Raw genomic sequence first — 131,455 nt, 5'->3', positions numbered from 1 at the left:
TACGCGCCGGCCGGGGGTGGCGGTGAGCCGCCCCCACCTCCCTCTGGGTGGCTCCTCTTCCCTTTTGGTGGTTGCACATTTTTCTTAATATTTTGTTAATTAAACCTTATATAATCAGGTGTTTTGGTTTTATTTTCTTATCATGTTTTATGCTGAGATGTCACATTTTCATTTGTGGGCAACAAGTACTGGGGGTATTTTGCCATGACCGAACTGAAGTTATTCTCGTTTTGTTTTGTTTTTCTGGTGGTATTCTACTATTCTAGTACTACGTTAATATTATTTTTTAAAAATTAAGTGACGGAAAGAGAGACAGTTTATTTTTTGCTAATTAAGAAAATAATATATACCTATAACCACGAGAGAATACCATAATAATACGATGAAAACAGATGTCATTTGGTTTACGGAATTTATAGTCTATTGGAAAATGAATATCTAATACTAGGAATAGAAGAGTGGAATATAATACATATTCATATTCCTTAGTTTTGTAACAATACACATGCAAAAATTAAAATTGAATCAAAAATTAAAACCGCCTTTTTTTTGGTTCAAACTCATACTAAAAAAAACCTTAAATAAAACACAGAAGCGGTGGGGGTGGCCGCGACCACCTCCAACGATCTACAGGGTGGCTGCGACCACCCCAGAGGAGCTCCAGGGGTGGCCACCCTTGAAGCAAATTTGGGGTGGCTAAAATGCGATAGGATGGTGCAACCACCCTCGACCTCTATTTGTAACTTTTAAAATTTATTTATTTTTATTTTGTTTTAAGTTTAAAATAAAAAATAATTATATAAGTATTTTTCAAAAATGTATTATATTCCTTAATGATTAATAGTTTTATGGGAATAAATTATTCACATAAATAGTGTGTTACCAAACAAATGAATATTTATACCTATGATTAACTAGTTTATTTTAAGGGTCTATTCCGCAAACCAAATTGGGCCTTAAACACTTAGCATTTCCTTTTAAATTAAGGGTTAAATGCCCTTTTAGTAATTGATTTTTAAGGCTTTTATTTTTTTCTCACCTATATATCGTTTGTATTATAGATAGTATATGTCTTATGGGTAAATACGAAGTTAGTATTACCATCTATATTTTGTCAAAAAAAAAAAAAAAAAACCTAACATATCACTACGTCATCCAATCAAAAAATGACACATGTCATATGTCATAATAAAAAAAAAAAATTAAAAATTTTAAACTAATTAAAATAATTTTGACCATTGGGGGTTGACTAAGCCACTCACAAGGTTGGTTTGGAGTGGCCGAACCACTCTCGTGACCTTTGGAGCGAACCACAACCAAATGTAAAAAAGGAGAGTGGTTGAAATCATCCTATAGCCGAAAGATTAGGTGCTTTTGCCCACACCCTCCTAATATAAACTTAATAGAAAATCAACTTTTCTTTTACATATCTACATAATAAGACAGAAAGAGAAAAACGATTTAAACAAGTGACCTTCATTTTATAAGACGTAATCTCACTCGATTAAGCTCTTTAAGTGAAAACCAACTTGTTGGAGTTGGTTTATTGGCCCCACTATTGGACTATGCTTTGCAAAAGGTGTTCTCTTGTATTTAAGAAATGATTGTGTCAATATTTTTTTAATATTATCTTACAAATCTAACTATTAGATTTATGGACTTATCAATAGTTAATTCCACAAATTTAATGGTTGATCTATTAAATTTGTAAAAGAATATGAAAATATATATATATATATATATATATATATATATATTACCAACACTAATCATTACTTAAAAAAAAAAAAAAAAATTAAAAAGGACATTACACGGTGGAAAGAGAGAAGAAAAAATGAGTAGGCCAATGAACTGGCGTTGACATGCCCATGAAGCTACGTTATGATATGCTCAGAAGAATCATGATATGATATGCTCAGAAGCCGAAGCCGAAGCCGAAAGTATACGTTCGGCCTTGAAAAAAAAGAAAAGAATGCTTTTGATTTAGAAAATGCAGATGCTACGTTTGCTCCATATTCCATTTACCGTACGTTAGAAAAGCAGAGAATGCATCTCAATTGCAATCTCGTATCTCTCAAAAACTCTAACAACACTTTCACAAAAACGAACAATTCCTGATCTCTGTAAGCGTCTAAGAACATGGCAACGGAGATGGACAACGGCGCCATTTCCATATCAACCGCTCCGGGAGCTTCCAGGCACCGGTGGGACGTCTTTCTGAGCTTCAGAGGCGAAGACACGCGCAAAACCATCACTCCCAAGCTCTACGACTCGCTCCAGAAACAAGGCGTCCGAGTCTTCTTCGACGACGATGGGCTGCGCCGCGGGGACGAGATCGCGCCGGGTCTGCTCGAGGCCATTGAGGACTCGGCCGCTTCCATCATCATCCTCTCTCCGAACTACGCGTCGTCGCGGTGGTGCCTTATGGAACTTTCCAACATATGCGAGCGCCGGAGGCTCATACTCCCAGTGTTCTACCAAGTCGACCCGTCGCACGTGCGGAGGCAGGGAGGACCTTTCGAAGAACATTTTAGAAGCCATGAAGAGCGGTTTGGGAGGGACGAGGTTTCGAGGTGGAGGAGAGCTATGGAAAAAGCTGGTGGAGTTGCTGGTTGGGTTTTCGATGACAGATGGTATATTTCATACTCAAACGTCTTTTGTTCTTGTTACTCATATAGGAATAGGAGTAGAAAAGATTTATCTAATGATACCTTAGTTCTTGTGGTTATCAAGATTCAACATGGAAAATAATACCTAGCAAAGCCCTACATATGCATCGATCCTCTTGTTTGAGTTGTTACGTTTCATGTTGTTATTACGAATTCGTACAAAGATTTTGTGACTTTTCTTTTTTGTTTGAGATTGCTGATTGGATCGGAGATCTGTCTGAGGGGTTAATTGTGTTTTCTGGTTGAAATTAAGCAGCTTGTAAATTGTGCTATTTTACTGGGTTAGAGGAATGGCATGTGGCAACCGATCCAAAATAATGCTATTAAATTCTGCTCAAAGAATCTCTGGCAATTGTTAATTAATAGGCCGCATCTCTGGCGTGATGATGTCTCTTGGCACTTTGCAATTCTGTAATGGCTCTCTAGATTTTGTTCATTCATATTTCGGGACGTTTTAGCATAAAGATGGTTCTTCCCCTGTTGACTTTCACAAATGGGGGAATTTTTTATTTGTGGTAGCAATTTCCATTTTGTTTCCACACTTTCTTGCGTTAAGCATTTAAAGTAAAATATTTGCATCTTGTCCCCTATGTTTCCTTTTTAAATTAGTTGTGTGTGTCGCCTATTTTTCATGCATTGATGTTAAAACAAGTCAGTCTTTTGAACTTCTTAAGACTTTGAGTGATTACGATAGACCCAATGCGGGGTTTCTTAAGAACGTAAACATGGAGCGAGATAACTTTGACTCCACAAAAAATTTGACAGTATCTCACCAAAGGTTAGATCTGAAGCAGCAACAGTCCGGTGCATATCACCCACAGTTGCAATTCATATGACTTATACTGTCTACACAAATATGCTTGTAGAAGCCGATGGGTTGGCATTACCATTTGGTCATTCAGTAGTTGATGTGTCTTAGAGGCTTCTGTTACGATGTATGTTAGAATAGTTTTCCTCGTGCCGAAGTATCAATTGGAAGCAGCTGCAAAAGAGGAGAAAAGTAAGCAAAAGAGCTTGCTGGTGTGGGTGGAGATGACTTTGGTGCTTAAGTTAGTATGTATCTAAAAAATAGCTTTAAACAGATATAGGGCAGAGTTTTGGGAAGAGACCTACTACTCACCATTGGTTCCTGCATGGTTATGATCTTTGGAGTAGCTTATCTCCCATTCCTTCACATTCCATCATGCCCTATGCTTGAGATTCAGGGCTCACGAGGTGGTTATAAAAATTGCCCAAGTGGTGCAAATGTGGCCAAGTGGCTTGGAAGGGGTACGGGAGAGAATCCTTTGTTCAAACTATTTGGTGAACTCGGGTTACTAGGTTGATATTTTGGTTACATGGGCTTGTCAGTCCATAAGCCCAACATTATCAAATTAATCATCCACAAACAATTTGATATAGTGAACCAATACACTATAAAAATGATTTTCTCATCATTCTTACCTTTTATATGTTCATGTGCATAAAATCTCGATCTTGCATACTCTATGTTGAATGCCTTGGCCCTCATTCCAAGCCATAGATTTCAAAGTCTGTATTTCATTAAAGTAGGCACATAGGAGGTGACTATTCAAGTATTATTATTGACATCCTTGTTACTCATGTTAATACTTATTAACAGCGATGAAGTGCAGCTGATTCAATTGTTAGTCAAACGGGTGTTGACTGAACTGGCAAATACTCCAGTGGGTGTGGCTACATATACAGTTGGACTTGATTTTCGTCTTGAAGAAGTGGTGAGTTTGTTAGATGTTAGATCCAATGACGTTCGAGTTCTTGGGTTATATGGTATGGGTGGGATTGGTAAGACAACCCTTGCCAAGGCTCTTTATAATAAACTTGTTGGTCGCTTTGAGAGCCGTAGTTTCATTTCAGAAGTAAGAGAAACAGCTGCAAAGAACAATGGTTTAGTATCCCTTCAGAACAAACTTATCCAGGATCTTTCCCCTGGTAAGGTTTTTGTAGATCATATCGCTGGAATCAAAGAAGTAGTTCATGAGAAGCGAGTTCTTGTTGTTTTAGATGATATAAGCAATGTGACTCAGCTTGATTTACTTATTGGGAGAAGGGAATGGTTTTATGGAGGAAGTAGAATCATCATCACCACAAGAGACAGAGAAGTTGTACCCGAGCATCTTGTGAATGCATTTTATGAGGTCAGAGAGTTGAGAGACTCTGAGGCACTACAGCTTTTTAGCTACCATGCTCTAAGAAGAGAGAAACCCACAGAGAATTTTTTTGATCTTTCCAAACAAATGGTGTCTCTTACAGGAGGTCTACCATTGGCTCTGGAAGTATTTGGCTCTTTTTTATTCGATAAGAGGAGAATAGAAGAGTGGCAAGATGCTTTGAAAAAGTTGGAACAAATTCGTCCACACGATCTTCAGGATGTGTTGAAGATAAGTTTTGATGGGTTAGATACACAAGAGAAGTGTATATTCCTTGATATAGCATGTTTATTCATTAAAATGAAAATGAAAAAAGAAGATGCAATTGATGTATTGAGAGGTTGCGGTTTTAGGGCTGAAATAGCAATCAGATGCCTCACTGCAAAATCACTTATTAAGGTTACGGAGCAAAACACATTGTGGATGCATGATCAAGTTAGAGACATGGGTAGGCAAATTGTTCTAGATGAAGACCCAGTGTATCCTTGGAGGCGTAGTAGACTGTGGGAGCGTAATACTATCATGACTGTCTTGAAGGGTGAGAAGGTACGACTTATAGCGATATAACTGTTCTTACTGTTTTTTTCAATTCCTTTTTTTGTTGGCTTGATAGCAAGTTTTTTTATCAAACCTTCCCAAGTGGCAGATATAGACAAATACTCACATATGCCACAAGAGGTGCATGCATCAAGGTCTCTGTAATCCTCAAAGGGAAAAGGAGTATTGGTATATGTGCTCCACTTGATGATGTCTGCTCTCTCTTTACTGTAGTTTTTAAATTTCTTTTTCACTCGCAAGGAAGAGTCCTGGTTTGTGAAGGTTGATAAAACATTGAAAAACTTGGGGAGGGATAATAAAAAAAAAATGGTTCATGCTGACATCTTCACACTGTACCATGGAGAAGAAAAAAGGGTGTGGTGCAGACACGGTCATGATGTAACGGGACAAGGACTAGAAGGGCCAAAAATTTGAGAGAAAAAAAAGAAAAGAAAAGAACAATCTTTTAGTCATTTTATTAATAGTGTCCTCCCATAAAATTCCTATCTAGTCCACCCCAGGACTAATTCATGTCTTCGGCCTGGGTGTGGAAACCATTAATGGTCACAAAATCTGTATGCATGCATGGATTATGTTGGATAATTTGTGGCAGTTACATTCATATGTAGGACTACTGAAAATTTGGAGAAAATGTCATCCATGATATTTGAACCAAAAAAAGAAAAAGAAAAAAGAAGAAGATATTTGAACCAAAAATTAAAAAGGATTTACTGAATATGTACCCATGTGAAAAAAAAATTCGGCTCCATCCCAGCTTCTTAGATGTTATAAGTTCGCATATATTGGTACCATTTTGTATGTCCTTTAATTATTATTATTATTATCTCTGAGTCTTTAATTGCTAATTATCTTTCAATTGTCTCTCTTTCACTTGGCTCCATTCCATTTTTTAAGTGGTTTGCATATTATGGATAATAGGGAACAGAACAGATACAAGGGATCGTCCTAGACTTTGAAAGTAGGCCGAAGAAGTTGGAGGATTTGAGTGGTGACACAATTGCTTGGGAAAACCTTAAAACAACACCCAATTGCACCTCCGGATTAACATACTTGGAAGAACTGTATAAGAAGCGTCTTCATACTAAAGCAAAGAAGGAGAGGGAGGTAATGCTGTGCACGAAGTTCTTCAAATCCATGGTTAATCTAAGACTTCTGCAAATCAATTATTCGAGGTTAGTAGGAAGGTATAAATATTTATCTCCAGAACTTAAGTGGCTGCAGTGGAAAGGGTGTCCTCTTAAAAGTCTTCCCTCTGATTTTTGTCCTCGGGAACTTGCTGTCCTTGACCTCTCGGAAAGCAAAATTGAACAAGTGTGGGGCGGGTATAGTAACAAGGTATATATGCTTCACTTTTCAGGTGCACGAAATTGGTTATCAATTAAGCAAGAACAGGATGTTCATGGCCTAGGTTGATATGCTTATTCTTACTCAAAGTCACTAAAGCTACAAAATGTTTAGGATGTGTCAGGCTTGCACTTTTTGATAGCAATTCTCTATGATTGTCTCTTTTATAACCAAAAAACTTCCTTGTTTGTCAGGTGGCTAAGAAATTGATGGTAATGAATCTCCACGGCTGCTTTAATCTTTACGCTATTCCTGATTTATCTGGGCATGAAACCTTGGAAAAGCTTGTTCTTGAACGTTGCTACAGTCTAATAAAGATTCATGAATCGGTTGGAAACATGAATGCATTACTCCACTTGAACCTGAGAGACTGTCAGAACCTTGTTGAATTTCCTGCTGAAGTGTCTGGGCTGAAAAATCTAGAGAACCTTATCCTCTCTGGCTGCTCAAAATTGAAAGAGTTACCAGGCGATATAGGCAGCATGGGATCTCTGAAAGAACTTCTTGTTGATAACAGTGGTATATCAAAGCTTCCTGAATCCATATTCCGCCTTACAAAACTTGAAAAGCTTAATCTAAATGGTTGCCAGTTCTTAAGAAGACTACCGAATTGCATTGGAAAGCTGTCTTCCCTGAAAAAACTCTCTCTTAATCATTCTGGTATAGAAGAAATACCTGATTCTGTTGGATTATTGGTAAACCTGGAGAATCTAGGTTTAATTTCGTGTGCATCACTCACTTCAATTCCTGACTCGGTTGGCAATCTTGTATCATTGACAGAACTAGTAACTCATGGTAGTGCAATTAAAGAATTGCCTGCTTCTATTGGTTCTTTATCATATTTGAAGGACTTGTCAGTTGGAAACTGTCGATTTTTGAGCAAATTGCCTGATTCAATTGAAGGATTAGCTTCTATTGTTGAACTTCAGTTAGATGGGACATCAATCACAAATCTGCCGGATCAGGTGGGTGCCTTGAAAATGCTAAGCAAGCTTACGATGAGGAATTGTAAAGATCTTATGTCTTTACCAGAATCAATTGGAAACTTGTTTGCTCTTACTTCTTTGGACTTGAACAATGCCAAAATTTCTGAATTACCAGAATCCATTGGGATGCTGGATAATCTTATTAGATTAAGATTGAGTAAATGTACACAGCTCCATAAACTTCCTGCTTCAATAGGAAATTTGAAGTCGTTGCAAGACTTGCTGATGGAAGAAACTGCTGTAACAGAATTACCTGAAAGCTTTGGTATGCTCTCAAGCTTAGTAATATTAAAAATGGGTAAGAAGCCTCATTTTCAGTTAGCTGGAAACAGCGTAATTGAAGAGGTTGTAATTCCAACTGCAGAAAAGAAACCTAGTCCTTTCGGACTTCCGACTTCTTTCTCCAATTTATGCTCACTAGAAGAATTGGATGCTTGTGCATGGAAGCTATGTGGGAAAATCCCTGATGATTTTGAAAAGTTGTCATCATTGAAGATTCTGAATCTGGCCCATAATAATTTTTCCAGCCTTCCATCCAGCTTGAGGGGCCTTTCTTTTCTCATAACGCTTTTATTGCACCACTGCAAAGAGCTCAAGTCACTTCCTCCACTTCCCTCAAGCTTGGTGGAGGTGAACGTTGCGCATTGTACTGCGCTGGAAAAGGTATCTGATCTTTCAAATTTGGAAAGCTTATGCGAGCTGAACCTTACAAACTGTATGAAGGTGAAGGATATTCCGGGCCTTGAACACTTGAAGTCCTTGATAAGGTTGTTCATGAGTGGCTGCAAAACATGCTCATCTGAGGTGAAAAAAAGACTTTCTAAGGTTCTCTCTCTCCCTCAATCTTGTTTGTGTTTTGTGCATATGAACCATTGTAGCTTAACCGTTGCGCTTTTTATAATCCTTTTCATATTAAGAAAATTCCGGGGAAAAAAATCTAAATAGGAAAGGATTTACTTCTCCTGACAAATTTTATTGCAGGTTTCTTTGAGGAATTTACGCGCTCTTAGTATGCCTGGAAGCAGAATTCCAGATTGGTTTTCTCCAGAGGTGATTGTTTCAGAACGCAAGAACCGTGAGATCAAAGGTGTGATAATAGGCATTGTTGTCTCTGTCATCCATCAAATACCGGATGACAAAATAGATCAACTCTCTTACATACCAGGGATACGAGCAAATATTCTCAAAATGAATTCACGTGTATTCAGTACAGTGCTGAACTTAAAGGGGATCCCAATGACGCCGGAAGATCATATTTACATGTTTCGAGATCATCAGTATCGTCCCTTAGTTTCTCAGTTGAAGGATGGCTATAAGATAACTGTGACACAGGATGAACCACCATACATAGAGGGGGTTAAGGTGAAAAAGTGTGGGATTTATTTGATTTTTGAAGGTGAGGATGATTATGAAGGAGGAGAAGAATCATTGGACGATAACCAACTATCCATTTCAGAAAAACTAGCCAAGTTTTTCAGCTCTCTTAAAGACGACCACATCTCTGGTTCTGGTGATGAAGTCAACAGCCAAGTTCAAGAGATTGAGAAACAAGAAGAAAGAGAAAAAGGGCCTCTTTTAGTTTTGGGGGGCATTAGGCAGCATGTTCGAGGATGTTTTGGTTTTGAAAAGAAGAAGCTACCTGCAACCCATTAGGAAAGCAACTTGGCCATATTTGCCAACTATTGATGCAACAGAGGGGGTGGTACTTTGCAGTCTTCATTTCTATCTTCATTTTCTTGCCCCCCTCTCTCTCTCTCTATATATATATTAAGTTATTGTTATTATATTAGTGGGTGAAATTATATTTATTCCTTTGATCTATTAAACAATTTGCAATGTCCTTAAACTGTCAGTAGGTTAAATAAAAAATGAAGAAAAAGAAACAAAATCCAGAAAAATATATATGAAAAGACAAAAAATTCAGGAAAACTGGTTTTTTTTTTTTTTTTTTTTTTTTTTTTTACGGATATTTTTGTCAAAAACTCTAACGACAATGTAACAAAAAGGACAATTCCTGATCTCTGTAAACGTCTTAGAACACCGCAACAGATATGGACAACGACACCGTTTCCATTCCATCCGCTCCGGGAGCTTCCATTCCATGCACCATTGGGACGTCGTCTGGGTCATCCTCGACGACGAGATAGAAGAAAAGATGGTTTTTCGACTATTGACTTTCACAAGTGAAGTGGGGGAATTATTTTTTATTTGTGGCAGAAAAATTCCATTTTGTTTCCGCACTTTCGTTTTCTATTGAGGAGTGCGTTAAATATTTAAAGTAAAAAATATTTGCATCTTGATCTTGCCTGCCTCCTACTTTCTTTTTAAATTAGTTGTTTGTGTCGTCAATTTATTATGCATTGATGTTAAAAATCCGTCAAGTCTTTTGAACTTCTTAAGACTTCTTGACTGACTGATTACGATAGACCCAATAACTGAATAAAGGGGCAGAAATGGCGACGGAATATGGAAGTAATCTGGAAGTCTGAGATTGTATTGTGTAGTAAATAGGTGTACGATCTTTAGATGTTGTGGCTACTTGTTTGTCCACCTGGTGACATGACCATTATCCTTTTTTTTTTTTTTGTTAATGTAAAATTGACAGAAGCAATAATTTAGTAAACGTGTTAAACCTGAAATTTTTAAAACTTAAGGTAACTTTTTGATAAAGTTGCAAATCAAAGATAGTAAAATGGTGCATAAGGGAGAGCATAGTAAGTTAATCTAATCATTTAATTAATATTTAATATTTTTTCTTACATGCGGGTTTAAACTCATTTTTAATAGGTGATACCCAACACGGGTTCGAACTCATGACTTTGGCTCTAATACCATGTTACATCATCAGTTATTCTAAAAGTTTAAGCTAATAGGAATATGTAAATTTAATCTTTTAATCAATACTTAACACTCCCCGCCCCCTTTCTCCTCCCCCTTCACCCTCATTTTTCCCGCCTCCATCGTAGATCAATTAGGGTGCGTGTGTCAATGGTTCTCGGGGTGCTTTCTAACCTCCCCCTTTACCCTCATTTACCTATTCCTAAAAGCTTAAACTACTAAGAATAAGTAAATTTAATCATTTAATCAATACTTAATACTCTCCGCCCCCTTTCTCCTCCCCCTTCACCCTCATTTTTCTCGCCTCTATCGTAGATCAACTAGGGTGCGTGTGTCAATGGTTCTCGGGGTGCTTTCTAGCCGCGCGTGGCTAGCCAGCGGTAGCGCATGGAACGCGTGAGGGTGTGCTAGGTTTTTGTTATGATATTTTTGTTTTTAAATAAAAATGTATTATCTCTATATCTGCTTTTAGTAGCAATCTATTGGATGAAATTTTATTCGTTTTCTTAGGTTTTGTTTTCACAAATCCTTAAGAATAACGAAATTGGTTTCCGGACGGTTTATTGTTTTCTTATGTTTTATTTTCTGGAAGCAAACCATAGACTGATGACATAGGAGTTATCAAGCATAAAGAAAAATTGTCACTATGGTAGAGGCAGTGGCGGAGCCACGTTATCCCTTGGAGGTGCCGTGGATTTTAATTTTAATTTTTTTTTAACCCACGGCACTCTCAAAATTACAAAAAAAAAAAAAAAAAAAACTCTCTAAGATGCTCTCTGAGCAGGAGAAAAATTAATTTGAGATATCAGTTGAGGTATTTTGAACTTGATGTGCTTACTGATCCAACATTACAAAATTTGTCTTTTATTGCAGAATTATGCCAAGGATTGGCAAAGACGGAAAAATCAAAGACATATTATCTTATTGATAAATTGATTCGTCTTGTTTTGACTCTTCCAGTGTTTATAGCAACTACCGAACGAGCATTTCCAGCAATGAAAATTGTTAAAACACGATTTCGCAACAAAATGGAGGATGATTTTCTTGCAAATAGTTTAGCTTTTTATATTGAAATAGAAATTGCAGAGAGCTTCGATTTAGATTCGATACTTAATGATTTTGTACTTTTAAGAGACCGTAAAGTGCAGTTATAGACACTTTTTTTTGGTATTTCTGCCCTTTTGGATATAGTGTCGACATGTTACATTTCTAATATATCAATTTGAGCACATATTTATGAACTTTTATAGATATTTTTTGTGATGCATATATTGTGTGAATTACCAAATTTTTAGTGTGAAACAAAATTTTAGGACGCCAAAAAAATTTTAGCGGCACCCCCAATTTAAAATGGCTGGCTCCGCCATTGGGTAGAGGCAGCGAAGGTGATTGCGATTGATAAAACACTAGTATTGGTAAATAATAAAAAATAAAAAATAAAAAAAGAAATCAATGACTTGGCAGTAGTGATTCGTTGAAATTTGATATAGATTTGAAACTGGTTGGGACGATAACTTTTCATAGATATTGTCTTATAATAGCACGATAAGCTATTATGTATGTCATAAATAATGTTTGAATTGTAAAGATTCATAATTATATTTTTGTCCCAATTTGATTGTTATATCAATAAAGAGATAATTGGTTAAAAAACAAAAAAAATATTTAATTATTATTATTCTTATTTATTTATTAACTTGTTATAACCATGATTAATTTGGAGCCAAGTAAAGAAAAAGAGAGGTGCTGCTATACGGTCAAGGCAGAAAACTCATGTTTTCTGCCTTCCATTAAAATTCTACCACCTAACCTAATCTTACTAAACTTAAGTTTGCAAAATAAACACAACTACACTTGATTATTGATTTAAAATATTAATTAATGTGTTTAAAAAATAAAATAAAATTGAAAGGCCACAAGTGAGGAGGACCAACCACCCCATGGCTACTAGCCGGCCACCCCAGTAGCCATGGGTGGCCTTGCGGGCTAACATCTGGGGGTGGCGCAGGCCACCCCATAGCTACTAGCCGGCCACCCCAGTAGCCATGAGTGGCCTTGCGGGCCAACATCTGGGGGTGGCGCAGGCCACCCCATGGCCAAGGGGTGGTGCGCCGACGACACCCAGCATGAGGTTCCAAAACTCTCCTTGACCCATTTGACAGAAACAAAAACCCACCAAGAATTCTCTTTGAAACAATCAAAACCAGCCCCGATCGGGAATCACACCCATCCAGGATTCAACAAAGTTGAATGATTCAGCTCTTAAATATCAAACTATTCAACTTAAACCCAATGAAAATCGCTTCAATTTTGTTATAGTTCTCTGAAAGTGCACACCAACTGTACAAAAAAGCCTTCCTGTAACAAACAATTAACCATCAACTTAAACCCAATGCACATTCTTCTCTCTGGTTTTGGTTTTTTCGGAGAGATCTGGAAATTGTTTTTTTGCAGTGGGTAGCCGAAGAGAGACCCACGCCGCCGGAGGGGATGCGACTGAGGGGAGCTAGACCCACGCCAGAGGGGAGCCCGACCCAGGCGTGGGTCAGGCCGTGATCCATACCTAGGTCACGGCAGACCTAGGCATGGGTCTTGCCGTGACTCACGACCGACGTGGTCTGCATCTCGATCTGTAGCGCCGATCTCGGATTCAGCGGCTTGGCGGTCGTTCCGATGATATCAAACCAGCTGGTGATGTGCTCGTCGGAGGCGATCTTTGGCGCTAGGATTTTGGCGGTGCCAATGATCTCCATGCTGGAATATAGTGTTTTTATTGTAGGCAAAGTTTTTGCACTTTTATGCTTTTAACTGACATGGCATTCTTCCATTGGAGGGCAGAAAACTCAGGTTTTCTGCCACAACCGAATTGCAGATATTCAAAGAGAAAGAGAAAGTGAAGAAAAGGAAATGGAATCGACCAATGAACCGTTGGCGCGCGGCTTTTGTGTCAGAATACTTTTTCATTTTAAAAACGCAGAGGCGCTACGTTTGCTCGATATTCCATTTGTGTTTGCAAAGCCTCATGATCTGATCTTATGCGAAAAACTCTAAGAACAGTGTCCCTAAAAGGACAATTCCTGATCTCTGTAAACGTCTAAGAACGCTGCAGCAGAGATGGACAACGACGCCGCTTCCATTTCATCTGCTCCGGGAGCTTCCAGGCACCGCTGGGACGTCTTTCTGAGTTTCAGAGGCGAAGACACGCGCCACCCCTTCACTGTCAACCTCTACGATTCGCTCGAGAAACACGGCGTCCGGGTCTTCCGCGACGACGAGGGGCTGCGCCGCGGGGACGAGATTTCGCCAAGTCTGCTCGAGGCTATCGACGACTCGGCCGCTTCCATCGTCATCTTCTCTCCGAACTACGCGTCGTCGCGGTGGTGCCTTGAGGAACTTTCCAAGATATGCGAGTGCCGGAGGCTCATACTGCCAGTGTTCTACCAAGTCTACCCGTCGGACGTGCGGAGGCAGAAGGGACCTTTCGAAGAACATTTTAGTAGCCATGAAAATCGGTTTGGGGAGGACGTGGTTTTGAGGTGGAGAAGAGCTATGGAAAAAGCTGGTGGAATTTCTGGTTGGGTTTTCAATAACAGGTGGTATATTAATATACTCATTTAGGAGTAGAAAATATCCCTCGAATGAACCTTTCACAAAACCCTATTAATTGTGCTTATCAAGATTCAACATGGAAAATAATACCAAAACCCCATATATGCATCGATCCTCTTGTTTGAGTTGTTAATGTTTCATGTTGTTGTTACAAATTTATACAAAGATTTTTTTTTTTTTTTTAAATTTTTGAAATTGCTGATTGGATTGGAGATGCGTCTAGGGCTTGAGTGGTCCTAGTGATGCGTATTAGGGCTTAATTGTGTTTCCGGGTTGAATTAAGCAGCTTATAATAGTCTACTGGAAATTAGAGGAACGATTTGTAATATGAAAATAGTAAATGATGTTTAAGGAATCTTTGAAAATTGTTAATTCAATCCTTAGTCAATAGGGTGTTGATTGAACTGGCAAATACTCCGGTAGGTGTGGATACATATCCAGTTGGACTTGATTTTCGTCTTCAAGAAGTGATGAGTTTGTTAGATGTTAAATCCAATGGCATTCGAGTTCTTGTATTATATGGTATGGGCGGTGTTGGTAAGACAACACTTGCCAAGGCTCTTTGTAATAAACTTGTTGGTCGCTTTGAGTGCCTAAGTTTCATTTCAAAAGTAAGAGAAAAATCTGCAAATGGCGATGGTTTAGCATCCCTTCAGGACAAACTTATCCATGATCTTTCCTCTGGTAAGGTTCCTGTATATTCTAATTCTATCGCTGCAATCAAAGAATTAGTTCGTGAGAAGAGAGTTCTTGTTGTTTTAGATGATATTGATAATGTAACTCAGCTTGATTTACTTATTGGGAGAAGAGAATGGTTTTTTGAAGGAAGTAGAATCATCATCACCACAAGAGACAGAGAAGTTTTGCCCGAGCATCTAGTGAATGCATTTTATGAGGTCAGAGAGTTGGGAAGCTCTGACGCACTTAAGCTTTTTAGCTACCATGCACTAAGAAGAGACAAACCCACAGATAAATTTTGTGATCTTTTGGTTACATGGGCTTGTCAGTCGATAAGCCCAACAGTGTCAAATTAATCATCCACAAACAATTTGATATAGTGAACCAATACACTATAAAAATGATTTTCTCATCATTCTTACCTTTTATATGTTCATGTGCATAAAATCTCGATCTTGCATACTCTATGTTGAATGCCTTGGCCCTCATTCCAAGCCAAAGATTTCAAAGTCTGTATTTCATTAAAGTAGGCACATAGGAGGTGACTATTCAAGTATTATTATTGACATCCTTGTTACTCATGTTAATACTTATTAACAGCGATGAAGTGCAGCGGATTCAATTGTTAGTCAAACGGGTGTTGACTGAACTGGCAAATACTCCAATGGGTGTGGCTACATATACAGTTGGACTTGATTTTCGTGTTGAAGAAGTGGTGAGTTTGTTAGATGTTAGATCCAATGACGTTCGAGTTCTTGGATTATATGGTATGGGTGGGATTGGTAAGACAACCCTTGCCAAGGCTCTTTATAATAAACTTGTTGGTGGCTTTGAGAGCCGTAGTTTCATTTCAGAAGTAAGAGAAACAGCTGCAAAGAACATTGGTTTAGTATCCCTTCAGAACAAACTTATCCAGGATCTTTCCCCTGGTAAGGTTTTTATAGATTATATCGCTGCAATCAAAGAAGTAGTTCATGAGAAGCGAGTTCTTGTTGTTTTAGATGATATTAGCAATGTAACTCAGCTTGAATTACTTATTGGGAGAAGGGAATGGTTTTATGGAGGAAGTAGAATCATCATCACCACAAGAGACAGAGAAGTTGTACCCGAGCATCTTGTGAATGCGTTTTATGAGGTCAGAGAGTTGAGAGACTCTGAGGCACTACAGCTTTTTAGCTACCATGCTCTAAGAAGTGAGAAACCCACAGAGAATTTTTTTGATCTTTCCAAACAAATGGTGTCTCTTACAGGAGGTCTACCATTGGCTCTGGAAGTATTTGGCTCTTTTTTATTCGATAAGAGGAGAATAGAAGAGTGGCAAGATGCTTTGAAAAAGTTGGAACAAATTCGTCCACACGATCTTCAGGATGTGTTGAAGATAAGTTTTGATGGGTTAGATACACAAGAGAAGTGTATATTCCTTGATATAGCATGTTTATTCATTAAAATGAAAATGGAAAAAGGAGATGCAATTGATGTATTGAGAGGTTGCGGTTTTAGGGCTGAAATAGCAATCAGATGCCTCATTGCAAAATCACTTATTAAGGTTACGGAGCAAAACGCATTGTGGATGCATGATCAAGTTAGAGACATGGGAAGACAAATTGTTCTAGATGAAGACCCAGTGTATCCTTGGAGGCGTAGTAGATTGTGGGAGCGCGATGCTATCATGACTGTCTTGAAGGGTGAGAAGGTACGACTTATAGTGACATAACTGTTCTTACTGTTTTTTCCAATTCCTTTTTTTTGTTGGCTTGATAGCAAGTTTTTTTATCAAACCTTCCCAAGTGGCAGATATAGACAAATACTCACATATGCCACAAGAGATGCATGCATCAAGGTTCTCTGTAATCTTCAAGGGGAAAAGGAGTATTGGTATATGTGCTCCACTTGGTGATGTCTGCTCTCTCTTTACTGTAGTTTTTAAATTTCCTTTTCACTCGCAAGGAAGAGTCCTGGTTTGTGAAGGTTGATAAAAGATTGAAAAACTTGGGGAGAGATAATAAAAAAAAATGGTTCATGCTGACATCTTCACACTGTACCTTGGAGAAGAAAAAAGGGTGTGGTGCAGACAGGGTCATGATGTAACGGGACAAGGACTAGGCGGGCCAAAAATTTGAGAGAAAAAAAGAAAAGAAAAGAACAATCTTTTAGTCATTTTATTAATAGTGTCCTCCCATAAAATTCCTATCTAGTCCACCCCAGGACTAAATTCATGTCTTCGGCCTGGGTGTGGAAACCATTAATGGTCACAAAATCTGTATGCATGGATTATGTTGGATAATTTGTGGCAGTTACATTCATATGTAGGACTGCTGAAAATTTGGAGAAAACGTTATGAATGATATTTGAACCAAAAAAAAAAAAAAAGGACATTTGAACCAAAACTTAAAAAGGATTTACTGAATATGTACCCATGTGAAAAAAAATTCGGCTCTATCCCAGCTTCTTAGATGTTGTAAGTTCGAATATATTGGTACCATTTTGCATGTCCTTTAATTATTATTATTATTATCTCTGAGTCTTTAATTGCTAATTATCTTTCAATTGTCTCTCTTTCACTTGGCTCCATTCCATTTTTTAAGTAGTTTGCATATTATGGATAATAGGGAACAGAACAGATACAAGGGATCGTCCTAGACTTTGAAAGTAGGCCGAAGAAGTTGGAGGATGTGAGTGGTGACACAATTGCTTGGGAAAACCTTAAAACAACACCCAATTGCACCTCCGGATTAACATACTTGGTAGAACTGTATAAGAAGCGTCTTCATAATAAAGCAAAGAAGGAGAGGGAGGTAATGCTGTGCACGAAGTTCTTCGAATCCATGGTTAATCTAAGACTTCTGCAAATCAATTATTCGAGGTTAGTAGGAAGGTATAAATATTTATCTCCAGAACTTAAGTGGCTGCAGTGGAAAGGGTGTCCTCTTAAAAGTCTTCCCTCTGATTTTTGTCCTCGGGAACTTGCTGTCCTTGACCTCTCAGAAAGCAAAATTGAACAAGTGTGGGGCGGGTATAGTAACAAGGTATGCTTCACTTTTCAGGTGCACGAAATTGGTTATCAATTAAGCAAGAACAGGATGCTCATGGCCTAGGTTGATATGCTTATTCTTACTCAAAGTCACTAAAGCTACAAAATGTTTAGGATGTGTTCGGCTTGCACTTTTTGATAGCAATTCTCTATGATTGTCTCTTTTATAACCAAAAAACTTCCATGTTTGTCAGGTGGCTAAGAAATTGATGGTAATGAATCTCCACGGCTGCTTTAATCTTTCTTCTATTCCTGATTTATCTGGGCATGAAACCTTGGAAAAGCTTGTTCTTGAACGTTGCTGCAGTCTAATAAAGATTCATGAATCGGTTGGAAACATGAGTGCATTACTCCACTTGAACCTGAAAGAGTGTCGGAACCTTGTTGAATTTCCTGCTAAAGTGTCTGGGCTGAAAAATCTAGAGAACCTTATACTCTCTGGCTGCTCAAAATTGAAAGAGTTACCAGGCGATATAGGCAGCATGGGATCTCTGAAAGAACTTCTTGTTGATAACAGTGGTATATCAAAGCTTCCTGAATCCATATCCCGCCTTACAAAACTTGAAAAGCTTAATCTAAATGGTTGCCAATTCTTAAGAAGACTACCGAACTGCATTGGAAAGCTGTCTTCCCTGAAAAAACTCTCTCTTAATCATTCTGGTATAGAAGAAATACCTGATTCTGTTGGATTATTGGTAAACCTGGAGAATCTAGGTTTAATTTGGTGTGCATCACTCACTTCAATTCCTGATTCGGTTGGCAATCTCATATCATTGACAGAACTAGTAACTCATGGTAGTGCAATTAAAGAATTGCCTGCTTCTATTGGTTCTTTATCATATTTGAAGGACTTGTCAGTTGGAAACTGTCGATTTCTGAGCAAATTGCCTGATTCAATTGAAGGATTAGCTTCTATTGTTGAACTTCAGTTAGATGGGACATCAATCACGAATCTGCCGGATCAGGTGGGTGCCTTGAAAATGCTAAGCAAGCTTACAATGAGGAATTGTAAAGATCTTATATCTTTACCAGAATCAATTGGAAACTTGTTTGCTCTTACTTCTTTGGACTTGAACAATGCCAAAATTTCTGAATTACCAGAATCCATTGGGATGCTGGATAATCTTATTAGATTAAGATTGAGTAAATGTACACAGCTCCATAAACTTCCCGCTTCAATAGGAAATTTGAAGTCGTTGCAAGACTTGCTTATGGAAGAAACTGCTGTGACAGAATTACCCGAAAGCTTTGGTATGCTCTCAAGCTTAGTAATATTAAAAATGGGTAAGAAGCCTCATTTTCAGTTAGCTGGAAACAGCGTAACTGAAGAGGTTGTAATTCCAACTGCAGAAGAGAAACCTAGTCCTTTCGGCCTTCCGACTTCTTTCTCCAATTTATGCTCACTAGAAGAATTGGATGCTTGTGCATGGAAACTATGTGGGAAAATCCCTGATGATTTTGAAAAGTTGTCATCATTGAAGATTCTGAATCTGGCCCATAATAATTTTTCCAGCCTTCCATCCAGCTTGAGCGGCCTTTCTTTTCTCAGAAAGCTTTTATTGCACCACTGCAAAGAGCTCAAGTCACTTCCTCCACTTCCCTCAAGCTTGGTGGAGGTGAACGTTGCGCATTGTACTGCACTGGAAAAGGTATCTGATCTTTCAAATTTGGAAAGCTTATGCGAGCTGAACCTTACAAACTGTATGAAGGTGAAGGATATTCCGGGCCTTGAACACTTGAAGTCCTTGATAAGGTTGTTCATGAGTGGCTGCAAAACATGCTCATCTGAGGTGAAAAAAAGACTTTCTAAGGTTCTCTCTCTCCCTCAATCTTGTTTGTGTTTTGTGCATATGAACCATTGTAGCTTAACCGTTGCGCTTTTTATAATCCTTTTCATATTAAGAAAATTCCGGGGAAAAAAATCTAAATAGGAAAGGATTTACTTCTCCTGACAAATTTTATTGCAGGTTTCTTTAAGGAATTTACGCGCTCTTAGTATGCCTGGAAGCAGAATTCCAGATTGGTTTTCTCCTGAGGTGATTGTTTCAGAACGCAAGAACCGTGAGATCAAAGGTGTGATAATAGGCATTGTTGTCTCTGTCATCCATCAAATACCGGATGACAAAATAGATCAACTCTCTTACATACCAGGGATACGAGCAAATATTCTCAAAATGAATTCACGTGTATTCAGTACAGTGCTGGACTTAAAGGGGATCCCAATGACGCCGGAAGATCATATTTACATGTTTCGAGATCATCAGTATCGTCCCTTAGTTTCTCAGTTGAAGGATGGCTATAAGATAACTGTGACACAGGATGAACCACCATACATAGAGGGGGTTAAGGTGAAAAAGTGTGGGATTTATTTGATTTTTGAAGGTGAGGATGATTATGAAGGAGGAGAAGAATCATTGGACGAAAACCAACTATCCATTTCAGAAAAACTAGCCAAGTTTTTCAGCTCTCTTAAAGACGACCACATCTCTGGTTCTGGTGATGAAGTCAACAGCCAAGTTCAAGAGATTGAGAAACAAGAAGAAAGAGAAAGAGGGCCTCTTTTAGTTTTGGGGGGCATTAGGCAGCATGTTCGAGGATGTTTTGGTTTTGAAACGAAGAAGCTATTAGGAAAGCAACTTGGCCATTTTTGCCTACTATTGATACAACGGAGGTGGTACTTTGAAGTCTTCATTTCTATCTTCATTATTCTTGCCTCTATCATTGTTTGCAATATCTCCCTTGTGTGCAAAAAATGAGAAAAATTTCCCATGATAAAAAAATCCAGAAAATATATATAAAAAGACAAAAGTTCAGGAAAAGTGATTTTTTCTTCTTTTTCTTTTTCTTTTTTTTTTTCCTAAATTTTTTATTAAGGGATATTTTTGTTCTTTTTTGCACAAAAGGGAAATGCAACCTCAAACTCAATGATAATTTTGGGAGGGAGGGAGGGAGACATTGCACAAATTGAAAGTTTGAAAAACATTGTAAATTACTTGGTAGTTAGAACGAATAAATCTACTTTTCCTCTATTATTATTATTATTATTAAGGTTGTGATTGTGAAATTGGTGTTCATGTTAGTCACTTTATTGGAGCCCCATTACTGCCTTGTTGCCTGTTGGATCTCAACCAATGTTTAGATGACTGGGGGAAAATAGCTTTCATTATTTCCTCCCCTTGGCCATGTTTGTTTGTTTTATTTTTTTATTCTCAAGACAAATACATTAATAAACAACTTAAAACACAAAACATGTTTTTATAAATTTGTCTTCTATTGTTATATGAATATCTTGACAAAAGAGGTGTCTGACTTTTGCAGAAGTAAGAGCTGACATATTATTTAAAAAACTAAAAAAAATTAGTGTGGCTGAGAAGTCACACACACTGACTAATTTTTTTTCTTTTTAATTTTTAATTTTTCAATTTTATTTACAAGTAAGGCTTTACACTTGTTGGAGTATATCAAAATAAGCAAGTGTACTTTATAGAAAATATATTTTTCAAATGTAAGCCCCTAAGAAAAAATGTTTAAAAACATCATCTTTATGTCACATAAAAACATTTTTTTTCAAACAAAAAATAAAAATAAAAATACTCCCCAAAACAGGTCAACACTTACAATGGGATCTCTGCAATGACATGGTTCTCTCTTGGATACCAAGTTCTTTCTCCCTGATATTGCCGGCAATGTCATCTATGCGAAATTGCTGATACATAAAATGAAGTTTGGGAGGAGCTCTCGAGTCTGTTCTCTAGGAAAAGTTGCATGGATTTTTCAAATCAAACATTCTATTTTTAACCTTCTCCAAGAACTATCACTCTTTTTAGAAATTGTTTCACGAATCTGAAAGCCATTTAGGATGAACTTGCATCATACAACACAGAGAAATTTAGGCAGCAATAGTGAAAGCATTAAAAATACAAGAAACTTTGTAATACTTAACATTAACAAACAACTCAAAACTTAAAAACACTCTTCAAAATATTAAAAATAATTTTACCTTTGTTTCACGTTTCAAATCAAAAATAATAAAAACATTCTCACAAGACACATCAACAAACATACTGATAGAAAACGGAAACTCTTGCTGAAGATGTTTTTTCACCTGTTGACTTTAACAAATGGGGGAATTTTTTATTTGCGGCAAAGAATTCCAACTTAATTAATATGTTTAAATACTATGAGAGTAATGTAGAAGTATGAGATTGTATTGTGTAGTAGATAGGACACAATCTTTAGATGTTGTGGCTATTTGTTTGTCCACTTGGTGACATGATCATTATCCAATATTGACTTGAATTCAAGTCATCCACAACGATTTCTACCTTAACTTGAATTTCATCAAGTCACAACAAAATGAATCTTCTTTAGGTGCCTTTGCTTATTGCCCTCAAGGGCAATCCCAATCCACAAGCTAGTGATACTCAAGTCCAAGCACCTCTTGAACTTGACTATAAGACCTTGTTTAGACATATTACAATGCTTTCCTACTAGTCTTACCGACCATACAGCTTTCTCTAGTGACTATGTGCACTCCTTAGTCTTCTTCCTGTAGACCTATGTGTACTCCTTAGTCTTCTTTCTCTTCGGTAACTAAGCTAGCTCCCTCTTGCTAGCATCCTCCACCTAACATTTCTCATCATAGCATTCAGGTTTTGGTGCTCTGGCACATATCTGAGGCTTTAGTGCTCTTGTACATCTCTGAGGCTCTAGTGCTTTAGCACATCTCTGAGGTTAGGGTGATCTGGTACGTCTATGAGGATCTTGCTCTCGCACACCTCTGAGGCTAGGGTGATCTGTCACATCTCTGAGGCTCTAGTGCTCTTGCACATCTCTGGCTTTGTTTGATAAATGTTTTCTCATAGTTTTGGTGCTATATTATTCATCTCACTTTTTCATTTTTTTAATATTCTTATTTTTTATATCATATTAATTATTTTTTATTATTATTTAAATAAAAAAATCACTACAAAACAAAATTTTTTCATTTGTACATATCAAATATTTTACTTTTTTTTTAAAAAAAATATTATTTCTTACATTTTTTCACATTAATCACTTTTTGCTATAATATAAAAACAAAACCAAAACAAAATCTTTTATCAAACGAACCTTATGAGGCCCTGGAGCACCTTTGTATAGTGCTTGTGGACAGTATTAGTGGAAAGTACCTATGTACAGTACTGGTGATTAGTACCTCCATACAGTATTTGTGAATAGTATCTCTATACAGTATTGTGAATAGTACCATATTTGTGAACAGTGCATATGTGAACAGTATACAATCTAAACACGAACTTGACTCTGATACCAATTGTTAAGAAATTAGACGCCACTAATTCCTCTTCAAGATCTTGAGATTCAATCTATCAAGAAAACAACAACACACAAGTGCTATAAATAGTATTTGACCAAAGATACAATTAGGTAAGTTCTCAAAAAAGACTGGAAGAGTCACACCAGTCTCACTTAAAACCTAGTCTCCTTAGAACGGTACCGGTGTATTTTGATTAGTACTATGAACAATCACAACTTCACACACACAAAACCACAAGACAAGAAGTTATATGTGTTTCGGCTTGCCTACTTCCACATAGCACACATATTTACTATATAAATTGAAAGAACTACAAATTATGGATAGTAGATCTTACGCACAAAATGTATCTCTCACACTCCTAAAAAATATATACTCTGTGTTTTGCTCACTCTAAAAAAAACATTAATCTGTATTTTTCTTGCTCTTCTTAAAAGCTCTCTCACTTTTCTCAGTTGCCGTGCTTTTCTCTTTCTTTGAGAAGTTGTGTTTTCCTTGAAGAAATTCGTAAAGAAATAAAAGTAAATACGGAAATAAAAATAAAATAGATACAAAAGTAAAAGTGAAAATAAAAATAAAATAAACACAAAAGATTTTACATGGTTTGGTCTTTGACATAAGTCAACAGATAAAGTCCATAAAATTATATTAAACTCTTATTGAATAATTGATATTACAATACAGATACTCATATTTATAAAAGAATTGAAATAAATAAGTATGATAATAAATTTGATTGATTTGATTACCATCTAACTTGATTACGATCAATAGAGGAAGCTCTTCATCCAGGTGGCTTCTTGGACAACAGAGTCGAAGAAGGCAGGCTGTTTGTTGGAAGTCCAAGTCTAAATTCGGTGCTTCTTGAGAGACTCAAAGCTCTCTTGTAACCTTTTTCAGCATTTGATTAAAAAAAAGAAAAAGAAAAAGAAAAAAAAAAAGACTTAAAGGCAGCCTCCAATATTGAATTGAATTCAAGTCATCCACAACACTAAGAACACGGCAACGGAGATGGACAACGGCGCCATTTCCATTTCAACCGCTCCGGGAGCTTCCAGGCACCGGTGGGACGTCTTTCTGAGCTTCAGAGGCGAAGACACGCGCAAAACCATCACTCCCAAGCTCTACCACTCGCTCCAGAAACAAGGCGTCCGAGTCTTCCTCGACGACGATGGGCTGCGCGGCGGGGACGAGATCGCGCCGAGTCTGCTCGAGGCCATCGAGGACTCGGCCGCTTCCATCATCATCCTCTCTCCGGAGTACGCGTCGTCGCGGTGGTGCCTTATGGAACTTTCCTACATATGCGAGTGCCGGAGGCTCATACTCCCAGTGTTCTACAAAGTCGACCCGTCGGATGTGCGGAGTCAGGGAGGAACTTTCAAAGATGGTTTTATAAAACACGAAAAGCGGTCTAAGACGGACAAGGACAAGGACGAGGTTTCGAGGTGGAGGGAAGCTATGAAAAAAGTTGGTGGAGTTGCTGGTTGGGTTTACGATAACAGATGGTATATTTCATACTCAAACGTGTTTTGTTCTTGTTACTCATATAGGAGTAGAAAAGATTTATCTAATGAACCTTTCACGATACCCTAGTTCTTGTGGTTATCAAGATTCAACATGGAAAATAATACCTAGCCCTGCATATGCATCGATCCTCTTGTTTGAGTTATTACGTTTCATGTTGTTATTACGAATTTATACAAAGATCTTGCGACTTTTATTTTTTGTTTGAGATGTGATTGGATCGGAGATGTGTCTGAGGGCTTAATTGTGTTTTCTGGTTGAAATTAAGCAGCTTGTAAATTGTGCTAGTTTACTGGGTTAGAGGAATGGCATGTGACAACCGATCCAAAATAATCCTATTAAGTTCTGCTTAAAGAATCTCTGGAAATTGTTAATTTATAGGCGTGATGATGTCTCTTGGCACTTTGCAATTCTTTAATGGCTCTCTAGATTTTGTTTATTCATATTTGGGGACGTTTTAGCCTAAAGCTGGTTCTTCCCCTGTTGACAGAGCGGGGAATTTTTTATTTGTGGTAGCAATTTCCCTTTTGTTTCCACACTTTCTTGCGTTAAGCATTTAAAGTAAAATATTTGCATCTTGTCTCCTATTTTTTCCTTTTAAATTAGTTGTTTGTGTCGTCTATTTTTCATGCATTGATGTTAAAACAAGTCAGTCTTTTCTTTTATGGCAAATGTGAATCCTTTGTTCAAACTATTTGGTGAACTCGGGTTAACCATCTACAAACAATTTGATATAGTGAACCAATACATTATAAAAATGATTTTCTCATCATTCTTACCTTTTATATGTTCATGTGCATAAAATCTCGATCTTGCATACTCTATGTTGAATGCCTTGGCCCTCATTCCAAGCCATATATTTCAAAGAGTTTGTATTTCATTAAAGTAGGCACATAGGATGTGACTATTCAAGTATTATTATTGACATCCTTGTTACTCATGTTAATACTTATTAACAGCAATGAAGCGCAGCTGATTCAATTGTTAGTCAAACGGGTGTTGGCTGAACTGGCAAATACTCCAGTGGGTGTGGCTACATATACAGTTGGACTTGATTTTCGTCTTGAAGAAGTGGTGAGTCGGTTAGATGTTAGATCCAATGACGTTCGAGTTCTTGGATTACATGGGATGGGTGGGGTTGGTAAGACAACCTTTGCCAAGGCTCTTTATAATAAACTTGTTGGTAGCTTTGAGAGCCGTAGTTTCATTTCAGAAGTAAGAGAAACAGATGCAAAGGACAAGGGTATAGTATCCCTTCAGAACAAACTTATCCAGGATCTTTCCCCTGGTAAGGTTTTTGTAGATTATATCGCTGCAGTCAAAGAAGTAGTTCATGAGAAGCGAGTTCTTGTTGTATTAGATGATATTAGCGATGTAACTCAGCTTGATTTACTTATTTGGAGAAGGGAATGGTTTTATGGAGGAAGTAGAATCATCATCACCACAAGAGACAGAAATGTTTTGCCCGAGCATCTAGTGAATGAATTTTATGAGGTCAAAGAGTTGGAAAGCTCTGACGCACTTCAGCTTTTTAGCTACCATGCGCTAAGAAGAGACAAACCCACAGGCAAATTTTTTGATCTTTCCAATAAAATGTTGGCTCTTACAGGACGTCTACCGTTGGCTCTGGAAGTATTTGGCTCTTTTTTGTTTGATAAGAGGAGAATAGAGGAGTGGGAAGATGCACTGATAAAGTTGGAACAAATTCGTCCACACCATCTTCAGGATGTGTTGAAAATAAGTTTTGATGGGTTAGACACACAAGAGAAGTGTATATTCCTCGACATAGCATGTTTATTCATTCAAATGGACATGAAGAAACAAGATGCAATTGATGTGTTGAAAGGTTGCGGTTTTAGGGCTGAAATAGCAATCAGATGCCTCACTGCAAAATCACTTATTAAGGTTACGGAGCAAAGCGCATTGTGGATGCATGATCGTGTTGGAGAAATGGGAAGACAAATTGTTCTAGATGAAGACCCAGAGTATCCTTGGAGGAGTAGTAGATTGTGGGAGCGTGATACTATCATGACTGTCTTGAAGGGTGAGAAGGTACGACTTATAGTGATATAACTATTCTTACCCTTTTTTCCAATTCCTTTTTTTAGTTGGCTTGATAGCAAGTTTTTTTATCAAACCTTCTCAAGTGGCAGATATAGACAAATTCTCACATATGCCACAAGAGGTGCATGCATCAAGGTCTCTGTAATCCTCAAGGGGAAAAGGAGTATTGGTATCTGTGCTCCACTTGATGATGTCTGCTCTCTCTTTAGTGTAGTTTTTAAATTTCTTTTTCACTCGCAAGGAAGAGTCCTGGTTTGTGAAGGTTGATAAAAGATTGGAAAAACTTGGGGAGAGATAATAAAAAAAAATGTTCATACTGACATCTTCACACTGTACCATGGAGAAGAAAAAAGGGTGTGGTGCAGACAGGGTCATGATGTAACGGAACAAGGACTAGGAGGGCCAAAAATTTGAGAAAAAAAAAAAAAGAACAATCTTTTAGTCATTTTATTAATAGTGTCCTCCTTTAAAATGTAAGTTCAACCTTTAGATGTTGTAAGTTCGCATATATATTATTATTATTATTATCTCTGAGTCTTTAATTGCTAATTATCTTTCAATTGTCTCTCTCACTTGGCTCCATTCCATTTTTTAAGTAGTTTGCATATTATTATGGATAATAGGGAACAGAACAGATACAAGGGATCGTCCTAAACTTGGAAAGTAGGCCGAAGAAGTTGAAGGATGTGAGTGGTGACACGATTGCTTGGGAAAACCTTAAAAGAACGCCCAATTTCACCTCCGGATTAACATACTTGGAAGAAAGGTATAAGAAGTATCTTCAAAATAAAGCAGAGAAACAGAGGGAGGTAGTACTACACACAAAGTCCTTTGAATCCATGGTTAATCTAAGACTTCTGCAAATCAATTATTCGAGCTTGGTTGGAAGGTATAAATATTTATCTCCAGAACTTAAGTGGCTACAGTGGAAAGGGTGTCCTCTTAAAAGTCTTCCCTCTGATTTTTGTCCTCGGGAACTTGCTGTCCTGGACCTCTCGGAAAGCAAAATTGAACAAGTGTGGGGCAAGTATAGTAACAAGGTATGCTTCACTTTTCAGGTGCATGAAATTGGTTATCAATTAAGCAAGAACAGGATATTTTGATATGTTTCTTCTTACTCATAGTCACTAAAGCTAGTAAAGTGTTTAGGGTCCATAAGGCTTGCACTTTTTTACAGCAATTCTTTATGATTATCTCTTTTATGACCAAAAAAGACTTCTCGTTTGCCAGGTGGCTGAGAAATTGATGGTTATGATTCTCCGCAATTGCTATAATCTTGCTGCCATTCCTGATTTATCTAAGCATCAAACCTTGGAAAAGCTTGTTCTTGAGCGCTGCCTCAGTCTAATAAAGATTCATGAATCCATTGGAAACGTGAGTACATTACTTCACTTGAACCTGGGACATTGTTCGAACCTTATTGAATTTCCTGCTGAAGTCTCTGGGCTGAAAAATCTAGAGAACCTTATACTCTCTGGCTGCTCAAAATTGAAAAAATTGCCAGACGACATAGGCAGCATGAGATCTCTTAAAGAACTTCTTGTTGATGACACTGCTATTGCAACGCTACCTAAATCCATTTTCCGCCTTACAAAGCTTGAAAAGCTTAGTCTAAATGGTTGCCAACTCTTAGGAAGTCTACCCAACTGCATTGGAAAGCTGTCGTCCCTGAAAGAATTCTCTCTTAATGGTTCTGCTATAAATGAAATACCTTATTCTGTTGGAACTTTGGTAAACCTTGAGAAACTGAGTTTAATGTGGTGTAAATCACTCACCTCAGTACCTGATTCTGTTGGCAATCTCATATCATTGACAGAACTTTTAACTAATGAAAGTGCAATCAAAGAACTGCCTGCTTCTATTGGAAAATTATCATATTTGAAGGCCTTGTCAGTTGAAAACTGTCAGTTTCTGAAAAAATTGCCTGATTCAATTGAAGGATTAGCTTCTATTGTTGAACTTCAGTTAGATGGGACATCAATCACAAATCTACCGGATCAGGTGGGTGCCTTGAAATTGCTAAGCAAGCTTACGATGAGGAATTGTAAAGATCTTATATCTTTACCAGAATCAATTGGAAGCATGTTTGCTCTTACTTCTTTGGACTTGAACAATGCCAAAATTTCTGAATTGCCAGAATCCATTGTGATGCTGGATAATCTTATTAGATTAAGATTGAGTAAATGTACACAGCTCCATAAACTTCCTGCCTCAATAGAAAATTTGAAGTCGTTGCAAGACTTGCTGATGGAAGAAACTGCTGTGACAGAATTACCTGAAAGCTTTGGTATGCTCTCAAGCTTAGTGATATTAAAAATGGGTAAGAAGCCTCATTTTCAGTTAGCAAGAAACAGAGTAACTGAAGAGGCTGTAATTCCAACTGCAGAAGAGAAACCTAGTCCTTTCGGACTTCCGACTTCTTTCTCTAATTTATGCTCACTAGAAGAATTGGATGCTCGTGCATGGAAACTATGTGGGAAAATCCCTGATGATTTTGAAAAGTTGTCATCATTGAAGATTTTGAATCTGGCCCATAATAATTTTTCCGGCCTTCCATCCAGCTTGAGGGGCCTTTCTTTTCTCAAAACGCTTTTATTGCACCACTGCAAAGAGCTCAAGTCTCTTCCTCCACTTCCCTCAAGCTTGGTGGAGGTGAACGTTGCAAACTGTACCGCTCTGGAAAGGGTGTCTGATCTTTCAAGCTTGGAAAGCTTGTGCGAGCTGAATCTTACAAACTGTGAGAAGGTGGTGGATATCCCTGGCCTTGAATGCTTGAAGTCCTTGAGGAGGTTGTTCATGAGTGGCTGCAAAACATGCTCATCTGAGGTGAAAAAAAGACTTTCTAAGGTTCTTTCTCTCCCTCAATCTTGTCTGTGTTTTATAATCCTTTTCATATTAAGAAAATTCCGGGAAAAAAAAAATCTAAATAGAAAAGGCTTAAAACCTCTCATGACAAATTTTATTGCAGGTTTTTTTGAGGAATTTACGCGCTCTTAGTATGCCTGGAAGCAGAATTCCAGATTGGTTTTCTCCAGAGGAGATAGTTTCAGAACGCAACAACCGTGAGATTAAAGGTGTGATAATAGGCATTGTTGTCTCTGTCAACCATCAAATACCGAATGACAAAATAGATCAACTCTCTTACATACCAGGGATACGAGCAAATATTCTCAAAATGAATTCACGTGTATTCAGTGGAGTGCTGGACTTAAAGGGAATCCCAATGACGCCGGAAGATCATATTTACTTGTTTCGACATCATCAGTATCATCCCTTAGTTTCTCAGTTGAAGAATGGCTATAAGATAACTGTGACACAGGATGACCCACCATACATAGAGGGGGTTAAGGTGAAAAAGTGTGGGATTTATTTGATTTTTGAAGGTGACGATGATTATGAAGGAGAAGAAGAATTATTGGACGAAAGCCAACCGTCCATTTCAGAAAAACTAGCCAAGTTTTTCACCTCTCTTTAAGACGACCGCATCTCTGGGTCTGGTGATGAAGTCAACAGCCAAGTTCAAGAGATTGAGAAACAAGAAGAAAGAGAAAAAGGGCCCCTTTTAGTTTTGGGGGGCATTAGGCAGCATGTTCGAGGATGTGTTGGTTTTGAAAAGAAGAAGCTACCTGCAACCCATTAGGAAAGCAACTTGGCCATATTTGCCAACTATTGATGCAACAGAGGGGGTGGTACTTTGCAGTCTTCATTTCTATCTTCATTTTCTTGCCCCTCTCTCTCTCTCTCTCTATATATATATATATATATATAAAGTTATTGTTATTATATTAGTGGGTGAAATTATATTTATTCCCTCGATCTATTAAACAATTTGCAATGTCCTTAAACTGTCAGTAGGTTTGCAATATCTCACTTTTGCGCAAAAAATGACAAAATTATTTGTGATAAAAAAATGAAGAAAAAGAAACAAAATCCAGAAAAATATATATAAAAAGACAAAAATTCAGGAAAACTGTTTTTATTATTTTTTTTATTTATGGATATTTTTGTCAAAAACTCTTAACAAAAAGGACAATTCCTGATCTCTGTAAACGTCTTAGAACACCGCAACAGATATGGACAACGACACCGTTTCCATTCCATCCGCTCCGGGAGCTTCCATTCCATGCACCATTGGGACGTCGTCTGGGTCATCCTCGACGACGAGATAGCACAACAGATGGTTTTTCGCCTATTGACTTTCACAAGTGAAGTGGGGGAATTATTTTTTATTTGTGGCAGAAAAATTCCATTTTGTTTCCGCACTTTCGTTTTCTATTGAGGAGTGCGTTAAATATTTAAAGTAAAAAATATTTGCATCTTGATCTTGCCTGCCTCCTACTTTCTTTTTAAATTAGTTGTTTGTGTCGTCAATTTATTATGCATTGATGTTAAAAATCCGTCAAGTCTTTTGAACTTCTTAAGACTTCTTGACTGACTGATTACGATAGACCCAATAACTGAATAAAGGGGCAGAAATGGCGACGGAATATGGAAGTAATCTGGAAGTCTGAGATTGTAGTGTAGTAAATAGGTGTACGATCTTTAGATGTTGTGGCTACTTGTTTGTACACCTGGTGACATGACCATTATCCCTCTTTTTTTTTTTCTTTCTTTTTTATGTAAAATTGACAGAAGCAATAATTTAGTAAACGTGTAAAACCTGGAATTTTTAGAACTTAAAGGCAACTTTTTGATAAAGTTGCAAATCAAAGATAGTAAAATAGTGCATAAGGGGTAGTATAGCGATTAAATTTAATTATTTAATTAATATTTAATATTTTTTTTTTTATATGTGAGTTTAAATTCATTTTTAATAAGTGATACTCAACACGGGTTCGAACTCATAACTTTGACTCTAATATCATGTTACATCATCAGTTATTCCAAAAGCTTAAGTTGATAGGACTATGTAAATTTAATCATTTAATCAACACTTAACACTCCCCACCCCCTTTCTCCTCCCCCCTTCACCCTCATTTTTCCCGCCTTCATCGTAGATCAACCAGGGTGCGTGTGTCAATGGTTCTCCGAGTGCTTTCTAGCTGCACGTGGCCGGCCAGCGGTAGCGCGTGGAACGCGTGAGGGTGTGCTGGGTTTTTGTTATGATATTTTTGTTTTTAAATAAGAATGTATTATCTCTATATCTGCTTTTAGTAGCAATCTATAAGATGAAGTTTTATTCGTTTTCTTAGGTTTTGTTTTCACAAATCCTTAAGAATAACGAAATTGGTTTTCAGACGGTTTTTTGTTTTCTTATGGTTCATTTTCTAGGAGCAAACCATAGACCAATGATAGAGGAGTTATCAAGTATAAAGAAGAATTGTCACTATAGTAGAGGCCGTGACGGGCCACGTTACCCCTTGGAGGATTTTTATTTTATATTTTATATTTTATATTTTATTTTTTAACCCACGGAACCCTCAAAATAAATAAATAAATAAAATATATTTTTACAATTTTACGTACCCATTACCCAAGACAACCATTCTCCCGCACCCCCATTTAATCCACGGCAACCCTTCTCTCCTACACCCCCCACCCCCCACCCCCCAAAAAAAAAAAATCTCTAAGATGCTCTTTGAGCAGGAGAAAATTAATTTGAGATATCAGTTGAGGTATTTTGAACTTGATGTGCTTATTGATTCGACATTACAAAATTTGTCTTCCATTGCATAATTATGCCAAGGATTGGCAAAGATGGAAAAATCAAAGATATATTATCTTATTGATAGATTGATTCGTCTTGTTTTGACTCTTCCAGTGTCTACAACAATTACCGAACGAGCATTTTCAACAATGAAAATTGTTAAAACACGACTTCGCAACAAAATGAAGGATGATTTTCTTGCAAGTAGTTTAGCTCTCTATATTGAAAGGGAAATTGCTGAGAGCTTCGATTTTAGATTCGATATTTGATGATTTTGTATTTCTAAGAAACCGTAAAGTGCAGTTCTAGACATTTTTTTTTTTTTTGGGTACTTTTGCCTTTTTGATATAGTGTCGACATATTACATTTCCAATATATCAATTTGAGCACATATTTATTAACTTTTATAGATATTTTTTGTGATGCATATATTGTGTGAATTATCAAATTTTTAGTGTGAAAAAATTTTTTAGGACGCCAAAAAAATTTTAACGGCACTTTCAATATAAAATGGCTGGCTCCGCCATTGGGTAGAGGCAGTGAAGGTGATTGCGATTGATAAAACACTAGTATTGGTGATAAAAAAAAAAAAAAAAAAGGCAAGAAATCAATGACTTGACAGCGGTGATTCGTCGGAATTTGCTATAGATCTAAAACTGGTTGGGACGGTAACTTTTCATAAATATTGTTTTATAATAGCACGAGAAACTATTGTGTATGTCATAGATAATATTTGAGTTGTAAAGATTCATAATTGTATCTTTTGTCCAATTTGATTGTTATATCAATACAGAGATAATTGTTTTTTTTTTTTAAAAAAAGGTATTTAATTTTTATTATTATTATTTATTTTTTTAACTTGTTATAACCATGATTAATTTGGAGCCAAGTAAAGAAAAAAGTGAAGGAAAGGAAGTGGAATCGACCAATGAACCGTTGGCGTGCGGCTTTTGTGTCAGAATACTTTTTGATTTTAAAAACGCAGAGGCGCTACGTTTGCTCGATATTCCATTTGTGTTTGCAGAGCCTCATGATCTGATCTTATGCGAAAAACTCTAAGAACAGTGTCCCTAAAAGGACAATTCCTGATCTCTGTAAGCGTCTAAGAACGCTGCAGCAGAGATGGACAACGACGCCGTTTCCATTTCATCTGCTCCGGGAGCTACCAGGCACCGCTGCGACGTCTTTCTGAGTTTCAGAGACGACGACACGCGCGACCCCTTCACTTTCAACCTCTACGACGCGCTCGAGAAACACGGCGTCCGGGTCTTCCTCGACGACGAGGGGCTGCGCCGCGGGGACGAGATCGCGCCAAGTCTGCTCGAGGCTATCGACGACTCGGCCGCTTCCATCGTCATCTTCTCTCCGAACTACGCGTCGTCGCGGTGGTGCCTTGAGGAACTTTCCAAGATATGCGAGTGCCGGAGGCTCATACTGCCAGTGTTCTACCAAGTCTACCCGTCGGACGTGCGGAGGCAGAAGGGACCTTTCGAAGAACATTTTAGACGCCATGAAAATCGGTTTGGGAAGGACGTGGTTTCGAGGTGGAGTAGAGCTATGGCAAAAGCTGGTGGAATTTCTGGTTGGGTTTTCGATAACAGGTGGTATATTAATATACTCATTTAGGAGTAGAAAATATCCCTCGAATGAACCTTTCACGAAACCCTATTAATTGTGCTTATCAAGATTCAACATGGAAAATAATACCAAAACCCTATATATGCATCGATCCTCTTGTTTGAGTTGTTAATGTTTCATGTTGTTGGCCTAGTGATGCGTATTAGGGCTTAATTGTGTTTCCGGGTTGAATTAAGCTGCTTATAATAGTTTACTGGATGAAATTAGAGGAATGATTTGTAATATGAAAATAGTAAATGATGTTTAAGTAACCTTTGAAAATTGTTAATTAATAGCCGTCATCTTTGGCGGCATGATGTCTATGCAAAGCACTCTCAGTTTCAACTTCTTCTCTAAAGCCTTTTTATTTTTTCTTTCCTAAATATCCTATACCTTTCTTAAACATTGGTTATCCTTTAGTTTTCTTATTTATTATTTTAATACAAAGTATTTCTAAATGAGGAGGTAATGTTGTATGTATTTGGAGAAAGAAGTAAAAAATAATTTCTTAAATTAAAGAAACATAAAAAAAGAAGTTTCTTAAAATACACTTATTGGCTCTCTAGATTTGTTTATTCATATTTGGGGACGTTTTAGCATAAACATGGTTCTTTGCCTATTGACTCTCACAAGTGGGGGAATTTTTTATTTGTGGTAGAAATTTCCATTTTGTTTCCGCACTTTCTTTTTCTATTGGGGCGTGCGTAATGCGTGAAGTGATGAGTCATCTATTTTATTTACATCTTGTCATCTATTTAAATGGGTCTGTCGTAATAATATATTTTATTTGCATCTTTCCCTTACTTTTCTTTTCAAATTAGTTGTTTGTGTCATCTATTTATCATGCATTGATGTTAAATAGAGTGATCACGACAGGCCCAATAAGGGGGTTTCTTAAAAGAACGTAAACATGGAGCGAAATAACTTTTGACACCAGAAAAAAATTTGACAATATCTCACCAAAGGTTAGACATGAAGCCGGTGCATATCACCCATACTTGCAAGTCATATGACTTATACTGTCTACACAAATATGCTTATAGAAGCCGATGGTTTGACATCATAATTTGGTCATTCAGCAGTTGATATGGCTTTACAGGCCTCAGTTAAGGTGTCAAATGCTGAAATTCACCATCCATGAACATTTTTGATGAGCCAATATGCTAGAGAAATGTTTTTCTCCTTCATTCCTTCCTTTTGTATATTTATGTGCATATAATCTCTATCCTGCATGCCTTGTATTGAAGGACTTGTCTGTCATTAAAGTAGGCACATAGGAGATGACTATTCAAGTATTATTATTGTCATCCTTGTTATTCGTGTTTTTGATGAATATCCTTGTTACTCGTGTTAATACTTAATTACTTATAAACAGCAATGAGGCGCAAGCGAAGCTGATTCAATCCTTAGTCAATAGGGTGTTGATTGAACTGGCAAATACTCCGGTGGGTGTGGATACATATCCAGTTGGACTTGATTTTCGTCTACAAGAAGTGATGAGTTTGTTAGATGTTAAATCCAATGGCATTCGAGTTCTTGTATTATATGGTATGGGCGGTGTTGGTAAGACAACCCTTGCCAAGGCTCTTTGTAATAAACTTGTTGGTCGCTTTGAGTGCCTAAGTTTCATTTCAAAAGTAAGAGAAAAATCTGCAAATGGCGATGGTTTAGCATCCCTTCAGGACAAACTTATCCATGATCTTTCCTCTGGTAAGGTTCCTGTATATTCTAATTCTATCGCTGCAATCAAAGAATTAGTTCGTGAGAAGAGAGTTCTTGTTGTTTTAGATGATATTGATAATGTAACTCAGCTTGATTTACTTATTGGGGGAAGAGAATGGTTTTTTGAAGGAAGTAGAATCATCATCACCACAAGAGACAGAGAAGTTTTACCCGAGCATCTAGTGAATGCATTTTATGAGGTCAGAGAGTTGGGAAGCTCTGACGCACTTAAGCTTTTTAGCTACCATGCACTAAGAAGAGACAAACCCACAGATAAATTTTGTGATCTTTCCAAAAAAATGGTGTCTCTTACAGGAGGTCTACCGTTGGCTCTGGAAGTATTTGGTTCTTTTTTGTTTGATAAGAGGAGAATAGAGGAGTGGGAAGATGCTCTGAGAAAGTTGGAACAAATTCGTCCACACCATCTCCAGGATGTGTTGAAAATAAGTTTTGATGGGTTAGATACACAAGAGAAGTGTATATTCCTTGACATAGCATGTTTATTCATTCAAATGGACATGAAGAGAGAAGATGCAATTGATGTATTGAAAGGTTGCGGTTTTAGGGCTGAGATAGCAGTCAGAGTGCTGACAACAAAATCACTCATTAAGGTTGCTGAGGACAACACTTTGTGGATGCATGATCAAGTTAGAGACATGGGAAGACAAATTGTTATAGAAGATAACCCTGCGTATCCTAGTATGCGAAGTAGACTCTGGGATCGTGATACAGTCATGACTGTCTTGAAGAGTGAGAAGGTACGACTCATAGTTAGATACCTCTTATTCTTTTTCCAATTCCTTCTTGGTTTGTTGGATGGTAAGTTTTAGCACACCTTCCCAAATGCATGCATCCATGTTTCTATGTGTGACCCTCAAGGGAAAAAGGAGTATTAATATTTGTGCACCACTTGATGCTATAAGCAATATCTCTGTACTGTGTTTTAAATTTCCTTGTCACACATACGGATGAATTCTGGTTGGTGGAGGTTGATAAAGATTGAGAAACTTTGGGAGAGAGGACAAACAATGTTCAAGCTGACATGTTCACACTATACAATGGAGAATAAATAAATAAATAGTGTGTGTGTGCAAACTTACTTTGCTGCATTGTTGGTGCAGACAAAGAGCGAGTGTAGTGGGGGCCAAAAAGTTGAAAAACAAAATTTATAGATTTTTTTTAATAAAAGTTTTGAAAGGAACATTTTTTTTTTTTTTAGAGTTTTTTGTCCTTTTTATTAATGGTGGTCCCAAAAAAATGCCAATCCGGCCTGGATCTCCCAAGATTAAATTCATGCCTTCATCCTTGAATATAGAAATCATTAATGGTTTATGAAATGTGTACGCGTATAGTATGTTGGATCAGTTGTGGCAGTTCCACTATATGTAGGTAAGTGGACTGTTGAAAATTTGGAGTAAAAGTTATGCATGTCTTTTGAACCAAAAATTAACAAGGATTTTCTGAATATGTTCCCATCTGAAAAAATTTGGTCTCAATGTTCTTAGATGTTCTAAGTTCCCAAATACTGGTACCATTTTGTATGTCCTGTATTGTTATCTCACATTTTTTAGTTGCTTATTATTTTTCCATTGTCTCTCTGACTCTTCACTTGGCTCCATTCCATTTTTTTAAGTAGTTTCCATATTTTTTTGATAATAGGGAACAGGATGTATTCAAGGGATCGTCCTAGACTTTGATAGGAGGCCCTTGTCGAATGATCAAAGTAGCGACATAATTTCTTTGGAAAACCTCAAAAGAGCGCCCAATGTCAACTCTGCATTAACATACGTGGAAGAAAGGTATAAGAAGTATCTTCAAAATAAAGCAGAGAAACAGAGGGAGGTAGTACTACACACAAAGTCCTTTGAATCTATGGTTAATCTAAGACTTCTGCAAATCAATAACACGAGATTGGTAGGAAAGCATAGATATTTTCCTGCGCAACTGAAGTGGCTACAATGGCGAGCATGTCCTTTCAAAAGTCTTCCTTCTGATTTTTGTCCTCGGGAACTTGCAGTCCTTGACCTCTCGGAAAGTAAAATTGAACAAGTGTGGGGCTGGTATAGTAACAAGGTATGCTTCACTTATCAGGTGCACGAATTTGGTTACTAAGCAAGAACAGGATATGTTGATATGTTTCTTCTTACTCATAGTCACTAAAGCTAGTAAAGTGTTTAGGGTCCATAAGGCTTGCACTTTTTTATAGCAATTCTTTATGATTATCTCTTTTATGACCAAAAAAACACTTTGCGTTTGCCAGGTGGCTGAGAAATTGATGGTTATGATTCTCCGCAATTGCTATAATCTTGCTGCCATTCCTGATTTATCTAAGCATCAAACCTTGGAAAAGCTTGTTCTTGAGCGCTGCCTCAGTCTAATAAAGATTCATGAATCCATTGGAAACGTGAGTACATTACTTCACTTGAACCTGGGACATTGTTCGAACCTTATTGAATTTCCTGCTGAAGTCTCTGGGCTGAAAAATCTAGAAAACCTTATACTCTCTGGCTGCACAAAATTGAAAGAATTGCCAAACGACATAGGCAGCATGAGATCTCTGAAAGAACTTCTTGTTGATGACACTGCTATTGCAATGCTACCTGAATCCATTTGCCGCCTTACAAAGCTTGAAAAGCTTAGTCTAAATGGTTGCCAGTTCTTAGGAAGACTACCCAACTGCATTGGAAAGCTGTCGTCCCTGAAAGAATTCTCTCTTAATGGTTCTGCTATAAATGAAATACCTTATTCTGTTGGAACTTTGGTAAACCTTGAGAAACTGAGTTTAATGTGGTGTAAATCACTCACCTCAATACCTGATTCTGTTGGCAATCTCATATCATTGACAGAACTTTTAACTAATGGAAGTGCAATTAAAGAACTGCCTGCTTCTATTGGATCATTATCATATTTGAAGGCCTTGTCAGTTGGAAACTGTCAGTTTCTGAGCAAATTGCCTGATTCAATTGAAGGATTAGGTTCTGTTGTTGAGCTTCAGTTAGATGGCACATCAATTACAAATCTGCCAGATCGGGTAGGTGCCTTGAAAATGCTAAGGAAGCTTGAGATGAGAAATTGTAAAAGTCTTGGGTCTCTACCAGAATCAATTGGAAGCATGTTGGCTCTTACTGCTTTAAATCTATTTAATGCCAATATTTCTGAATTGCCAGAATCCATAGGGATGCTAGAAAATCTTATTATATTAAGAATGAATAAATGTACACAGCTCTGTAAACTTCCTGCTTCAATAGGAAATTTAAAGTCACTGCACCACTTGCATATGGAAGAAACTGCTGTGACAGAATTGCCTGAAAGCTTTGGGATGCTCTCAAGCTTAATGACATTAAAAATGGCTAAGAAGTCTCCTTTTCAGTTATCTGGAAAAAGCATGCCTGAAGAGGTTTTAGCCGCAACTGCACAAGAGAAACGAAATCCCGGAACACTTCCGACTTCTTTTTCCAATTTATGCTTGCTTGAAGAACTGAATGCTCGTGCTTGGAAACTATGTGGGAAAATACCTGATGATTTTGAGAAGTTGTCATCTTTGGAGATTTTGAATCTAGGACACAATAATTTCTTCAGCCTTCCATCCAGCTTGAGTGGCCTTTCCGTTCTCAAAAAGCTTGTATTGCCCTACTGCCAAGAGCTCAAGTCTCTTCCTCCACTTCCCTCAAGCTTGCTGGAGGTGAATGTTGCAAACTGTACAGCTCTGGAAAGGGTGTCTGATCTTTCAAGCTTGGAAAGCTTGTGCGAGCTGAATCTTACAAACTGTGAGAAGGTGGTGGATATCCCTGGCCTTGAATGCTTGAAGTCCTTGAGGAGATTGTTCATGAGTGGCTGCAAAACATGCTCGTCTGTCGTAAGAGGAAGACTTTCTAAGGTTTTCCCTCCGCCCTTATTATAATAAGGCTTCATTTCTCATATTGAAAAAATAAAGTTATAAATTCTCATGAAAATCTTAATTGTAGGTTTGTTTGAGGAATATGCGCACTCTTGGTATGCCTGGGAGAAAAATTCCAGATTGGTTTTCTCAAGGAGCGGTTCCATTTTTAGAACGTAAAAACCGCAAGATCAAAGGTGTGCTGGTTGGCGTTGTGGTCTCTCTCGACCATCAAATTCCGGATGACTTAAGAGATGAGCTCCCTTCAATACCATGTATAAGAGCAAATATCAGCAACCTGAATAAAAATTTATTCAGTACAATGCCGGAGTTAACAGGGGTTCCAAAGACGCATGATGATCATATTTACTTGGTTCGATATCCAGATTGTCACCCTTTAGTTTCTAAGTTGAAAGAAGGTTATGAGATACAGGTGACCAAGCAAGACCCACCATATATTAAGGGGGTTGAGGTGAAACAGTGTGGGCTTTGTTTGATTTTTGAAGGTGACGATGATTATGAAGGAGATGAAGAATCACTGGACGAGACTCATCTATCCATTTCAGAAAAATTAGCCAAGTTTTTCGGTTCTCCTGAAGAGGAAGAAGACCACATCTCTGGGTCTAGCTCTGTAGTTGAAATTCCAATGCAAGAAGCCGAGGAGGTTGAGGAACAAGAAGAAAGAGAAAGAGCTGAAACACTTGAAAATGCTGGGCTTTGGTGGGGCTTCTTGCGGCTTGTTCGTGGGTGTTTTTGCTTTCAATAAGAAGCTGCCTTGGCTTAGGTGCTCTAAAAAAAAATAACACACACACACATATATATATACTCAGCATTTAAGTATCCATCTCATACATTCTCTTTGTTCTTTTGTTTTTTTGCCTTTTTTCTTTTTTTAAAGAAAAAAAAAAGGAAAAGTATATATGAATATGTCACATAGACAAAAAAAAATCTAAGAGATGGATACTTGAGAATGATGAGTAATATTTTTTCTTCTTTTTTTTTTTCAGCGGTTCAAATTTAACATCATTCTCTTTGGAAAACCTAAAATTCAATTTGAACTGTTGAAAAAATTACAGCACTTAAAAGCCAAATCCAAAACCAAAACCCATTGAATGATCAAGTAGTGGTTGTGGTTGTGATTGTGATGGAACGTGACAACAGTGAACTTTCACTAGAAGTAATTTATTCATGAGAAATGCTATTTAGTTTCTTTCTTTTCTCATTCTTCTATTTTAAAAATCAATCATTGGATTTGCAATATCAACACCTTCACTTATCTAGGTTCTACAAGTCCAATGGTTAATTTTCAAGAGATGAGGATGAAGAATGATGAGAGAATACTAAATAACACTTCTCTTTATTCATATGGTTTCGTAAAAAATGTGATTATGTTACGATCCCTTGCCTTACATAGACCGGACCGAATGTATTTCCTTGATTTTATTCAGTAATATTTTGTATTAATTCTTGGATTGTATTTCTTATTCTGACCGGCCTCATTTAACTATTTAAAATAGGCATAGCTTGTGTACAATTAAATCACCACAAAATATACAGCTTAGTGTGCATGGCTAAATGTGACAATTTTAAGTAAATCTTCATCTTCAACAAATGAAATCATATCCTTTTGTTTCATTGGTTAGGACATTGACGTATGCTCAAATTTGCACAGAGAGATTTCATATGTAATTGGAGTGTTAGGGAGATTTCATGGTGAAAAAAAGTGCTTAGATACTTGCAGGAAACTCAAGATTGCAACCTTACATAGATTTCGATTTTGGGATAATGTCCAGATATTAGAATGTCAACATCATGTTACATCTTTCCATTATCTGATCATGTAATCTCCTGAAAAGTTATTTATTTTTTGATATTATTTTGGTTGTTGTGGTGGCATTTTGGTAAATCTATCACATGAAATCAAAGTGAGTAAGTTTCATGGTAATTACATTTATTAATAAAAAATAATATTTAATTAAAATAGATAAATACTTAGAGAATTTGATATTTGGTAGTTTTAAAAAATGGCCAGTTAATTTTATTTTTTTTAAAAAAGTACATTTTTAAAGTTAAATCTAGAGAAATTTTAAAGAGTTGGGACATTTTCAAATTGGCATACTGTTTAGTTTTGATAAAATGCACGTATATGGTTATATTTTAAATTTACTGTTATATATATATATAAGTATTTTTTGAAATATTATTTCCTTGTCAATATGGTCGGGTGGAAGAGTGTTAGGCCCTCCTATCTAGTTGGGTCATATGTGGACCACACCTGACAATGATACACTTGGAATTGGACTATATATATATAAAGACCAAAATAAGTGGTCCAAAAATGAATGTTTTTTTTTTTTTTTGAAAAAGGGTTTCCCTAGTAAAATTATCATGAATCCTATGAGTTAAAGGGAAGTTTATAATTATTGAATCTTTAGAGGCCACTCCCAAACAAATTTAATGCCATAAAAAGGCACATCTCTCCTTCAAGTATGCTGCCTTTTTATATTACCACCTCTTGAAGGAAGGGAAACTTATCAACAAAGTAATAGTTATGTTCGCAATTGAGAAAGAGTCACTGTTTAATTCTGAAAAGCATCATTCATTTCCAATTAAAAAAAGAAAAGAAAAAAAAGAGAAATTGCTTGGCACCATGTCTCCTGCTTTTTGAGATAGTTTAGTACAAACCATAAACCCCATATAGTCTTCCAAAGAACCAGATTTAACGATGGATTAGGGTTTTGGTGCATTAGCATGACCGTGTAATAGGGTCGGGTATGGGTGGGTGCTATTTGTATGGGATGTTTGAATACTTGTCCAAACAGGTGAAAGTCGCCCAATATAAAACTATATGGGATATTTTTTACGAAATTGAATGCCAATTTGATTTGCCTCGTAAATAACATTGTTGATTACTAATTGAACTGCTACAAACAGGGATCATGGATTTTGATCTCAAAGGAATGATGAAATTTGACGGTGGAGATTAAATTTGTTTGTGTATATATTTTCACATTATTTGTTTTATTTTGATAAAATATGTAAAACTTGTTTGAGATTGCGTTTGAGGGGTCTAAAAGTGATTTTAATACTAAAAAAGTTTGTTTGAAAAACAAAAGTAATTGTTTGGTAAAAAAATTAAAAGCACTTTTAAGAGTTCAAAAAATCTAAAAATAGTAAAAAAAAAAAAAAAAAAAAACACTTTTGAAAAACACTTAAAAATGAAACTTTTGTCCAAAAGTTTTTTTTTTTTTTACTTAAAAACTCTATTTTTCAAACGCAATTCCAAACAAGCTCATAGACGGTGAAATGTTTTCTCCATCTCTAAGAGCCTGTTTGGGCTTGTATTTGAGAAAAAGAATTTTGAGTAAAAAAAAGCTTTTGGGCAACATGCTTAATTTTTAAGCTTTTATCAAAAATGCATTTTTGATTATTTTTAAACTGTTTAAACTCTTAAAAATACTTTTAATTTTTTTAACAAATGAATATAAACGAATTTTTTTTTTTTAAATTTTTTTTTTTTTTGAGTATTAAAAGTATTTTTAAGCTTTTGAAACGCAATTCCTTATCCCCTTTACAAGTCAATTTAAAACCTTTACCCTTTCTACTCTTCACTCTCAATCGACCCCTCTCTCTCTCTCTCACTCTCTCGTACCTAAAATCCCTTCCCAAAAGCCGCTTCCTCTTCCATACCCACACAAAACCCTTCCTCTTCCACCACCAAAGACCGGTGGTGCCCTCCTATCAACCGCACGCAAAGCCCTTCTCCTCCTCCGAATCAATCGAAGGCAATGGCGGCGAGCGCGGCCTCTGAGGTGTCGGAAGGTCCAGTCCTGAGCCTGTTGAACAAGCGCATCCGAAACCTGCGCAAAAAGTTCAACCGCATCAGCCAGATGGAGGAGGCCATCGCGCAGGGAAAGCTCATCAAAAAGGAGCAGGAGGAGGTCCTCCGCTCCAAGCCCGCCGTCACCGTACTCATTGACGAGCTCGAGAAGCTCCGCCAGCCCCTCTCCCAGGCCGTCTCTGAGGAGCTCTCCCTCGCCGCCCAGAATCACCAGCTCTCCTCCGACTCCGCCCCCGCTAACGATCATCCCCAAACCCCCGAAGACAACCACCACGACGAGCGCAACAACGACCGACCCGACCTAGGCGCTGCGGAGGATCTCCTCAATCTGCTTTACTTCGGCTCGCTCTTCGACGTCAAGCCGCAGAGCGATTTCACGGCGACCATGCTGGCGAGGACGCACGAGCGCGGGTGCTGCCTGACCTACGATTACGTCACCGACGACGCCACCACCGATCTACTCGGAGAGCGGGACTTGGACTTGATTTCGACGCTCGGCGGGTTGTTGATTTCGCGACCGGTGGATTCGAGCTTGTCGCACAAGAACGCCTTGCAGCGCTGCATTGAGCACGCCAAACTTTGGCTCGCCAACGCCGACCGGCCCATTGAGCCCAATTCCAACGTTACCTGTAAATATTGGTTCATGAACTTCCTTTTTTCTTTTCTATCTATAGTCTGCTGAATGGTTTGTGAATGTGTGTGTATTTTTATTTTGTAGATGCGAGTTTGAGAGAGAGGTTGAATAAGATAATGGCTTCGGACTATTTCACCACCACACCGGAGATGAAAGCTCCGGTGGAAGTTGCTGCTGCTGGAAACTATGCTTCTTTCCAGCAGATACCCATTACAGGGCCCACCCAAGTGGAAGGTTCGGTTGCACAGTTCCAGCACACGGTATAACTCTCTATTCTATTATTAAATTTTGATTTTTTATGATGTGGATTTGTTTTCTGCTGTATTAATTATGATATTTATATTCCATCTTTGCACATTCATTATATCTATGTGTTCCTTTTATAATCAGGGCTGCATTGTGTACGGTCTTGCAGTTATCTTTTTAGGTTAAGTCTGTTTTAATTAACATAGTCATATGCATTGTTTTGCATTTTTGCCCAAACTTTGAGAAACTCTGCTAAGGAGGTTGGGAATCGTCTCCAATACTGAGCATTCAAGAATGCATTCCTAGTGAACTGCCTTTTTCTCTGTGGAAACATGGGAAAATTGGCTGCCTCTAGAAGTTCACAATGATTTAATCTGATAAAATGACTACCCTTTCCTCCATATGTGCTAAAGATGTAGAGGGATTTGATAGATTGGCATGCTTGTGCTTCTTTCCCACACTGTCAATATGGGTGCTCCAGCTGCAGTGTACCATCAATTTTTTAATATGGTTATAGTGCCTTTTACTTGTAAACATCAGTAAGCTGAGGAATTTATTGGGGCTATGGAAAATGCGTCAACTTTTGAGAACGCCTGATTCGTTAATTATGCATCAACCTTTGGGATATCCCAAGAGATCCCAAGATTAGGAAGTGTTTCTGCCCTAGAAGAGTAAATTTGAAGTTACAATTTTGGAACTTTAGAAAACACAACTTACTGGGGAGATCAATGTGCTTTCTTTGTTACAAAGTGTTTTGTCGCATTTGAAAGAAAATCAAATTCTATAGAAGATGGAAGAAATCTTTCCAGTATATGATAAAAGTTATTTATCCATACCCACAATTATTAACTCTAATTTTTTTTAAAAAAATTATGATAATTGTCTGTCACAATGCAAAGTCTCGTTTCTTGGTTCTTGGCACATCTCTTGTATGCTCTGCATACTAGTGATACACTTTTTGGGGAAAATATACTTTACTCTCCTAAACTACCACAACTTAATTGTAAAAGTGACATCTTGCTCCCTCAAACTACTGATCTGTTACAAATAAGTCACTTGATTAGCATATGGTGTCAAAATTGATGAAAAAGTGGTCACGTGCCCATCACTTGACTGATTTGGTGTTTTTCTTCCCAAAATGCCATTAAAATCATTAAAAATAATAATAAAAAACTAAACTAAACTTAAAGAGAAAAAAACTAGAAGGTGTCCGAACCAACTCCACAGTCCCCCCAAATTTTTTGTTTTTGTGCATAATTTTAATTTGTTTTCAGTTGTTTGTTTTTTTAATAGTTTTAATGGTATTTTGGGAACTTAAATGCAAAAATAGTCACCTGACACGTAGGTGACCACTTTTTCATCCATTTTCCCCACACTTTTTTCATATAATTTTAGTACATATCAAAAAACAAAAAGACAAAATCTTGCTTACATATCTTCGTTTCTTTAGTAGTATTACTTATCAAAAAAAATCTTGCTTACATGTATTTTATATTCTCTTTTCTTTATCAATATGTAGCGTGGCCGTTCCTCATTAGAATGATATTTTGGAATCAATTATATTTGAATGCTCTCTCAAATATAAAGCCAAAATGAATAGGACACTTCTTACTTTTTACTTGTGGTTCTTTTTTCTTTGGTCACGATGGTTTGATTGTAAGACATGCTTCTTTTGTGTCAGAATTTTCATTAATGTGTCTTTATATGTAAATCCAGATGAAATTGGATGCTTCTGTTTTGTTTTCATTAAAAATTTGTCTGTAAGCCTTACTGGAGACTAAGTTGATCAGTTCATGGTGGGGTTAAAGAAAATCATATCAGTCTGCCTCCAAAGCTTCAACTCCTATGAATCACCTAGTGTGAAGTGTTGCTTGATTTCTTTTGTACTTTTTTTTCCTAAGTAAATTTTGATGAAACAGTGTTCTGTAAAGTATGTCAGTAGTTACATCATAAAGAAGAAGATTCCTGTGGGGTGAGTACTTTTTCTTATCCATTTGATTTAGTTTGAATCCTACCATGATGTACATTATAGTTAGGCATCACAATATGGTAATTGGCAGCAATTTCAGAATTGATGCATAATAGGGATCAGTCTTACCAAAGAGTACCTTCCCCACTGTCTAGGAGATGTAGTCTTATAGAATGTCTGGTCCATATTTGATTGAGCTAAGTTTAGCAGTACCACATATATGAATACTAATGTGTTTGCATGAGGGAAGTAGATAAAATTACAATGGATAAGGAGAAGGCATAGACTTGTCAGATTCTTGTAGGCATTATTCTTAATAAGTGTTGTGATGTCCTTCAAGGCAAGGTGCTACCAAAAACGTGTCCAGCACAATACTTAAAGCATTTGTCCTTAAAAGCTTAGGCCTTCCCATAGTGAGCAACACTTCGCATAGCACATGCTCTTTTTGCAATTTTTCTGAAAGAATGTGAGCCAGGTGCTCAAACCTTTTAGCATATCTTGTCAACATGTTGTAGTCAAAGTCACAATTTCATCATTTTACTTCCAAAAACCAGAATTTCATTTCTTCATAACAAAACATAACCCTCTGCCTCATAGGGATGTGCATTGACTCAGTGGGAGTCAGAAACAATTCTTCTAGCTTCTGTCTCTGCCGGGGTTAGAAAACCTCTAACTCCACCTTTGACATTGTTCATTTTCGGTCTAACACTTGTCTCCAAAATGTCATAGTCAAGTCAATTGAAATAATCAGAAATGGTCTGCAAGGAAAAACGAAGACGAGATCTTTGACCTAACGAATCTTCGTCTTCAAAGACTAAGAACAACGAACACAAGGTGGTCTTTGACTGAAGAACTCTTTGTCTTCAAAGATGAAGAACAACAAAGGCGAAACGTTGACTATGTCTTCAATTCTTCATCTTCAAAGACGAAGAACAATGAAGGCGAAACATCATTTAAGATTGAGACTCTTCATCTTCATCTTTGACTGATAATAAAAATGGAGATCAACAACGACGACCGAGAGACTAAGAGAGGAGACTTGAGTTGAGACTGAGAGACTGAGAGTGAACTGAGAAGATTTGAGAGTGTGAGGTGAGAGAAGGAATGCCTCTGCAAGGGTAGGCTTCGGGAAAGGGATATATATGAATCCTCAAAATGATGCCAGTTCATCTTAGGAAAAATCTTATTATTTCAGTCAAAACTGTGTTGGCGGCGGTCAGCAGTTGGAATACTGGAAATTTGCACAGCCCTATTGCCCCAGTTCCACCAAGAACAGTGAGAGGAAAGGAAAACCAGGATTTTCTTAGCGGTAGCATCCAGCTTTATGGTTTTGGAAGCAACATGCCTTGTTGCTTCCTGGCATTCATGTGCACTTAAGAGGGTCAATCAACATTCTCTAAATGTAACTTTTACTTTCTTTTCTCTGAGTATGAGTGTTTATACTTCATCAATCCCACAATAGATGGCGTGTTTCTTTTGTCCTAAGAGAGATGAAAATATTACCCTTAAATTTGAACGCACCTTGTTTCAAATTTGAACTCGTATTTTTTCAAATTTGTACATATCCTTGTTAGCTCATCTGAGAGTATTTTAGACTAAGTTTTGTTCTATTAGAATACTTTCCATGTGTGATTTTTATCTACTGTGGGGCAGGGGGAGTATGCATTACTAGCTAGTTAATCGTTTTTTTTAATGTTGTTTTCAATATAAAGTTTTTTTTTTTTTTTCTTTTAATAATTAATCCAAATATCAATGAAAGCGTAAGGCGCCCCCAAGTATACATGGAGTATACAAGAAAAGGCACCTAGGTAGTAGGGGCAAAAAGAAAATCTTAAGTTTCAATATAAAGTTTAAAAATTTAGAAGGCTTGCACTTGGGCCCCTCAAGGTTATTCTCATCGTAAATGAGTAGAATTTCTCACTTTGGTGCAATTTCCTTTTACTATTCTGCTTGTAATAGAGGATTTTCATTAGAACGGGATGGGAATAATGTTAATAAGATGGCTGTGGTGGAAGCATGGTCATTCTGCTTCGGTATTGTTGGGGTCCATGATGTCATACCTGTTATGTGCTATTACTATTTTTCATGTTAGAAATGAATGAGCCGAGTTTGGAGAAGCTCCTTTTCATCTCGAAAAGGAGCTTGAATAAGAAAAGTGAAAACAAACACTTTAACCAGAAATATACTTGTAGCTGGAGAATTGATTTTACCTATTATATGAACGGTACTTCATAAGTGACTCTATTCAATATCTATTTGTTTAGAAAAAGCTAATTTTGTATAAAACCTATATAAGACTAAATGTGTTGATAAATCTCTGTTTAATTTGAAGTTCAAAGGCCGTGAGTTTATGTTTAATTGTCCATTTGAGGTTATTTTTTTAATGGGTAAACTATGATAGGATGCTTCACCCATTTTCACTAGTTTTTAGGTTTTGTTTTGTGTTTTTTTTCTTTTCCTTATACTTGTAGGGATGTTGCAATACACATTAGGAAAAAGTTTTCTGATTAACTTAGCCAAGTCTTATGATTTTTTTAATTCCATAAAGTGGGACCACTCATGTGAAAGAGAAATTGATTATTTAGAGCACCAAGAGGTGGCTGAGGTATGCAATTATAAGATATATAATGAAAGTTGTGGTTTTTTAATTTTTATAGTGTTGAATGATGGAAAAGGAATGTTCTGGCTGAATTCCCGCCTTTTACTATTTTACTTGTAATAGAGGATTTTCATTAGAACTGAATGGAAAAGGAATGTTCTGGCGAAAAGCATGAGGTTTTAAATTCGAGAAATCAGTTCAGAACCCTCCTGTGTTTATTTTTGCTATTTTGACTTTTAAGACCCCAGTTTTCAATTTGATAGATTTGAGACCTTAGTTTGGATTCATTCTAAATTCTAAACCTTTGTCAGCATTTCTGTCAAATCGATAACAAAAAGCTGTGAAAAGACAAATATACCCTCTATAAAGTGACTAGCTTCCCAGCCCAGCTATGGCGGTGGCTGTGGGTGGCACAACCCAACCCCTAACTACCCACAGCTTAGGGGTGGCCTGTGACCACCCTCTATTAGGGTGCTGCTGCAAGCGACACCCCTCTATTATAGGGGTGGCTGCGAGTGACCCCTCCTTTTCGAAGTGCTGGTCATGGGCCACCCCTTAACAGAGGCTCATGACAAGCTCTTGTAATAGAGTGGTTGCAAGCCACCTCATAAGCCATGGGTGGTCAGCATGGTTGGGCCATGCCACTCACTGCCACTGCTGTGGCTGGGTTGGATGAGCAAGTCCACACCTTTTTTTCTTCTAAATTTTTTTATCTTGAGGGTATAATGGGATTTTAACAACCATTTATGTTATCAATTTAACGGTAATGCTAAAAGAGGTTTCCAATTTAGAATGAGCCTAAACTCAAGTCTTAAATTCATCAAATTGAAAACTAGGATCTTAAAGTCAAAATGGCAAAAAGCAAAGGGGGTCTTGACCTTTTTTCCTTCTAAATTATGCTATATTTGATGGGACAGTAATTAAAGGTCTCTTTCACCCCACAATTTAGAATCTTAGTCTTTGTTTAGAGATATAGTTGGTTCAACTAGTCGTTTGTTCGTATTTTAATAGTCAGAAGCCTATTCCGATAGTTTTTATAAATTATGAGTGCTCTCTGATAAAGAAATTAGTTGGAAATGCAATTTTACTAGCTTCTTTTGGCGCTCTCCGTTGGGCATTAGTTAATGTGTATTAGCAGTTATATAGGTAAAAGTGCTAATAAGTTTGCATACTGTGCTAGGACTGCATCTTATTATGTTGCTACCTATTTGTATTGTTATTATTATTTTTGGCTGTTGGATGTCATTATATCTTGTACTGCATTCTTTTTTCCTAGCCTGTTTCACTTGGGTTTTGAGATGTCGCATTTTATATACGTGCTTATAACGTTACATCCCTCCTCCTGACACCCACCCTTCCCCTGGATACATTTTTCTTGTATCTTTTGTAGGAGCAAGATGCAGAAAATTTTCAAGGTTATGAAACTGGCGATAATGAATCTAGTCCTGTGGATGAACTTCAAAAGGTATCTTAATGCATTCCTTGTTCTTGCTATACTTTTTATTCCTTCGATTGGATATGTGAGGCCTCTGCTTGGGCAGGATGAAGTAGAGACAGAAAATGCTGCAGAGGCCGTCTCAGTTCAACAAGAACAGATCAAAGCACAGGCAGAACTGGAGCAGGAGCATGATGAGATAGATCCACAGTCAAAGGCACAACAATACATTCCCAGAAGGACCTATCAGAACCAAAGAGGTGGTCGTGGTGGTGGTGGTGGTGGAGGTGGCCGTAGGGGTTATTCCAATGGCCGTGGAGGACGAGGCAGTGGCAGGGGAAATGGATCCTATCAAAATGGTCGCAACCAGTATTACGAGCAGCCGGGAAATTATTATCCAAAGAACTTTTATAACAATAGGGGAAGGGGTGGCAGGGGTGGTGGACAGGCTTACAACAGCCATGGTTCAGCAGTTCAAGGTGGTCATGCCCCAGCCGATGTTGGGGTGCATTCATGACATAATCAATTAGGTGTTCAATATGGTGTTTGGTACTAGCTTTCTTTGGGAGGGGGGGGGGGGGGGGGGGGGCGGGTGAAAATGTTTTCTGCTTTTGCGCAAAGCATTGTTTTGAATGTTGGTTGCTGTTGATGAATTTCACCATCCCGGACCACACCCTTCTGTAGTTCGGTTCATGAAGAACTTTTCATCAGAAACCTTTGAGAAAAAATAGTTTTGCGACATTATTTATTCAAAAGTGCAGTGCCTGGATGTTTGTTTTGCTTTTTATGTGGGTTGCCTCTCAGTTTACTCCCATTTGTTATTCATCTGCTGATAAGCATTTAAGAGTTCTTGGATCCTTAATATTGAGAAGATCCAAGTGATTCATGAATCTGTTGGCAGCTTATCAGATTTTAGAGTGACACTAGATTTTACACTTGAGTTTCTGTCAGTTTAGATGTTGAAGTGGCTGGCTGTGCGCATTTGCTCTTTCTCACCGTGTAAAGTGCTTGTCATGGCACGCATAATGTAAGTGCAATGACTATGGAGCAGCAGTAAGCAACATGAGATGCTTACGGCATATCTTTACGAGCAATATGAGATGCGTAGAGATATATCTTTACATAAAATATATCTGTAATGGAATTGGATTGTTGATGAGACATTTCTTCGCATTAAAATTGACTTAAAAAAACTTTCCTTTTTCAAAGACTTTGCCCACAGTTTGTGTGTCCAGTAGCTATCCCACTCAGCTTTGTTGATTAAAGCACATCCCACTTTCCTCATCACGAAGTGAAAGCAAAAGCTAAAGCTTCGAGAATGCACTAAGGATTTCTTTAATTCAGAATGTCAGAAAGAAATTAGCTCCCTTTCTGATTTCAACCTGCCTTCATTTTTGTATTGATGACGTTCTAGAGCTTCAAAATCAATGGCCATATGGAGTCATAAAATTGACTCTTTCCTTTGTTGTGTTACACGGAAGACAGTTGGCCGAGGAATAAACTTTTCTTCAAGTCCTTGAAAGTGAAGTGCGTCCGCCATACGGCAGTCGTCGACTCAACAGTCGCTATCTTTTTATACTGTAAAACGCACAAAATGATTATTGTATGTAATTGGCACGTTGGTTAGGCGCATGCAATTAGCACCGTTCATGGGGTAGAAGAATCTGGCAGTGGTGCCGGAAAATGAGATAATCTGTGTGGCCAAAAGGAAACTTGGGACCAATCGGAAAGAGTAGAGAGAGATGCTCTCTTAAAAGGGACACAAACGTGTTCATGGGCTACTCAATTAACTTACGACAAAAATTTCTTTCAAATTGATCTGGAGGAAATATCGTCCAACCCATTTAAAATAGCGTCAAGGGTCATTTAAACACTAGGCACTTTAAATGACATTATTGACCTTAAGAATTTAATGTGTGTTTTAAATGTTTATAGATATTTGACACTATTTTAAATGGGTTGGAACATATTTCCTCCCGACCTGTTTAGAGGAAATTTCTATCCATTAACTTATTCGTTCCTTATATTAAAGTAAATATCATCAATGTTTATATTTTTTGGAGCTATATATTAATAATTAATTACTTAATTATTGTTAATATTTTATCATTCAAGATAATTAGATAAATTAATTTTTATTTAAAAACTTATAAAAATTAACTTCACCAACCTTGTTTTTGTAATAAATCATATATAATTATTTATCATGAAATAGACTATTCAAGTTCGGGTCTATATGTATATGTTATAGGATATATATACACATACACCCGTATTAATAAAATAAAAAAAATGAAATTATATAAATTTATACGGATTGATAATATGAGTGGAGGAGAAGGAAATACAATTATGAGGCGGAGTGAGGGATGGGGAGTCTGGAAGATGATTTGGAATTTAAAATTTTCAAATGTTGTGAAAATGTTCGTGTGGAGAGCTTGCAACAACCTCCTACCTCAAAAAATTATATATATATCTCGAAGAAAAATAAGGTTTAAAAGAAATAGAGTGGTACATGGAGGAGACTTTATCCATCCAAATCAAGTCTTCGAGAAGCTATGGACTCTCTTGACGAGTTCAAGAGATTTAATTTGCAAGAAGATGATTGGAGGAATTAAGATCTACTCCAGTTCATTTGAACTGGATAATATCAAGTTAGTTATATTAGAAGGGTATTTTTGTCTCATAAAAAAGTAAAAAGAAAAAAATATCATTACAATATAACTAACTGATTATCCAGTTCAAATAAAATGGATAGGATCATATTCCATGCTGAAGGGAGTGCCAAACAAGAAGTAGCATAAATACAGTGGAAGAATCCTCCTACAGGTATGCTTAGAATTAATTGGCATAGTATTTTTTTTTTCTAATTAAAAAATTGGGATAGTATAAATGGGTGCGTTGGCTTTGGCAATATAGCTGGAGATTCTAAAGGTTTAGTATTAGTTGCACGGAGCAGTGAGCACCACTAAAAATATACTAGTAGAACCAGTCGTAATGGAAGCCTTGGTGGCTTTATATGCAGCAGAGTTCAGTAGGGAGCTGGGACTTTAGGAAATAACATTGGAGGGAGATGTAGATAGTGAATGTTGTTAAAGCAAATGACAAAAATTGGAGTAAATTTGGCCATTTTGTGGATGGGATTAGAGATGTTTTGCTTCAGTAGAGATATTGGCAAATTTTTCATGTGAAGAGGGAAGCTAATTGTCTTGCTTATGGTTATAATAAATAACAAATTGTATCTATGATATTATAATCGGCGAGCAATATGCTTCCCATTGATGTTTATCAATAAACTATGAAATTTGTTATAAACCAAGAAAATAAAAATAAAATAAAAAAGCCAGAATTCTTTTAAGCCAATTGCTTATGCTTTAACTATTGTTATATTAAAGGGTTAAATACCATATTCCTCCATGTAGTTTAACTTTTTTATTTTTTGCACTCTAGGATTTACTTTTTATCACAGGAGGTATCTCTAGTTTGCCTAAAGACGGAGATAGTACCTTCATCTAAATTTCATCCAAAATTTGACGGAACGCCATGCCAGCACCAATAAGGAATTAACATGTGTCCCTATAATTAATTAAAAAAATAATAAGGGGAATAAGGTATTTAACCCTATATTAAATTTTTTTTTTTTAAAAAAAACTATTTTTATATTAGAGCCAATGGTGTACATAAAAGATGTCAGCATCAAACAGCAGGACGAATCAATACTCTCAAAAGCATGATAATAATTTTGCTCGTTACCAACCTTCTTTCTTCTTCATCCAATCACTTGTTTCCTACCTTCAAGCTCTATAAATTCCCTCCAACCATATCCCAAACACCAAGCCAAGATCATATACTCCAAAGTTCCCAGTCACAAGAAAAGAAATCTGCATTAAGAAGCAACAAAAATGGAAGGCAAGTTATACGACAATGGATCAAAGACATCTCACGTCCTCGCCTTCCATTCAAAAGTCCAGTGGAAATCCCACTTTGAAGCCTCCAAGCAAACTGACAAACTGGTATGTTAAATAATTATTATTATTTATCTCAAAAGTTTACGTAAATAAAAAAATGATAAATTTAATTATTCCATCACATATGGACCCAAACTCCCCTTAATAAAGAAAACCCAACACAGTGAAATATTTAATAAAAATAAAAATAAAAATACTAGTATTGTTCTTAGCAATACTTCTTTTAATTTGATGGGCTTTTTTTTTTTTTTTTTGCCTGGTGCTGAAGTTGGTGATTGATTTCACGGCAACATGGTGTGGACCATGTCGATTCATCGAGCCAGCCTTCAAAGAGTTCTCTGCCAAATACACGGATGTGGAGTTCGTCAAGATTGATGTGGACGAATTGGAGGTATATCTCTCTCTGTCTCTGTTCATGGTTTCTTCTTGTTTTCCTGCAATGGTTCCGCCATGATTGTAGTAACGAGGTTTTAAGTAAATGTAAAAAAAACAGTCGGTGGCTCGGGAATACGCAGTGGATGCAATGCCAACATTCATACTGATCAAGAATGGGAACGCTGTTGACAAGGTGGTTGGAGCTACGAAGGAAGAGCTGCGTAGGAAGATTGAGAAACACAGGACATAAGAATAATACCAATCATGGAGCATCATCCATCCTGCTGCCTAGGCACTCCAATATGGTCTGATATGGCCACCTGAATAAAACTGACGCCAAATAATAACCAATAATTGTAGTATATCTAAATAAGAGGGGTGTATTTCTTACCATGTTTATGTAAAATGCGTGAGCATCTTTGCTGATTTCATTTATAAAACCTGATTAAAGGAATATTAATCATCAGAAATATGTCACTGTAGTTTCTTCGGCTGCCAATCTTCCATTACAATTTACATTTACATCAACAAATTTAATAAAAAGAGAATCATATGCAGATAATCCAACAAGATATCAGTATCTGTTCTCAATCACTTCCATACGATAGTTCATTTGGACCTGGAAAGAACTAAAAACAAAGCAGTTTCATATCAAAACAAATGAAAAAGAACATTAATTTTTAAAGACAACAGCAAAATCTCATGGTTGATCCGAGATCTGTTGATGCACCAAAAATACACCATTTAAAATGTTCTCTGTGTCTGCACATAAAAAAAAAAAATGGGAAAAGAAAAACTATCTTTACAATCCTAGTTTACAGATTATAATCAAATAAACCAAAGTCATCTTGTGGTAGCTAAGGCAGTAGCGGAGGATGGTAGTTTTTTTCTCCCAAGGCTACCTTATGCCACCAGGCACCAACAAAACTACAACAAAAAATGGCATCCGTGCGAACTTCCATCCTACTATTCACAATATTTGCTCTTATTAGTGGAGTACGACATATTTACATGTTTAACTGACCTCACAATGTTAATCAGAGTCCCTGGATGGTTATAAACCTGTCCTTTAACAGAACTAGTTATCAGCTCCACCCAGTGCTCTCCTCAAGTCAGATTTCTGCTCTGCTGTGAGCCTTGTAGGAAACAAAACGTCAAACTTAATTATAAGGTTTCCTTTCTTATTGGGTTCCTTTGAGATGGGCATTCCTTCATTAGGGATTACCATCTGATGGCCAGGTTTTACAATATCAGTCATTGAGATTGCAAGACTCCTTCCATCCAAAGTTGTCAAATTATAAGTTACCCCAGTGAGAGCCTCCAATAATGATACCTTATGACTAACCACCAGATCATTTCCATCTCTCTTGAAAATAGCATGAGGTTTCTCATCAACCACGAAAATTAGATCGGCCGGAGTAATACCAGGTTCTTGGTTGCCTTTCTCAGGAAAAGTGATTTTTGTGCCCTTCTTCCAACCAGGTTTGATGTCTATTTTCAAGATTTCTTCAACAGGCTTTGGCCTACTGCAAAAAGATTTCTTGTATGTGAGGCCATGAAGAGAAGAAAAGTTCATACGATATGCAGTGGCATCAGAAAACAAACAAACCAATGAAGACGCCACAAAGTTGTAGGAGTTACATCACACTTTTTTCTTTTCCTTTTTTTTCTTTTTCTTTCTTTTGGAAAAGCTAAGGTTTTCAAGAAAGAAACTGAACATTCAATTGCAGCCACACATGAATTTGGGGATATAACTTGGTTCCAGCCAATTTATTTCAGCCACAAGGCCCAGAAGCCAGAACCTAACTAACGTAAGGTTGGTTTTGTAGATTCAACCAAGGGCTCAGGTAGAACCCTGAAAGAACACAAACTTTAGTGATGTAAACAGAGGCTAATCAGTTCAGCTACATTCCTAACTTAAAAAATAGGCCGCAACATAAACAATTAACTCATAGTGAACTCACATTTCAATTTTCAAGAAAAGCTTCGAAAATCAGCCAGGCTAAATAAAACTTTCATAACCGGCTCATCATAGCTAAAACAAAGAACCATTTTCTTTAATCACCAGTGCCTGCATATGACAATTTTTCTACAGCTTGCAGACAACAAGTACAGACAGCTCAACCCAAAATGAAATTGAATGTCATGGGTCATCACAGTTTCTTGAGTATAGATCAGATCACGTCCCGTAGAAAACCAAAGCAAACCCAGTCAGGGTAATCAGCTTTTTGAATCTACTCGGCCCAAGTTGGGCCACAAGTTACATGAAGCCCTTCAAAATTTTGACTTAACCGGGTGCTTAGAAGGCTGGAGGGAAGGGGAAAAGAAAACCTCCACTACATGAGGTCACAAAAGTTTACTTTCGCCTACACAAATTCTTTAAGAGCAAAGCTACAGTAACTGTTAAAAGAAACCACAAATTATGGCAGGTGACAAAAGCTAAACTGAAAAATCAAATATTTTTCCTTTTTCCTTCGTGTGTGTGTGTGTGTGTGTTAAACCATAAGGTGATACAAGTTCAATAACCAAGCTTCCTCATGATTTTATATACAACAGTTATATACTTTTGTTGGAGGGTGTCAATTGTCAAATAGTGGAGATGGTGAGATATCGAAGCCAAGGACATTTCACCAAATCTGGTTATTCTTCCTCGGGAATTTCACTGTCACTTGAGATTTTCTCAAGCTACTGTCATGAAAGAAAATCCCATAATATAAGAACCCCAAACATGGCATCCAAAATGCAGAAATCATGTTTTCTTAAGCCCAAAAGTGTTATATTCTCATTCCAACAATTTTATAACAATAGAAGCTCAGAATTCTCCCCGAAAATACACACTCCACTCAATCTTAAAGAGAAACCCAAATTGCCCATCATTTTCACGCATCCACATCCACTAATTGCCACTTTGAAACACGACGACACATTAAAAAAGCTCTCACATATAGACATTTGGAATCCAAACGAAAGAAAAATCGTACTGTTAAATTTAAATAAATTAACAAAAAAAAAAAAAAAAAGAACAAGAGCAAAAAAGAGATAACGTACCCAAACTCATCCGGAACAGACCGCGAAATCCTCATCTTCTTTCTGCAACCCTTGTAGAGCTCCTCCAAGCTACACACCAGCTTGCTCTCTATCGCCGCCGCCTTAACATTCGCCCTAACATTCGCCTTCTTCTTCGCCTGGCTCCTCCCAGCCACCTCGTCGCCGTTCCCATTCCTGAACCTACCCCCGTCGTCACCACCGCCGAAGAACTCCGCGAAGATATCCTCGGCGTCGCGAGGATTCCACCTGAACCCTGAGGGCCCCCCAGCGGAGTTAGGACTCACGAACTCCGCCGCCTGAAGCCCCTCCTCGCCGTAAAGGTCGTAGATCTGACGCTTCTGAGGGTCGCTGAGCACGTCGTAGGCCTCGGAGATCTGCTTGAACTTAGCCTCCGCCTCCCTCTTGCTCGCCGGGTTCTTGTCCGGATGCCACTTCATCGCCAGCCTCTTGTACGCCTTCTTCAGGTCCTCCTCGCTCGCGCTCCTGTTCACCTTCAGTATGTTGTAGTAGTCCACTCCCATCTCTACTTTTCTCCCTTTGATTCTCTCAAAGTCTCACAAATCTGCGACTCCTCTGATTGTTTATACGATCGTTATATTCCAATCAATGTGAATGTTCACGAAATTTCAACCGAGGTCCGACTGAGAAACCGGCGAGTCGGCCGTTGTCAACAAAGCCAAAGCAAACGCGGTTAGGAGTAGTGGCCACGGTTTTGATACGCGTCTCGGGATATTCTTCCAAGGGGAATGTTTGTGTAACAGTTGTGGTATTGGAAAATTCATGAAAGTCCATCAGTAACTGGGACAGATAATACTGACAAATCATAAATTCCATTATTCAATTTTTTATTTTTTATTTTTCATTTCAGAATATTTTTGTTAATTTAATTTATAAAACTGTTACGTATTTCGTGTAAAGTAAATACACATTTTTTTAATTCAATTTTCTATTAAAACTATTTGAAAATTTAAACGAAAAATCAATCGTTTCCTATTTTAGTTTTTACTTGTTTTATGGCGTTTTACATTGTATTAGGTAACAGGTGTGTTAGGTTATCAGGAGCAGTATTTTGTAATATTAAAATGGAAAAAAAAAAAAAAAAAAAAATTATAATATTAAAATGAGAACGTGCAGTGAAGTATTAGTAATAGCTGGAGAGTATCTTCAGTTGGAAGAGTTTCAAAATACAGTTACACGGAATCTGGTGGATAGTCGCGGAGAGAGCGAGTGGAATCATTTCGATACGCAATATGTCAATATGTCAGCTACACGACACCGTTTTTCATTTTTTTATTAATTAATTCCCCCGCCCTTTACGCCTATAAACCCTCCCCTGGTTTTCATTATTTTTGAGATATATGAGATCTATCATAATAAAACCACCACCAACTAGCTGTTTGATTCTCGGAGCTATGCGTCTGTTTTGGAAGAATAATATATTTTAAAAATCTTAGATCCATATTTTACCAATTCAGTAATTATCATATTTAGAGATTCATTATTTATTTTTATTTTTTTAAAATTCATTAGGTTTTATTTATTAAGTTGTATGTTGAGGTGATAAAAATCTATCGTTTATTTAAAAAATAATAATCAATATTTAAGAAATTCAAACTTGACAAATAATATTGGTTCAGATATTTTGACCTTCATTGTTACTGGCCGGTATCCAATTGTTAGCACCTTAAATGAGATGTAAATAGTATAATAAACATTCTTTGCTATAATATAGACTCAATATTGGGGTCATTTGATGTTCTCCAGGTTATATTTGTATTTAGAGTAATATTATTGGTCACATGTGTTAATGATAGTTTCCGGTATGGTGGACACAAGTGCTTCTCTGATGCATTTCTTAGCGCTTCTTCTCGTATCTGCAACACAGTTCAATGGTTAACAGAACTTGTCAGGTAGTGTTCGGACAGATCCTCCTCCAATGATTAAATTTGTTCTTGTATAAACTCCAAGGAGAATATTGCGTACCTCCATACTTCGTACATGGGTGTATTTATAAGCCAAGTTGTTGGAGCTAAAAATGGTAACTTTGTTGGAAATCTGGGATTTTTAAGTGATTGAAGCATTACCAGATCTTTGCCACGTTGTTATTGCATATCTCGTGAATGGTAGATGTTGATATCTTTCCTTGAGCACTTTGATACACCCGAGTGTGTTGGGGTTATTCTACATCGGTTGTGGAAGGGACTAGTGGTAACTCAAGAGGTGAGACTTTCCCTTACACTTACAAAGTGACCACAGCCCCTTCTACAATCAATGTGAGATAACCCCAACAATCTCCCCTCACACATCGGGCCTTGGGTCGGAGCAGCGACAACCCGTTTCTCCCGTGGACTGTTGGGCTGAGACTTATTGATAAACCTGAGCTCTAATACCAGTATTATGATGGTCTTGAGCATTTATTAACCCCAAAAACTAGCTCAAGGGGTGAGACTTTTCCTCACACTTATAAAGTGATCACCAACTCTTTCCACAACCGATGTGGGATAATCCCAACAGGGCGATCGCTATTCCGAGCCTCCTCTTTTCACTTCAGGTACATGGTCCCAGGACCATGATATCCATTGACCATGCCGCCTCCCTAGATGATGGGCCACGTTGACATCCCGATCCCATGCTAGATTGGGCTTGGCACTGAAGGCAGGATTCATATAAGCTAATTTAGAGTGTTTTAAGTAATTTCTCTTGTCAATTATTTAAACAAAAAAAATACTTAAAACAAATCATGCCAACCGATAAAAAATAAGTGTAAAAAAGTGGAACAAGCGGAAGTATTTGGATCTGATAGGTCCATATATTTGAATGCTGTTAATTTCGACTTTCAACCATATATTTTGAACTAAGTATTAATGTAAAAAATCCCATAAATCCAAAAACACTCTAAAAAAAAAAAATACCTACAATTTTTGAATTAATCATTGATAAATAAAATAAATAATAAACAATTGTAAAATAAAAAATAATACATATGACATTACTCAACCAACGATGGATCAGATAAGGGGATAGGAAGGAGGCGATGGTACAGTAGATTGGATATGAAAAATGAGCAATGTTCAATGATGACCACAAAAAAAGAAAACTTCCCAAGTGTGATCCCATAACGGCTCCAATACGTTATTCCGTTGGCTAAGCCCTGAGAATGAGAGTTGAATGAAAGTCGGGTCTTTGGTTTGGTCAATCTCTGGTACGATAGTGAGCCTGTGAATGTGGCGATGGTTCTCACGATCACACGAAGCCCACCTCCTCACATTCCCTCCACGTTCACAATCAACAACAACAGAAATGGCTACTCAGCTAACCATCACAGCCACAGCCGTCTTCTCCTCTTGTTGAATGAGTGTACGGACATGTCTCAGCTCAAACAAATCCATGCTCACACGCTCCGTGCTACCACGACCCACAATCCACACGCCCTTTTTCTCTATAGCCGAATTCTACACTTCTCGTCTCTGGCTGACATCGACTACGCCTGCCGGGTTTTCGATCAAATAGAGAACCCCAATTCGTTCGTCTGGAACACTCTCATAAGGGCTTATGCACGAAGCTCTGAGCGCAAGGAGGAGGCCATACTGCTATATTATAGAATGTTGGAAGAAGGAATTGTGATGCCAGATAAGCATACGTATCCGTTTGTTTTGAAAGCGTGCGCGTATTTGTTTGCGCTGTTTGAAGGGCGGCAGGTGCATGCCCAGCTTTTGAAACTTGGGTATGAGTCGGATGTGTATATTAATAACAGTCTGATTCATTTATATGGTACTTGTGGGTGTCTGGATTTAGCACAGAAAATATTTGAAACTATGCCTGAAAGGAGCGTGGTTTCATGGAATGCCATAATTGATGCCTGTGTTCGGCTAGGAGAGTTTGATACTGCATTGAAACTGTTTGGTGAGATGCAGAACATGTTTGAGCCTGATGGGTATACGATGCAGAGTGTTATTAGGGCTTGTGCTGGTCTAGGTGCTGTGTCTTTGGGGATGTGGGCTCATGCTTGTTTGTTGAGAAACTGTCGTGCTGAAATGGTTGGTGATGTTTTGGTGAACAATTGCTTGGTGGATATGTACTGCAAATGTGGGTCATGGGAAATCGCTCAGCAAGTCTTTGAGAGGATGCCTAAACGCGATGTAAATTCGTGGAATTCAATGATTATGGGGTTAGCGATGCATGGGAAGGCTAAGGCAGCATTGCAGTATTTTGACCGTATGGTTAGAACAGAGAGGTTTGTGCCTGATTCGATCACGTTTGTTGGTGTCTTGGGCGCATGTAACCACGGAGGCCTTGTAAGCGAGGGCCGTCAGTATTTTGATATGATGATTACCGAGTACAAGATAGAACCCCAATTACAGCACTATGGATGCCTTGTAGATCTTCTTGCTCGTGCTGGGCTCATTGATGAAGCTCTGAAGTTGGTGTCAGATATGCCCATTAAGCCTGATGTTGTAATTTGGAGGAGTCTTCTTGATGCTTGCTGCAAGAAGAATGCAGGTGTAGAGCTTAGTGAAGAAATGGCCTCACAAATCCTTGAATCAGAAGGAGATGATAGTAGTGGTGTTTATGTGCTTTTGTCCAGAGTGTATGCATCGGCTCGCCGGTGGGATGATGTTGGTTTGATTAGGAAATTGATGACCGATAAGGGTGTAACGAAAGAGCCTGGTTGTAGTTCAATAGAGATAGATGGTACTTCTCACGAGTTTCTTGCTGGGGACACATCTCATCCTCAAACCAAAGAAATATATCAGGTTTTGGATGTGATTAAAGAAAGACTAGAATCAGTAGGGCATGTACCTGACGTTTCTCAAGCGCCATTGATTGATGAGCTCATTGGTGAAAAACAACATGCTCTAAGGCTGCACAGTGAGAGACTTGCCATTGCTTTCGGGCTCTTAAGCTTGAAACCAGGCATGCCTATACGTATATTTAAGAATCTTCGGGTGTGTGATGACTGCCACAAGGTCACCAAATTAATCTCTAGAATCTATAACGTGGAGATTATTGTGAGAGATCGTGCTCGGTTTCATCATTTTAAAGATGGCAGCTGTTCTTGCATGGATTATTGGTGATGGTATTTTAAGGTTAGAGAATTTGGAGAGCTTTGTTTTTAGTGAGAGTAGAGTAAAATACATCCTGGCTTGATGATGCACATGTTCTCCTGTGATATTATATTGTTTGTCGGTCGACATGTTCGTTTATATGGTGCAATGAACTCAAATGCATTATATAATTGAAAGCTTCAAATTTTTGTTTAAAAGAGAATTGACAGCCTTAATTGTTCATTTTAGAACAGATCTTGTATCAGAATTACAACCTTATAGTATGTTAAGAGTAATGCTACTCTTTACCCTTATTTTATACCGATTGAATTTTATTTTATTTTTATTTTTAATAATTGACATAGAAAACTACTTAAAAACATTTCATTAGCGAGCGTAAAACAAACGTTAATTCGTTAATTCAATTCTAATAAAGTAATACTACTCTTCGCGCCGTGTATTACACTACTTTCTTTTTATTTTTTTCTTTTTTAAAAGAAGTAGAAGAACAGCATTATTAGCCATTCTCATTTCTAAGTATTTGGTGGCTTCCCCAGTTCCCCCTCCCCCACATGTCTAGCCTCCTTCAATGCCGCCGCAAGTTAAGCTATTTTGTATGACTATTCTGTATGCTATGATTCTATGAAGGGGCCCCTTGCATGTCCAAATTATTGCTAAAAACATGCCTTAAATTGTGGCAGTTTCCCAGAGCTTATGAATTCATGATGTCCCCGCGTAATATTATCATCATCCTTCGGGATTTCACAATCACTGTCACTGTCACTTTATGACCCAATCCTTGCTCACACATGAAGCAAGATAATGAGAAACTACCATGTGGGGGGGGGAGTCCTTTCAAGTTTCAACCACCAGATGCAAGACACGGAGAGACGGATAGATTTTCTCTTTAGATAGACGCGTCTTCACCATGATCACAAAATTCATTCCAATCTCATCTTCAGATCAATAATTCAATTGGACAAAACTCTAAATAATTTGTGCCAAAATAACACATGCCAAGAAGAACAAAAGGCCTTTGTCTCAAACTATAAATTTGTAAATACCAGATTTTACTGCCAAGGAATATCTAAAGCAGAGAAGCGTGAAGAAAGTATACAACATAATCTTTGATGGGGTTTCTAGTGCTCTTATGCGACTCTCCATCACAGCAAACGCCCACAAGTGCTTCTAGTTCTCTCACATCAATTGTATACACCCGGCAAAAACACAGCAGGTGAGACGGGCAACCTGTTCTGATTGCTTTGGGGTGGCATGTGAACAGGCCTGAACCAGAATGTACAGAACACTCGTGCATATATTCTCAACAAAACTGTAATAGTCCACGCGATTCTTGTTATAATAAACCTTGTTTTGCAAACTCCTCTGCCACTGATGCACCAAAAAAAGAGAGGAAGAGAATGTAAGGCAAAAGGTCATCATGAAATGGAAATGGGGCAATGAAAAACTTGAAAAAAGAAGAAAAGAACAAAGTGATTTTTTTATAAAGTTAAAAATGATCTATACTGCTGACAATTAGCCTTATACCTATTGTGTCTACAATATACTCAAATTCATCTCCTCACCTGATATGTTAAGGCAAGTAAATAGAGATGAAATAACCTTATACCTATTTAGCTCCACAAAGCATGGGGTTGTTGAACTTTTATGCTTCATTTGGTTGATAATTAAGAAGGTATAGGGAATCAGATCAGAACATTTGTAATCATACAACTAGCACCCTCAACCCAATAATATTGCAAAACTTGAACCTTTTACTCTGCCTTCCCAACAGCCAAACAGGACACAAATATGTAGACTATGATGCTGAACAGATCCAGCAACCTATCTAGCATTCTGAGTTTAATACAAGCTAATAGGGTAATCTAATATATTTACCAAGTAAAAATTGATTTAGAGTTGAGGAAAGACCGAACGAAATCAAGGTAAAAACTCACCTTCTGAAGAAGAAAGAACCAGAACGACATGCATAATCGTATTTGGAGGGAGCTGCAAGCGAAGGGGATAAAGCTTTCCATTCAAGGGACTGCGAGTACACACAATGACACCATCCAACCCTGTCTCTTCCTTCAATTTACGAGTCAATTCATCAACCCCATTCCCCTTGAAAGTAAAAGAATACCCCTCCACAGTGTCATCGTCCACATCACCATTCTCCTCAGCTACATGGTAGTATATAGTCCTCCCATCCACCTTGGGTGGCGAACTCACATTAGAGTCGGTCGACTGCAGAATCATACACACAAAATTAACAATTTTTATTTCCCCAAATAAAAAAGTTGCAAGCTTTATTGTGAAAATCTCAAACCTGTTGTCTCGAAAATTTCTCGGATATGATGGAAACCAAAGAAGGCGAGCTCGGACGGAAATCCAAAGAATCCGAATAAGAAAGCGTTTGTGGAGCCGGAGGTTTATCACCCGGAGACTGGACGTGAATGTCAAGGATATCAACATGCCAGAGAATCCAATCCTGAGTGGCGGTCCGGTGAGGAATATCGTGGGTCACCGAGTTCCGCCAAGGCGGCAATCCGCCATTTCCCCTCAAGAAGTTGCCGTAGCGGGTCTTGAGCTTGACATTGTTCCCGTCTCTGACGGGCTCCCACTCGAGCGAGGAGTCAAGCCTCTGGGGCCGCGACTGGGTCACCTTCCGACCGGTCATGCCGAGCAGGAAGGGGTGGTTGGAGGCGGTGAGGTACCTGTTGTAGCAGCTCTTGAGGCGGATGATGGAGTCGGAGTTGGGCACGAACTCCACGGTCCAGCGCGCGTTCTTGGAGGATCCGTTCCGGTCTTGAGTCACCGACTCCTCGTCCTCCTCGGCCAGCAGGTACTTATCGTGGCGGCTACGCAGTCGCACCGTCTTGGCGTTGCGGAAGAGTTCCATGGCGGACCGGAACTTGTTGGAATTGAACTGCGAAAACTAAAACGAAAGAAACGACAAGTGTCAAACAGGAAGTTTCAAGACTTCTAGCAAGTAGCAAGGAAGAGAAAACTGGTTCAACGTATCGACTATGTGCTTGTCCCTTGCAATTTATACGAAGAAAACTGTTAACGCTGCCTTCAATTTATTTTTACTACGTTAAGGTTTCGTGTCGTGGCTGGCGCTGAAAAGTTCCTCCTCACCGCCAGCCAGTCAGCCAAGATGGCACACGTTCCGTGTCCGTGTGAACCATGGTTCGTTACTTTTGACTTGGCAGGGTCCACCCTCCAGCAAGGGTCCAGTCAAAATGGAATCCACTTCGTTTTATAATACTTTTTTTTAAAAAAAAAAACGATATACCCAAAATTATTTATACTTTTCACCTTTTAAAATCAAAAACAATTATCAAGTGGAGGCTTTTTTTTTTTTTTTTTTTTTCAAAGATATATATCATTTTTTGTTCATTTTTATATTTTTTCAGATAAATATTGGAAACCCAAGAAGTATATCAGCAGAGATAAGCCTACGGCTTGATTTGTCCATCTCAAGTACTGGGGCAATGTCATTTTCCTTATAAATGCAACTGATGTTGAACGTTTTTGAGATAATAATAAATAAGATGAAAATGGTTCAATATTAATTAATATTATTTGAGAAGCCAATTAGGCAATTACAAATGGGTAGGGAAACACCGTGATAAATATACCAATTTATGGTCACAGAATAAAATAGCAACAGAAATTATGCAACGCAACTCTCAATTGACCTTATGACTAACTTTAAAATGAAGGTTAAACCCTTGAAAGATAATATGTGTAATTTTTAAACATATATGTAAAAATCTCATGTATTTTACTTTTTATGCACATAAATTTAAGGGAAAACTACATTTTGCCTCCATGAACTATAACGCATTTTCACTTTGGCCTATAAACTATTAACTCTGACACCCGATACCATGAACTACCATTTTGCAGTCAAAGGCCCATTCCACCAGTCAAAGGCGTTAACTCAGTCGATCAAAGTGACAATGCACTGTGGTTCATTGGAGCAAAATAACAATACGTTATAGTTCATGGAAACAAAGTGACAATGAATTGTAATTCATGGGGCAAAGTGAATGGTAGATTGTCTGAGTTAACGCATTTGATTGACAGAATGGGCCTTTGTCTGACATACTTAGAGTTTTGAGCACAAAATAGTAATTCATAGGGTCGGTATCACAATTGGTAATTCATGAGGGAAAAGTACAGAGACATTGTAGTTCATGGGAGCAAAATGTAGTTTCTCCTAAATTTAATAACTCATACCTAAGTTGAAACCACTAAAAGTATATATTTTTCATATAGTTGATAATATTCTGATCCTATTGGACTTCCATAAGTTGTAAAGTGGAGACAGCATTCATTATATACAGGAAAAAAAACATCAAAGACAAAAGGAGAATTCACTTGTACTTTGGCTTTGGTTTCCTTGTATATGGGACAATAACAAACTCGCTACAACTTAGACAATTAAATTGACACGAACTCTTGGATTATGAAATTTGTATATGCATTTTTAATAGAATTAGCTGAAAATGTAACATGTCTTTCAAGCATATGATTATGAAATACATGTAAACACATCTCCTACACTAAAGACATGTCAATTAGAATAAATTGATTGAAACAATTAATTCTAATCCAATTTTTTATGTTTTTAAAAGAAAGTATCCACGAGATAAATGGGAAGTAGAGACCGATTAAATCACCACTCTAGAAAGTGGAAGGAGGAGTGCAAGATTGACCAACCAAAGTGCTGGTGCTTTTCTTTTCTTTTTTTTTAAGTGGTGCAAGTTTCGTGCTACCTTTGTGCAGTGCGGTATGGTTGGTAGACGTCCATCTATGAACAACATACCGGATTTTGTTATTACTTTATTGTTTTTTTTTTTTATATATGGATTTTAGTGGGCGTGTGAACGCGTTCCTTCCAATTCATATCCTTAAATTGCTTCACCCGTTTGGTAGTTAGACGTGTCCACTAGATGGGGCCTACCAGCATTTCAGTCTTATCCTATGAGGCATAGACTTTAACTATTGTTGTTTTGTTTTTTTGTTTTAAAGAAAGACTTTAATCAACTATTGTATTAAGCTAGTGTCTATGGCCCTCACCTCAATTATTGATTTTAACGCTTTAGCACCTTAAAATTACATTTTATAGAATTAATAATATATAAGTTACACGTTATGTAAAGACTTTTTTGGTTTTTTCCTTTCTTCTTGTACATCGTTAAAAGAATAAGACATTTTACTCTCTAAACTATTCACCCATTTATATTTTTAAGTAAAATATTAAAGTGACACTTTACACTCAAAACTTTCAAATTATTATAATTCGACCATTCTAACTTCTATTTTTTTTTCTTCTCAAAATGCTTTCATCCCAAGTTAAAAAATAAAAGTAAATAAAAATTAAAGGGTGGCCGGCCACCCCGGTTGGGCATAGGGTGGCTTCGACCACCCCAGACCGATCACCCTTTAATTTTTTAATTTTTTTTTTTTGAACTTGGGATAGGGCATTTTGAAAAAAAAAAAAAAAAAATCAAAATGATCGAATTGCAATAATTTAGAAGTTTAGGATAAAATGTCATTTTTTAAACATTGATATTAAAAATGCAAATAAGTGAATAGTTCAAAAAATAAAGTGTATTTTTCTCTTAAAAGAATGTCACACAAGAAAGATAATTTAACAATTTGATCCGTGACTAAGTGCCACGTACTTAATTGTATTGAATATATCATTTTTATTAACAAATTTTGGTACCATTTGATGGTAGTATTATTTATGGTCGTAGCACTAGCTAGCACGAACATATATTCTGAATTGTAAACTAATTTTTGGATTCCAACCATCGCCATGCACCAAGAATGATTTCTCTAGGCTCTATTTTAATAAAAAAATAAATACTAGAGTATATATATATATAATATTTTAAGAAAATATTTAAGGGACTAACTATATTTTACTCATGGATGTTTAAAAATAAATGAAACTCAAACAACTAATTAACCGAGATTAATAAACATGTTTTACCTGCTTCAAAGACAATCTGGGTGACTTCGTCGATATAACCGACATGGGCGACGCCGGCTCCGAATCGAAGGCCTCGTCGGACAAAGAAGACAAACTCGAAACAGACGACATGAAATCCTTAACTGAACCGGTCTCGGAGACATCCACAGCCTCCACATCCCACAGAATCCAATTCTGCGTCGACGTGACGTGGGGGTCGTCTTGCGTGACGGAGTTCCTCCACGGCGGCGTCCCTCCGTTGGCGCGGAGATACTTACTGCACCAGGTCTTCAGCTTCAGCTGGAACCCATCAACTATCGGCTCCCACTCGTACTTCAAGTCGTAGACCGTTTCCGGCTCGGTCTGGAGCACCTTGTTCCCGGTCATGCCCAGAAGAAACGACTCGTCCGTGGCGGTCAGGTACGTGCCATGGCAGCTTCTCAAGCGTATAACGTGGCTTTTCCTTTCGACCAACTCAACGAACCATATAGCCCTGCGCGACGAGCCGTTGCGGCTCTGGCGGACCTTCTTTCTGTCGTCGTCGGCAACTAGGTACTTCTCCAGGTGGCTTCGGAGTTTCACGGCCTTGGTTTTCTGGAAAACCTCCATTTCCAAGCTCAAAAACCAGTACTTAGCCTACTCTTTGCTGGGTGTATATATATATATATATGAGAAAGGGGTTAAACTCTAATAATTGGATTTAATATTTACCCTTATAATTAAGGTAAAGGTTTATTGTGTATGGTCTTGCTTGTTGGTATTGGGATTTTCAGTAAAGTATTCTTCTCAATTTGTTTCTTAGCAAACAAGATTAAGAAATCTCCGTAGAGGACTTGGGACGCTGACCAGGAAACTTCTAGGCTGCCCAATTTTATACGGCATAACACAAAGAAAATAGGAACAGAGAATTGTGGTACGCGTGGAAGACCATGGGCCAATTTAATTTGTTGGGTGTACGGAGGTTTCGTCTTTAAAATCTAGAAGCTGGGGAGTGGGGGATATGTTGGGTACTTCGTGGCACAGTGATCGGACCGTGGGGGGCGGCCAAGCAGTCGTACGTGGCAGCGTTGAACGGTTCAAATTATGGCCAACTCGTTTTTATTTTGATTTTTACGAAATTTCCTTTTTCATTCCCTAATTAAAGTGATCCATTTCTGCGAAGTTACTTCCCCCCCCCCCAACCCCAAAAAGAAAAGAACGTGGAATTTTCTTTTGACCTCAAGAAGTGCATATTGTCAAAACTCAAAAGTGGACCCCTTTATGACTTTATTATTATTCTTTTTTTTTTTTTTTAAGAACATTCATTCATTTATTCAAAATAAAATAAAACGAGGTCTAAAAACATTAAATGGATACAAGCTTAATTAAAAAAAATTAATTTAAACAGAGAACTAGTACCTTAGTGAACGGGAGGAAAACTAAAAAGGGTGAAAGTCTCTTGCGACTGCAGCCGATGAAGATTGCGGCACACTATGATAAATAGAACCATATGGAGTAAGAAAACCTTTATAAACTTAAATCTATATTAGTTTCCAAAGAAACCGTAAAGATTAAGTAGAAAAGGAACAAAGAAAAAATGGATTTGTTCATAGACACAGAATTTAAAGCCTAACCTTAAAAACTTAATCTAAACATATCACTAGCACCTCAATAAATTTGAAGGAGACCAGAAAGGTGGAAAAAAGATTTCCTACTCATACACAGATTGTTACGGAAGTAACTTAGTGATAAAGTAGACATTATATTAGAGTAGACTTATATTTAATATGAATTAGATTTTATTTAAGATTAGTAGACTTGTATTTAATAAGAACTAGATTTCATGTAAGATTAGTTTTGTTATCAGTACTTTTAGATTATAGGTAAACATGTGTCTATTTGTATTTCAATTATCTAGTTATTTATTTTAGAGTTAATATTGCATTAGTTATCTTTGTAGGAGTTTATCTTCAAGTAAGTGTAGGAGTTCTACTCCAAGTCTAAGTTAATGTAATGTTCCTATTTAAAGGATAATATTTTAATAAAAATTAAATGAGAATTAATCTCAAATCTTGAGTTTCTTCAAAATCTAAAAAGTATAAGTTCCATCATAACCTAAATTCTATCATCATTACATATTCACGTAACACATATTTTGAAATCTAACCGGTTCAGATAATATAGAAAGCAATGACACAACAATCGAACATAAAAGAAATACATGATAAAAAGCATAAGAAAATCAAGTCAAAAAAATCAGCAACACCATAAGCGAAGGTGGTGGAGATGCGGAGGCTCGTGCGTTCCACGTGTCGGCACATGAGATCTATAAAATTTTCGGGAAAAAAAAAAATATATATATTTTAATCCAACGTCACAACAGTGTTAAAAGCAAACAAAAAATATAATAATAGGTTAGCATCTTTAATTGAATAAAGCTTTTTTCATTATTTTACAAAATTATAAATAGTCTACACAAAACCAGGGATTTCCTCACTTACCTAACTTGAATGATTGCATGCAGGGGGAACTACAATGGAGCTTGGGGCAGTAGCTTCTCCAAGTTCTAATTGGTCCCATAAAAATAAATAAAAAATATATATAAAAATTATTTTTAAATTAGCTTTTTACCTCTCTACTTTTATTTATTTTTAGTTTTGTCCTAAAAACCTAAAATTTTAGTTTTGACGCTATTCACATTTATAATAAATAGGCCTCATCTTGTACCTATCAAATTATTAATCACAACATATATTTTCTATTATTTTTGTTTATTTCACATTGGTCGAGCAAAAAGACAGAGAAAGAGATAGTGACCATTCTGGCAAGGAACAATAAAAGAAGACTTGTCGTGGACCGTCTGCATTCTGAATGTAATTAATGGTGACAAATATAGCATGCCCCACGGGGTACGGTATTAACTTGGTCTTCACCATTTGAAAAGATGCAATCGACGACCCTAATTATTTTCCTTTTCTTCTTGGTCATGCGTCCATACACAGGATTCACATTCTTTGAGAAAATTTCTATGAATCCACATACATGATCAAGTAGGTGAGAATTTTGTTTAGAGAGTGAGCCTCATATTAATTATATTGTATTTATTATCTAAATTATTAACAATGTAAGTAGAAAAATTTAAATTATATAATTCTTGCAATTACATGTGTGTGTATATATATATATGTACATAAAATTTAGGTAGGTAATTGCAAGAATTTTCTCGGTAATTTTATCTATAGTTGGTCATGGACCAGACTACTGGGTCTTTCAGTAGGTTTGCTATTAATAGTGGGCCTTCACAATCAATCTGGGCCAATCAGGAGTCCTTGCTGTAGGCTTTAGTCGAGATCAAAGCAAGCACCTGTCCATTACGGGTTTTGGAATGATCAGGCATTCTAAACCTATGATCTCACTAATTGGAGGATCCCAATCCCCATAAGAAAAAAATAAAAAGCTCTAGATGTCCCTAATGTATGACTTTTTACCAAATTACTCCTTCAAATTTTATCAATTTAACTCCCTAAGTCTATAAATCTTATCAAATAGATAATTCCATCCACTTTCTTTTTTTATTTTATTTTTGTTATTTTTATTTTTTATTGATGTGCCATCTTATTTATTGAATTTGTGGGGTACACTATTAACTTATATAAAATCTACATAAGTATACAAATCTAATGATTGATTGTAAAAAAATATGGGTCAAATATAAAAAATTTATTGACTCTTATTATTTTTTTTAACAAAAAAAATATGGGGTAGCCGAACTACCCCAAATTCGACAAGGGATGATTCGACCACTATAAGGCCAATTTGAGGGTGGTGTATCCACCCAATTTTATGGGAACCACAACATTGGTGTTGAAGTATACTCTCTCAACACCTTTAGATATTTTTTTTGAAAAAAAGACTTCCATAGAAATAAAAATTGACAAATCACTGAAAGGAGGACCCCAAAGGTGAGCATTCAGTCACCTACCCCCCCTTGCAAAAGAATGAAAGTGAGTTGAATTCCAAAAGTTAAAATGCATTATAAAAATGCTTAGAGGGAAAAAGGCATTAATGAAGGGCCGGGTCTCCAAGCTTGGCAGGCGGCCAACTCTTTTCTTAGGTGTTTTTGTCTTCACTCCACCTCACTTCACGTGACACTCCGCCCCTTCACTCTCCACGAGACCATTCTCTCTCTCTCTTCTCCTTGGGTGTCCCACTCACTCACACTCACTCACTCTCACCCTGCCACTCCAACAACTAGTGTTCGCAAATTCAGGTGGCTCAGATTCAGATCCCTCCCCACCCGATTGATGACTTCTACAACCACACTGCCTCATAATACTCATCCTCCTCCATGCCTCCGCCACCACATTCCGCCACACTCGCCTTCTTCTTTCTGATAGTACTGTACCCGCTGTTTGCAACTTCAGCAGCAGAAGCAGCTCAAAGATGCTCTTCACAGCCAGAGACCATCAGATCTCCATGCCCACCATTCACATCCTCCCCTTCCTTCCCCTTCTCATCCTCACCCGGCTGTGGCCACCCTTCCTTTCAAGTCAAATGCTCTACTCCGCACTCCATCATCTCCATCAACGACCTCTCTTTCTCTCTCGTTAACTTCGACCCCAACTCCTCCACTCTCACCCTCTCCCCGCATCCGTTTACCGCAACCGCAACCGCAACCGCAACCGCAACAACTGGCAACTGTTCGTCGCCTCACTTCGCCTCCATTCCTAGTCGATCTATCAATCTCTCAGGCTCGGCGTTCCGAGTCTCCGACGCTTCTTGTTCTCGCCTCTCCCTTCTTCGACCCTGTTCCCCGCCTACTCTCCCAAACTGCAGTCATTGCCCTTGGGAATGCAAGCTCATCAAGAACCCAGTTCAGCTGCTCCATGGCTGTGGTTCCCCTTCCACACAGCATCCCATCCCAGAGCAGGGCTGCCAACCCGACGTTTTGGGTTTCCTCGACAACTTTCTGATCAGATTCGGTTTTGAAGTTGAGTGGGACGAAGCTCAAGACACTTACTTTTCGAGCTGCAAAGCTTGCGAGGCCAAGAATGGAGTCTGTGGCTTCAATTCCTCCGACCCAGAAAAGCAATTCATATGCTTTCGTCACTCCCAGAGCCGCTACTTCCCTCCATGGCTTCATCAAGGCAGCCCAAAACGACTTGGTATTTTGTGCTTAATATTCGCGTTGACATGTTTTCTCCTGGTTGCTGCAGTGATTCTCCGGTCTAGGCGGTTGAAACCATCGGCTATAGAGGAAGACCCAAACACTCTTTTCCTCCACCGCCACCGCTCAGCTAGTCTCCTCCCGCCTGTCTTCACCTACGAAGAGCTCGAGTCGTCCACAAACCGATTTGACCCGAAGCGCAAAATTGGCGATGGTGGGTTCGGGTCAGTGTACCTCGGTCAGCTCTACGACGGGCGAATCGTCGCCATCAAGTACCTCCACAAGCACCACCGCCACGCAGCCGCCGGACGAGCCTTCTCCACCAAGTCATTTTGCAACGAAATCTTGATCCTGTCCTCCATTGATCACCCAAATCTCGTGAAGCTCCACGGCTATTGCAGCGATCCGAGAGGGCTTCTTCTGGTTTACGACTACGTACCTAATGGTACACTTGCAGACCACCTTCACGGCCCAAAGAGCTTGCACCGGAAAGGGACTTTGACTTGGCATGTGAGACTCGACATAGCTCTTCAAACCGCCATGGCTATGGAGTACTTGCACTTCTCAGTTGTCCCGCCGATAGTTCACAGAGACATCACTTCGTCAAATATTTTCGTGGAAAGAGATATGAGAATCAAAGTCGGGGACTTTGGGTTGTCCAGGCTGCTCGTTTTCTCCGACACGTCGTCGTCTAACTCTTCTTCATCTGGGTGTGTCTGGACCGGGCCTCAGGGCACACCCGGTTACTTGGACCCGGACTATCACCGGTCGTTCCGGTTGACGGAGAAGAGCGACGTGTACAGCTTGGGTGTGGTGTTGTTGGAGCTCATAACTGGGTCGAAGGCAGTGGATCAGAGCCGAGACAAGAGAGAGATGGCCCTGGCTGATCTGGTGGTGTCCAAGATCCACACGGGCCTGCTCCACCAGGTGCTCGACCCGGTTCTTGCGCTCGATGCCGAGGCCATGGACGGCGTTCACGCGGTGGCGGAGCTGGCTTTTCGTTGCGTGGCGGCTGACAAGGACGACCGCCCCGATGCCAAGGAGGTGGTCGAGGATCTCAAGGTGATTCGGAGCCGTACACGTGGGGTCATCCGAGCCTCGAACTCGAATGCCGGGGATGACGTGGCAAAGGCTTGATTTTAGATTTGATCGTGATGTGATAGTAGGGCCGTGGGGGTCAGTTGCACATGTGTGGGTTTGACTGCGTTGGATTACTCTTTTCAGAGGGAAGGTTTTTTTTTTAAAAAAAAAAAGAGAAAAAAAAAAAAAGAAGAAGAATGTGAATAGAATAGATGTGTCGGCTTATCTCCACTCCATAGCTTCCTAATTTTCAATTGAGTCATGAAGAAAGAAAACCATCAATCGAGCTTCCAAGTAGCTACTGATCAGAACTACTTTCTTGACTTTAAACCTATGGTTCAGTGCACATGTGCAACAACGTGTGTCGGTGATAGTTACATTTGTTCTTAGCATTAACATGCTATTATTGGGTTTGAATTTATGTACATAAGCTTTTTGACTTAAGGATGTCTCTTTTAATATGTTATATTAAACATTAGCGAACTTTTTGATAAACCTTCTACGCCCGTTCATCTCCCAACTAACATTATTTGATTATACACTATCTGATCAAGATTTAAGCACAAAATCCCTCCAACCAATTTGAATAGTCAAAAGAAGATAGAAAAGAAGATGAATATGGGGATACCACTTGACTTTCCTTTCCTTTTTCCACTTTCCTCTCATTTTTCCCTTCCATGTACACCAGCAGCTAAAATAAGGGGTGAAGGAAAATGAAACAAGTTTTAGAGTGCTTACAATATGTAATTATTCGGGTCACATAAAGCATGAAGCAAGTGTACAATCGAGATATTAGTGCATTTCTATTTGCCATATTTACATACAAGTAACACAATGAGCACCACTGATATGGCTTGCAAGGCATCGCAGGATATTTGTGAGATCAACCACTCAAATCTGTTGTAAGATGAGAAAATGTCTCAGCTGGTTGTGACTTGTGACCATACCAGCTATTTGAAATATGCAGTCTCCAAAGCCCTGGCCCTCTCCCCTGCAGTTGCAGCTTCTTTTCTTCCTGTAAGGTTATAGCCTCTCTCCTGAAGAAAAGATGGAAAAATTTATACAAAAACTTCCTAAATCTCTTACAAAGAACTACTGAGCAAGGAGCTCTGATGAAAGGCGGAGTTATACCAGAAGGCGCCACAAGAAAGGAACACCTTCCCGCTTGCTGATCCGCTTCTCGATTATGTCAATTGCTAGAACGACAAAAAAAAGGAAAGAAAAATAGTTATGACAAAACCAAAACTATGGTGAAGTTTAATGGCTAGAAGGCAATTGAAGTCTTACCCTTCTCAGCTTGTCCAGTATTCAGCAACATACTGTACCAGACTTCATTGAATACATCAAGTTGTTCATCAGACGCCCCGATCATCTAATGTAAAGGTAAAATTCATATCTTTTTAAAAATCCAATATGTGAAAAGAAAAAAAAAAAGAAAAAAAAGCAGGGATTTTGGAGCACACAGTGACCCGGATTAGTACTAGATGATCATACCTTGCAGTTACTGGCATCAAACTCTGGACCAAGCAACTCCAATGCCTTTTTGTCATTTCCACTACCATACTCATACAGGGCTTCTGCAAGCTGTGAAACAAATAAGAAACGCGATTAAAATTTCAAAAGAAAGTGCACCTTTAATTTGTTTTTATTTTTTAGGGGCTTTATTAAATACAAGTTCCAATTCAGAGATATTATAAGGTTTTACACCATAAAAAATAAAGTGTGCGCACACGACACACACATATATATATTAATCACGATTTCCTGTTCTCTTCTTGATGATAGCCATAAAGTTGAAGTTACCAGAAAATGTTATTATTATTATTTTGGAGAGTTAATTCCCTACATGTGTGTGATAAGGGAAGTTCTAATTGCTCCAAGCCCGTCTCTCCATGGATAAAGTTTGGTAGAGCTATATGATGTGACCAATACACTAGTATAGGCAGCTTATGAAGAGACAATAGAGAAGTGCACATGATAGATTAAGATAAAAGTCATTGATATGGCAAAGGAAGCAGCAATCAGAACAAACCAGCATTCCTCTCTGCATCCGTTGTTGCTTCTTCTTGCTCATCTTAGAAAATCTACAAGATAACAGAATTTCAATAAACTAATTGCTGGATTGCATTTAAAAGGTGATGATGAGAGGGGAGAAGATCCTTCAAACCTCGATTTCAATCCCTTTAGTAACTCCTCAGCTTTATACATGTCTCCAGTACTAGCCAAGACCCATACTATCAAGGAATCAAGGTGCCACTCTATATACCAGTTTGCCTGAACATTTTGGTGCGCACATTCAGATATTGCATAATAATTAAATTATGTTCATAATAATGATATCTACCATGGCACGTACAGATGCCATTTTGAGGATAACTATCAAGCAAACATGAAGCACACCACCCTAGGAAATTAAAAACAGATACATGTGTTCCAATTTAAGTTCATATTAACCTTGCCTACATTATAGTTTTGGTAGTCTTTCAAGTGATATATTAGTACTTTCACAAAAGTGTGTGTTATCTATGTGAAGAGATGGTACATCAGATTTCATATTCTTTGGTCCATATAACAAGGGCAATTTTATAACAAGATGAACTGCAATGCAGGTTGGGGATTTGAACAACATGAAAGAGACTTATTGCTCACCAAGTCTGATAAAGAAAAGAATTGTTCTGTTACACTTTGCCAACTATACTTGCAATGGAGAAATTAAGCACTATAATCAACAAAAGCCGCATAGAAGTTGAGAAATCATCCACACTTTAATCTCTACACTAACTTTTTTGTTTGAGACTTCCATTTCATTTTGATGCTTGCAATTACACACTGTTGTTCTACAAATGCCAACAGTCACAAGATATGATTATGATCTACTTTTAAAATTACCACACATGATACAAATGCATGCTTGATTTTTCAGTTCCTATTAAGGGGCTGTTTTGGAAGCCAATAATTGGCCAGCCTATTACAATCTAAATATGTAAGATTATGTTCCATAAACATGTGATGCCTTAAAAAACCCATAGAATATTTTCTGATAGCTTAATATAAAATAGGTATAAATATATAGTTAAACATGTGAAGAATCAATTTCCTAGCCTATCCTATCCACTAGTATTATATAACTCCAATGCTCCTTCATTACATAATTAGATGTACAATTTTTATTGCAAGGGTGATATATTGTAGCTCACTTGATCTGTTACGCAACGAGCTACGATCTTGAGACGGTCCCCAAAGGCATCAATTTCACCCCGTACGTACAGCCGCAGTAATAAACCAAGAGCATTTAAATACACCTAAATGCTGAAGAAGTTAGGACTTAGGACTCGTAACATTTGTTAAAAAAAAAAAAAACGGAGAAAGTGTTTAGTTTAAGTTACATGAAACAATATACCTCCGGATACACAGCATCACTTTTTTCCAACTCCTTCCAAATACAATGGTCATATACTTCTAAGACTCTTTGAATTGGAGAATTACCTTCCAAGTAACAAAGAGCTACATGCCACCAATTATGTGTCAGCCTGGAGATTTGAGATTTTTAGGACATCAAAAACCGCAAGAAAGAGATTACAATTCATGGCTAAGTATTATTTAGAAGAATTGATAAGCATACATAAACGATGAGCAAGAACTCCAAGAAGATGAGCATCCTTCCATGAACTCTACTGCTTCTTTAAAGTGGCACTCATACTGTAGAACATGGCACAACTGCATAACAAATTTGATGTTAATGGAAACCAATAAGAGGCTGGAAATTAATTAAATCCTTCTCATTGCAACAATTAGCTGACAGTAATACGAACAACCAATCTACCAATTTTGAATTATACATTTTTTTTTTAATGAATCCAATATTGAATTATACTCTGGCCAGGTCCATAATCAAAACTTAAAATCCACGCTACAATTTCTATCTTTTCCCAATTTATCATAACTTTTCCATTATCAGAAATTGCAAAGCATAATTTCCAAAATTAGAGAGCTTTGGTACGAGTATAGAACCACAATCCTTATATACGAAAACCGAGAAGCTGCATGTTCTATTAATATATATTGAATAATGGGAGAACCAACAATTAGGTTGAAGTAAAAAGCTTGAGCAAAAAATATGTTTAAGCATAAGCAGGAGTCAGGAGGTAAAAGTGTGTCTTTTAAATCAACCTAAAAATAGATGACTCACAGCATGTTGTGCCCAACAGTCTTGCTTGTTGATCTCAAATCCCTTTTTGGCAGCTTCTTCAGCATCTGCCATTCGGTCAAGCTCCAGCAAGGGAAAAGCAAGCAGGCCATATATGTACTTCTCATCTTGATTTTTTGGTAGAACCTGTTGAATTTACAAATCGTGAGATAACTGATGTTCAGAACCTTAAGTAACATGAATTGCAATTACATCAAATGTCAAGTCCTATAACATTATACATTGCTGACCTTGCACTATATGCATGTGCAAAAAGATCTAATAGAAATGCTCCTTCCAACAATTTCAGGAAATAATAATAAAATGGCACCTGTTGAACAAGATCCAAGGACAGATCAGGTCGACCCATGTAAAAGCATAACACTTGGGCCCTCTTCAGAGATACCAGATCTCTAGGGAAATCTTTTAAGAGCTGCAGAAGTTGGAGAAATTACATTAAACAAGAGGGAACCTAAATCAAATCAGCATTGGAGATTGGAGCTTCTATCAATTAGTTTACCAACAATTATTTCAGTTAATGCATTTAAAATGTGTCCATTTCAAGTGATATTCGTTAAGAAGCCATTAGATGAGTTAAATAGAGCAGTAAACAAGGAAAGTTATGTCTCAATAACAAGTACAGAGGGTCTCACACACCTTAGAATGTAACTCCAGAGCGACATCGTCGTCTCTGTCTTCAGATATATAATAATTGACGGCATCAAAAACTGCTTTCTCGTGCTTAGTGGCTTGCTCCTGTGCGTAATTACGAAATTTCTTTCAGAACCAAAAAGAGAAAAAGGACAAAGGTACATTTCTGACCATAACACAGATACTTACGAGGCGTGACTTAGCGGCTTGGAGATGGGAAGGAGCGCGGGAAGGATCAGAGGAGCAGAGAAAATGAGCAGCCAAAATGTTGGCCAACACACAGTCCTTATCATGTGCCGGCGCTTCCAGAATCACAGACCTCTCTCTCCCATGACAAAGCACCTTTAATACCATTCATCAGTGTCCAAAAACACTAACCCATTTCAAAATTTTAGACTTAGAATCATAAACCAACAAAAAAATTTATAAAGAAGCCGAGTATGAGGCAAAAGAGAGAACCTGGTGATAGAACTTATTGATGGCAGATATACAAGAATCCGAATTGGTCCTGACCTCGTACCCCCACCTATCCAGTTTCACTCCTTCCATCTCTCTCTCTCTAATCGGTGTCCTAGATTGTGTAAAAGAAGGGTGCAGACCGCAGAGGAGAACACCCAGATGAAAGAAAGGTGTTTCTTAGGCAGAAGTGTTTCGTGGACTCCAAGGGGAACTGGGTTTCATAGTTCGTAGGAAATTTGGATTTTTGTTGCCAAAAATGACCGCTTCATTCATTCATGAGGCTTTTGTCAGGTAGATCGCATATATGAAAGCGCAGCGCCGTTAGTTGTCGCGGTCTGCTTGGCTTTGGCCCTTTGGGTATGTCTAGATAGCATCGCGGTCGCGGTCGCGCTTGCTATCCAAAATCAGATTCTGCTGCGTCTTACTATTATGCGTTCAGGATAGGGGGCATCGCATTATTGCCGTTCTAGTGGTCAGAGCACCTTCCTCGTTATTTTGTTTAAGTTTTGGGAACCAATTTTTTTTTTTTTTTTTTTTTTCATATTCAAGTACATTCCGCAATAGCTTTCTCTTATAGTTTTATGTAACATTTTTTACATAGAAAAGTGTGAGAAAAAATATAATATCATTTTATGATTATAATAAACCATGTAAATGAACCTAATACATTGGGTTCAACTGTTGCAATTCTAATGCATAGGAAAGTCGCTGTAAGTAAGTTTTTGTGATTTTTTTGAGATTTTTCCTATGTGTAGGGAAGTGGGAAGCAGCTTCCTCATCATTTTCCTTACATTTAAAGATTCAAACTACTTTTTACTTTCTTATGTCAAAATACACCCAATAACTTTCCTTAATCATTCTCTATATCATTAAAATATTTGTTTTTTAAAAGTATATTATATATATGAGAGGAGAGAGGAGAGAGAAATGTTTTTTTTTTTAAAATTTTTAATAATCATAAGGATCGCAATAGTAGAACCCTATACTTTGGGTTTCACTGTAGCGATCCTCATGGTTGAGACTCATTTAGGGAGTCTGCTGTGTGACTTTTTTTATGATTTTTTGGACATATTCCCTACACATAGGGAACAGACTCACTTATAGGGAGTTTGCTGAAAATGCTCTAAGAACACTAGCAGCAGACTCTCTATAGCTCATTCCCTTCCCTATGTTTAGAAAAAATCTAAAAAAAAAATAGCATCCACATCAGAAGCCCTAAATATAACCAACATCAAATGATATCTACAGTATTTTTCAATGCATTATTAAATTATAAAAAATTGATTCTCTCTCCTTCATATGTCCTAACAATTCTCTTTCCTCTCTCCTTTCTCATTGGTTGCAATGATAATATATATATATATATATATATATATATATATATATATATATATATATATATACATAGAGAGAGAGAGAGAGAGAGAAAATAAGGAAATCTATTGTGAAGTGTTTTTTTATAGGGTATCAAAAAATAGTTTTATTCCCTAAATTGAGAAAAAATAGCTGGGAAGCTGCTGCTAGTGCTCACTTTTTGAGACAAGTTCTTCTCCATTTCAGTTTAAAAGGTAAATGAAATGAAATGGAGTAATCTAATCAAACAGAACTTTGTAAGAAGAAAATCGAAGGCCTAAAAATTGCCATGTTATCGAAGTTAGCAAGTATAGTTAACCGGAGAGAAGCCATGTTGTCGGGTTATTTGAAAATTTTAAAGAGAAATGCTAGATTTTTTTTAAAAAAAAATTATATATTTTGCCCATAAAAGTCCATATGACAAGATAGCACATCATTTTTTTTTTCTGTGAAGGGAAAAAGACAAGGAAAATGCTAAAGGCAAAACTATTTTGCCAAACTTTGGGCCAACTTTTGCCTTATTTTTTAATTAAAAAAAATATAAAAAAAATTTGAAGCAATAATTTTTATTTTGGTATTTTTTTTAAAATAAAAACTATATTTTGCTTCAGAAACTTTTTCCTTATTTTTTAATTTTAAGAACAACAAGATTAAAAATTAAACAAGTTTTTGAAGCAATAATTTTTATTTTGGCCCTTCTTTTATTTGGTATTTTTTTTAAAAAAAAAAATTGTATTTTTTTACATAATAATGACCAATTTTTTAAATTAAAAAATAAGAAAAAAGTTGGCCTCAAGTTGGCCCTAAGTTGGGGCTGTACTATTCAGACAAAACAAAAAGAAGATGATGTGGCATCTTGCCACATGAACTTTTATCAGTTTATGGGTAAAATATATAATTCTTATTAAATTATAGAATATCTCAATTTTAAATGATGTGATAATGAAAACAATATATACACGGTATAAAATATAGTTTAAACAATAAAATAATTTTTTTCTATTTCACTTCAAATCGACTTCGTCCCTTATTATTTAGATTGCGACTCATTATTTAACAGTTTACAAAATACTATCTGCATTGAGGTCTTTGTGATTGCTTCAATTCATGTGTTCATCTAAAATGCACCGTCTAAATTGAGTCACATATATATTTAAGTTCACACTTGATTATTCATAGGATGCCAAATGTATGGGGCAGTGCAGTCACCCACATAAACAAAAAGGCCATTCCTATCAAAAGGAACAACAAAGAGGCCATCAACTACTAGTGTGATCAACACCAAACTAAGTTGTTCATAGAACTAAACTTATTACTTAGGAGGATGAGCTCCTCCCATTCTGGCCACAATAACCTTAGAAAACTCCACAAGCTTCTCGGTCTCTGGCATAACACCTTTAACAGCAGCATCGGCACAAAACGTGTCAGCCCATTTCAGCAGCCCAGGAGTGTTGGCCTCGTGGAGCAGCTTCAGCCCACTTATCTTCTCTGTGGCCCTCAGCCAGCCCAACATGCACCCAAAAGCAATATCGAGGAGCCCAATTCGATCACCACCAAAGAAAGCCTTCCCTTTGCTACACTTCCCGAAGGCCTCCTCCAACAGGGCAAGCCCTTCAGCCAATTGATCCAGCACTGCCTTCCTGGCTTCCTCTCCTTGGGTAGTCAGAAGGCCTCTCATAGTCGGAAATAACTGCATCCAAAAAGATATGCCAAACAGCTTAATTCAATTCGACTACGTCTCTTATCAAACCAATTCACATTTGTCTCTAAGTGGTAGTTCAATCGGTTAAAGACCTCGTTTTATAAAGTGGAGATTGCTAATTTGAATTTTCCCGTTCTCCTCTTATGTGAACATGTCAAGAAAAAAAAAAAAAAAAAAAAAAACAATTTACCTTTATTTAAACCTGAATTCCACAAAATGAGATGTAATTGACATATTTGGCCACTTACGGAAGATCTAAGACCTATCAAAGGACAACTAGATGAGTTCCCAAACCCCTTTTCACTGGGTTTGACTTTAGTTAGAACTGCATCAACAGGAATTAAGAACCTGTCATATAACATGAGATAAGTAACATGTGTTTTAATTCTAACTCGTCTTATAACATGACACAAGAAAGTTCAAGTTTTTCACTTCTCACTCACCATTGATCTTGTATATTTATTTACAAGAAATGCTAGATATTATAATTTTATTAAACATTCATCGAACAAGGTTTCCTAACTAACTCTTGAATTAATTATTGTGAAGTAAAATAAAAATCCCTCAGTATGTTAGTCCTCAAGGAAGGTTTTGTTCTTTATTTAATGTTTGGCAATTATAGGAATTTGGGTGCCCAACCAACGGACCAACCAAAAGGAAAGACAAAACACCAAACCACACCGTAAAAATCAAATCAAAGCTTGAAAACAAACACCTCCTTGTTCTTTTGATTCTTTTAACGATCGTTTCGAAATGATCAAGGGCGTGTTCGGTTGTTATCTTTCGCAATTCAAATAACTACACCTTATTATATTTTAACAACATTAGATCTAGCTAATTCACAGATATATCACCATCATAAAAATTAACGGAGGAAATCAGTACCTTGTCGTCAACATAGGCAGCCCAGAAGCGTTGAATAGCACGATCGTAAGGATCAGAAGGGAGGATGGAGGGAGCGGAGGTCCAGACCTCGTCAATGTATTGAACGATGATGAGGGACTCGCAGATGGGTTTGTCGGCGTGGATGAGAACGGGGATTTTCTTGTAGACGGGGTTGGATTGGAGAAGAAGCGGGCTCTTGGGCTCAAGCGTCTCTAAAACAAACTCATACTCAACAGCTTTGATGTTAAGGGCGATCCGAGCCCTCATCACAAATGGGCTCGGCCATGCCCCCAGAAGCTTCACTTCACTTTTCGCCATGATCACTACTTAATTCTCTCTTCCAAAGATGATCTGCCTCTCAGCGTTTGCGTGGGTGAGGGGGTGTGAACGAATCAATCTTAAATAGTCAATTAATGAAATAAATGCCGAGGAAATGTAGTGTGAACACTGAACATTCATTCAAAGGTTAGTTGGTGGACTTTTTAATACGTGTTGATCTTTCTTGGAAGGAGACCGTTGGTTCTCTTGAATTCATAGAGTTAAAAAGCAATGGAGCACAGTAGACTGCTGACTTTTCCCTTGTCACACGCACGATGCCTTCATCTTCGGGACTCGCTCACAGCCATTTTACGGTGATAAATATTAATATTTTTTTAGATTGAATTGAAAGAAAATTTTTCAAATTACTTTTAAAAAAATTTGTGTCCAAAACCACCTTGCCAGGTCATGGACGTTGGGCCATGATACTAAGAACGCTATCGTACATGACTATTCATGCACGTCAACTTATTATTATTATTTTTTAATAATTATAATAATAAAATAAACTATTTTATTATTTTAAAATATCAAATCACTTCGGTGTGATGTTTAACGTCACCCATTAGACGTTTGGTTGCTTACCAAGTTAAGATTTAAAGGAAGTCTTTGCTCTCTAATTTAGAACTCTCATTATTGGACGCTTACTAAGTTAAGATTGAAATGATGTATTTCCTATAAAATTTGGAACGGGAGAGGATCCGATTCTTTTATAGAGTAGATTTGTCCTTTCACATTGCCCAAATTTGTGTGGCGAAGATCTAATAGTATTAAATGTTTGGTCTCTTCTTGCCAAATGGGGAAGCGAGGGGCACATCAAATGCTTCATTTCTAATTCATGTATAGTGTGTTTGGCAAGCAACACTGCACTGTTTATGTCTGGTGAAGAAAAAAATGAGTAATAATTAGCATAGAAAAGTAAAAAAGTAATATTGAAAAATGAAAAAAAAAAAAAAAAAAAATTGTTTTGTAGTGATTTTTTTTATTTGAATAGTGGTAAAACAGTAAATGACGTGATATAAAAAGTGAACGATGTAGTATAAAAGTGAGAATGTTTTGATGTTGATTTTTTTTTAGAATAAAATGAATAATATCTAAGAATGTTGATGCAAAATGGGAAAGTGATCGCTTATGCATCCCTTAAGTTGAAGAATTATGAGCTCAACTACAACACCCAAGTATTAAAGCTAGCTGCAGCAATCTTTGCACTAAAAATATCAAGACACTTTATGGAGACGCGTGAAATCAAAGACTATTCCAGTTCACATACTGGGCTGGCAGCCTGTTTTCTTCCAAAGGGAGTCGTGAAGACTAGAAACTCTTTGATGTCCACAAACCATAAGAGCATCAAGTATTTATTCGTACAAAAAGAGTTAAACATGAAACAAATTAAGACAATGTTTGAAATTAATCAAAGATTGCGATTTCTACGTCAATTACTACTTAACAGAGCAACCCTTTTCAATTAGACCCGATAATATCACGAGCTCTGAAGACGACCATGGCTCGGATCACCGAAGGTAGCTTTTATTCATGGCCTTTGTGCAGTGTAGTAACAAACAGGGTATTTGGTGTTAACGTTATTAAAGTTTGGAGTGATTCAAGGAAACCCAAAACATAATAAGAAGTTAAAAGGAATTAGTCGGTTCACACTTGGAATGTTCAGAGGATGCCAAATTTATTCTTCATCAAGTTTTTCAGTCACCACCACACAAACAAAAAAGCCATTCCTAGCAAAAGGAACAACATCACACAGGCCATCAGCTACTTCTGTGATCAACACAGAAACCTATTACTTAGGAGGAGGAGCTCCTCTCATTTTGGCCATGAGAACCTTAGAGAACTCCGCAAGCTTCTCGGTCTCTGGCATAACACCTTTAACAGCAGCATCGGCACAAAACCTGTCGGCCCATTTCGCCAGCCCAGGAGTCTTGGCTTCGTCGAGCAGCTTCAGCCCATTCGTCTTCTCTGTCACCCTCAGCCAGCCCAACATACTCCCAAAAGCAATATCCAGGAGCCCAATTCGATCTCCACCAAAGAAAGCCTTCCCTTTGCTACACTTCCCAAAGGCTTCCTCCAACAGCGCAAGCGCTTCAGCCACTTGCTCCACCACCGCCTTCTTGGCTTCCTCTCCTTGGGCGGCCGAGATGCCTCTCATGGTCGGAAAGAACTGCACCCATTTGAATTTCATTACGAGCGAAAAATGATATGATCTACCAAACCAACAAAAAAAAAAAAAAAAAAGCCAAAAAGTTAAATTCAATTGGACTACGTCCCATATCAAACAAATTAATTCTTTTGGTGCAAGTGTTAATAGTTTGTTTCTTTTAGATGTTATCGAACTTGATAGAACTTGATAGAACTCATAGAAGTTACCACCGGTGCCACCTTCCTCTCCTCGTCGGCGACTCCGTCCACCGGCTGCCTTGTCGAAATGAAGTCGCCAATTTTATCGGAGCAGTAGGCGGAACACCCCTACCGTTACTGATTTGGCCGACACCCACCTCTAACTCTCAAAGGGTCAAGGCAAAACACCAAACCACGCCGTAAAAATCAAAGCTTGAAAACAAACAAACACTTGGTGTTCGGTTATCTCACTTAATTCAAATAACTACACCATATATTTTAACAACAACAGATCTAGTGAGTAGTTGAAGAATAACGATCGTCACCATCATAAAAAGTTCAAGCTAAATCTCATGATTCAACTACTTTTCACCTACCCAATTCTTCAAGTAGCCAATTACAGAGTTTTTTTTTTTTTTTTTTTTTTTTTTTTTTGGCACTAAACAAGTTATGGGTGTGACATCAAACACACAAGCAGAGCCAACTTTACTTAAAAAAGAAGGAAAAAGAAAAAGAAGCAAAGCATTAGGGAGGGGACTAATCATTATCACTATCAAAGAATCAGTACCTTGTCGTCGACATAGGCAGCCCAAAATCGTTGAATAGCACGATCGTACGGATCAGAAGGGAGGATGGAGGGAGCGGAGGTCCAGACCTCGTCAATGTATTGAACAATGATGAGGGACTCGCAGATAGGCTTGTCGGCGTGGATGAGAACGGGGATTTTCTTGTGGACGGGGTTGGATTGGAGAAGAAGCTGGCTCTTAGATCCAAACGTCTCTTCAAGAAAATCATACTCAACAGCTTTGATGTTGAGGGCAATCCGGGGCCTCATCACATATGGGCTCGGCCATGCACCCAGAAGCTTCACTTCACTTTTCGCCATCAACAATCTATTTGTGTTTGAGCTTGTGTGAAATGGATATTAGATATATATATATATAGGCAATGAAGTGCTCACGAAATATGTGTGGATATGGTACCGGTACGTTACACGTGCAGAGAACATTGAAGGGTAGATGAGTTTATTGCGTGGCATTTATTTATGCGGTTATTGGACCATTTCATTTGGTTCGACGCGATATTTCTTTCTCCTTGGAAGGAGAGCGTTGGTGGCTTGTGTGGCTGAAACTGCAACACGGCTGCTCAAATAGCTCCCATTCATAGGCGCCTTTTTCTAAGTACTACTACTCGTGAGTCAATTTTTTTTGGCTTAATTTGTAATAAGAGAATGATGCATCAAAGTGGAACTTGCAAGTAAGTAAATTACACAAAAAGCACCGGATCTTTACCTATTCTCTATCACTCATAATCGACAAAAACTATTCAAGCATGGACAGCACTAAGATTACTCAACTGGGGTTGCCTTGCCTCCATTCAAGACCCTTGATCAACTGTTTGATGACCCAAGAGAAGGGATTTCTGTGGAAGTCCATAATGTCTTCTGCAAACGTTTTCTTTTTCTCAAACAATTTAGAAATGGATTCTCTATTTCCTCAAAAAGAGACCAAATTAGCTTATTTGAAATAGGTTTCCGAGTTCCCAAGAGGTAGTTCAATCGGCTAGGGACCACGCCTAATGAAGCGGAGGTCACTAGTTCAAATCCCCTCTCCCCTTCTTGTGCGGACATCTCAAAAAAAAAAGAAATAGGTTTCCGAGGGACCCAAATGGAAAAACTGTAATATCTTGTCGGAAACCGCCACCATGCACTACTACTGCTATTGGTTGCCTTTCTTATTTTTATTTGCGCTTCTTCTTTCGTTTGATCAACTTCCTGTTCTTTTAACCCACTTGAAAGCCGTGTTCCTTTATTTTTTCTTAACCAGTTGGGTCCATTTGCTATATTTGCGACTGTATTTGAGCAATCTTTCCCTTTCATCATATCAAAAGTCTTATGAGTAACAGTACTTATTCTCGATTAAAGCATGTAATAAATTGGTTTATTTTCATATTATAAATGGTCCTGTAATGTGCGCCCCAACCACTACATCCACTAACGAGTCAACTGAACTTTTGAATTGTTGCATTGTTTGAGTATCATTTCCATCACAATGCATGATAACTAATAAAGTTTGCACATCTTGTCCTCTCTGATCCCACGTCAAATTGTTAGTCACTGATAACCTCACCATATCTGCCCATATCTTTAGGAGGTTGAAAAGAAGGGCTAGCTGTTTTCGGTTCTCTTCTTGTATTTTTGTCTTGGAAGGATGAAAGATTGTGTTACTATCTTCGTTTTGATTTATCACTTCCTACTACTTCATTGCCCTTCATCTTCACTTCCTTTATGCACTGATTTAAGTATATATCTCTTCCTCTCTTTCTAGTTTGTGTATATGATATCTGTGTTTGTGTTACCTAATTTGTGTTTGCTGATCGAGCTCCCTTTGTTTGGTTTAAACTTGTATAGGGGCACCTCTCATTCCAAAGGCACCTCTGGACTTTTGTCCTAATTACAATGGAAGTGTGTGCTGTGACTCATCCAAAGACCTGAAGCTGCAGAAGCAATTTCATGCAATGAATATATCTGATCCTGGCTGTGCTGCTCTCATGAAATCAATACTCTGTGCAGTAAGACCCTTGTCAACCCTGTTATACTCTGTGCAGTAGCTAAAGCTTCATATGTTTGGTTGCTCATTATATGAAGCGCACAGGCCATCTTATAGCCCATTGTCCTAGTTTAACATATGATAAAATCATTGAACTTGATGCTGCTATAAAATGCCAAACCTGTTATATGGAGGTGAAAGTTTTCGGGGCTCACTACTGCTCCTTGATGTCCTGAAATATGTTGTCTCCATGCTGCCATGGATGCAAATTATGCTCCAGGTTTACTATATATTTTTTTTTATATACTATTGTTCCGCATGCTTGCCTTTGTTTGGAATCCGAGTAGATACACATTGATGTGCGCACAAATAGTATAAGTACCGATTCGTTTACACAATCTTTTTCTTATTATTTTAGTTGTCGGCGTCTAGAAGCTTTTGGATTTGTCCAGAATTATGCCTTAAAAATGGGCTAATAGCATTCAAAAACTTATATATACATGGTTAGCCTCGGGTAGAATTTGCCCTTCAAAGAAAGAAAATAGTGCCTAAAAACTTATATATATATAATTAAGATTGCACTCAATTTTTTTTTTTTTTTTTTTTGAAGTAGGAAAATTCCATTACTTAAGAATGTCCTTGCTCAGTGATTACAAGCTCCCTGATGCATAAAGGGAAATTATCAGTCCATAAAATCTCTTGTTGGATAGTCACAGCCAATTTGGCTAGGCTATGTGCTACATTATTCCCCTGACGGTGCACGTGAGACACTTTCCACTCCATGCATTGACATAGCTTCTGTTTTGCCTCCTGCAGTACATGCCCATAACTCCCCAACCAAACCTCTTCATTCCTTAGGACTTTGACAACCTCCATGGCATCCCCTTCAAGCACCACTTTCCCCAGACCCAAGCTTTGGCTAATTTCCGCCAATTGATGTGCGACACTTAAGAGTTATAATATATTACCACGTTCCATAGCCGACATCTATGACGACCCATTCTATCAATATTGATCCGATGATAGTGCTCTTTTCGTGGCTCTACTCACCTATGAGTATTCAATGACTTAATATTGTGCTCATAGATACTACCAAGATATTTTAATCTAACTTATAGATCGCTCCCTTCGGCACTTGGCTACAAAATCGCAACCCATTCGATCCCAATACTCAGTGAGCTGTGTCTGGTCCCGTACTCGACTTGATACTGATTTTGATACCAAATTATGCAAATCACAAGTAGAATTTACCCTTAAAAACTCCCTCACAAAGAAAAAGTATTCAAGAGCTTAAATACATATAGTTAAAATTACGATTTTATCATGTGAGACACTTAGTATTTTGTAACAATTCTCTACTATTTCAGCTATCATAGTAAGTATACTATAACATTGGATCCAGTTTTGAATGACAAGATTGTAATAATCAGAAAGTTAAGACGTTCTGGACTTTTATTATTTGCAGAAGTGTGATCAATTCTCAGCTCAGCTATTTAAGGTTGAATCGGGATCTCGAGCAGTTCCTGTTCTTTGCAGCACCCCTCTGTTGGTGAACTCATCGCTGTCAAACAAGGCAGCAAGTAGCTATTGCTCAGCCGTCTGGGATGCATGCCAAAATGTATCTATATTGAGTTCCCCTTTTGCCCCTTCATTACAGGGTGGAGGTGGAGTACCAGTGGATTCTAGTTCTTCCAAGCTGAACGAACTCTGGCAGTCAAAAAGTGTTTTCTGCGATACATTTGGTGGTTCTGATTATGGATATTCAATATGTTTCGATGGTGAACCAGTTTCACTTCAAAAAAATAAATCTGATCTGCTTCCGCCAAAGGGCATGTGCCTCGAGAAAGTTGGCAATGGGTCTTATCTCAACATGGTTGCCCACCCTGATGGGTCTAACCGGGCTTTCTTCTCTGAAAAATCAGGCAAAATTTGGTTGGCCACCATACCTGATCAGCAAAGTTCAGGAGGTTCTTTGGAACTTGATGTGTCCGGTCCATTTTTAGATTTGACCGACCGAGTCTTCTCTGACAGTAGCTTTGGGTTGATGGGCATGGCTTTTCATCCCAACTTCGCCAATAACGGCCGTTTCTTTGCTTCCTTCAACTGTGATAAGGTCAAGACACCACGATGCTCTGGAAGGTGTGCTTGTAATACAGATGTAAACTGTGATCCTTCAAAGGTTGGTCCTTTTAATGCTGCTCAGCCATGCCGGTATCATAAAGTTATTGCAGAGTTCACTGCCAATGGGACCTCATCAGAACCTTCCTCGGTAGAGATCTATACATTTTCAGTTATTGCATAAAAAACATGACAGTAGCTAACCTTAAAAATTCCCAGGGAGACAGTGCCAGCCCATTGGAAGTGAGAAGGATTCTTACACTAGGCCTTCCATTCACATTCAATCATGCCGGCCAGATTCTGTTTGGACCTGCAGATGGATATTTATATGTTATGATGGGAGATGGAGGAAAAGGAGGTGACCCTTTTAATTTTACCCAAAACAAGAAATCCTTGCTTGGAAAGATTCTAAGGCTTGACATTGATAACTTACCAAGTGGGTATCTGAGTTCTGATGCAGTTATCCTTTTATGTATGAAGATATGATTTGTTCTCATCTGGGCTTGTTGTCATCTAATTACAGGAGCAGATGAGATAGGTGACCTCAATCTATGGGGAAACTATTCTGTTCCTCGAGACAATCCTTCTTCTGAAGAGAAGGACTTGCAGCCTGAAATCTGGGCTCTAGGATTAAGAAATCCTTGGCGCTGTAGCTTTGACTCACAAAGACCTCTGTACTTCATATGTGCAGATACTGGGCAGGTTCATAGGCTAAATTACTTCTAATTATCGCCTGCTTTTTCCTTTGTGATTTTAATAACAGCAACAAAAATACACTTAGCCATATATCTTTGATTCTTATGTTGTCATAATCCTAAAGGATCATTATGAAGAGGTAGATATAATCACGAAGGGTGGGAACTACGGGTGGAGTGTTTATGAAGGCCCCTTTCTCTACAACCCTGAGCAGTCTTCTGGAGGAATCACTCCTGCTAACTCTATCCATCCAATCTTTCCTGTGTTGGGTTACAATCACTCAGACGTAAACAAGAAGGAAGGGTCTGCAGCAATCTCTGGCGGGTATTTTTATCGTTCCTTGATTGATCCGTGCATGTTTGGAAGGTAAGAAAGCACCCTTTCTGATTCCTACGTAAAATTTTGCAGAAAACATTTGGTAGTAACAATCTTAACTGTCATTATATGTTCAGTTACCTGTATGCAGATTTGTATGGCAGTGCTCTTTGGGCAGCTGCTGAAAGCCCTGAAGATAGTGGAAATTTCACTACTACTAGGATTCCTTTCAGCTGTGCTCCTGACTCTCCAATCCATTGCAGCACCATAGCTGGAAATTCTCTACCAGATTTGGGTTTCGTATATTCGTTTGGGGAGGATAACAGGAAAGATATTTTTATTTTAGCCAGCAGTGGTGTGTACAGGGTAGTTCGTCCAAGTCGCTGCAACTACACTTGCTCGAAGGAAAATGTCACTGCTGTTATCTTACCGACTCCTCCTTCTTCGAGTGGAAACCAGTTGACTAACTCGCAATGGGTGCTCTTTCTTCCTCTCTCTTTTCTAGGCATAATGTTGTAATCTGAAAACGATTTGAGAGTGCATGGATGGAGATATGGAGAACTTGTCCAGCAACCGAGGGGTGTCTCTGCCAATAGGATCAATCTTCCATTCCCACAAGTGCCATTGGTTTAAAAGGGTCAAGATTATCCAATTCTGAGGCTTTGTTTCGAGTCACGAGGGCAGCCTTTACTTCACCTACTAAAGGGTTGCCTGAGGAGATTTTCTCTATCCAAGCATAACGAAAATTTCCATTAAAGTTTCAATCAATGGCAACACAAATAGAAAAACAATCCAAATTTAATTTAATTTAATAAAATCCAAGGGAGAAAGTTTCTAGGGTTCTTGTTTTATGCTTTCATTAGTCATGAATTGCCAGGCATTCAGGTGATCTCTGTGAAGTTTTTTTTACTTGGGTAGACAACTAGATAGAATCAATGGGAGAATGCCCTTGGACGACCTTATTTCGGAAAAGCCAGATGAATTAGATGCATAGCTATCGCTACAAAAAGCAAAAAGGTGTGAGATTCAGAAGAATGAATGTTAAAGAGGGTGAAATTCGAGGAGTCCATAGGCAAAGGGGGTTCCCTTTATAAGACTCCGCAAAAGTGAAAGAAATAAATGCTCATGTGTTTTAGGCTCCAATAAACATAGAGAGCATAAGAGATCTACTCCAACTATATGAATAAACTAGCCCAGGGTCGATTTTACTGGAAGATTTCTCCAAGCAACTTTCCCGATCAACATCTTTATGAAACTCTCATGCTAGGTTAGACAGAGGCCCTCTATAATTCCCCAATCCTACAGGAGTCCACTCTTTTTGCTATCCTAGATGTATTTTCCAATCCAAAGTTTTTATATAATGGTCCAAGGAAAAAATTCAAAGGCCATGCCCAGCACTTGATCATTGCATATGATAAGAAAAACATAATCCGTACTTTGAAACAAATAAAAAATACATAACCACTGTGACAGAGGACACCACATTAACTACTATCCTCTCGGTATAACTTTAGTAAAAGATCAAATACTCACAACTTTTAGACTGCTACTCCATTGCAGGCGGCCTAAACTTGCCAATTCCGGAGGTATGTCAAGTCTACAAACAGACCATGGTGAGATATCATAGGAAAAGGATCATATAATATACACAAAAAAGTATAACCAAAATCAGTAAGAAGACAGATTTAGCACACAAACTGTTAGACCTTGCAAAAACCGTGTCAGCATAATAAAATATTTAGGGCTTGTGTCACATAGAATAATACAAAATTAAACACCCCACCTAGAAATTTTTTTGGATGAGGTACACAAAATGGATTAGAAGATGGCTACAAGACAAGATGCTTTGCAATGAAGTGCCAGATTTTGTACAGAGGTATTGGATATTCAAACAAAGGTATGGCTCATTGTGAGACCAAGTTAATGGTCATACTGTAATAAGTGGAGTATCTTCAGTTGAGAAGGAGCTCCAGTCGATGAACCATCTTTTGCAACTACCATAAAATTTTAAGGTACTCTCCATCATTGCAAATGTACAAGTCAGAAGATCAGAAATGAGGGTCACATAAGTGACGTAAAAGACACTGGTTTATGGTCAAATTGACATTTCTAGTCCAACTCATCTGCTTTTGCTCTATAATTTGCCCTTGAATTGTCCATATTTTTCATTTAAACGGGTGACGCCTAAAACCAGCTTCAACTTCTCTTCTTTGCTAAATGCCTTCGCAGCGGCTTTATCTAGTAACACCAACTCCTACAACTTCACCAAAATTCCTGCATCCATTCAAGTGTGATAAGAACAGGAGAAAGAACGACACTAAACAACAGTTTAAAAATGAAAAAGAAAGCCACATTCAAACAGGAGACTAAGTTGGAGTGGGGTTGTAAATTGGCTACCTTTATTACTCTTTAATGTGGTGAAATTCAATACAAGGAAATCATCATTGGGAACACCACAGTGAGATAGCTTATCTGTTTTTATAATAACTATATTCCACAATTGCTCAGCCAATCTACTCCCAAACCAAATTTATAGCTTGGGTGTCATAAATGTGTTGATCACCTGGGTAGTAGTAGGGATGGTAACCCTGTAAACAACCACATATTGAAAGATCATGTAATTTTAATGCATCAAACATCAGTGAAACACCATGCTTTGGTGGTGCAAATTATTCAAGTTGGATTAAAAAAACGACAAATGAAAATATTAAGATTGACATCAATGTCAAGTCCGGTACAAAACTATAGGTAAATATTGGAAGTACTCCGTGTAATCATTGAATCAATGTTTAGAAAGTGTTTAGACTAGAGATCCCATCCCTCACCTGTACGATCCTGGATTGTGAAGGCATTGTTTTACATCCCTTATTGAGTTAATGGATTGTAAGGATACTCTGAGCATATGTTAAGTCCTTAATTAGTCATGTACCGGATAGAATTGAACTTTATAAATGATTTTAAGGAACTCTGATGGTATCTATGATTGATATAGTGCAGTTATGGCAAATGCTTTCTTTGAGCCATTACAAATAGTATCAAAGCCTACTTAGAAACATCATATGACGTTGGGTACTACAATGCAACACAAGCCCAAACGATGAAGTCACAGATTTGAGCGGGGGAAATAGTAATACTTTGGATTATCAAGGAAGTTTCAAATCCCACATTAGATTGGTGAATAAAAAGGTGGATGCATGAATAAGATGTTGAGTGATGTTGCCCAAGCCCTTTGTGCATTTATAAATGCTTCAATTGGTTTGAATAAAGAGATGGATGCATGAATAAGATGAACTTAAAAATGAAACTATTATTGTTTCGGCATTTGTACTTATATCATCTATGAAAGCAAACAAATGGCGATGGTTTAAATGGCTGGGGAATCCTGTAGAAAAAATAACATTGTGAACTCAAAAACCCTAGAATTTGTCTTTTCTTCTGTCAAGTGGGGATCCAAGTTCCCACTAAATTTTAAACTACCAATAACGGGCGAGTGCACCTACACACATGTGCATTATTGTTGTTTACTAAGCTTTGTGTGCGCATGTTGCCATTTGGAACTAGTCAGGCTAATATAGGATCTTTCCACCAAAGCCCAACTTGAAATAACAAATTCCAATACCAAAATTGCTATGATAAAATTATAGGAATAATATCAATGTCATGATGTTCATGAATGCCTGACACCACAGCATTTAAACAGTTACTAAGGATTGACTACTTGTGCAGTATATGTGCTATAGATCTAAAGAAAATGAAATCTATTGAAGAAGCACAAATATAAAAATTACCATGATTCTGGGTAGATTAGGTTAGCATGTCATAGGATGCCACCTCACAAGTTGACGCAAACCAAAATTGACAGTTTTTATCCACAATAATCAAATCAAAGTACCGCCAACAAAATCCAGCTAGGTCTGTTCATTCTCACTGTTATCCACTAGACATTTCTCGATAGCTTCATCACAAAGCTCAAGAGTGATTTCCATGTTCCCTTCTTCAAAGTTCATATCAATAAAAATGTTGTATATTTCTCTCTCTGCAGTCAACCCATGTTTTCTCATCTCTTCAAAAAGTTCCCTAGCCTCCATAAATTTCTTCCTCTTATGAAAACCTCTGATAAGGGCATTGTAGGAACTAGCCGTGATATCAAATCCCTTCTCTACCATCTCTCTGTGCAAAAACCATGCCTCTTTCATATTCCTTGCTTTGCAATGCCCTTTTATTAAAATGTTATAGGTGTTGCTGTCGGACATTACTCCTTGAGCACCCATGCTCTTATAAATCTCTGTTGTGGCACGCATGTTATTTCTAATACAGTGCTGCTTCAAAAGAAAATTATAGGTGGTGGCATTTGGCATTATACCCTTCTCCAACATCCATTTTAGTAGCCTCTCACCATCTTCCAGCATTCCTGACATACAAAATCCATTCATGAGCACATTGAATGTCACAACTGTAGGTTGGAGACCTCTATCCAGCATGTCCCGCAAGAGCTCATGTGCCGTAGCCATCTCCCCCATCTTACAATAAGCATCCATGAGGGTGGTAAAAGTAATTGTATCAGGATTCAACCCAGCCACCTCCATTTCTTTCATCAGATTTACAGCTTGCATTAGATTTCCAGCTTTACAAAGACCATTAATAATTGAGTTGTAAGTGCATACATTCGGTTGAAGGCCCTTTCCACACATCTCATGAAGAAGTTCATTTGCAGTGCCTACCTCGCCTCTTTTACAAAGGCCATCAGCAAGTGCAGTATACGTGACAACATTTGGGGTAAGCCCTTTCTGAACCATCTGATTGTGAAGAGCAAAGGCCTCTTTCATCTCACCTGACTTGCAATAACCATCAATAAGTGTTGTGTAAGTAACTTCATCTGGTTCCAACCCTTCACTAGCCATTTCAAGAAAGAGCTTAACTGCTTCCATCATTTTTCCACTCTGACAAAACCCATGAATAATAGCAGTATACATTATATTATCAGGAACAATTTTCCTAGCCCGCATTTCATCAAACAGCCTATATGCAGCTGGAACATTTCCCAACTTACAGAAACCACTGAAAAGAGTTGTATAGACCACATTATCTGGAAAATTTCCCTGGTTCATCATCTCCCTGAATACCTTCTCTGCTTCAACTACTCTACCAGTCTTACACAAAAGAAGTATTATGCTGTTGTAGGTATAAGGGTTTGGCTTCACTCCCTTTGTTTGCATTTCTTCTATCAGTTTCAACACCTTTTGTAGCTCCCCGACCTGACAATAACCGCTTATTATAGTACTATAACTAACTACATCAGGCATACAGCCCCTCAACTCCATTTGCATGAGTAAATTGTGGGCTTCTTTTATTTTCCCTAATCGACAAAGAGAATGAATTATGATATTATATGATGCAGTATTCCAGCAAACACCCACTGCAGGATATTCATTAAAAACCTTTATTGCTATCTCAGTCTCATCAGAATTTGATAGACGAGTAAGAAATAAATTACAAGAAGCAACAGAGATTACTACCCCATACTTCAACAATTTGTCAAAGAGTTTCCCCGCTTCATTAAACATCCCAGCTTCAACAAGGACTTGAAAGAAAATATCAAATACATATGGATTTGAACCCCAGTCCTTATACGTGTATATCAAACTTTCAACAAAGTGAGAGTATGCAAGACCAATATCCAAATTGGGTTTTGCCCAAAAATCACAAATAAGCACATGAGCCATTTTTAGATCCTTTGATGCGACAGCAATCTGAACAACGGCACAACGGGCTTCTAGTGTTGGGTCTCTCCGTAGGCACGCCCATTCAAAAAAATCCAAAACCATTTTATAGTTGTTCTTAATGTTCTTGAGAACCCAAATTAGGTGGTCATGCCTGAACTTGGATTCAAAAGGCTTTAGAATGCGGCGGAAAGGCTCAGAGCGGCGTAATTTTATTGCATTCGAGATCTGATGGACAAATTCCGAGTCTTTGATGGTAGGTTTTTTGGGGGAGTAATCAGGAAAAGGTCTAGTATCAGCTGAGCCTAAGGTGGAGTATCCTTGGCTCAAACTTCTAAAACAGAAGAGAGGCAAATAATTTGAAGCAAACCCCAAGAGTGACTGATGAGAGATGAATCCAAAACAATGGTCTGACAAGTAGATCGGGCACCTTTTCATGTCTGTCTGAGAAACCCATCAACACAAGCTTTGAGGATCTCTTGTCGATACTGCAGTGGCTCTCCTCCGTGTAGAAGAACCACACCAAAGAGGCCTCCTCATCAGTACATCACCTGCATGAGTAACAATTACTTGATACTAAAATCTGGACAGTGCATATATATGATACAGCAGAAATACGGCATGTTAGTCACCCTATCCCCAAATCGATTTTATTTTCCCGTTCATCATAATTATAACATGTTTAGATGTAACTAGCAACTTTATTGACTGCAAAATTAATGAGCATTTCAAATATTAATTCAATTACATACAGATGGTAGTGTGCTTATTACTTGGGCAAAAATAAATGGCAAGAAATATTGAAATTTGCAAAGAGGGAACAAAGGTGATATCAACACACAACAAAATGGTCATGCATATGGTTGTTTCTGTCCAAAAGAACGAAAAATAATAAAAAAAATTTAAGTGTTCATTGCACTGTCTGCGCGAAGGTAACAGAGTAAACTGTCGCAAGGTGTTTTTTTAAGTAAACTGTCGCAAGGTGTTTTTTTAACAATATATAACAATCTGTTCTGAAAGCTCGAGAGGCCTCGGAGCACAAACTTTTAGACATTAAAAGGTGATCAGTTATCCAACCACAAACCTGCGAAAAATCTTAGCAAAACCTCAGAGGTAGTACTGTAATTCCTAACATATACAAAACTAAGGGTATAGACTATCGACCTAACAAAGAACAACACATTATTAGTCCCAACGTACTAGGATTTAGGCCCGAAGCTTAAAATTTCGCATAATATGAAAATTCCAACCTTAAAGTTATGGATTTGATTGGACTTCTTTTTTCAGGCATGTAATCTTAACCAGCTTTTGTAATGAGGTTACAGGATTCCAAAAGCAAAATAATACTTTATAGAATGGTGTATTGAAACTATTAGTACCAATACTCAAAAAAACAAATTGAGCCCATTTGTAACCTGTCACTGAGCTCCATGAAAGTATGGTTCTCAGGCATTCTATCAAACATCGCTTAGGCAATCTCAAACAACTATACTGTAACAACCCAGCATCCCACAGTCTTACCAGACAGGAACCCCAAGGTTATATCGCCCATTGAACTTGTTTCTTAACGTAGAAACTGATGCAAATAATTTAGAGAAAGCGAAACCCAGTGTAGAATGAAGAAGACAAGGGAAACCCACTGACTAGAAAGGCGCACCAAAGCGATCGTACCTTGAAACCGAGAAGTGGCGGAAAGCTCAAGCTCAAGCACAAGAGCTTCGAGATATACAGTATTTGCTTCTGCTTCAGGAGGATGACATGGAAGTGGGAATGGGATATGCATTTGAATTAGCAGTGGCTGTTCGGTTGTGATTGTGAATAAGCAGATCTATTATTTATTTATTTTTATCTATTCAAAAGGGTAGACCCCGGATAAACTAATTGTGGCTATCTTATCTGGACGTGATTATAGTAACACTTATTTGTTGGGAGTTGCACAAGAAGGGCCACCGATCAGTCCCACCAGGACATCAATGGGAATCCAAGGCGGCTAATACTAATCAAGCATATATGGGGATTCTCCATTGCGGAGATTTAAACCCACGCCCTAACCACAATTTATTTATTTTATTAGCCATTCTATCAACCATTTTTTCACTATTTCCTTTTGCAAATCTAATAAATTTACCCTTAGATTTGTGGAATTATTCGAATCCCACAAAAATTTACAGGCAAATTTATTCATTCACTATACAAAGATAGTTGAAAAATGGTTAAAAGAATAATTTTTATCATTTCTTTTATTTTATTAATATTTACAAATTAAAAAATAAAATAATAATAATAATAAAATTTTAAAAAAAGAGTAGTGGGGAAACTATAGTTTTAGTCTCCGACCATTACTTAAGACAAATGCTATATAGCACGTTTATATTCCATAATTAATCACAACAACGCAAATATGATACTCCCAATTAACTCTTTATTTATTTTTTTAAAACAAATATTACCTTTATTTTTTTAAAACAAATATTAACCTAAGAGTTAATTATAATTGGTATATCGGTATCATAGGATAGGTATAATATAAAGGGTTAAATATCTTATTCCCTTGTGGTTTAATTTATTTATTTTTTATCATTTAAAGTTTACTTTTTATTATATGAGATATCTCTAATTTGCCTAAAGATAGATATAGTACTTCCGTCTAAATTTCGTCCAAAATTTGATAAAACATCATGTTAGCACTAATAACAAATTGCCATGTGTTCATATAATTAATTAAAAAATACTAATTTTTTTAATTAAAAATATTTAAAAAATTATATTTAATTATTATTATTATTATTATTATTATTATTATTTTAAAGTTTGGGGGTGGCTCCTTAGCCATGGGGGTGGACTAGCCACCCCCATTTAGCCGGTTTGGGGGTGGCCATATGGGGGTGGTTCAACCGCCCTTTTAGGGTTGGTTTTGGCCACCCCATTGGGGCCCTTGGGGATGGCCGAACCACCTCCATAGGCCGTGGGGATGGCAAGCCACCCCCAACCCGGCCATTTGGGAGTGGCCGAGTCACCCCCTTAGCCATATGAGGGTGGCTCGGGGGGGTTTGGGGTGGTTTTGGCCACTTGCTACCCGCAAACCGACTAGATAGTCCAAGCCAAAATGGCCAAGGCCACCTCCAATTTTTAATTTTTAATTTTTTTTAAAATATAATTTTTAATTTTTAATTTTTTTTAAAAAATTAATTAATTATATGAATACATGTCAATTTGTTATTGGTCCTGACGTAGACGAAGGTATCATCTCAGTTAAGCGTTTGGCAATATCACGATTTGACCTTTAAAATCACATTTTAGTCTTTAAAATTATGTGTAATCAAATCGTAATTTAAAAAACTCAATCCCAAACAATTTATTTTTTTACAATTTGATTTAAAGTCGCACTTTTTGTTTATGAAATCTAAATTTCAAACGCACCCTAAATTTAGACGGTTGAAAAAATTAGAAGATATCATTTATAGTGTTTTTTTATGGCACCTAGCCAAAATACAAAAGCAATATGCCCATTTTTACCCATCACCAAGCTCACTATTTTATTAGCTACTCATAATTTGTTTTTCTTATTTTATCTACTAAAAAGGTTGCTGTGATTTTCTTATTTTACACCCGCACCAAAAATCACAGCAACCTTTTTGTCTCGCTCTACGATTTTCGCCGCCACAACACTGTCTTCAAAAAATAGAAGAAGAATAACACAACCCCGTCTCTTGTTCCCGCCGGCGCCGCTTAAAGACACAGACTTGCCGTACATGTCTCTCTTGTTTGGCCTGCGAAGGGTTTCCCAATCCTTCAACACTTCAATACGCCACCGTTCCTTTACCCATCGTCACTTCACTACTCAATCTCCCACGGCCACGGGCCGAGTCGTGTTCGTTTCCGCCGGAGTTCATGAACGGCAGTTGCAATACTTTTACTCCGCAAATATCAAAAAGGGTGGCACCCTTGGCCCTGCCACTACGCTCTCCCCAATCCCTTTTAAAAATTGGCACGGCGAGTTCCGATTCTGCAACGGCTTGATCTAATTTTCCGTCCACGGTCAGCTACACATCCTTTGTCCCGACACCGGAGAGGTCTCCACTCTTCCCGAAGCTCCTCAACCTCTCCTTTATCCCGGTGAAGGTGGGGCATACTTGGAAGATTATTGGACTTTTGATTCCTATGAATTTAATACCAAGACAGGAATTTTTACGAGTACCAACATCGACAAGGAAGAAGATTGTAATTTGTTTGTGGTCGAAGCTACATTAGGTTAGGGAAAAGTTTCAAAATTGATGAAAAAAATAGGGTGTTCAATCGGTTGCCAACCGATTATAACCGCAAACCGATAACCGTTAACCAATTTGGTAATCAGTTATTATTTTATTATTATTATAAAATAACAATAATATAAATATTTATATTAATAAACTAGTAAATAAAACATCCAAAACACCATAATGGTGTTAATTTGGAGGGAGAATAAGATGAAACCCATAGGGATAGGGTTTCTTATTCTCCCAGTCCCTCCCTGCCTCTCAATCCCTCATTCTCTCATTTCACAATGCCCTCATTCTCTTGTTTTTCATCTTTTTGGAAACATTTTGGCCCAAAATGATTAAAATAAGCCCAAAAATAATCAATTAAAGGCCCAAAATACTTTAAAAGTCCAAATAAAAAAAAAGGGTTATAACTGGTCGGTTATTAGATTGAATAACTAATAGCCGTCGGTTATAAAATAACCGATAACCGCCTAGATAATTGCGGTTATTAAAAACCAATAACCGACCAAGTCGGTTGTGGCTACCAGTTATAGCCAATAACCAACGGTTATAACCGATTGAACACCCCTAAAAAAAAATATATGCATCCTTTAAGGTTTTGTGATGTGGGTTTAATTATTTTCTTGCTCTGAAATTGCACAAGTTCACTTTAATGTATAAGATCTATATTCTTCTCTCTCTATCACACTTATTCTAAGTGTATGTTTCTTCTGTTTGCATCTTCCAAAATCTGAAGATGAGCAAGTGGGATTGTTGGGAAACATGGAAGGGCCGGGTCATGTGAATTTTGCATGTGGTGGACATGGGGTTCATTACTTGTTGCTTGCATTGCAACAAAGAGTTTGTTTGCGTTTTCTTTGTCAAATAAATTAAAACAGAGTCCTTGTTTGTATTTGTGAAATATGTTGATATTGCTTATTTTTAGGCTTTTGAAATCTTTAAAAGTACTTTTAATTTTTTTATTAAACGGGTACTTTTTTATTTCAACGGACTTTTAAGTGTTAAACGCACTTTTAAGCCTATCAAACACACATCCAAACAGGCTATAGCTTAGATTACATGACTAGAACTAGAATTAGATAAAGACCATCCTTGATGGTTCATAGTGGTGTGTTTGCAACCACCCCGATGGCTAATGGTGGGTGGCTATGTGAAGGGTGGTCTAGTAATCCCTTGAGTTATTTGTACTATTTTGAAGCTTTTGTGGCGAGATTGACCATTAATTTTAAATGAACAGCTTGAATCTTTGAAATTGCAAGAATCCTCCTTAAATTCACGCCCTCCTTACTAACAAACTCTAAAAGAAAGGTTGCTAAAACCAACAAATCGGAGCTAATCTTCCCCATTAAATCATGGATCAGTTGCATCATTCACAAAGCTTCTAAACATGTAGAAAGATGAAAGATTTCCTTGGTTCTGTGGAAGCATTTTCCTAAGTTAGCAAGCTTGATGAGTATCCCAATCAAAACATACATGGCATGCATAAAATATTGAAAGCAGATCTGAGCTTCAGGTTCAGCTAGTTGACCATGACTTCCAAAACTTTATTTATTTATATTATTTTATTTATCTGGGTAAGTGAGAGAGGTTCTGAATCTTGGAAACAAGAATTTGTACTTTCACTTTCTTATATATTGACTTCAATTAAGACCCTTCTTGTTTCTCATGCTTATTATTATTATTTTACTTTTGATGAATCCGATGTCTTCTAGATCTAATCACATCAGCAAAAAAAATTAGATTTGAAAAGAAAATTTTCTGCTCTAGGATATAATTGGATAAGATAATAATGCGGACAAAATGAATGATTAAGATATAAACCATGATTGCATTATTCAACCCTTTTCTTTCTATTCCTGTTTCCCTTTTGCCTTCTTTTGAAAGGCTTAAGTGAGTGGTCACTCATCTAAAAGCTTTCAAATGGTCCTTCCAATATAAATAGAAACCTGAGGTTACCCTTGTTTTTGGGGGTGGCGAGGTAGGTAGGGGAATTTTATAGGAGCTTAACTATTGATTTTCAATGAACATATACACTAGTTTGTCACGTAAGTTTGTTGCTTAAATTGCTAGTAATTTGAACACACAAGAAAGCCTAGAGACTTACTTATTCGAATAAGTAGTTGGAGTCTAAACTTTATGTGTGTATGAGTCTTAAATTCTAACAATTTAATCGCCAAATTACTAGAAACCCTGTCACAGGGGCTCCTAACCGAATCTATTTGCACTTGTATACCGCTTCACCCGGAACCTTTTTAGAACTATTGGCTATTGTTACTGTTACTGTTTGTATTTGTATTTTTTTCTGTATTGCCTATTTTGTTTGGGTCTTGTTGTTGGAGAACCCACCCCGCTTTGTTTGATTGTTCATTTGTAACTCTTGTCCCATTATTAAATATAATAGAAAAAAATAAAAATAAAGATAGCCAATAAGAGGAAGTCATATGAGAGAGAGAGAGAGAGAGAGAGATTGGTGAAAACAAGGCATCTAATAATAGGGGAAAGCAAATAGCCAACCCAACACCGAAAGTAAGATAGCCAATCCCCGTAAAGGAAGAGCAAATCATGCACCTAGCTAGCTTCCTCTCTATTTCACTCCCCCAGCAGGCAACTTAATAGCTAGCTGCTTCCACAAAATCTTCTCAAATCTCACTTCTCTTTCCATAGTCGTAAGAATTATGAACATCACTCAATATCCTTCCATGACACTTCTCTCCTTCCTTTCTCTCTTCGTCTTCTTCTTGCTCATCATCCCCTCCTTAATTTCAGCCCAGACCTGCCAAAGAACATGCGGCAAACAAATCCTCAAATTTCCATTTGGCAGTGATCCTGGCTGCGGTGACCCACGCTTCCAACAATACGTCTCTTGCAACCAACAAAGGCTCACCTTAACCACTCACACCGGCTCCTACCCTGTGAGCACCATAGACTACACAAACCAAGTCATCTACATCTCAGATCCTTCCATGTCAACCTGCTCCTGCACACAGCCAAGCAAAGGCTTCGGCCTAGACTGGAATGCCCCCTTCACTTTTCACGACGACACCATTTTTGCTTTATTAGATTGTTCCACCGCCTCCTCCCCCATATACACATCCAATGGCCTAAATACCGACGGAAACGGCTCCAAAGCCCTGCTTTGCGCTAACGAGGGGACACCCATTTGCAGTTATTTGTATTCTTGCAGGCCTATTAGCACCATCAACCTCCCAATCTCAACGTGCTGCATTTACGCTCCGATGGATCTTGGGCCGTCGTTTGAAATGGATTTGAAGAAGCTGCAGTGCACTTCATATACTGGATTTTACAGCTTCAACGGCCAGGAAGCTAACCCCGAGAACTGGAACTACGGGATTGCACTCAAATATAAGTTCAGCGTGAATAATGATTACCCAATCTCGTGTTCTCAGTGCGAGAGAAGTTATGGAGTTTGTGGCTACACTGGAGCATACAACTCTTTTATCTGTAACTGTCCTAATGGGCTCAACATGTCAACGGATTGTTTCTTCACGGCAGCCTATAACAATGGCTTGAGGCTTCTTCTTCCATGGAAGATTAATGGTATTATATATCCCATTGTTTTTTTCTTTTTCTTCTTCTTTTCCTTTTTAGTTTGATGCTTAAAGTTCAAGTTATTTTCATCTTGTTGCAGGGGCCGGGTTGATCTATTTTTTGGCATGGTCATTAGTTTGGGTTTTGTTGTAGCTTATGCTTGGGACAATGGGATCCTCCAAATCAAGAATAAAATTGTAATGCTGAGATTTCTCCGAGGCTAAGAAAAAAAGCCAATGAAACCGGGCATCTTCGGGTGGCAGACAAGTGTGCACATTCCAGTGGACAGTAGTTTCATCTGATGTGTGTATATAAAATGTTTCAAGTACGTAACATCTTTAGTGCATTTGGAAAAGAATTAGAATCGGATAAATTAATCAATTCCATTCTATCATATAATCATCACTGTTTAAGGCACTCAGCAAGTTTAAATGTGGGGCATCAGCTGAAATACATGTGTGATGTGTGGTACAGCTTGTAAAGTAGAGCTTTAGGCCCAGAGGGATTCATAAAGAAATAAGATTAAGGAATAAGGTTCCTTCTTCTTAGCAGTGGGTCCACTAAGAGAGAATCGCTTTCTTGATAATGGTTTTTTCTTTATACCAAAAGCGACAGAGAGAACTTTATACCTTCAGTCTTGTTCTAAAACCATTAGCATCTTTGGCGGCAGGCCAACAGGCTACGCACTTCCCTTGCATCTTTTTACATTTACATTCAAGAAAAAAAAGATAAAAATAGAACACACACAAATTGTTAGAGAGAGAAAGAGAGAGAGTGAGTGAGAGTTTAAAGCAGAAATATTCATTTCATTGTGCTTCTCTGGTTTTATACATGTTTCTGAGTATAAATAGCAACCTCACTCCTCTGGAATTGTCCAGTAATCAAAAGGATGAAAATGGGGAACAAAGATGAAATAGCTAATGAATTTAGAATGAATATCCCCATTATAATTTATATCTAGCCTAGCCCTGACTTGAGTATTTACAGGGGTATACTATAACTGCAAAATTTGTATGGCTAAAAGTATCTTTCAAATTGTTTCATTGATGTCATCTCATGTTGCAGCACTGGGGTTTTCCTTGATATTGCAATTTGCTCCACATGCATATCATTTGTCTTGGAGATTGGTAATGTGCAGTGTAATAATCTTCGATGCACCCAAACTGGCAGAACTTCAAGTTGTGCCGATACTGTACTGTTCTTGAACTGTTGAACTGCTCCACCCACATTCCCATACTCACATCTTCCATCTTGAACAACTGCACCATGTGGACATCCATCTAATCAATATTCATCAATAGCTGCCGCCACACACACACATCGCGCACACACACACACACATATATATATATAGAGAGAGAGAAGAGATTGGAGAGCAGAACAAAGCAACATACTCTTAATTTGTGCTTTTCAAACTCGGATATGATAAACTGTGCTATGTCAGATGATACTATGTAACCCGGACCATTTGCATAGGGCGGATAATCTTCCTCTGGCCATTCCTGGACCCAAAAGAAAAAAGGACATAACGGTGTGAGGTATGCAGTACTTCAGGGTGACAGAATATCCACAAGTAGATAAGCACAAGTTCAGCTATTACCTAGAAATTCCAATGCAATGCCAATCAGGTAAAAATAACACATGCCAGGGAGATAACCATACAAACAGGGGCGGAACCAAAAAATTTGATGTGGGGTGCCAAAACTATTAAAGGACTTTGAATATCTAGAAGAGAACTATATTATTCCAGTACAGAATGTTGTCATCCAACTGTGTGGTAAAACAAATGAAAATTGAAATCAAACATAATTAGAAGTGGCATACACCACCTTCATTATATTAACTGATCACAAATCCTAACTACTACGTGTTAAAAAGGAAAATACGAATAAAAACCTATAACCAGTGCTTATTTAAAGTCATACAAAGACTATTAAAATGGTAGATCAAGCAACCAAAGGAAAAAGAGCCAACAATCCTTCTAAGGATTAGAGAAGCCAGGTAGGTGAATTCATACCTCATATGTCACTGCCCATTTTCCATGACGAAGGGGCTTGTGGTGATAGTTAATATTTCCAATATAAAGGCTTCTGTCTTCGTCAACTTTTCTTGCCTCCTTGATCACAGCATCCACCCTAACAAATGTGTCATCATCACACTTCATGATATACTTGGCAGCAACTGTGCGAACCTGTGAAGAGCCACATACAAAGACAACATATAATGTCTAGCAAGAAATTAAAAAAGAAAAAGAACGGCCTACTTTGGCTCTTTCCCAAGACTCACCCCATATTCGCAGATTGCTACAGTCTTCACCACAACAAGATCATAATTATCCAAGTAAGGAACTATAACTATATCACCAAAATACTCTGCTTCTTTCTTTAGCTCCAGATTTACTTCATTTCTTCCATGCTGTCAAAATATAAGTTTAAAAGCTGTAATATAAATATCAAACATGAAGATTATGCATAAATGGCTTCTCGCTAAAGAACACATCTCTGGCATCTTCACTTACCAGGGCTACAAAAAACCGCGCCACAACATGTGAGGATTTAATTAACTTATGCTGCATCCAGGACTTTCTAACAGCCATTCGCTCAGCAAAATGATTGCCAGCAGAGAGGATGCCAATGAAAAGCTCCACGTGCCCGTATGGAAGAGGCGGCGCTTTCCATTTAGTAACCATCTCAAGGTACATCTGAGGTCTGAAACTTGGGTGTGATGTGGGTAAGGAAGCACCAAATACAGATTCCACATCAATATCCCCATTGACGGAAAGTCCAGTGGCATCCTCAAGAACAAATCCCTGTGAACATTATAATAAATTTTTTAAGATGTCCTGCACTCATAACAATACAAGGGAGGACATATCACAAGGGTACTCACAGTGCGATAAGGAAAAGAAGTAACATGCCTCCCATCTACATTGATATGGTAACCTTCCAAGCCAGCACTCACAGTAAGAACAAATAATTTTCCTTCTGCAAAAGGGTATGGCCAGTCTATAGACACCGTCTTTGTCCGCCCTATCAGCCTCTTCAACCACCATGTTGATTTCCATTCTTCCGAGCGATTGTCATCATCCCGAATCCACTTCTCACATTTCACCTGCCCATCAACTTCATAAAATCCAGAGAATCAGCAAAGGTAAACAACGCCCCTTTCAAAAGACAGGTTTAATTAAACACAAGTGAACTACGAACTATATAAAGATGCTGTTTGAAAATCACCCAAAGCCTATGACCAAGAGAAGAAACCAATTGTTACTAAACAAAATCACACACCGTAGGGTAGGAAGGCAACTCAAAAAGAATTAAGTTTCTACGTTCAGGTACTGGCTACAAGCCTACAGCAAAATAGAAACACATAAACAACTATTTGATACCATAATGCTAAGCATTCGGCATCTACCAACCTACCGTGCAGTTATATATCCATGCACTCATTCTAGTAGCAATAAAACACAAACACAGAACAAAAAAAACAAGGCCCCACGCATTTTCTCAAGTTAAAAATCAGCAAAAAAACCCGTTGAAATCAAATCTCTACCTACCAGTTTCTTCATCGGCCCTAGACTTCCACCCCTCGCATCTCATCGCTGAGCTCCACTGCATCCTATAACACGTGTTCTGCTCGATTACGGGCTTCCCACTCCAATCCCCTTTCAACCTAGGGTTGAAATGCAGAATCTTAGGTGGGTCCTCCCCATCCACCGTCTTCAGCCCCTGCAACTCAATCATGAACTGCGACACCATCACCGACTCGTCGCCTTCCCTCAACACCGATATCTTCGGATCGTATTCCGAGTGAGCCCACCGGGGCGTCCCCACCACCGTAATGTGAGACCCCAGCGTCAGCCCGCACGGGATCACCAGCAGCCGGTTCCTCCGGTCCCGGAATTCCGACCCGGATAGCGAAATCGAATGCGGGCACCGCTCGGACACGTTCTCCGGCTTGGTTTTCTGATTCAGTTCGATCTTCCTGGACTCTAGCTCTTCCCAGAGCTTCTTTCCCACCACCCAGGCGTGCTTTGCCGCCTTGTGAAGCTGCGAGAACTCGTCCTTACCGGCATTTCCATCAAACAGACTCTCGTTGAAGACCAAGCCCGAAACTTTACTGAGCTCGCGCATTCGCCGTTCCGGTGTCTGGTACGCCGGCGGGTCTTCATCGGCCGGTTCCTCTCCTCTCTCTAGCGCCAGGACCCTCGGAAACGATTCGCCGAGAAACTCGAACGCCCCGTCGTCCGGACCCGGACCGGCTCCGGCCCGGAACACCAGGGGGATCTCGAAGCTCATGAAGAGCATGTAAAGAAACACCACGCCAATCAGAAGTTGAACCAACCTGAGCCGACTCGGCGGCGCGAAAGTTTCAAGCTTTGGCCGCTTCATTGTCCCCCAAGAACCCCAAAATGTCCCCCGCTTGTTTTCAGGACAATGAGAATGGGTTTGAGCAGAACAACAATGGGTAATGGTCCTTTTCAAATAATGCAACCTTTTTCTGTATCAATCCCTAACCCTAGATTTGAGGGGATTTAGAAAAGAGGTTCAGCTCGAAGGAGCTCAGATTCACGTATAAACACAAACACTATCAAAAAAGTTACCAAATAAAGGAGGGGAAAGGGAGTTTCTTTAGGGAAATGCAGCAAATTTTGAATATTCGCTTCCTTAAAAGGAAACGAAATCACAAACGATTGCTATTGCTCTGCTTATTAGTTCAGCCAAGGCAACATAATATAATGCAACGGCAGCGTTTCAGACACTTTACAGTTTACACTTAAGTCAGTGTCGCGCAATCTTTGCTATAGTATTTTTTATTACAGTAGTTGATTATTTTATAGTTGTCGGGAAATTTTGAATTTTATTAAAGGGATAGAATCATAAGGGACAAGTGGTCGTGGACCTCATTCTCTGGCACGTCTACTTTTAATTCTCTCTCTCTCTCTCTCAAGATATATGTTCGGATTTGTTTTATATTAAGGAATTTAGTTGGGGGTGTTAAATTAATATTAAATGAAAACACTTTATAACACAGATTAGTTGGTTGAGAGTTTGAGTTTTAAGAATTAAGAAGGGAAGAGACTGGTGGGGGGACATGATTTTGAAGACGTGGGGACCTGAAGAGGACCAGGTTGGTGGCCGGTGGTGTATTTAGTCGTTGCATGTCTTTTTCTCTAGATTTTTTTTTTTTTTTTCAAATTTAATTATTGTTGTGCACCACTTGTAGAAATGGCAATTCAAATTCATTGATGGAATTTATGTCTTGTCAAGTTATATGAGTATATGATTCATTCAATTAATCGTATTAAAATCTTTAATTCTAATACGACTCATTTTATTAATATAACCCGTTTAATAAACATAATTCTCTACGCACCACAAAATCCTTGTTATCCAAAGAGGCTAGATACAATGTTTTTATTTTACAAGTCTTTTTTAAAATCAGTCTTAACCAATACTTAAATCAATCATTTTTTTATATATATATAAAAACAAATTAATAATTAATTAAAATTGTTATGCAGTAGAAGTTCTTGAACGATGACCCAAGCCAATACACGGCCTATGGCCACCAAACCCCAACACCAAATGAAATTGGATACAGGGAAACGTCATCAATGGATTGGGCTTCAACCAAGCAATTGAAGATGATGTGGGCTGTGATTGTGATGGCTTTGAACTTGGCTTTGTGGACTATATAAGACTTGAGAGTGTAAGGGAAAAAATTGATTTTAAATTTTTGATGATTTAAGAGTAGGTGTATTGGGTGTTAATTCAATAATTAAATAAATAAAATGATAGCATAAGTGGTGTGATTTGAGTAATTGATCCAAATCATCATAGGAAATAGAGCACTTTACCCTAAAATTTATACATGTGTTCAATGGTGACTATTTGTAGAGTTGTAGTAAGATATAGGGAAATTTTAAAACAATTGTTTAGGTTTAATTAATGCACTCCATCCCTAAGCTTTTAAAAATCGACTTTTGACTTAAAGTTAGTTGAACAATTTGTCACGTATTAAAATTAATTTTTTATTATCTATAAAAACAATGAATTTTTTTATTATATTCAAGAAAAAAGTGCAAAAACACTAGAAAAATAGTGGTCCAAATATTCGTCCGACTACCCTTAAGTAAGGGGATGAAAATGAAATGGAGAAGATTCATTTAATGTATTTAGGAGATGGAGAGGATCCATTTCCGAGTGGGTAGACAAGCTACCCAAGGAAGACTTTGGAGTGGCTTTGACTAATTCCTCGCCCCAAAGTCCTTCTAGTGTAGTTCAACCATTGCTCAGGGGGATTTTAGGAGGCTCAAAGGACCTCCGATTTAAAGCCACTTTTTAAAAAGATAAATATTATTTAATAGACTACTATACAAGTATCATATAATTATGATGACGTAATAATAACAATTAGTCCTTAATTTTATTTTTTTACAAGTTCTTGTTAATTCAAATGTTAATTTTTATTACTAAGTCATCGTAGTTGTATGACAGTTGTATAACATTCAACTAAATAACATTATTTTTTTAAAAACAAAATTATTCTAAGCACTTTTTTCTTTGAATATAATTACAAGAAGTATATTACAGTGCAATATAATGCCCATATTTAGGGAGTGAGAGATGATTAAAATTCAAATTTCAAATTTCAATCCTCCCTTTTATGTGATTGTTCATCTGCCATAACACTAAAAATATGCCAAATATAAGCATTATATTGCACTGAAACATTTCTCTATTTTTTTAATACATGGCACATGTGACATGGCAAACTGCTTTAACTTGGCATAATCGATTTTAAAAACTTGGGGGAATAATGTCCCTAATAAAGGTCATGGGCTTGTGGCAGCAAAACTATTATTGTTTTTTAGTAATGATAGGGACCATCTTTTTATTTTCATGTGGCTTTCAAAATTACCATTGAATCAAAAATTTAAATGGTTCATTTAAAATTTAATAGTGATTTTGAAAGTCACATTAGTTTTAGGAAGATAACAAAATGGTAAAAAGATAGTCCCTAGCATTATTATTATTTTTTTTCTAATTATTTTATTCCTTCCTTCTCTTCTTGATGGGACTCCAAAACAAGAGTCCAAGTTGCAGAGCTTTGGAATCTACTAACATATTAAGATGCCGATGATAGCAAGGTAAAAGTGGATCGAAACCGAAGCTTCAAACTCAAACAACTATATATATATAAAGTGTGTGTCACGAGCTCCTGACCCATTGGAGTCACATTGCAAAGCTCAACCACGTACAAAACAAGATGTGGCGGAATATACAATGAAAGTACTCTTCAAATATTACGCACACACCAAACCTTGGATATTCCCCCTCTTATCAACCCTTTTTTCGAATTTCCCCTTGGTTCCATGATTAGCATTGTATTCATAAAACAAACCTTTTTGTCCCTTCACCAACACCCTCGTTGTTGATGACATGAGACATCCACTATATATACCCAAAAAGCATAGCCAAAGCAACTTCAAAAAAATCTTCATCTTTAGCTTTGAACCCATTAATCATGGCTAAAGCCACCTTCCCAACCGTGGACAAATGCGCCTCAATAGGCCGGGAGCAGCACACGGTGGTCGCCAACATGGATGGCACATTGCTTAGAGGCCGTAGCTCTTTCCCTTGCTTCACTCTTGTGGCCTTTGAGGTTGGCGGGGTTCTGAGGCTCCTCTTCTTGCTCTTAGCTTCTCCGCTTGCCGGGTTTTTCTATTACATCGTCTTTGAATCTGCGGGGATCCAAATCCTTATCTTTGCGACATTTGTCGGCATGAGAGTGTCGGATATTGAGTCTATGGCACGCGCTGTGCTGCCAAAATTTTACTCTAACGATTTACTCCCATTGACGTGGCGCGTGTTTTCTTCATGCGGGCAAGGGTGCGTACTAACCGCAAACCCAAGAATAACGGTGGAAGCGTTTCTGAAAGATTTCTTGGGAGCCAATTCGGTTTTGGGCACTGAGATAGGAACTTTTAAAGGTAGAGCCACCGGGTTTGTTCTTAAGCCTGGGGTGCTTGTAGGGAAGAACAAGGCAGATGCTCTTAAGAAGGCCTTTGGAGAAACTCAACCAGATATTGGTCTTGGTGATAGGGAAACTGATGCTCCCTTTATGTCATTGTGCAAGGTTTGCAATTATACATACAAAATCAAACACTCACAATGTTTTGCAATCATAAGTTAAAAATCAAACACTTTTTGCTAATCATGATCAAATTTGTTAAAGAAATGATTAAATAATTAAATTTATCACTTACAATTGGACTGAAAAACGCAAGAGCGTTACATAGTGGCACCAAAGCCAGAGGTGAAGGCGGTGACTATTGACAACCTCCCCAAGCCCATTATTTTCCATGATGGCCGCCTCGTCCAAAAGTCCACTCCCATCAGGGCGCCGCTCATCATTCTTTGGATCCCCATAGGCTTCCTGCTAGCCTGTTTGCGGATAGTGGCTGGAGCCCTCCTCCCCATGCCACTAGTCTACTACGCTTTCCGGGCAGTCGGCGTCCGTGTCACTGTCAAAGGCACCCCTCCTCCCTCTGCTAGAAGTCGACCGGCCAATCTGGTGTCCTCTTCGTTTGCTCCCACCGAACCCTCCTCGACCCAATCTTCCTCTCCACCGCCCTCGGGCGCCCCATCCCTGCAGTCACCTACTTGGTCTCCCGGCTCTCTGAGGTCATCTCACCCATCAAGACAGTTCGGCTCAGTCGCAACCGCGCCTCAGACGCCGCCATGATCAAGAAACTCTTGGAAGAAGGCGACCTCGCCATGTGCCCAGAGGGCACAACTAGCCGCGAACCATTTCTGTTAAGGTTCTCAACTTTATTCACCGAACTAACGGACCAACTAGTGCCGGTGGCGATGGTGAACCGGATGAGTATGTTTCACGGAACCAAGGCTCAAGGGTGGAAAGGGATGGACCCGTTTTACTTCTTCATGAATCCTAGCCCAGCATATGAAGTAACATTTTTGAACAAGTTGCCGCTGGAGCTGACATGCACTTCCGGGAAGTCTAGCCACGAGGTGGCAAATTACATACAAAGAGTGATTGCCGCTACTCTTTCCTATGAGTGCACCAGCTTCACCAGGAGAGATAAGTACCGGGCGCTCGCCGGAAACGATGGAACTGTGGCTAAGAAAAAATTACATTATTTTTGGATTGACACAAGAATAACTTGATTGGCTGCATAAACGAGTACTGGTATTGAGACATGAGAATAAGATTATATAGATCAACTCTAACTCGACTTATTTAATTAAACGGGTCGGATCTCTCAACCTTATAATCTACTAATTTTGTGTTAGATTTGTGTCAGGTTTGTGGGCATGTGTTAAAAATTGCAAGCCTCTATATTGTGTGTTGGGTTTGGGTTGTGTCGATGCATGGGTATAAGACTATCTATCATATCAACCATAATCCGATTATTTAATTAAGTGGGTCAGACCTTTCATATACATTATTAATTATTTTTTTCATATATATATATATATATTTAAAAAAAAAAATTAGTTATATTTTCATATTGGTTAAATTACATAAAGAGGGTTTGCAAATAAAGTTTTCCTATAATAATTATAGGTTCCTGTAAAACGACCAAGCGAGTTGTACGTGTTTGTAGTGGCTGCTCATCATGTTTGCCGCTTCTGACTCCGATAACAAGATACCCTTCATCTTCTCGATGCAATCAATTGTATTATCTCACAAATGAAATCAGATTGCAATTGTTTTGTTTGTTTAATTTCTTTTTCTCTGGATTTTCGTTTAATTTGATGAAAACTCTCATATTCTGGGCTTAATCTTAGAGAAAGAATGGACTCCTCCACACTCTCATCCCTTTCTGTAGGGTCATTTTCATCAAGCAGTATAGGAGACTCGGCAGACCTCGAGGCAAATTTGCCACTCAACGATAGGCTTAAGGTCTTCAAGACCTCTCATTTCGACCCCAATGCCTACGTCACCTCCAAATGCCAGACCATGAATGAAAAGGTTCCTCCGGCCATCTCTCTCCGATCCCTTTCTAAATATATGGATTCATATTCAATATATATGGTTGAATTTGCTAGAATACTGATGAACTTTCATATACAATATATGACACTAGGTGTTTGATATTTTGTATTCATTAAAAAGAAAAAAAAAAAAGAAGACGATTGTTAATGAATATAGAGTTGTAATGTGGAGAATTGTTGTGCGAAAGCACACAAGGTTAACTGTTTCGTCCATGGCTGACAGGAGATAAGGCACTTGTGCTCTTACCTTGTTGATCTGAAGAAGGCATCTGCTGAGGAAATGCGTAAAAGTGTTTATGCTAATTATGCAGCCTTCATCCGGTGAGCGTCATTCTTCTAACTTCTAAGTATTTTAAACGAGTTTCAAAGTGATCTCCACATGTCTCAGCTATGGCATATAAGAGAAACTCACATCTCTCAGAACATTTTACGATCTTCTTAAGTGCCTCCCAAAATTCAACATAGGAGTTTCCAAGCAATGTTATGAAATATTTAGCTATCTTGGCATTTCAGTTCCTAGAAAGATCTCTCTACGTTTCAAAAAGCATGCCTCTGTTTTTTTTTTTTTTTTTTTCAATAATAAATCATGATTTCTAATTTAAGTGTCCACATTCATTATTTGTGAACCATCTGTGTTGATTTCATTGGCAGCACATCAAAAGAGATTTCAAATCTTGAGGGTCAGCTTCTCTCGATGAGGAATCTTCTATCCACTCAGGCTGCTCTAGTTCATCGTTTAGTTGAAGGAGTTTGCATTGATTCCCTGCCCACTGGTCCTGAAGATTCAGCTGCAGAGAACATATTGTCCGAAAATAAGGAACTTTCCACAATAGAAAATTGGTTAGTAGAATTTCTGGACACCTTTGAAGTTCTATTGGCTGAGAGAAGAGTGGATGAAGCTTTGGCAGCCTTGGATGAAGGAGAAAGTAAAGTAGAAGAAGCTAATGAGAGGCAAACATTGAGCCAGACCGCTCTCTTATCGCTCCAGACCGCCATCTCCGAACAGAGACAAAATCTAGCTGATCAGCTTGCAGAGATCACCCGCCAGCCTTCTACTCGTGGTGTTGAGATTCGTTCAGCAGTTCTAGCTCTGAAAAAACTAGGGGATGGTCCACGCGCCCACGCGTTGCTACTTAATTCTCACCACCAGAAATTGCAGTTTAATATGCAGAGTCATCGCCCATTGAATGCTTCATCTGGAGCAGCATATACGGCTACACTCTCCCAGCTTGTCTTTTCCACCATTGCACAAGCAGCAAGCGACTCACTGTCAATTTTTGGTGAGGAGCCTGCATATGCTTCTGAGCTTGTTACTTGGGCTGTAAGACAAACTGAAACTTTTGCTATTCTCCTTAAGAGGCATGTTCTAGCCTTCTCAGCAGCTGCCGGGGGCTTAAGAGTTGCTGCCGAGTGTGTTCATATATGCTTGGGTCACTGCTCCTTGCTGGAAGCTCGTGGATTGGCCCTTTCACCTGTCCTATTGAGACTCTTTAGGCCCTGCATTGAACAGGCGTTAAATGCCAGTTTGAAAAGAATTGAACAGAGCAGTGCTGCACTAGCCGCTGCAGATGATTGGTTGCTTGCTTATCCGGTAGCAGGTACACGTCCGGGTTCAACAACATCTCTTAGTAGTATATCCCAGCCAAAAGTTTCAACCAGTGCCCACAGATTCAATTCAATGGTTCAGGTGATTAGTGTTAATTTTTTTTTTTTTTTTTTTTTTTGACTTACTGAATTTTGGTTATAATGTCGGATGAATCATCTGCCGAGCTCCAATATTTTCTTTTTCATTATATATGCACCATACCGGAATCATGCAGGAATTTCTTGAGAATGTGGGACCCCTTGAGAGCCTGCAGTTGGATGGTTCCACATTGGAAGGTGTTTTACAAGTGTTCAACTCCTATGTGAACTTGTTGATAAATGCATTACCAAGTTCAATGGACAATGATGAGGAGAATCAGGAAATTTATGGGAACAAAATTGTTAGGATGGCAGAGACTGAAGCCCAACAGATAGCTTTGCTAGCTAATGCATCATTGTTAGCAGATGAGCTGCTCCCACGTTCTGCCATGAAGCTTTTGCCCCTGCAGCAGACTAGAGGTTCAGACAGGCAGAGCCGTCTGCCGGAGCAAAGGGAATGGAAGAGACGGCTTCAACGCTCAGTTGAGTCCCTGCGAGATAGCTTCTGCAGACATCATGCTCTGGAGCTAATCTTCACAGAAGATGGCGACACTAATGTCAATGCACAAATGTACATAAATATGGACGGTAATGCAGATGAACCTGAATGGTTTCCATCTCCAATTTTTCAGGTAGTTTTCTTTCTGAACTTCAATTTATATTGTGTTAGGTGGAAATGGCTTTTTCTCACAACATATGCCCTGTCCTAGATGCCTTCTATTCATCAAGATCCTATATCTCCTTTCAGGTGCTTTTTACAAAACTCACGCAGATAGCCGGCATTGCAACAGAAATGTTTGTGGGTAGGGAAAGATTTGCAACCGTTCTATTAATGAGACTCACAGAGGCTGTGATCCTGTGGCTTTCTGAAGACCAAACCTTTTGGGAAGATATAGAGAAAGGGCCAAACCCTTTAGGCCCTCTTGGCCTTCAGCAGGTACATTTTCACAACTCCCTCTCCCCCACCAAAGAGAAACAATCCTTCCTTCCTTACCATCTCTCACGTGTTAAAAATGATATATTTTGGTTTCTGCGCAGTTCTATTTGGATATGGAGTTTGTGATACTCTTTTCATCCCAAGGCCGTTACTTGTCTCGGAATCTGCATCAAGTTATCAAGAACATCATAGCTAGAGCTATAGATGCAGTTTCTGTTACTGGATTGGATCCTTACAGGTACATTTAGACAATGGGAATCCTCTTGTTTGATTGATTGAGGCCTTATGAGCAGCAGCCTGCTTATCTTATAAACCATTATATATGCAAAAACGTCCCAAGTACTTAATCATCTGTCTTTGCATGCAGCACATTGCCAGAGGATGACTGGTTTGCTGAGGTTGCTCAAATAGCAATAAAAGTGTTGACCGGGAAAGCCAACTTTGGTAGTGTGGATACCAGCCCCACAGCATCTATATCAGCAAAGTCTATATCATCAGTCTTATCTCATGGTAGTAACTAGAGGATATGTGTATTATGAATAAAAAGAAGCTGCTCTCTGTCATTCATTTCTGCCATGCAATTGATTACTCATCAGCTGTCTATGATCTCTCAAACTTTCCTATAAACTCTACTGGCAATGCATGTGATAGCTTGCTAGGCCTAAATAGAACCCAAACCCATTTTTTCTTACTTTCTGTGGGGTAATGTGGGGTTCTCATTTCATAATTAAAAAAAGAAGTGGAAAAAGAATCCCAATTATTGCATATGCTGATCATGTTGTCTGTTGCCCGGCTGCTAAAATCATCACAACCAAGCCCTTGCTTCTGAATTTCTATTCAATGCGAGTACTGCCTATTCAGCTATTCTCTCCAATAATTCAAGTGATATGCATGGATATTTATTGCTCGAAAACTATGGAATCTCACATGTACTACTTTACTAAGAAAACCCATAAAATTATATGCATAATAATGCTTGAATAAATTTTTTTTGATTTCTCCTGGTAGCATCCAATGCTAAATAACATAGAATATTTTGATCCTTTTCTTGTTTAAAATAGCGGATTAGGTTAAAATTTGACTCCAATCTTATCAAGAAAGAAAAAAGAAAAAAAGAAAAAACTAAAATTTTAAAAAGTTCGAATTGACCCTTGAACTACTTAGTCTATTCACTTTGTCCTTCAAATTCTATAAAAATACAATAATTATTAGATTATAAAAAATAAAAATAAAAAAAATGGTAAAATCCACTTAACCCTCTCAAACTACAACTCCAATGACAATCTACTCCCCAAACTATCAATTACGATAATTTACCCCCCAAACTATCAAAACAATGACAATATATCCCCCAATACTAGCAAAATGACGAAATTACTCATATAAAATTTTCAATAAGACAAAAATAATCTTAAAATTTGAAAAAATTAAATTATATTTTAGTATTTTGTTTTTATTTAAGGGTAATTTCGTCATTTTGTTAAAATTTGGGGTACATTGTCATTGTTTTGATAGTTTAGGAGATAAATTATCGCAATTGATAGTTTGGAAAGTAGATTGTTATTGCGGTGGTAGTTTAAGGGGGTTAAGTAGATTTTACCCTAAAAATAAAAAAATAAAAACTTAGCTCCAGCCACGGAGGCCCACGGCCAAGGGTCCTATGGCTGTGTTTGGCAAAGGGCCAGACTAGACCGAACCCAAAAACTCAAAAAAAAATTCTCAAAATTAATCATAACATTCTTACTTTTTACATCACATCAATCATTTTTTTTTATTATTCAAATAAAAAAATCACTACAAAAGAAATTTTTTTCACTTTTTTATACAAAACATTATTACCTTTTTTTCTCATATCAATCAAATTTCCTATAATACCGTTCAACTTTTTTTCTTTTTTCTTTTTTTCTTTCATTTTATTTCCAAAACACAGCCAATGTGCATGGAAAGTGTGTGCTTTGGCAGCTTAAACAACGCTGACAGCCGTGATCCTTCTTGAAATTCAAAAGATTAATAGATCGGGCCTGTCGTTGGTGCATCAACGACAACAGGAAGCCTCCTCGGGTGTCTGAGGATGGATGTTGTATAATATTCCTATTTCCTACAGCAATGTGGGAGTCGTCAAACTGGGTTTTGAGGGAGAATTATCTAATGTGCTCCGCGACTAGACTGCATCCTATAAATTAGTATCAGATCACCACGTGATTTTGCTTTTGAATTTTGTATTTCATTAGCTGGCATGCTGTCAGTGGGCTGATTTTTAGACGTAAGCAATAGAACCTTTATATTGCACGTGCTGCATCACCCCTCTTGAGCTTCTTGGGAAAGGCGCTTTGGATCCTCTCAAAACTACAGTCAATCCAAGAATTAGTTTAATCATTTTGAAACTATTGGGGGAAGAGATTTCTGCCATTTCTCTACCCACAAACTAAGGACAAAATGATTTAGACACAAATATGCTTTTCAGCAATTCAAACTGTAAAGGAAAAAAGAAGACAAAAAAGAAGAAAAGCAACAGATAGATTTTGGACTAACTGTTGTTCTCTTTCTCTGCTTTAGTCCCTAAACTGGTCGTCAAGCTTCCAAATTCAACTCATTTTTCTTAACCCAGTTGAAATCAGATGAATACCCATGAGAATTTTTTGAAAAGAATGTCTTCTCAGCTGATATGGGTTGTTGTTGTTGTGTTCATTATCACAACACTTGTAGAGGGAAACAGAGGTTTTGGTGAAGGATGCAGCCCCGGTGACCTGAGAGGTCTAGCCAGTTTCAAGGATGGTATTCAAATTGACACATCCGGCCGGCTGGCGAAGTGGGTCGGCCATAGCTGCTGCAAGTGGGAAGGCATTGTCTGTGACAATACAACCGGAAGGGTGGCGGAAATCCGCCTTCCAGGATTCATTTCCACAGAGGAATTCTTATTCCAGTCCCAGATGAAAGGCCGGTTATCTCACTCGATTACACTTCTCACCTCACTTGAAGTCATTGATCTTGGTGGGCTAACTGGTCTGGCCGGAAATATCCCGCCGGAGATTGGGTACCGCCTCCCGAAGCTCCGAAAGCTCTACCTCTTTGGCAACAATCTAACCGGTGCTGTACCAGAAAGCATTGGTAAGCTGTCAGAACTTGAAGAACTTGCTCTGCATGAAAATAGATTATCTGGGTCGCTCCCTCCAAGTCTTGGAAGGCTCAGAAATCTGAAACTACTGCATCTATATTCAAACCAATTCTCTGGTATTATACCTGATTCATTTACAAATATGAGAAATTTGATTCATTTAGATCTTCACAGCAATTCCCTGACTGGTCAAATCCCAGACAGAATTGGTCAGTTGCAGGCTTTGGAAGAGCTCGATCTTTCAAACAATTCCTTAAGTGGGAAAATTCCTCGGTCACTAACTAATTTAACCGCCATTTCAGTTTTGTACTTAGACACCAACCATCTTGAGGGAGCAATCCAATTTCCATCAATTTCAGGTCAGATGCCTTCTCTTGCCTTTCTAAGGCTTCAAAACAACCGCCTTACTGGAAGGATACCACTCAGCTTTGGATATCTGGTATCCCTCCAAAGAGTCTCTCTAGCAAACAACCACCTTTTCGGTCCAGTTCCCTCTACTTTGGGGAACTCAATAGCTTTGACAGAGCTATATCTTGATGGCAACCGGTTATCTGGCAGGATACCAAAATCAATCAGTCAGCTTTCTGGGCTTATTGTCTTGCGCATTTCTCATAATTGGATCCTGGGGCCATTGCCTCAAGAGATGTCATCCCTCCAAAATCTTCAAATGCTTGATCTTTCATTCAACCGTTTGAACCTCTCCACTATCCCACAGTGGCTGGCAGAATTGCCATCTCTTTCTCGGATCTTCTTGGCAGGTTGTGGAATCCAAGGAAAAATTCCGGCGTTCCTGCGAACGACTCCAAATCCGATACAGGAGCTGGACTTATCAGCTAACCATCTCACTGGAAGCATTCCAGAATGGCTTGGAAGCCTCACTCAGCTCTACTCATTAAACCTCTCTAAGAACTCACTTGTGTCAAATATCCCCGACTCAGTTACAAGCTTGCATGATTTGGGTGTGCTTGATCTCCATTCAAACAAGTTAACAGGCACCATAAATCAGGTTTTCCAGATAGGACACAGGTTTTCTGATGGATCACTAACATACATTGATCTTTCTGATAACAGCTTCTCAGGTGGAATTGAGCAAATCAGTATTGGATCACAAATTGGGATTCAGTTTCTTAATGTATCACAAAACTTTTTGGAAGGCAGACTACCAACTAGCATGGGGAGATTGAAATTAATGAGAAGTTTGGATTTGAGCTACAATAAGTTAGGCTTCAACTTGCCAGGGGCTCTAGGAAATCTAAGCTTGTTAGAAACGCTGAAGCTGCAGAAAAACCACTTCTCTGGTAATATACCAAATGGGTTTTTGAAGTTGAGAAAGCTCAAGGAATTGAACTTATCACATAATCTATTGGTGGGGGAAATTCCTCTGGGTAAACCTCTAAGTGACTTTCCGGAGAGTGCCTATTCTGGAAACAAAGGATTATGTGGGAAGCCTCTTACTCCTTGTAAGCTCTGAGGTTTGATTATAATTCTTAAATATGTGATTGTTTCTCCGACTGATTCTAGGCTTCTAGCTATACTCTTTTCATTTTATAATTTATTTGGAAATTTTCGTTCATTCTATACATGGGCAAGGATGCAGGACAAATGTGTATCATAACAGTGCATCAGGGAAGAGAAATATTTTTGCACTTCTAATATTACATTTCCCCCTTTTCATGTGCCAAAGACCACAAAGAACATTTATTTAATTTGAGAATCATCATAAAATAATGACAAAACATAACTAAGGGTATGATAGGCGTACTTATGCCTTTTAATCCTATATGTGTGTTGTATAGGCTCAAACTCCCATTCAACAAATGAAATTTAACGCGTAAAATATTTAATTGATATGAGAGGTAAATTGTGAAGTCAGAATTCAAACTCATGATCTCTATCTCTGATTCTGTGTTAAATAACTACTTATCTCAAAAGTTTAAGCGAATAAATTTTTTTAAAAAAAAAACATTTAATTTATATTCTTACATTCCAATAAACCTGTCGTTTGTGCTTCTCAGGCTCGTCGCTATATTGTTTGGAAATGATATGGCTAGTTTCTTGAATTATATCAACCCTTAATTTCTCATAAGAAGGAAAAAAAAATGGTGACATAGCTACAATCACCACATAGATCCAGCTACTCTTTCTATGTCTCCCATTTATTTTGCAAAAATTGGGCATAGGCTTCTGATTCATGTTGCTGCCTTTAATTATTGGAGATGAGGAGAGATAATACAAGTGCACAAGAAACGCAACAGGAATTTCTTTGAAATTAGCCTTCATTAATTATTAACTATATCCTCACATTGTTTTAGCAATTGTAGTAATTTCAAAGGGGTTCTTGACTAAACCCCAGTTGATGGTATTTCGTGTAGTCAATTCCATTTAGCCGTACACAACACAATATCTGCTCTGGCAACTCTTCAGCTTTGTTGGCCTGTTTTAGAATCAATAGAGAAAGCATAGATGAATAAGGCTTTTACAAAGCCAGCATCCATGGAAGAAAAATCCATGATAAAGAGAAAAAACAAAAAACAAAAACAGAAACAAAACTTGCCTGAATTGTGAGGCCAACATCCAAGATGCAGAGCTTTAGTCTGTCTAGGAATGCTTCAAACCCTTTCCTTGAGATATAGCTGAATCTGTGCATATCCAAATCAATCTCCCAGTAATTTTCTCCCTATAAACAATAGGTAAACACTGTCAGTATTCTTAGTCTTTTGTCATCCAATGTTGTTTGGATTTTCTCGAATAGGTTTTCAAGGAAAACTTCGCCACAGAAAATAAATAGAATATTTTAAGGTCTTGTATTGAAGAGCAAAGACTGGCATAACTCACACATTGGACTTATTTCAATTACTACGTAAAACATGATGGATGCAAACTTACCAAGTAGAACGAGTGTTGAGGTCGTGAAAGAACAGGTTTTTCATTATAAGCCTGCATAAGCTTCCGCTCTGGTGCACTCAAATGAAGATCTTCCACATTTACAACACGGCCCAATATCTTCAGCCTTTCCCGAAAGGGTGCAATTGTATCTACAGGAAAACCTTTGACCTTTTCAACTTCGTCGTCTATTATCCTCTGTTCGAAATCATAGATAATCAGAAAGAATCGAAAATTACTTCCGATTTTCATTATAAGTTCTTAACATCTTATCAAACACAAAACAGAGAAGATATGCTGTCTGACAGAAAAGCAACACAAGAAAATTGCAATGTGCCTTAAATTAACAGTCTACAATATGAAAATTGAGAACATCACTCTATAAGAAGAGTGCATGGGTGTGAAAATGATAGAGCTTATCTTATCATTATAAGAAGCAATAAGACTACAGTGCAAAGTTACTACTGCTCCAATTTTTTATTTTTTACATAACATTTGCTCCATCTTACTCTGATACTTTCTTGAAAACTGGCTGGAAGCTCCTTAGAGTAACTTTCAGAAAGCTTAAAGTACAAAACAAAACTCATTCCTTCTCCATCAGCTTCACCTTGAAAAAGTGCGGTAGGGTACAATGGAATCTGTAAAATCCACAAGGGCCAGTATCAGAATACATGAAAAGACCAAATAAGAAACTAAAAAAAGAAAATCTTCTTCTCAAGCAAATATGCAGTTAGAAACTTCAACCAATATTTAAAAGGTTTGAAAGACTCTTGCCTGGATGAGGCTTTTCCTGGGGAGAGTTTCTGTGATACAAAGTACTTCATGATTTACATGGATAATTTGAAATGCTATGCAGCCAAGAAACACGATGTAAATAAAAAGAGCTGAACTGATCCGAGAATGTTGAGAAGCAATGAAAACAAACAGAAACTTGGAGAGTGAATCCCAAACCCCCTCCCCCCCCCCAAAAAAAAAAGTTAGGAAAAAAAGATAAATAGACTGTCAGTTTTGGTTTGCTCGTGCAACAAAACTATGAATTTGCACCAATAAGAATTAGAGAAGAGACTCAGGTTAATGACACTACGAGGACAAGGGAAAGGGACCAATAAAAAAGAAGTCCTTCCAATCTTTTAAGAGAGAAAAAGTGAAAGAGACGAAGAGAGAGTAAGACTCGTCACATTACAGATCTTTACGAGACTAAAATGGCTTTAGAGCACCAAGAAAAAAGAAGTCCTTCAATCTTTTAAGAGTGAAAAAGTGAAAGAGACAAATAGAGAGTAAGACTCATCACATTACAGATCTTTACGAGACTAAAACGGCTTTTATTAACAGGTCAAATAGTCGGTTTAGGGCTTTGTCGAATCAAGCTGTTATCTTTCAAATGAATTAATTAGTAGAAAGCAAGCTTTTGTTAATTTCATTAATGAACTGGAGGGATCTATATTAACTACCCACCCCAATTTTTTTTTTCAAAAAAAAAAAAAAAAACTAATAAAATGAAAGAGGTCACTTTTTTTTAAAAAAAAAAAAATTGCAAAGCTGGCAACTTTAGAAACTAAAATATGTCCTCAAGGAGTAGTTCAATCGGTTGTGAACCACACCTCATGAAGCGGAGGTCACAAGTTCGAATCCCCTCAAAAAAAAAAAAAAACTAAAATATAAACATTAAGCTTCCAAGAGAGGGAAAAAAATTAATAAAACAAGCAAGATGTATTTTCTGTAGGCCACCATGGGCCTTGCAGTGGATGGGGTCTAAGGCTGGAATACTGCTTAGCAGAAAGAGGGGAAGAGTTTAAAAATTGTTCTGCAAGTCTGCAATTGTGAAATTGTTTTTAAGAAATTTAAAATTCTTAATTTTTTTTCGACAATTTTCAACCAAAATTGAAAACAAATAATCAGGTCATCTGATTCTTGAAAACGCAAGCCAGACTGCCAGCAAAGTGAAAAAACTGGGGAAGGTTATATCCACAACAGGGATCAAGAGTCCCAGGAGCTTAACAACATCTTCACCCTCTAAGCCTCTAATGGCTAATAAGAATAGAAAGAGACATGCTGGCTTCCTCACACAAAACAGAGAGCCATCAAAAACAGAAAGAATGTATACCTGGACATTTACAACAAGGATAGGTGGTGGGAAGGTTCCAGAAGAATTAATAACAGGGAGTTCCACTAAACGAGCTATATGATCTATTTTCCTCTGAGATAAGAAAACATCAACACCAAAGGGATAATATGCAGCATAATCGGAAGCAGCATCCTTCTTCTTGTCCCTGCCACGCAAAAGACCAAATTCTAAGTGAATGGTTGAATATGAAGAGAGCTCCATTAGTAAAAGATCCAACTAATATAAGCCCCATTGCAAGGCTATATGAACTTTACATGTAAGTGCATGCTTGAGTTAGTACAATCAGTATTTTGATATGTAGACATATGTATGCAATTAGGCATATGTATACACATGCATGTATTTGTCCACATACTTAAATATATGAAGCAGTTAATCAGAGTCTTACCTAAAATAATTCACCCCCCGAACTTTGAAAATTTTTGGCTCAATATTTGACCAAGAATCAAGCATTTTCTTGTCTATTGGGCAAAACGGTACCTGGGAACCTGCTATTGGTCTTTGCAGAAGCATTTTTGAGGACACTGAAATCATACGCAGAAATAACTAGTGATTAGTCGCACACATTTGTACTTCTTTTTAAAGGGCCCAAAATGCTACAGATGTTTGTGTTGTGTGTGTGTGTGTGCGTGCATGTATTTATGCATGTATAAATAAACACTACCGTATCAATAAGATTTATTTATAGAAAGATATATTTGGAATAACAAATCTATTTAATAAAACAAAATTGTAAAAGCAACTATGATAAACTGCACTCTATATATGATCTCCCAATGTAAAGACGAATTTTCTGTGGCTTCTATTTTGCATCCAAATGAAATTAATATGTCAAAACTTGAAACTCTCGATACTCACATAGAACGCCATTAGCATTCGCTTCTCTCCATCTGAAGGAAAGTTTTGAGGTAGTCTTTCTTCTTGAACTTGGGGGACAAGGGCTAGATGATCTTCTCTTTTCAACAGCAGGAACAGTGGATGGAAGACAAGGTAAACAATTGCTTGGAAGAATCCCACAGTTATCTAAAATTCCTTCCCCCTTGCCAAGACTTCCATCAGCAGACGAGGAGATTTCGTCAAGGTACACAGGTTGGTTTGCATCATTTAGAGGTCCATCACATCTGGGTTGTGAATCAAAATCATCGGAATTTGTCAAGACCAGAAAATTTTGTGTTTTAGAAACCTCACAAACAGAGTTGCGTTCAGAACTCCCAGTTGACAAACGCCCTGGTTTCTGGATATGACTAGTGGAAGAAGCATGATGGTTATTGACATTACAGTCTCCATGATTGACATCTCTCAGAGATGAAATACTTGATCTGGATGTACCTTCAAAGCCACTCAGAGATAACAAGTCTGCAGATATTATAAGAAAAATATAAGCATATCTCATATCTCAGAAAGAGAAGGAAAAGAAACTTCATATGTAACACTGACTTTAAATATCGACAAAAGCATACCATCTGGAACACTTTGGTAATCTTCATCACAGTCAGACTCTAATATTGCTACTGGATCAAACCATGCATCTTCAAAACTTCCTGCTGATGTCACTACATTGAACAGAATCAGGGGAATGGTATAAGAAAAATTGCAGCTAAATGTAAATGGACAATGAGATACATAATAACATAACATAGCGAATCTTATGTTGGTAAAAATGGAAAAAGTTTCAGAACAGAGAAAACAGAAGAATAAAAAAGCAAATAAACTACAACGAAAATTCCAAATTTACATCATGCATTGAAAGAAAGAAGCCAAAAGTTATTTTCTTCCTGGGAAAGGACCAAAAAAAAAAAAAAAGGATTGTCCTCCAATATTTTCCAAGTGGCTGATGAAGTGGATTTGTTGGCGCAGTCAATGACCATTTTATATAGTCTATCAGCTGCAGTTAAACAACTAATAAACAACCACATGCATTAATTGTCCATCAAAAGAAAGAAAGAAAGAAAGAAAAAAAAAAAAAAATCAAGTTCCATGTCACTCTGGTGTTCATGTAACTATTTTTCAGTAGATCATAAGATAGATTTCTAAAGGACTATAAGTAAAGAATGATCATGATATATATTTCTAAGGGACAATGACCTATCTAAAGAAGTTTAAAAGAAAAAGAAAAAAATTCATGGCAAAGAAAAGTGATTTGATGCTCAGATCCTGAATTGTCATTATCTGTAATTAGATTTAAGCTTCTTCAGTGGCAAAACTTGTGTCATTAATTGCAAATGTTTTTCTTGATGGCTCATTCTTTCCTTTAAAAACTTAATCACAGCAAGCAATGCCAACATGTTAAGTCAATGAGAAGGTCCAATTTTCTAAATTATAATTCTCATGTTACATTCTCACTGCAAAACATTTACATTGTTAGCCGTTTACTTTAGCAAGCCTCCAACATGGACAGCTTTCTTTCTATAAGTAGGAACCAATTTAGGTATTTAGCTAATCAACATTCACTCCTATGACTGTCCTGTCTAAATATACAAAATATCAAAAGTTCATTGGCTACTTCCCCAAAACCATTATAACATTTCAAAAATTCAACGCCACAGTCTCTTAGAAAGGCTAACCACATCGCTTTTTGATCCAAGCATATTCAAATTCAGGCCGAAAAAGCCCGTTGCAAAAGCCATCTCTTACAACAAATATCACATTGCAGGTTTTTTAACTTTTAACCTCTACAAAAGACCATTTCTGGTTCTTCCTTTTGATCCATGGACCCTTAAACCGTATTGCTTTTGATTCAACCACAGTGAACTTCAGATCCAAAAAACCAGTTGGCAAAGCACGAAGCCATATAATATCAAATTATAGGGATTTCATACTTATACCCTATGAAAAGGACAATTGACGGTGCTTTGCACATCAAGAATCTTGGGCAAAGTGATCTATCTTCCAGCTATCAAGAACAATCAAATTCATAAAATTGCCATCCGGATCGACATTCAATTTAAAATTTAGCCTAACCTCCTCCTAATCAACCACATTCTCTTTAAATATCAAATTAAACAGAAATTAAGCAACTAGAATTATCCTCAACTTCTGAGCTTACCGAGAATTTTTGTGTAAAGAAAATGCAGATAGCCAGGTTCATGTTGGCAAGATATATATCAAAACCTCACATAAAGAATATCTTGCTTTGCATAAAGCTGAAGCAAAAGACGCTAACTAAAAATTTACGTGTACTTTACCCCCAGTATCCTATCCTCACACAACGCAACAATTGACCCGCTTTTGCAGAGAAATGACACTTTTTAACCAGACCACCCCCATAACACAAGCGCATTTGATGCTAACAGATTAACTGCCTCACAGCATTTCCAAAACCCGTCCTCCGACAATCCAAAACCTGCCTTCTAATCCAAACCATAAACGCAATCAACAGAAACATTCCAACACCAAAACCCATCAAACAAATCCATCCAAAAACACAAACCCAGAATTAAATTCAACAAAAATAAATAAATAAAATTAATCTCCATCTTTTTCACAATCTCCATTGAAGAACATGCTAATTGGAGAGAGAGAGAGAGAGAGAGAGAGAGACCTGGGTTGGCGCAGGACCGATCAGATGGTGCGGACCTATCAACCTTGTCCTGTGATCCCTCAGACAACCGAGAAGGCACTCTTCGTCCGAGTCCTGGTCTCCTCCTCTTACGGGTCTTGTTCTTGGACGACCGGCTCAATCTCCCTCCCACGCACCCGTCAGGGGTGGACACGCACGCCCCCATATCTCGCTCTCAGATCAACCACCCACCCCTGCAACCACCACCATTCCCTTCAAGACACAGAAAGAAAGACGAAATCTAGATAGAGAAAGAGAGGGTGAATTTCTAGTGCGAGAGAGAGTTGAGCTCAAGCTACCGCTTGTTGTTGTAAATGCTTTTCTCTAATCTCTTGGGTGCTCCTAGCGAAAAGCAAGTCAATCAAATGGGGGTTGGTGGGGACACCCGGACACGCAGTGACGGCACAGTTGGCTGTTGTTGGGATTGGTGGGACTCGGGGGGGAGGAGGGACTTGTACAAGAAGGGTCCCGTGTGGGAAATGATTTGACACGTGGGTAAAAGATAGTTCAGCGAGCGTGTGGGAGTCTGGCAAGGAGTTCGTGGACTTGGCTTTGGCGTGTGTGCTGGCTGATGCGCTGTTGACGTTTCACACCAATAACCTAAGAAAGATAGAAGTAATTTCTATCTATCTTTCTTTTGTTCGTGGAAACTGTCCAAATGTGTCAGAGCCAAAAGCTGTGGTACAAAACAATTGCGTCTATTACAAGCAGGTCGGCCAAAACTGTGATTCCGAGGTTGAATTTCCAAATACAAAAATAAAAATAAAAATAAAAACTTTATTATTTGTTGGTTGGTGAATAATTAATGAATGAGACCTAGCCAGCTTGCTTACGTGAAGGAATTCTTACCAAACCCTACCTAATATATATATATATATATATATATATATATATATTACGTGAAGGAATTAGTTCTTACCCTCAATTTTTTTTAAAAATGATGAAATTAACCTTACTAAAATAAGAAAAAAAAATACTAAAATTTAATTTTTTTT

At 37.9% G+C, this 131,455-nt stretch overlaps 21 protein-coding genes and 1 pseudogene across 24 annotated transcripts; 14 read left to right on the top strand and 8 right to left on the bottom strand.

Annotated features, from left to right (window-relative positions):
- Window positions 1-2,151: 2,151 nt before the first annotated feature.
- Window positions 2,152-9,580, top strand: LOC132179168 (uncharacterized). The gene is made up of 5 exons (XM_059591819.1): window positions 2,152-2,633; window positions 4,291-5,383; window positions 6,314-6,730; window positions 6,934-8,550; window positions 8,707-9,580. The coding sequence occupies exons 1-5, from the start codon at window positions 2,152-2,154 to the stop codon at window positions 9,376-9,378; spliced, it is 4,281 nt and encodes a 1,426-aa protein (XP_059447802.1). The 3' UTR covers window positions 9,379-9,580.
- A 3,955-nt stretch (window positions 9,581-13,535) lies between these two features.
- Window positions 13,536-20,913, top strand: LOC132177634 (uncharacterized). The gene is made up of 5 exons (XM_059590033.2): window positions 13,536-14,156; window positions 15,451-16,543; window positions 17,460-17,876; window positions 18,076-19,692; window positions 19,849-20,913. Exons 1-5 carry the CDS (start codon window positions 13,678-13,680, stop codon window positions 20,635-20,637), a joined length of 4,395 nt encoding a protein of 1,464 aa, XP_059446016.2. The 5' UTR covers window positions 13,536-13,677; the 3' UTR covers window positions 20,638-20,913.
- Window positions 14,535-15,432, top strand: LOC132177635 (disease resistance protein RPV1-like; the record flags this gene model as incomplete). The annotated part of the gene is made up of 1 exon (XM_059590034.2): window positions 14,535-15,432. A coding segment is annotated over one exon (672 nt), but the record flags the coding sequence as incomplete, so codon positions are not given.
- Window positions 20,914-24,039: 3,126 nt separating the features above from the next.
- Window positions 24,040-30,596, top strand: LOC132177633 (uncharacterized). Its single transcript, XM_059590032.2, has 5 exons — window positions 24,040-24,703; window positions 25,682-26,774; window positions 27,410-27,826; window positions 28,017-29,633; window positions 29,755-30,596. The coding sequence occupies exons 1-5, from the start codon at window positions 24,210-24,212 to the stop codon at window positions 30,259-30,261; spliced, it is 4,128 nt and encodes a 1,375-aa protein (XP_059446015.1). The 5' UTR covers window positions 24,040-24,209; the 3' UTR covers window positions 30,262-30,596.
- Window positions 30,597-33,419: 2,823 nt separating this feature from the next.
- LOC132177632 (uncharacterized) lies at window positions 33,420-41,113 on the top strand. The gene is made up of 5 exons (XM_059590031.2): window positions 33,420-34,034; window positions 35,426-36,530; window positions 37,432-37,845; window positions 38,033-39,649; window positions 39,738-41,113. The coding sequence occupies exons 1-5, from the start codon at window positions 33,556-33,558 to the stop codon at window positions 40,413-40,415; spliced, it is 4,293 nt and encodes a 1,430-aa protein (XP_059446014.1). The 5' UTR covers window positions 33,420-33,555; the 3' UTR covers window positions 40,416-41,113.
- Window positions 41,114-43,250: 2,137 nt separating this feature from the next.
- LOC132177631 (glycine-rich protein) lies at window positions 43,251-50,939 on the top strand. The gene is made up of 4 exons (XM_059590030.2): window positions 43,251-44,119; window positions 44,209-44,384; window positions 50,329-50,403; window positions 50,480-50,939. The coding sequence occupies exons 1-4, from the start codon at window positions 43,438-43,440 to the stop codon at window positions 50,888-50,890; spliced, it is 1,344 nt and encodes a 447-aa protein (XP_059446013.2). The 5' UTR covers window positions 43,251-43,437; the 3' UTR covers window positions 50,891-50,939.
- Window positions 50,940-54,182: 3,243 nt separating this feature from the next.
- On the top strand, window positions 54,183-55,248 carry LOC132177630 (thioredoxin H2). The gene is made up of 3 exons (XM_059590028.2): window positions 54,183-54,386; window positions 54,610-54,732; window positions 54,835-55,248. Exons 1-3 carry the CDS (start codon window positions 54,276-54,278, stop codon window positions 54,964-54,966), a joined length of 366 nt encoding a protein of 121 aa, XP_059446011.1. The 5' UTR covers window positions 54,183-54,275; the 3' UTR covers window positions 54,967-55,248.
- A 367-nt stretch (window positions 55,249-55,615) lies between these two features.
- LOC132177629 (uncharacterized) lies at window positions 55,616-58,513 on the bottom strand. The gene is made up of 2 exons (XM_059590027.2): window positions 57,765-58,513; window positions 55,616-56,242 (listed from the first exon to the last, which is right to left on the bottom strand). Exons 1-2 carry the CDS (start codon window positions 58,283-58,285, stop codon window positions 55,795-55,797), a joined length of 969 nt encoding a protein of 322 aa, XP_059446010.1. The 5' UTR covers window positions 58,286-58,513; the 3' UTR covers window positions 55,616-55,794.
- A 2,289-nt stretch (window positions 58,514-60,802) lies between these two features.
- On the top strand, window positions 60,803-63,029 carry CRR28 (Tetratricopeptide repeat (TPR)-like superfamily protein). Its single transcript, XM_059590026.2, has one exon. It carries the CDS (start codon window positions 60,995-60,997, stop codon window positions 62,837-62,839), a length of 1,845 nt encoding a protein of 614 aa, XP_059446009.1. The 5' UTR covers window positions 60,803-60,994; the 3' UTR covers window positions 62,840-63,029.
- A 747-nt stretch (window positions 63,030-63,776) lies between these two features.
- Window positions 63,777-69,510, bottom strand: LOC132177626 (uncharacterized). Its single transcript, XM_059590025.2, has 4 exons — window positions 68,820-69,510; window positions 65,136-65,744; window positions 64,765-65,053; window positions 63,777-64,198 (listed from the first exon to the last, which is right to left on the bottom strand). Exons 1-4 carry the CDS (start codon window positions 69,405-69,407, stop codon window positions 64,164-64,166), a joined length of 1,521 nt encoding a protein of 506 aa, XP_059446008.2. The 5' UTR covers window positions 69,408-69,510; the 3' UTR covers window positions 63,777-64,163.
- Window positions 69,511-72,740: 3,230 nt separating this feature from the next.
- On the top strand, window positions 72,741-75,490 carry LOC132177013 (Protein kinase superfamily protein). Its single transcript, XM_059589207.2, has one exon. It carries the CDS (start codon window positions 73,126-73,128, stop codon window positions 75,079-75,081), a length of 1,956 nt encoding a protein of 651 aa, XP_059445190.2. The 5' UTR covers window positions 72,741-73,125; the 3' UTR covers window positions 75,082-75,490.
- Window positions 75,491-75,632: 142 nt separating this feature from the next.
- LOC132177014 (Tetratricopeptide repeat (TPR)-like superfamily protein) lies at window positions 75,633-80,768 on the bottom strand. 2 transcript variants are annotated; one of them, XM_059589208.2, is made up of 14 exons: window positions 80,321-80,768; window positions 80,051-80,203; window positions 79,868-79,966; window positions 79,542-79,643; window positions 79,214-79,357; window positions 78,647-78,741; window positions 78,425-78,554; window positions 78,222-78,326; window positions 77,192-77,298; window positions 77,057-77,108; window positions 76,519-76,608; window positions 76,312-76,396; window positions 76,156-76,220; window positions 75,633-76,061 (listed from the first exon to the last, which is right to left on the bottom strand). In XM_059589208.2, the coding sequence occupies exons 1-14, from the start codon at window positions 80,408-80,410 to the stop codon at window positions 75,975-75,977; spliced, it is 1,404 nt and encodes a 467-aa protein (XP_059445191.1). In that variant the 5' UTR covers window positions 80,411-80,768; the 3' UTR covers window positions 75,633-75,974. The 2 variants fall into 2 exon arrangements, with proteins under 2 accessions (XP_059445191.1, XP_059445192.1); XM_059589209.2 differs by having other exon boundaries at window positions 80,051-80,234; window positions 80,321-80,408.
- Window positions 80,769-82,823: 2,055 nt separating this feature from the next.
- Window positions 82,824-84,661, bottom strand: LOC132177747 (glutathione S-transferase U17). The gene is made up of 2 exons (XM_059590190.2): window positions 84,261-84,661; window positions 82,824-83,363 (listed from the first exon to the last, which is right to left on the bottom strand). Exons 1-2 carry the CDS (start codon window positions 84,576-84,578, stop codon window positions 82,986-82,988), a joined length of 696 nt encoding a protein of 231 aa, XP_059446173.2. The 5' UTR covers window positions 84,579-84,661; the 3' UTR covers window positions 82,824-82,985.
- Window positions 84,662-86,237: 1,576 nt separating this feature from the next.
- On the bottom strand, window positions 86,238-87,852 carry LOC132177746 (glutathione S-transferase U17). The gene is made up of 2 exons (XM_059590189.2): window positions 87,493-87,852; window positions 86,238-86,748 (listed from the first exon to the last, which is right to left on the bottom strand). Exons 1-2 carry the CDS (start codon window positions 87,808-87,810, stop codon window positions 86,371-86,373), a joined length of 696 nt encoding a protein of 231 aa, XP_059446172.2. The 5' UTR covers window positions 87,811-87,852; the 3' UTR covers window positions 86,238-86,370.
- A 1,879-nt stretch (window positions 87,853-89,731) lies between these two features.
- On the top strand, window positions 89,732-93,235 carry LOC132178443 (HIPL1 protein-like; annotated as a pseudogene).
- Window positions 93,236-94,135: 900 nt separating this feature from the next.
- LOC132177745 (Pentatricopeptide repeat (PPR-like) superfamily protein) lies at window positions 94,136-100,127 on the bottom strand. 2 transcript variants are annotated; one of them, XM_059590188.2, is made up of 4 exons: window positions 99,994-100,127; window positions 96,391-98,873; window positions 95,000-95,190; window positions 94,136-94,876 (listed from the first exon to the last, which is right to left on the bottom strand). In XM_059590188.2, exon 2 carries the CDS (start codon window positions 98,758-98,760, stop codon window positions 96,511-96,513), a length of 2,250 nt encoding a protein of 749 aa, XP_059446171.2. In that variant the 5' UTR covers window positions 98,761-98,873; window positions 99,994-100,127; the 3' UTR covers window positions 94,136-94,876; window positions 95,000-95,190; window positions 96,391-96,510. The 2 variants fall into 2 exon arrangements, with proteins under 2 accessions (XP_059446171.2, XP_059446170.2); XM_059590187.2 differs by lacking the exon at window positions 95,000-95,190.
- Window positions 100,128-105,124: 4,997 nt separating this feature from the next.
- LOC132179804 (Putative membrane lipoprotein) lies at window positions 105,125-106,565 on the top strand. The gene is made up of 2 exons (XM_059592582.2): window positions 105,125-106,142; window positions 106,234-106,565. The coding sequence occupies exons 1-2, from the start codon at window positions 105,260-105,262 to the stop codon at window positions 106,284-106,286; spliced, it is 936 nt and encodes a 311-aa protein (XP_059448565.2). The 5' UTR covers window positions 105,125-105,259; the 3' UTR covers window positions 106,287-106,565.
- A 347-nt stretch (window positions 106,566-106,912) lies between these two features.
- Window positions 106,913-110,811, bottom strand: LOC132177612 (hydroxyproline O-galactosyltransferase GALT6). Its single transcript, XM_059590001.1, has 7 exons — window positions 109,690-110,811; window positions 109,023-109,255; window positions 108,652-108,942; window positions 108,420-108,548; window positions 108,151-108,324; window positions 107,528-107,635; window positions 106,913-107,392 (listed from the first exon to the last, which is right to left on the bottom strand). The coding sequence occupies exons 1-7, from the start codon at window positions 110,522-110,524 to the stop codon at window positions 107,183-107,185; spliced, it is 1,980 nt and encodes a 659-aa protein (XP_059445984.1). The 5' UTR covers window positions 110,525-110,811; the 3' UTR covers window positions 106,913-107,182.
- Window positions 110,812-113,663: 2,852 nt separating this feature from the next.
- On the top strand, window positions 113,664-115,327 carry LOC132179679 (glycerol-3-phosphate acyltransferase RAM2-like). The gene is given in 3 exon segments (XM_088515712.1): window positions 113,664-114,275; window positions 114,429-114,690; window positions 114,693-115,327. Coding segments are annotated over 3 exon segments (1,509 nt in total).
- A 455-nt stretch (window positions 115,328-115,782) lies between these two features.
- Window positions 115,783-119,474, top strand: LOC132179381 (Vps51/Vps67 family (components of vesicular transport) protein). The gene is made up of 7 exons (XM_059592098.2): window positions 115,783-116,135; window positions 116,382-116,479; window positions 116,810-117,845; window positions 117,979-118,473; window positions 118,590-118,778; window positions 118,880-119,016; window positions 119,146-119,474. Exons 1-7 carry the CDS (start codon window positions 115,959-115,961, stop codon window positions 119,297-119,299), a joined length of 2,286 nt encoding a protein of 761 aa, XP_059448081.2. The 5' UTR covers window positions 115,783-115,958; the 3' UTR covers window positions 119,300-119,474.
- A 1,677-nt stretch (window positions 119,475-121,151) lies between these two features.
- Window positions 121,152-123,531, top strand: LOC132178985 (uncharacterized). Its single transcript, XM_059591585.2, has one exon. It carries the CDS (start codon window positions 121,397-121,399, stop codon window positions 123,362-123,364), a length of 1,968 nt encoding a protein of 655 aa, XP_059447568.2. The 5' UTR covers window positions 121,152-121,396; the 3' UTR covers window positions 123,365-123,531.
- Window positions 123,532-124,120: 589 nt separating this feature from the next.
- On the bottom strand, window positions 124,121-130,904 carry LOC132179678 (uncharacterized). 2 transcript variants are annotated; one of them, XM_059592433.2, is made up of 10 exons: window positions 130,760-130,904; window positions 130,443-130,654; window positions 128,362-128,454; window positions 127,760-128,257; window positions 127,290-127,425; window positions 126,881-127,046; window positions 125,286-125,414; window positions 124,780-124,974; window positions 124,448-124,570; window positions 124,121-124,327 (listed from the first exon to the last, which is right to left on the bottom strand). In XM_059592433.2, exons 2-10 carry the CDS (start codon window positions 130,624-130,626, stop codon window positions 124,220-124,222), a joined length of 1,632 nt encoding a protein of 543 aa, XP_059448416.2. In that variant the 5' UTR covers window positions 130,627-130,654; window positions 130,760-130,904; the 3' UTR covers window positions 124,121-124,219. The 2 variants fall into 2 exon arrangements, with proteins under 2 accessions (XP_059448416.2, XP_088371548.1); XM_088515422.1 differs by having other exon boundaries at window positions 130,443-130,904.
- Window positions 130,905-131,455: the final 551 nt, after the last annotated feature.

The sequence above is a fragment of the Corylus avellana genome, chromosome 4 (genome assembly GCF_965113065.1).
Source record: "Corylus avellana chromosome 4, dhCorAvel1.hap1.2, whole genome shotgun sequence".
Lineage (NCBI taxonomy): Eukaryota > Viridiplantae > Streptophyta > Magnoliopsida > Fagales > Betulaceae > Corylus > Corylus avellana.
Note: the sequence above shows the minus strand (reverse complement) of the source record. Positions and strands in the feature narration are given on the sequence as shown.

Coding starts and splice junctions, on each gene's coding strand:
- LOC132177633 (XM_059590032.2), top strand. CDS start 24,210: ATGGACAACGGCGCCATTTCCATTTCAACCGCTCCGGGAGCTTCCAGG. Junction 26,775..27,409: donor CTGTCTTGAAGGGTGAGAAG/GTACGACTTATA, acceptor TATGGATAATAG/GGAACAGAACAGATACAAGG. Junction 27,827..28,016: donor GGGGCAAGTATAGTAACAAG/GTATGCTTCACT, acceptor CTCGTTTGCCAG/GTGGCTGAGAAATTGATGGT.
- LOC132177014 (XM_059589208.2), bottom strand. CDS start 80,410: ATGGAAGGAGTGAAACTGGATAGGTGGGGGTACGAGGTCAGGACCAAT. Junction 78,327..78,424: donor GTGATGCTGTGTATCCGGAG/GTATATTGTTTC, acceptor TTCAGCATTTAG/GTGTATTTAAATGCTCTTGG. Junction 76,062..76,155: donor CTTTCTTGTGGCGCCTTCTG/GTATAACTCCGC, acceptor TCTTTTCTTCAG/GAGAGAGGCTATAACCTTAC.
- LOC132177634 (XM_059590033.2), top strand. CDS start 13,678: ATGGACAACGACGCCGCTTCCATTTCATCTGCTCCGGGAGCTTCCAGG. Junction 16,544..17,459: donor CTGTCTTGAAGGGTGAGAAG/GTACGACTTATA, acceptor TATGGATAATAG/GGAACAGAACAGATACAAGG. Junction 17,877..18,075: donor GGGGCGGGTATAGTAACAAG/GTATGCTTCACT, acceptor CATGTTTGTCAG/GTGGCTAAGAAATTGATGGT.
- LOC132177632 (XM_059590031.2), top strand. CDS start 33,556: ATGGACAACGACGCCGTTTCCATTTCATCTGCTCCGGGAGCTACCAGG. Junction 34,035..35,425: donor GGTTGGGTTTTCGATAACAG/GTGGTATATTAA, acceptor ACTTATAAACAG/CAATGAGGCGCAAGCGAAGC. Junction 39,650..39,737: donor TAAGAGGAAGACTTTCTAAG/GTTTTCCCTCCG, acceptor TCTTAATTGTAG/GTTTGTTTGAGGAATATGCG.
- LOC132177013 (XM_059589207.2), top strand. CDS start 73,126: ATGCCTCCGCCACCACATTCCGCCACACTCGCCTTCTTCTTTCTGATA.
- LOC132177745 (XM_059590188.2), bottom strand. CDS start 98,760: ATGAAAAGGTGCCCGATCTACTTGTCAGACCATTGTTTTGGATTCATC.
- LOC132178985 (XM_059591585.2), top strand. CDS start 121,397: ATGAATACCCATGAGAATTTTTTGAAAAGAATGTCTTCTCAGCTGATA.
- LOC132177630 (XM_059590028.2), top strand. CDS start 54,276: ATGGAAGGCAAGTTATACGACAATGGATCAAAGACATCTCACGTCCTC. Junction 54,387..54,609: donor CCAAGCAAACTGACAAACTG/GTATGTTAAATA, acceptor CTGGTGCTGAAG/TTGGTGATTGATTTCACGGC. Junction 54,733..54,834: donor TTGATGTGGACGAATTGGAG/GTATATCTCTCT, acceptor TAAAAAAAACAG/TCGGTGGCTCGGGAATACGC.
- LOC132177612 (XM_059590001.1), bottom strand. CDS start 110,524: ATGAAGCGGCCAAAGCTTGAAACTTTCGCGCCGCCGAGTCGGCTCAGG. Junction 108,943..109,022: donor CTTCTTTTCCTTATCGCACT/GTGAGTACCCTT, acceptor TAATGTTCACAG/GGATTTGTTCTTGAGGATGC. Junction 107,393..107,527: donor TTGAAAAGCACAAATTAAGA/GTATGTTGCTTT, acceptor CACATGGTGCAG/TTGTTCAAGATGGAAGATGT.
- LOC132179381 (XM_059592098.2), top strand. CDS start 115,959: ATGGACTCCTCCACACTCTCATCCCTTTCTGTAGGGTCATTTTCATCA. Junction 116,136..116,381: donor GCCAGACCATGAATGAAAAG/GTTCCTCCGGCC, acceptor CATGGCTGACAG/GAGATAAGGCACTTGTGCTC. Junction 118,474..118,589: donor TTCCATCTCCAATTTTTCAG/GTAGTTTTCTTT, acceptor ATCTCCTTTCAG/GTGCTTTTTACAAAACTCAC.
- LOC132179678 (XM_088515422.1), bottom strand. CDS start 130,626: ATGGGGGCGTGCGTGTCCACCCCTGACGGGTGCGTGGGAGGGAGATTG. Junction 128,455..130,442: donor TCGGTCCTGCGCCAACCCAG/GTCTCTCTCTCT, acceptor TGTTCAATGTAG/TGACATCAGCAGGAAGTTTT. Junction 124,975..125,285: donor GTTTTCAAGAAAGTATCAGA/GTAAGATGGAGC, acceptor GATTTCGAACAG/AGGATAATAGACGACGAAGT.
- LOC132177631 (XM_059590030.2), top strand. CDS start 43,438: ATGGCGGCGAGCGCGGCCTCTGAGGTGTCGGAAGGTCCAGTCCTGAGC. Junction 44,120..44,208: donor GCCCAATTCCAACGTTACCT/GTAAATATTGGT, acceptor TTTATTTTGTAG/ATGCGAGTTTGAGAGAGAGG. Junction 44,385..50,328: donor TTGCACAGTTCCAGCACACG/GTATAACTCTCT, acceptor TATCTTTTGTAG/GAGCAAGATGCAGAAAATTT.
- LOC132177626 (XM_059590025.2), bottom strand. CDS start 69,407: ATGGAGGTTTTCCAGAAAACCAAGGCCGTGAAACTCCGAAGCCACCTG. Junction 65,745..68,819: donor CCAGATTGTCTTTGAAGCAG/GTAAAACATGTT, acceptor CTTTCGTTTTAG/TTTTCGCAGTTCAATTCCAA. Junction 65,054..65,135: donor AGAAATTTTCGAGACAACAG/GTTTGAGATTTT, acceptor ATGATTCTGCAG/TCGACCGACTCTAATGTGAG.
- LOC132177747 (XM_059590190.2), bottom strand. CDS start 84,578: ATGGCGAAAAGTGAAGTGAAGCTTCTGGGGGCATGGCCGAGCCCATTT. Junction 83,364..84,260: donor CTGCCTATGTTGACGACAAG/GTACTGATTTCC, acceptor TTTTGGATGCAG/TTATTTCCGACTATGAGAGG.
- CRR28 (XM_059590026.2), top strand. CDS start 60,995: ATGGTTCTCACGATCACACGAAGCCCACCTCCTCACATTCCCTCCACG.
- LOC132177746 (XM_059590189.2), bottom strand. CDS start 87,810: ATGGCGAAAAGTGAAGTGAAGCTTCTGGGTGCATGGCCGAGCCCATAT. Junction 86,749..87,492: donor CTGCCTATGTCGACGACAAG/GTACTGATTCTT, acceptor AAATGGGTGCAG/TTCTTTCCGACCATGAGAGG.
- LOC132179804 (XM_059592582.2), top strand. CDS start 105,260: ATGAACATCACTCAATATCCTTCCATGACACTTCTCTCCTTCCTTTCT. Junction 106,143..106,233: donor TCTTCCATGGAAGATTAATG/GTATTATATATC, acceptor ATCTTGTTGCAG/GGGCCGGGTTGATCTATTTT.
- LOC132179168 (XM_059591819.1), top strand. CDS start 2,152: ATGGACAACGGCGCCATTTCCATATCAACCGCTCCGGGAGCTTCCAGG. Junction 5,384..6,313: donor CTGTCTTGAAGGGTGAGAAG/GTACGACTTATA, acceptor TATGGATAATAG/GGAACAGAACAGATACAAGG. Junction 6,731..6,933: donor GGGGCGGGTATAGTAACAAG/GTATATATGCTT, acceptor CTTGTTTGTCAG/GTGGCTAAGAAATTGATGGT.
- LOC132177629 (XM_059590027.2), bottom strand. CDS start 58,285: ATGGGAGTGGACTACTACAACATACTGAAGGTGAACAGGAGCGCGAGC. Junction 56,243..57,764: donor TCTGTTCCGGATGAGTTTGG/GTACGTTATCTC, acceptor ATCTTTTTGCAG/TAGGCCAAAGCCTGTTGAAG.